General features: G+C 45.6%; 7 protein-coding genes and 1 pseudogene across 12 annotated transcripts; 4 read left to right on the top strand and 4 right to left on the bottom strand.

Moving 5' to 3' along the window:
• Positions 1-8,232: 8,232 nt before the first annotated feature.
• On the top strand, positions 8,233-10,210 carry Gh1 (growth hormone 1). The gene is given in 5 exon segments (NM_001034848.2): positions 8,233-8,303; positions 8,489-8,649; positions 9,261-9,377; positions 9,537-9,698; positions 9,911-10,210. Coding segments are annotated over 5 exon segments (651 nt in total). The 5' UTR covers positions 8,233-8,293; the 3' UTR covers positions 10,112-10,210.
• A 7,613-nt stretch (positions 10,211-17,823) lies between these two features.
• Tcam1 (testicular cell adhesion molecule 1) lies at positions 17,824-29,835 on the bottom strand. Its single transcript, NM_021673.2, has 8 exons — positions 29,764-29,835; positions 24,885-24,960; positions 22,656-22,922; positions 21,402-21,722; positions 20,928-21,206; positions 20,136-20,405; positions 19,156-19,398; positions 17,824-18,969 (listed from the first exon to the last, which is right to left on the bottom strand). Exons 2-8 carry the CDS (start codon positions 24,937-24,939, stop codon positions 18,758-18,760), a joined length of 1,647 nt encoding a protein of 548 aa, NP_067705.1. The 5' UTR covers positions 24,940-24,960; positions 29,764-29,835; the 3' UTR covers positions 17,824-18,757.
• A 5,849-nt stretch (positions 29,836-35,684) lies between these two features.
• On the top strand, positions 35,685-44,551 carry Smarcd2 (SWI/SNF related, matrix associated, actin dependent regulator of chromatin, subfamily d, member 2). The gene is given in 13 exon segments (NM_031983.2): positions 35,685-35,985; positions 40,298-40,482; positions 40,615-40,657; positions 40,782-40,904; positions 41,100-41,255; positions 41,651-41,746; positions 41,875-41,976; positions 42,332-42,493; positions 42,654-42,751; positions 42,888-43,023; positions 43,174-43,296; positions 43,433-43,534; positions 43,604-44,551. Coding segments are annotated over 13 exon segments (1,596 nt in total). The 5' UTR covers positions 35,685-35,769; the 3' UTR covers positions 43,658-44,551.
• Positions 44,552-44,605: 54 nt separating this feature from the next.
• Positions 44,606-50,540, bottom strand: Psmc5 (proteasome 26S subunit, ATPase 5). Its single transcript, NM_031149.1, is given in 12 exon segments — positions 44,606-44,711; positions 44,817-44,903; positions 45,008-45,118; positions 45,201-45,299; positions 45,394-45,584; positions 45,666-45,792; positions 46,001-46,231; positions 46,311-46,367; positions 46,525-46,622; positions 46,873-46,942; positions 49,829-49,900; positions 50,502-50,540. Coding segments are annotated over 12 exon segments (1,221 nt in total). The 5' UTR covers positions 50,526-50,540; the 3' UTR covers positions 44,606-44,657.
• On the bottom strand, positions 47,951-48,076 carry LOC120095430 (small nucleolar RNA SNORA51; annotated as a pseudogene).
• Positions 50,541-50,617: 77 nt separating the features above from the next.
• Positions 50,618-57,358, top strand: Ftsj3 (FtsJ RNA 2'-O-methyltransferase 3). Of its 2 annotated transcripts, NM_001012014.1 has the most exons (21): positions 50,914-50,950; positions 51,035-51,127; positions 51,296-51,401; positions 51,864-51,910; positions 52,012-52,091; positions 52,640-52,739; positions 52,825-53,019; positions 53,113-53,228; positions 53,320-53,424; positions 53,504-53,604; positions 53,748-53,828; positions 53,917-54,063; positions 54,152-54,287; positions 55,200-55,381; positions 55,513-55,630; positions 55,700-55,953; positions 56,062-56,147; positions 56,228-56,327; positions 56,411-56,594; positions 56,673-56,767; positions 56,851-57,358. In NM_001012014.1, exons 2-21 carry the CDS (start codon positions 51,061-51,063, stop codon positions 57,038-57,040), a joined length of 2,490 nt encoding a protein of 829 aa, NP_001012014.1. In that variant the 5' UTR covers positions 50,914-50,950; positions 51,035-51,060; the 3' UTR covers positions 57,041-57,358. The 2 variants fall into 2 exon arrangements, 1 of the variants encoding a protein (NP_001012014.1); XR_010055188.1 differs by lacking the exons at positions 55,700-55,953; positions 56,062-56,147; positions 56,228-56,327; ... (1 more) ...; positions 56,673-56,767; positions 56,851-57,358 and having other exon boundaries at positions 50,618-50,950; positions 55,265-55,381; positions 55,513-55,587.
• A 4-nt stretch (positions 57,359-57,362) lies between these two features.
• Ddx42 (DEAD-box helicase 42) lies at positions 57,363-89,374 on the bottom strand. 4 transcript variants are annotated; one of them, XM_006247597.5, is made up of 18 exons: positions 89,234-89,374; positions 81,405-81,636; positions 80,816-80,966; positions 77,283-77,344; positions 75,771-75,807; positions 74,887-75,036; positions 73,526-73,630; positions 71,404-71,523; positions 70,231-70,407; positions 68,872-69,000; positions 68,070-68,169; positions 67,488-67,535; positions 66,746-66,843; positions 64,324-64,600; positions 62,855-63,081; positions 61,028-61,138; positions 59,626-59,727; positions 57,363-59,070 (listed from the first exon to the last, which is right to left on the bottom strand). In XM_006247597.5, exons 2-18 carry the CDS (start codon positions 81,623-81,625, stop codon positions 58,396-58,398), a joined length of 2,790 nt encoding a protein of 929 aa, XP_006247659.1. In that variant the 5' UTR covers positions 81,626-81,636; positions 89,234-89,374; the 3' UTR covers positions 57,363-58,395. The 4 variants fall into 4 exon arrangements, with proteins under 4 accessions (XP_006247659.1, XP_006247658.1, XP_038942098.1 ...); XM_006247596.5 differs by lacking the exon at positions 89,234-89,374 and adding an exon at positions 88,675-89,205; NM_001107059.1 differs by lacking the exon at positions 89,234-89,374 and adding an exon at positions 88,622-88,857 and having other exon boundaries at positions 57,365-59,070.
• A 92-nt stretch (positions 89,375-89,466) lies between these two features.
• Ccdc47 (coiled-coil domain containing 47) lies at positions 89,467-107,992 on the top strand. 2 transcript variants are annotated; one of them, NM_001013974.1, is made up of 13 exons: positions 89,467-89,630; positions 92,464-92,744; positions 94,078-94,185; positions 95,171-95,345; positions 97,353-97,474; positions 97,675-97,740; positions 100,824-100,925; positions 101,118-101,228; positions 102,335-102,420; positions 103,275-103,333; positions 103,544-103,653; positions 104,096-104,263; positions 106,282-107,992. In NM_001013974.1, exons 2-13 carry the CDS (start codon positions 92,481-92,483, stop codon positions 106,360-106,362), a joined length of 1,452 nt encoding a protein of 483 aa, NP_001013996.1. In that variant the 5' UTR covers positions 89,467-89,630; positions 92,464-92,480; the 3' UTR covers positions 106,363-107,992. The 2 variants fall into 2 exon arrangements, with proteins under 2 accessions (NP_001013996.1, XP_038942097.1); XM_039086169.2 differs by lacking the exons at positions 89,467-89,630; positions 92,464-92,744; positions 94,078-94,185; positions 95,171-95,345 and adding an exon at positions 95,372-96,337 and having other exon boundaries at positions 106,282-107,899.
• The last annotated feature ends 5,878 nt before the right edge of the window (positions 107,993-113,870 follow it).

Below are 113,870 nucleotides of genomic sequence, written 5' to 3'. Positions count from 1 at the left end.
GCTCCTGTCACATGGTGAACCAGGATAGTTGAACTGGGCTCATCGTCCCCACCCCCTGGTCTGGGCTGCCAGAGGGAACCAGCTTGTTTTGCCATCTGCCTTCAGTGAGCTGGAGCCCTTACTTTCCTGCTATTTTGCATACTCAGGCTAATTCTGTCCCCTACCTTCCTCCACTAGGGACCAGGCAGCCAGCCAGGGTGGGGGAGTCTTAACTTCTCCCCTAAGTAGGATCTCCTCTGTTTGGGGCTGCCCTGGTTCATGGGAGACCACATTTCAGCAGCAGGGGTTCCCTGAGCCTTGAAATGTCTGTTGACAAATAATCATTCGGACAGGGAGCACCTCGTCAGCTGCTACCACCGCAGGGCAGTAACTTCCTTGGTTTTGATGGAGGAGCCCTCCTTGGGGTGTGTTTCTGTTTCAAGAGGGTTTACGGTTTCACTCTGTCTGTCTTATGGATCCCTGGGCTCCTGGAACTCACGCCACAGGCAATGAAAACCTAGCTGGGCCACGAGAGTGTGAGGCCCCTCTCAGACTTCAGGTTTTTTTTTTTTGTTTTTTTTTTTTTGTTTTTTGTTTTTTTTTTTTTATCTGTAAGGCAGGAATCATCAATCCAATCTGGCTGCCAGAAGTCGTGATGACACACGTGCCTATTGATCCCAGCTACTCAGGCTTGACATTCAAGGCTGGCCTTGGCGATATACTGAGAACTGTCTGGAAAACTGAAGGAAGGGAGTTGAGCCAGAGACTGGGTATTTCTCTTGTACAGAAAAGTATAGAACACTTCATGAATTTGTGTGACAAGGCCTCTAACTAAGCTGGAGCCCTTAGGTTAGGCTGGCCCGGCTGGCCATCCAGCCCCAAGCACCTACTATCAGCCTCCCCAGTGGTGGGATTGCAGGCGTGTGCAACTCTGCCAGGGGTTTGTGCGCATGTTCTGGGAACTGAATGAAAAGTCTTCCTATTTATACGGCCAGCGTTTACCAGCTAAGGCATCTTCCCAGCTTATCTGGGGTTTCATTGTTCTCATTTTATTGTTGTTGTTTTTTGTGTTTTTGAGACAAGGTTTCTCTGTGTAGTTCTGGCTGCCCTGGAACTTTCTCCGTAGACCAGGCTGTCCTTGGACTCACAGAGATCCACCTGCCTCTGCCTCCTGAGTGGCTTTGGTTTGTTTTTTTTTTTTTAATGTCACATCAAATAATTAAGTTTGTTTACTTTTTTGACATTCTGTGTCATTCATTCTACCAAATTCTAAAACATGTCAAGTTTGTACAAACCAGGAAATGGAACAGGAACCAAAAGCTATTTCTGAGCACAGCAAATAAACATCGAACACCTCTTTCCTGCTCCCAAATTTTTTGTGGAGTACCCCATCCTCATCTACAGGAAACTGCATAGCCCCAGCTTAACCATGAGAGTAAAGTCCCACCACACACTCAGGGGAGGAAAGCCTCACGAGCTCAGAGAAACTGGCCAGCAGTCACAACCAGGTTTTGTGAACCAAAGATCCATTCTGTCTCCTGCTTCTCAGCTGGCCTCCCTCGTGGGACTGGGCAGTAATAAAACTGAAGAGGAGGAGGAAGGAAGGGACGGGATAGAACTACCAGCGGGACAGAACTCCAGTAGGTGTTTAAAAGAGTTGTGGTTTATAAAGTTCCACTCTTTCCATTTACCACAAAGTAGGAAGCACACTCCCTTGTTAATAGGGCCCGGACCAGCCTCCTTTCTGTAGAATGCAGCTCAGAGGCCCTGGGTGGGCACATGCCCCAATGCCCACTGGGGGAATCCAGCCTGGTCCCCCGGGGCCCTGGGTTAAGCACAGAATGGTTCCTCCTCCGCTCTAGCTTGACTTCCGGCCCTCCTCGATGCAGGTGCTGCCTGCACTGAGGCCATCTGACCCCATGGCTTTGGGTGTTTTTCCAACAGAATCAGAGATGAGAGAAAAACAAAGTACCAAAGGCCACCTCTGTTTGGGTGGAAACAGCAAGTAGTTCTCATCGATAGCTACTGTCTAGCGACCTGTGCCACCTGTACGGGGGACAGGGCCTCACAAGGGACCTGGGAACATTGTTTGGACTTGCAGGACTCTGTCTGCTGTTTTTAAGGCCACTTCAGAACTGGAGACTTTCTGGATGCTTCCCAAGCCTTGGAGCTGACCCCACCCCCGACCCACACGATGGCACCCCCCAGTGTCTCATCGCAATGAAAACACCAAGGTGCAACTGGGGGTGCCTTTCCCAACCCAGGAGCCTTTCCTTGGAAACGCAGCTGACGGCATAGAACAAAAATTAACAGGCATTAAATTCTGAGTTCAATCAGAAAGTAGTTTGTTTAAAAACATTTAGACTGATCCTAGTACGGTTGTTTTTTGTTTTTTGTTTTTTAAGCTGGTGTGATGGCTTACCCCAGTTGCCCTGATCTTGGGAAGCTGAGACAGGAGGATGGACATGTGTGTGTCTGAAGTCAACCTGGGTTGCAGAGTGAATCCTGTCAAAACAAAACGGTAAAAAAAAAAAAAAAAAAAAAAAAAAAAAAAAAAAAAAAAAAAAAAAAAAAGGAAGAAAGGAAGGAAGGAAGGAAGGAAGAAAGAAAGAGAGAAAGAAAGAAAGGAGGAAGGAAAGAAAGAAAACATCTTTTTTTTAAGTCACCTTTCCTTGGATACTCCCTCTCCACTTGGCAGGATGGAGAAGTCAGACACCATTAGGGTCCAGATTCAGCAAGCATGGGTCTGCTCTATAGACTTGTTATTAGTGTGTGCACGCAGCCTTGCCTACTTTTCCAGTTAGCTTTTGTTTTCATGTATTTGTGGCTGTACATTCGTGTACCTGTCCCTTTGGCCTAAAAGCAACTATGGAGGTGGAGGTAAGGGGGTTTCTACATTTATTTCGAGTCTGGTTGGATTGTGTATATAGGGAGACCCTGTCTCAGAAAAAGAAAGGAAAAGAAACCACAATAACAGAAAAGAAACGAAAGACTTGACTTTGAGACACGAGGGTTTCCGAGGATTTGCCCTCTGGGTCTCCCTTGGTTCTCTTCCCAAGCATTCATTCCTGTGAGCAGGTGCCCTTTGGTCCTCTGCCCAGTACTACACCAGCTTGCCTGCTCCTTCCATGGGGTGCGTCCTGGTTCAATGCTCGCCTTGGGGGATGGACCGCCAGCATTTGTTCAAGGCCTGAGCAAGAATAGTTGCATGCACCTGGATGCAATCCTAGCATTCAGGGACTGGGACAGGAAATAGAGAGTTTGGGTCTAACCTGGGCTACGTAGAGATCTCTGTGTCACTGAGAGAAGTAGCGCGGGGTGGGGAATGAGTAGAAGAAAGGCAGGAATACCACCTCAGAGAGAACAGTGAGGTAATGGGAACAAGCCGATCACAAATAGCCGAAGGACAAGGTGAGAGCAGGGAGCGGTTACTAAGGGAACCTATTAGGAAAAGCACCCCAACTTATGTACGTACATATGTATGTACATGTGTGTGTGAGTGTGTGTGTCTCTTTGTGTGTGTATATGTGTGTGTATGTGTGTGTGTATGTGTGTGAGTGTGTGTGTATATGTGTGTGTCTCTTTGTGTGTGTATGTGCGTGTGTGTACGTGTGTGTACATGTGTGTGAGTGTGTGTACATGTGTGTGTGAGTATGTATATGTGTGAGTGTGTGTATATATGTGTGTGTGTCTGTGCATGTATGTGTGTGTGAGAGTGTGTGAGTGTGTATATATGTGTGTGTCTGTGTGTGTGGTGTATGTATGTGTGTGTGAGTGTATGTGTGTATATGTGTGAGTGTGAGTGTGTGTATGTGTGTGTGTGAATATGTGTGTGTGGTGTGTGTATGTGTGAGTGTATGTGTGTATGTGTGTGTGAGTGTGTGTGTATGTGTGTGAATGTGTGTGTGAGTGTATGTGTGTATATGTGTGTGAGTGTCTGTGTGTGTCTGTGTGTGTGTCTGTGTGTGTGTCTGTATGTGTGTATGTGCGTGTCTGTGTGTGTGTGTCTGTGTGTGTATGTGTGTATGTGCATGTCTGTGTGTGTGTCTGTGTGTGTGTGAGTGTGCATGTAGGTGTGAGTGCACACACATGTGTGGGTATGCAGGTATATATGTGTGTTTGCATATGGAGGCCGGAGAACAACTTTGGATGGTACTACTCCTCAGGGTTTTTCTCAACAAGGTCTCTTTCTGGCCTGGAACTGGCTGAGTCAGTAAAGATGGCTGGCTCTCTACCCCCACAGATCTTCCTGCCTCTGTGTCCTCAGCACCACGGTTATCAGGGTAATCCACTCACCACCATTTAAAACAAACAAACAAACAAACAAACAAACAAACCCCATGGGATCTGGGGAGTCTAACTGAGGCAAAACGCTTTGCAGACAGAGGTGTCTTTTTACCCTAGAACATTTTTTTCAATAGGTCTCTCTCCCTGGGGAGTAACCTCCGGAGTGGAGGCTAATTCGCCTGTCCAGATTGCTCATAGATTATCCCCCAGCATAAACAACCCCCCACCGACACACAAGGGTGCCTGCCCAGCCTTCCATTCAGCCCTCTAAGACCCTCCTTCTTCTGTTGCATTGTGGGGAGAGAGAACTCCAGGGTCCCAGAAGATACAGGAAGTGAAACCACGAGGCACACTGAAACGTGCAGTGCACATACGAAGATTGGTGGTGTGGTCTGCTTCGCTGACCCAGGCTGCATGGGGTTGTTTTTTTTCCTGTGACTTTTCTTAGCGTCTGTGGATGGCCCCATTCAATTCCTTTGCATTTGATTCCTCCTACCTTCAGTGAACATCTGTGTGAGGGCTTGCTGTGCATTGAGGAAGGCCCAGCCATGCCTGGCAATGCCCTTGTCTTTATTAGAGCAGGCTTCTAAAGGGTTGTACATAGCGGGACAGTCCACAGGGTCATCCCTCAGAAACTACAAGACCCAGGTAATCTATCTTGAAGCCTCGGTGTCCTCAGCTCTCAAATGAGATGCACACGCCCTATTGTCCACTACAGTTCCCGCCACGAGGTGGGTCTTCAGAAACTCACCTCTCCTGGAAAGGCCCTTGGGAATCCCCAAATAATGTTCTCTAAATTTTAAAGTCTCAGCCTGGCATGGTGGTGCATGCTTTTTATTCCCAGCACTCAGGAGGTGGAGGCAGATAGATCTCTGGGAGTTTGAGGTCAGCCTGCTCTACAAAGTGAGTCCAGGACAGCCAGGGCTCTGTTACACAGAGAAACCCTGTCTCAAAAACAAAGCAAAACAACTTTAGAGTCTAAAGAGCGAGTGATCAACAGTGCTAAGACTCGAGTACTAGACTGGCTGAGACTGGTGTACTGGCTGGAGACAGGGAGTTTACACCACACTCAGGATGTTGAGGCAGGAGGATCATGAGTTTGAGGCCAGTCTGGGCTACACAGTGAGTTCCAAAGTAGCCTGAGCACGAATATGTTTGTGCATTTTTATGTAATATGTGTATGTATGTGACTGCAATAACCAACTCTGATCTCCAGAAGAGGTCAAAACAAGAAGTCGGGAGGGCAGGCTTCAAATTCCCAGTGAGAAGTGTGCAAAGCTACCAGAATTAGAAAAATGAGACCGCTTCCACCCATAGACTCGAACCTCAAAGTGTAGAAGAGACTGCTTTAGGATCAGGTCTGTGACCTTGCCCGGTAGGCACGGAGAAGTCCAGAGACAGTCAAGTCTGGACACACAAAGTGCTTCCAAACATGGACTCCAAGTTATAAGAGGCGTTCTTTGTGTATGTCTGTATCTGTTCATGTATGTGCATAAGTGTATGCACCTGTGTGTGAATGTGCGTGGAAGCCAGAAGCCAACAGTTTCTCCAGCCCTGTCCACCCTACCTTACTTTTACTGTTTTGTTTTGAAATTATGTGTAGTGTGTGTGTGTGTGTGTGTGTGTGTGTGTGTGTATACACATGAATGCAGGAAAACATGGAGACTAGAAGAGAATATTGGATCCCCCTGGAACTATAGTTACAAGCAGTTGTGAGCTGGCCCATGGAGATGCTAGGAATCAAACTTGGGTCTGCTGCATGAGCAGTCGGTGCTCTCTGAACTTCTGAGCTACTGCTGCCGCCCCTTCTCCTTGTTTTTATTGAAAGGGTCTTTTACTGAACCTGAAACTCAAAGATCCATCTAGAGCAGTTCCAGGCATCCTGCTGTCTCTGTCTCTCCAGCACTGGGGTTACAGCTATACGTAACCACGCCCTGACTTACAAAGACTAGATCCAGGCTCTGGTCATTCTTGCTTGTGAAGCAAGCTCCTTAAGGACCAAGCCATCAATCCAACTCTAAAAATGGGTATTTCTTAGAGATGACTAGAGAAGTCAGAATGAACTTTTGAAGGCTGGGATCAGAGATGTTGGTCACCGCCTCTCCCCACAGGCCACACAGAAGCCACTAGTTGGCAGCCTCTAAGCCTGAAGTTATCAGAGGTCTCAGTGGTACACCAAGACTGGACAATTTAAAGCTTAGTTTCTAGTAGGAATGAATTCTGGTTTTGGTCTCTGTCACCAGACATCCTAAAATGGTCCAGACTAGAGAAAAGATCTCCAACCCCCTCTGATCTCACACTTATCCTCAGCTCGCCTCCTGGGCCTAGAGGTAGCAATATTAACATTCTATAAAGACATATCCCCAGGGGTCCTCAAGGTCCCCTGGGCAACTCCTTTCTGGGGTCACTTCAGTTCTGATATGGCAAGAATAGGTGTCAATTTCTCCCCCTCTCAGTGGGACCTTCTTTCTTAGCTCCTGTATCTTCAGTTAACTCCTGGAGCCTTCCACAGACCTAGCCCCTAAGGCCCTCGCGGCCTCCTCAGAGTGCTGGATAAAACAGGGGAAGCTGCTGGGAAATGCTTTGGGGATGTTTAGAGGTTATATCTTTTGGTCCTCCATGGGGAGAGGTATAGAGGCCCCAGAATTTACATCGTAGGCCCCAGGGACATGATTTTTCAAAGTTGGTTGCTGACATCACAACCAAGTACAGCTGCATGGCAGTTCCAATGAGCTGGTTTGGGTCCTGTGCTCCACAGACCTAAGGGGTACCTTAGGGCTCCTGGGAGAGCATTGTACGTGGCCAGTACCCTCTAGTGGTCAGTGTTAGCACTACACCCAGCTGCCCTCCATCAGTTTATGCTGCTATGGGAGGAACAAGTCTTCCTTTTCCCAAGACACGTGCGTGCGTGTGTGTGTGTGTGTGTGTGTGTGTGTGTGTGTGTGTGTGTGTGTGTGTGTTCATTCATTCTCTCTCTGTCTCTCTCTGTCTCTCTTTCTCTCTCTCTCCCTCTGTCTCTCTCTTTCTCTTTCGGTTATTTTTATTTTTATTGGTGTGTATGTGTGTGAGTCACATGTATGACCAGAAGAGAGCACCAGATCCCCTAGAACTGTGAGCCACTTGACATGGTGACATGGGTGCTGGGAACCAAACTCAGGTCCTCTGAAAGAACAACAAACTTATTGCACAAGCCATCTCTAAATCTGGCACATGTTTGTTTGTTTTGTTTTCTTTTGTTTTCTTTTGTTTTGTTTTTTTGAGGTTTAGATTCAAGAGCAGGAGGAGGAGGAGGAGGAGGAGGAGCAGGAGCAGGAGCAGGAGCAGGAGCAGGAGCAGGAGCAGGAGCAGGAGCAGGAGCAGGAGCAGGAGCAGGAGCAGGAGCAGGAGCAGGAGGACAGAATCAAGCCAACAAAATGGCCAAGGAGGTGTAAGCACCTGCAGCCAAGCCTGAGTATCTGAGTTCAATCCCCAGGACCCACAAGATGGAACGATGGAACCAAACCCCAAAAGTTGCCTTCTGGTCCCTACATGTACACACTTGAGGACACGCACGAATGCACGCACACACTCACAAATTAGAGGAATAAGACAATCATGGGGAAAATACCTCCTTGGAGAGGCTCTGTTGCCCCTCGTCCCAGTGAACAAACGATGGTACCCTGCCAGAGTATCCTACCCCTGGATTCAAAAATACTCTCAAAAGGACACATTGGGTGGTCTCTGTAGCTGAGATCTTGCGTAACCATTGCCCATAAACCTGGCAAAGGCGGCGGTGGAAAGGTAAGATCAGGGACGTGACCGCAGGAGAGCAGTGGGGACGCGATGTGTGGGAGGAGCTTCTAAATTATCCATCAGCACAAGCTGTCAGTGGCTCCAGCCATGAATAAATGTATAGGGAAAAAGGCAGGAGCCTTGGGGTCGAGGAAAACAGGTAGGGTATAAAAAGGGCATGCAAGGGACCAAGTCCAGCACCCTCGAGCCCAGATTCCAAACTACTCAGGTCCTGTGGACAGATCACTGAGTGGCGATGGCTGCAGGTAAGCATGCGCAGATCCCGCTGGGTGTGGTTTGGACCAAAGAGCCTTGAAGATGGATCTGAGGCTTCTAGTGTGAGGGCATCCCAACTTCCGCCCATGTTGGGAACATTCTGGGACCCTATGGGGATTGGGAGAGATTGGTCCTTGCTCCCAGCCTCCTCCTGTCCTCCTGTCTCTCTTTCTAGACTCTCAGACTCCCTGGCTCCTGACCTTCAGCCTGCTCTGCCTGCTGTGGCCTCAAGAGGCTGGTGCTTTCCCTGCCATGCCCTTGTCCAGTCTGTTTGCCAATGCTGTGCTCCGAGCCCAGCACCTGCACCAGCTGGCTGCTGACACCTACAAAGAGTTCGTAAGTTCCTCGGTGTTGGGTGCCTGACTGTGGAAGCAGGAAGGGGCAGATCCCACCCTCGCCCCGAATCCCTGCCCCCAGGAAGTCATAGGAGGAAACTATGCCGTTAGATGAGCAGAAACAGAATGGGTCGTCCATAACAGTAATGACAGAGAGGGCTGGAGAGATGGCTCAGTGGTTAAGAGCACCCGACTGCTCTTCCAAAGGTCCTGAGTTCAATTCCCAGCAACCACATGGTGGCTCACAACCATCTGTAAAGAGATCCGATGCCCTCTTCTGGTGTGTCTGAAGACAGCTACAGTGTACTTATATAATAAACAAATAAATCTTTAAAAAAAAAAACAAAAACGGGGCTGGAGAGATGGCTCAGCGGTTAAGAGCGCCCGACTGCTCTTCCAGAGGTCATGAGTTCAATTCCCAGCAACCACATGGTGGCTCACAACCATCTGTAAAGAGATCTGATGCCCTCTTCTGGTGTATCTGAAGACAGCTACAGTGTACTTATATATAATAAATAAATAAATCTTTAAAAAAAACAAAACAAAAACAAAAACAAAACAGTAATGACAGAGAGTCACAAGCTGGTCCCTCAGTGACTACCTTTCCTCCAGGAGCGTGCCTACATTCCCGAGGGACAGCGCTATTCCATTCAGAATGCCCAGGCTGCGTTCTGCTTCTCAGAGACCATCCCAGCCCCCACCGGCAAGGAGGAGGCCCAGCAGAGAACTGTGAGTAGGCCCAGGCCTTGTCTGTACAGATCCTCTTTTCCTCCCCAAGCAGCCCTAACTGCAGTCCAGGCCAGGGACCAGCTCTTCCCTGAGGCTGAGGTAACCTGGGAGTCCCAGGCAGAGGTCACTAGCTAATGCACAGCCCCTTTTTTCCCTCAGGACATGGAATTGCTTCGCTTCTCGCTGCTGCTCATCCAGTCATGGCTGGGGCCCGTGCAGTTTCTCAGCAGGATCTTTACCAACAGCCTGATGTTTGGTACCTCGGACCGCGTCTATGAGAAACTGAAGGACCTGGAAGAGGGCATCCAGGCTCTGATGCAGGTCAGGATGGACCGGGGGCGCTAGCCTGAGGTTATACTGACCTTTGCCTCTGCTTGGAGCCTAGCTGGGGGGCTCACTGAGCTCTGTTTACCGGTCAGACCTTAAACCTTGAGAAGGCTTCCTACTCACTTTCCCTTATGAAGCCTCCAGGCCTTTCTCTAGGTTCTGGAGTTGGGGAGGGCACGGCTCTGAGTTCTTCTTTCCCACAACAGGAGCTGGAAGACGGCAGCCCCCGTATTGGGCAGATCCTCAAGCAAACCTATGACAAGTTTGACGCCAACATGCGCAGCGATGACGCTCTGCTCAAAAACTATGGGCTGCTCTCCTGCTTCAAGAAGGACCTGCACAAGGCAGAGACCTACCTGCGGGTCATGAAGTGTCGCCGCTTTGCGGAAAGCAGCTGTGCTTTCTAGGCACACACTGGTGTCTCTGCGGCACTCCCCCGTTACCCCCCTGTACTCTGGCAACTGCCACCCCTACACTTTGTCCTAATAAAATTAAGATGCATCATATCACTCTGCTAGACATCTTTTTTTTTTTTTAAGGCGTCCGGTTTTTTTTCTCAGATTTATTTATTTATTATAAGTACACTGCAGCTGTTGGGGTTTAAATCTCAGCCCGTGCCCAGACAAAGCACACCAAACCAACATGGTTCCACGTGGAGAGGTTTAATAAGAGAAGAAGAGTTTTGGGGCTGGGGATTTAGCTCAGTGGTAGAGCGCTTACCTAGGAAGCGCAAGGCCCTGGGTTCGGTCCCCAGCTCCGAAAAAAAGAACCAAAAAAAAAAAAAAAAAAAAAAAAAAAAAAGAGAAGAAGAGTTTTAGAAGGGAGAAGTAAAGGAGGCCGGCCATGAGCCCGTGGAGGGAAGGGGGTTGGGGGTGAGGGGAGAAAGGACAGGGAAGAGGGCAAGAGAGCAGAGAAGGGCAAGAGAGCAGAGAAGAACAAAGAGAGGAGTAAGAGAGAGCAAGAGGGAGAGGAGGGGGCAAGCAGCCCACTTTATAGTCAGGCACAGCTGTCTGTTGCCAGGCAACGGTGGGGCGGAGCATACCTGGCTGTTGCTAGGTAGCTGTGGGGGTGGAGTTTAGACAGAATCCCAACATGAGTTGTCTTCAGACACACCAGAAGAGGGCATCAGGTCTCATTACAGATGGTTGTGAGCCACCATGTGGTTGCTGGGAATTGAACTCAGGACCTCCGGAAGAGCAGTCTGCATTCCTAACCATCGAGCCATCTCTCCAGCCCGACATCTTTCTATTATGGGATGGAGCAGTTGTGTCAGTGTGCATCCTGGAAGCCAACCTGTGAGAATCCTGTGGGCTGATGGGAGAGCAGCCCTGGCTCTCCGTGGACCAAACAGAATCAACACAGCACTTTCTCCATTACACAGTGAGTCTGTTCCTACCTGATGGTCAAAATTCCAGCTCTCTAGGCATTCAGAAGCCCAAGAGGTCATAGGTCAACCCCATAAAGTACTCAAAGGCGTTCCTCCCTCTTCCAGCCAGAATCAGGAAAACTCAGACAGCCCCCTCCCCCCGAGATTAGGAAGAAATGAAGTGGAGACGAAGCACAGAAGGGAAACGAGAAAATGAGTAAAATCACAGATTTGCTGTTGCACTTAAATCGTAAAATGGGTTTTCGCTCGTTTGCTCGTATCAACTACCATTGGGAAATGGAGGCAGTTCAAACCTGAGTTTGGAAGCTGGTGACACACACCTGCAATCCCAGCATTTAAGAGGCAAGAGGGGGGCTGGGGATTTAGCTCAGTGGTAGAGCGCTTACCTAGGAAGCGCAAGGCCCTGGGTTCGGTCCCTGGCTCCCAAAAAAAAAGAACCAAAAAAAAAAAAAAAAAAAAAAAAAAGAGGCAAGAGGATTGCTGTGAGTTTGAGGCTAGCCTAGCAGGTCTGACCTCTCAATTAGGGTAAGGGGTGCGGAATAGAGGTTGTAAGATGAAGACTGCAGTCGTAATTCCAGTGGGTACCAGGTCGGGGCTGAGGGATGGCAGGGTTGGTAAGGTGCTGGGCTAGCAAGCATGAGGATCTGAGTTCAATTTCCAGAATCCACATTAAAAACAACAACAAACCCGAGTATGGCGGCATGAGATTGTAAGCCCAGCTCTGGGGCAGCGGAAGCAGGCAGATCCCTGTACACTTCGTGAACGCTACGCCACTGAGAGACCCTGTCTCAAAAAGTAAGGCTCCTGAGGAATGACATCTGAAGTTGTCCTCTTGTCTGCACAGGTATGCACATCCGTGTGCACCGCACACACAGGAACACACACGTGCACGAATACACGCATGCATGCACATGCACATGCACAGACAGGAACACAGGAACACATGCACACACACATCCAAATAGGTATCAGGTAGAGAAAGCTCGTTGGGTGGGGATAAATCACCATTGTCCCGAAGCTTCCTTGTGAGGGAGTGATATGACAGGGAAAGGTGCGGACCTGTGTAACCAGGAGAACTGAGGGCCTTGCTAAATGGGGATTCCTCTGACCTTGTCACCAGTTACCACAAAGGAATAGGTCTGTAAAACCCTCTGAGTTGGGGACATCCAGACATACATGTGGTATTTAGTTTAAGATTGAGCATGGGAAGCAAATATCTATGGAGAACATTTTTTTTTTTTTGGTTCTTTTTTTCGGAGCTGGGGACCGAACCCAGGGCCTTGCGCTTCCTAGGCAAGCGCTCTACCACTGAGCTAAATCCCCAACCCCCTGGAGAACATTTTAAATGACCTAAGCAGGACCTTTCTGCTCTGGAAGGTGAGTCTGCTGTGATCCTCAGTCCTTCCAGTCACAGTTGTTCTGTCATTGACAAGGGTTTTTTGTTTCTGTTTTGTTCATTTGTTTGTTTTTGCTCACTACAGCACCAATGCCGCTCAAACTGATGACTTTGATCTTGTTGCTGTCAAACTTGTGTTGCAGCTGGATTCAGATTCAGAACCATGGGGCCAGAACTGTACCTTGGCCTTCTCCGAGACAAAAGACCCAAGACAACTCATTCAAGTAAAGTATTGTGACTGAATGGGTGCATGGTGGTGAGTGGCTACAGAACGGGGTGAGGTCAGTCAGTGGATACAGAATAACAGTTATGAAATATTCTGATTGAATGGGGTGCAGTCAGTGAATGGATACAGAATAACAGTTATGAAATATTTTGATTGAAAGGGATGAGGTCAGCAGTGGATACAGAATAACAGTTATGAAATATTCTGATTGAATGGGGTGGGGTCAGTCAGTGGATACAGAATAACAGTTATGAAATGTGCAAAGCATTTTGGAGATGGATGGTGGCAAGCCAGTCAAGGACCATGTGGGACAGAGGTGGGTGAGCTTGGGGGTTTTAATCTATGTTTCCCACTAAGCATCTGTGTCTTTCCCCTAGTCTCTTACACATAGATCGTCTTCTCATAGCCTCCTATTCTGATCCTTGGGATCAGCTTGGGCAAGCACACCAGAAAAACCAGGATGAGGGGCTGGAGGGATGGCTCAGAGGTTAAGAGCACTGGCTGTTCTTCCAGGGCACCTGGGTTCCACTGTCGACACCCACGTTGAGTAGCTCCCAACCACCTGTAGCTCCAGCTGCAAGGGATCCAATACCCTCTTCTGGCCTCCATGTTTGCCTGCACACATGTGGCAGACACACAGACACCCATACATCCACATAAATAAAAATTGTTAATCTTAAATAACAACAACCGGGATAGTACAAAAACCAGATGACTAGTGGCCCAGATCTTACACAAGAAATATAAAAAGATTGTATTCATGGCCAGTATGTGACCAGACCTCAGCCCACACTGGTGACCTGATAGAAAGCTGGGCCCTTTACTTGGAGGCAGCCTGAGGGGTCCTGGTCCTGTCCCCTTGAGTAAAGGCTTCCTTCAGAGCATTGCTGCATGCCCACACCCTATGGCATGTTCGTTTCTACAGTCACTAAAAAGTTCCCTTGACTGACAGTTGCAGTGTGGACATGCTCGACACATAACAGTGAAGATGTAAGTTTTATGTTCTGTATTTTTTGTCACAATTTGGGGTGGGTGGAGGCGGGAGACAGACAGTCTTGGTAAGCATCCCAGGCTGGTGTCAGACTCAAAATCTCTGTGCTTCATTCAGCCTTCCAAGTTCTGGAACACAAGCATGTGCTACCACACCTGGTACAACAAACTTCGTTTTCTAAATAAGGTCAAGCTAGATGGACCAGGCTGGACTTGAACTTGTAATCCCCCTGCCTCATCCCTTTAAGCACTTAAAGACATGTACTTGGGAGGTGGAGGCAGGTGAATCTCTTGAGTTTGAGGCCAGCCTGGTCTATGGAGGAGTTTCAGGGCTACACAGAGAAAGCCTGTCTTTAAAAATGAGAGGGGGGGGGGGCTGGGGATTTAGCTCAGTGGTAGAGCGCTTACCTAGGAAGCGCAAGGCCCTGGGTTCGGTCCCCAGCTCCGAAAAAAAGAACCAAAAAAAATAAAATAAAATAAAAATGAGAGGGGGTCTGGCTCACTTGTTAAGAGCACTGACTGCTCTTCCAGAGGTCCTGAGTTCAAATCCCAGCAACCCCATGGTGGCTCACAACCATCTGTAATGGGATCCAATGCCCTCTTCTGGCGTGTCTGAAGACAGCTACAGTGTGCTCACATACATAAAGTAAAAATAAATATTTAAAAGTGAGAGAAATGCAGCACTACACATAGGTCAAAAAAAATGTAAGCCATGTTTTTCTGGGGAAAAGTCTTCCTCAAGGGTAAGATAGACAGGGCATCTCAAGTTCTCCTTGATTCCTACGGCCATTCCTGGGTCATTTGACCATTTTTCCCCCTTAGAGGTGCTGTTGCAAACGTTTTGGTCAACCAAGTTGTTCCCAGCCAATGTTGGCAAGGTCTTTGTTTTCCTGGAGCGAAGCCACATGCTGTTTGTTTTAGGGCAACTCTGCTGTCGCACCAGCCTCGTGTTGCTAAGCAACTGCCCCTTTCCCTGGGTCACCTGGCACCTATTCCATTTCCCTGTCAGACATTTCCACCAGGTGCTTTTCTAGTCCTTGTGACAGAAGTACCTCATCTAAGGGTCAACTTAAGGCAAAAGAAGTTGAATCCGGGTCACAGCTCCAATGTCTGTCATGACAAGGGAAGGTGTTAAAAGCTGGGCTGTCCACAATTCGAGGTGACATCTTTCACATCTTGGTGGAGCAGGAGGTAGAGATTGGCAGACTAAGCCCAGGATGGTACATCTCCAAGGCCCGCCCTTGGCGACCTGCCTGCCAACGAGCCCCCAACCCAAAGGTTCCATGGCCCTCCTAAAACAGTGTCAGCAGCTGAGGACCAAGCATTCAAACATAGTTTGTAAGGGAAATTCACATTCAAAGCATAGCACATCTCTTAACTAGAGGTCCTACCACTGAGGTCAGAGTATCTGACCCTTGTCTGTCTTGGGAGTGGAAGTCTCTGGCTTTTTGACCAGTAGGAGCAGCGGTGCTTAGAGGTGATTCTGAAGTCAAGATGACTGGAAAACTTGCAGAACCATCATTCTGGGGTGTAGGATAGTGAGTTTGAGGCTAGTCTGGGCTACTTAGGAAGAATTTTTTCACATATATACACACACACACTTTTAAAACATGGTAAGTGCCAGGTTAAGGAGAGTGATTAATGGCCTTTTGAATTGTACGAGCATGAAACTTTTTAGACTGGTCGCAATCTTCCCACATCTTCTTTAGCTTGTCCTGCAGAGTTAATCCAAGTGCCACAGATGTCGATGATCTTGTAGGAGCACCCTCCCCTTGTGCCCCCCACCCCATTTGGCTGCTTGCTGGTTTGCTCTCAGACTGGTTTGCTGGTTTGCTGCTTAGACAATTTTCTTATGTGGCCTAAGGTCACCTGTCCAGGGAGTAGCCCCACCCATGGTGGGATGGGCCTTCCTACATTAGTACATAAATAAGCCCCACCCCCAAGACAGGCCACAGGGTAATGTGTCCCTTTCCAGGGATCCCCTGGCCCCAAGCTTGAGAATTTACCAAGGAATGGAGTTCTAGCAGAATGTTTTTCCTGCCTATTGTCTTGATGGAATAGTGCCAATATTGTTAAGAATTGTCTCTGGGGGTTTCCAAAATCTAGGCTTATGTACCAGGTATGGTGGGTGGCAAACCTTTAATGTCAGTACTGAGACGGCAGAGGCAGGCAAACATTTTATGTATTCAAGGCCAGTATAGTCTACAGAGTAAATTTCAGGGCACCCAGGATTACTTAGAGAGACCCCATCTCATAAAACAAAAGGCATAACTATGAAAGAGAGACACGGGTACTGTCTTAGGGTTTCTATTGCTTCGATCAAACACCAAGACCTCAAAGCAAGTTAGGATTTATTTGGCTTACACTTCCAGACCACAGTCCATCATGGAGGAAGTCAGGTCAGGAACTCAAGTCGTGCAGGAACCTGGAGGCAGGAGGTGATGCAGAGGCCATGGAGGGGTGCTGCTTACTGGCTTATTCCTCATGGCTTGCTCAGCCTGCCTTCTTATAGAACCAGCACCACCAGCCCAGGGTGTGGTACCACCCACAATGGGCTGGGCCCTCCCCTGTTGATCACTAATTGAGAGAATACTCTACAGCTGGATCTCTCTCGTGTCGGCATTTCCTCACCTGAGGCTTCTTTCTCTGTCATGACTCTAGTTTGTGTCAAGTTGGCACACAAAACCAGCCAGTATGCTAACCTATGAGAAACGTAACCATGGAAAGCCAGGCAGGAGTCAGGAGGATCATCTGAGATCCATGGGTGCTAATCCAAAAGGGCCATCTGAGAACAGTGGCACCATGTGGCAATGAGAAGTCACAGCAGTCTGAACCACTAGCTCCCCTTGCTGGGCGGCCTAGGGAGCCAACAACATCCTCACTTTTTGGGTTCCTGTGCCTGAGTGTTTGTTCCCTAGGTGGCATTTGCAAATGTGACCGATGTTGACCAGGCCTGGTGCAGTTAATCCAAGACAGTAAGATGGCTGAGGTCCCGGGATTAAGGTGGTCTGTGTGTCTGTCTTAAATCTGCTTCCTAATGTACTTTCCCACGTGCTTACCTTGAGATGACTTTGAGAGGAACTATGAAACTCAGTGTGGAAATTGGCATTTTGATGGTCTTTCGGGGAATACTGATTTACAAACTTGAAATACTTTCTAGGTCCTGTTTAGACTTTCTCTAAACAACCACTCCTTTCTGGTCATAGAAATGAATGTGCCTTCCGTTTGGATCTGGGTCCCCCTAAGGCCCATGTCTTTTTTTTTTTTTTTTAAGATTTATTCATTTATTTATATAAGTACACTGTAGCTGTCTTCAGACACACCAGAAGAGGGCATCGGATCTCTTTACAGATGGTTGTGAGCCACCACGTGGTTGCTGGGAATTGAACTCATGACCTCTGGAAGAGCAGTCGGGTGCTCTTAACCGCTGAGCCATCTCTCCAGCCCCAAGGCCCATGTCTTAAGGGCTCCCGGACCATGGCACAGTTGGGAGGCCATGAAACAAGATGGCGCCTAGTGAAATGTCCTGAGAGAATTCCTAGAATTCCAGCCCTTTCACGTTCCTCTCTTTGCTTCCTGCTTCCATGATACAAAAGGCCCCCTCTGTGCTCACACCACAATATACTGCCTCTATACAAGCCCAAACAAGTTGAAGACTTGGACACTCTAGTGGAGACCTTCTTTCTTGTGGGTTGACGACCTGATGTTTGTCTCAGTACCAGAAGGCGAGCACATTCCTCGCAGATTCTAAGTTTGTAGAAGCAAAGACAACACTGTTTACCACCGGGCCTCTGTTGCCTTGCACGGTGAAATCAAAGGATAATTTTTATACCAATTCCTTAACTTCAGATTCAGGAGAGTCCAGGAAGGAAGGGAGACACCCTTTGGTATCTGATGATGCATCGCTTCTAGCTAGTATCTGTAAGGTGGAAACGGGGTGCGAGTGTGAGCTTTGGTTTTGAGAGCAGGAAAAACAGGCTGCAGACTGGAGCTGAGACATCACTTGCTGTAGGCTGGCTGCTCGTGTGTGTTACCAACTGGGAGCTAGCCTCGAGGTTCAGGAACGCCACCATTTGGTTTCACATAACAAAAGCTTTACTTAGGACAACAGGAGAAGGAACAGATTCACAAAGCCTATTTTATTTTGCCACAGCTAACATCTCAGTAGACTTCATAACAGGTCTGGAGCAAAGCCCTGCCTTGATGTTCTCCCAGCCAGGACATCTTGTCACCCAGGCAGACACAGTCCTTCCAAAGGACCGTGAAGGAAGCTGAGCTGCTATGGCATAGGGTGAACCGGTCACCGAGAATTCTGGTGACGGAACAGAGCCCCATCTCTGTGTTAAGCACACTGCTGTGGGCTTGTGTACATTCACCCCAGGTGACTTAATGGCAGACGACAAAAACAGGCAATTCTTGTGGAGAGGGAGAGTATGCCTGGAACTCGGCCTCTACCAGAAAGGAATTCAGAGTGTTTCAAAGTGAAACTGCAGAGGGTTTCTAGGGTGAAGCTTAACCAGCCAACAGCCTTCATGATGCCGACGGGTACTGTTTGGTGAGCAGGGGAGTATGGGCAGGGAAGAGTTCTAATTCCTGCCTACTTAATCGCTACCTATCCTATGAAGTCTTGTCCCTGAACTGTGAAATAAGTTCCTAGTCAGTCATCTGGATGCCCTGAACAACGCACTCCAGGATACCTCTGATGACCCTTCTCCTTCGCTGTTTGAGAGGTGGGCAGTGGGAACGAGGGGCAAGGGCGGGGCCTTCCTCGTGCCCGAGTGTGGACTAGTTGAACACAGAGTAACGGTGACAGGATCCCTCCAGATGGAACAATCAGACTGAAATATCTACAAACTGGAATAAAATCAAACAAGAAAGGAACTCCAGATGGACTGGACACGAGCCACGGTGGGGCCCTGAAACCCTGTTTTGGGGGACAACGGAATGCGAGGAAATGAAGCCTCGCATTGTCTCCTCTTTCCTCCTTGGCTCACTCTTGCGTCCCTGTAAATCCTGGTAGCTGAAGTCACATGCAAGCAAAAAGCTGTCTGTGGTCAGCAGAGGTGCGCGTGGCACTCCTCGGCTTGTATATCCGAGAACTGTCTCTCCCCGCCTTTGTTCTGCTCTTTCTGCCTGTGCGTCCGTTTCCTACCGTTTCTTTTGCAGGGCTGGTAGTTCAGATATAATGCTATGGTGATCACAGCCATGCCGAGGGTGAAAATGATGATGATGAAGATGGTGGACGAGCTGATTCCCTCATGCAGGCCTGTGTGGGCACAGAAGACAGAACTGGGGACGGCGGGCTGAGGACAAGAAAGTCATCCCTCCTCAAGCCACCAAGCCCACATCTCACACTCACACCGGGGAGCATCTCTCCTCCCTCTATGCTGTGTGAGAACCCCAATCCCTGGGGGGCCTCTCTGCCGGAGCTGGCAGCTGGTGCAGCGGGTACCTTGGACAAGGACAGCGATGTCTTTGCTGACAGAGCCTAGGGAGTTGGTGGCTGTGCAGCTGTAAGTTCCTGTGTGGTTCTGGGTGGCCTTCTGAGGTACCTCAAGGTCAAAGGTCATCCCATTCCAGATACACACCAAAGCCGGGATGGGGTTTCCCTCTGGGATGCAGGCAAGCATCTGATCCATCCCTTCTACCCATATCTGGTTGCCAGGGCAGTCGGATTCCTGAAACCTTGGCTTGTCTGCAAGAGAGTCCCGCCAGGAGCCCAGTTCTAAGTCCCGTTCCTGTCTCATTTCCGTTCACAGCTCCTTCCCTATCAACCCAAATGCTGTCCCCTCATCCCAGCCCTGTCTTCCTCACACAGAAGAGAGTCAGCTCCCTCCCTGCCTTAACCAAAGCCTCTCATCCCTTCCTTACAGCGAAGGGTATGAGACGCAGCCTAGGTATTTCGGTGGACACAGGCTAAGTGATAACACAGCCTTGTCAGTGAGACCCAGCAGGCTTTCCCATTTTAGGTTCTCAATGGGCAAGGGGTGAATTCAGAAATAAGGATTTCCTTGTTTTCCAAAACACGAATTTTTTTTTTTTTCCCGGAGCTGGGGACTGAACCCAGGGCCTTGTGCTTGCTAGGCAAGCGCTCTACTACTGAGCTAATCCCCAGCCCCGCACATTTTGAAATTTTGGAATTTTGGAGGTTTCCCTCCTTAGTGTCAGCCTCAGCTGTCTCCTCTTATGCTATGTCTGCAGCCGCTGTTCTCAACCAACAGTGCCTGACCACAGGGACCCTGTTCCTTTCTGGGCTGCCTCTCCCTTGCTCCCACTCAGTTTCCTGAGGGCACGACAAGCTTGGTGTGAGTCATTTTCTTCTCCGGGTTTTTCCAACTGGAAAAGTGTGGCCCCTCTACTAACAAAGCCAACATCACTGGAAGGGAAACGAAGTATCTTCACTTTGTCCAGGGGGATAGACCCTCCACTCACATAACACATGAAGCTGGATCTTGGTGGTTTTGACCAGTCGCTGGCCCTGCACCACCAAAGAGGCCTCACAGGAGAGAGTCCGGCCATCATCTTCCTCCCTGGCAGTAAACCGAAGCCAGGCAGGCTCCCCGGGAGCAGAGAGGTTTAGGGATCCCTGGAGCCGAAGAGTAGGGCTGGGCGATGTTAGCACGTGACCTGAGCAGGTCACATTAACGTCTGTCCCTGCCTGTGGGTAAGCATCTTCTATCTCCAGGACTGGTGGAGGGAAACCTACAAAGAAAGGGAAAAGAGGAGTGGACACATATTCAAGCCTGGTGTGTACTTCGGTCCCCTTCTTGCTGGAGGTCTCCTTGAGTAGACGATGTCAGGAGACTCTTGGGATAATGTCACTGCTTCTAAAGGCTGAAGAGAGGAGACAACAAGGCAGCTTAAGAACTGGGAGCTTCTCTTCAACATTATAGCCTGGTCACATTAGGTCTTTCCTGTGAGGACAAGATGTCTCCTTATCGTGCAGATTTCTTACTCATTCAAATGCTTATTTTAGAATGAAGTTCAAGCACCTACAATTTCCCTATCAGTGGGACAAGTTAGGAACTGAAGGTGGAGGCCACGGAGAGCCAAAGTCCCATCAGGTCTCCAACCCAGCTCCACCAGAGAGAGGGAAGCTAATGCTCGCATGTGTAGACACCCAGTGGAGGTTAGCAAGGGGGAGTATTTGCACACCGTTCAGACACACTGCTATGCGACCTCCCCCTAGCAGAGACCCTGCAGGGAGAAGGGCGGGTCACTTACTGTAGACATGCACTGGTTTTCTTGCTTTCTGCTCCACAGGACCCACAGACACAAGGCAGGTCAGCTCCTGGTCACCGGTCTCCATGGCCTGAATGGTAGCACTGGCCCATGCTGCATCTCCTTTCCAGGAGGAGAAAGGGCTCAGCTCCTGGTCTTCCAGAAACATTCGGAAGACAGCTTCCTGGGCTGGGAACACCCTAACCACCTCACAGCTCATAGTCTCGGCCATCCCAACTTCCAGCAGTGAAGGCACCAAGATCTGGGGATTCTGAGAGAATTCTGCCAAGTAATTGGGAAAGAGAAAAGAGGAAAGCCATAGTCACGTGTCACATGGTGGGACACTGTGGAAGGGATCGGGGCTGATGGTGAACCAGAGGTGAGGCTCAGTCACCCTCACCCCTAAACCCTGAGGTAACAGAGTCCCAAAGGACAAAGCAGGCCCTGGGCTCCCTTCATGATGGGACCCTGACTCACCAAAGATCCGGAGTTGCTTGGTGGCTGAGCTGCCATGAAACAAACCCCCACCGTGTGGGCTCAGATCCAGTTCTGCTCGGCAGGAGAAATTGTGCCTGTCGTTCTCCCGCTGGGCTCTGACATTGACGGTGACCTCAGCTCTTTGGGACACCAAAGATAAACTCAGGAAGTCTTTCCTGTGCAGTTCTTGGTCACCCTGGAGGAGGGTAAGGGTGAGGCTCTGCAGGGGTGCCACACTAGGCACGTGACACTTCACTGTGAAGGCTTCATCAATGGCCACCCACTCAGGCTGCAGGTCCAGGATCACCTGCTCTGGTGGTTCTTTAAGACAAAAAGGCAGCCTTCATAAGAGCCACTCACCTCCAGAAGGACATGTCTCAGTGCAAAGTGACTGTGGCCCTTAAAGCCTCAGGGCATGAGATAGCCTTCCAGCTCTCTGTCCACTGAAGGTGGCCATGGCCAAGAATTGTGACAGCTAACAGGAAGTCCTCTGCTTTGATCATTCCTGCCATTCTGTAACATTTTATTTCTTTTCAGAGAGGTTTCAGCAGCTTGGGGTTTGGTCTTTAGCAGTACACAAAAACTACTACACCCTTCCCCACAGATCCCACTGATTTTTACCTTTGTGATCCCCGTAGGATCCAGTCCCAACACCTCAAAGCCTCTTTCCTGCTCTGTGGGAGCACAGCTCAGGGCCTCACCTTCTCTAACTGCCCCAGCTCAAAGGACTGCCCTCCCTGCACTACCTGGTTATCCTAAGAGCTGGCAGCAAATAACGCAACACTCATCTTACGCATGTCTGGTCACTCAGAGGCTGGCATTCTCACCATCTGATCCCTGTAAGGTCTGTGTGTCTCAAGGATGCCCCATGGCGCTGGAGAGATGGCTCAGTGGTGAAGAGCGCTGACTGCTCTTCCAGAGGTCCTGAGTTCAATTCCCAGCAACCACATGGTGGCTCACAACCATCTGTAATGAGATCCGATGACCTCTTCTGGTGTCTGAGGACAGCCACAGTGTACTCATATACATAAAATAAATCTTATTTAAAAAATGCCCCATGGCTTATGGTGTAAACTCGGAAGGCATCCTGTACAAAAGGGAAGGAATCCTAACAGTATGGTTGAATCTTTACTTGGTGTGTGTGTGTACGTGTGGGTAACTCTCTCCCCTAAGAAAACTTCCTAATTCTTCCTAAATAGGATGCCTTCCTGTCTCCCCATTTCTTTCTTCTTCTAAGCCCTCCACCGTACTCACGGTACATGGTGATGTCAAGTGCTGTGTCTTTCTGCACCCCCGCACAAGAGAAGAAGCATTGCAGCACAGAGTTCTCTGTGATGCCCTCCAGGAGGAACTCCTTCCACTGGGACCCTTTGCTTAGCTGGGTTTTCTTTAAGAAGGTCTCGATTCCACTGGGCCCGGGGTCTGGGCAAGTGGTACTGCAGTTGATGGTTAGGGAGTGTCCGAACTCTACCAGGGCCTGATTTGGATGAACAGACACCTGAAACAGCACTTCTGTGGTCCCTGAAAAGAAGCACACATGTCAAAAATGCTGGTGAGGACCAGGAGATCCGGAATGCACCAAGAAGCTAGAGAAGCGGGAACCTGCTGAGAATAACCAGGATCTGGGAGTCAGCCCTTGAATCACCGAGGGAGACCCTGATCCCACTCTCGCTCCTTTCCCTCCTGTCCTGTAGTCTCGCCACAGAATCTAAGGCGTTTCCAGGAGTCACACCCTGAAAAGCATTCTCTTTGTAAGCTTCTAGTGTATTTCTTCTGTAGCTGTCTGGGATCAGGGACTAAAGACCCTAATGGGGTCTTCCACTCCAAAGCAGTATTTCTCTCAAATGATAGGTAAGGGCTACCTTCTCCAGAATCACCTGGAACGGCTGTGAAACTGCAGACCCCAGATCCCACCTCAGACAGGGTGGCTACCAGCTAGCGGACACCTGAAGTATGCTTGAGAACAAAGCAAGCCTCTTGGGAATTCTTCTACACACAGGGCCGTGAGAACTACAGACCTCAGGGCAATTCCCACACTTACTGTAGACCACAGAATTTTCTCCCTCTTCTGAGATTGCCCCATTTTGCTCTGTGATGCTGATAAAATGAATTTGTTTCAATGTTTGCAAGTTTAGCCTATATTATGGTTTAGATCTTTTTTTTTTTCTTTTTTTCGGAGCTGGAGACCGAACCCAGGGCCTTGTGCTTGCTAGGCAAGCGCTCTACCACTGAGCTAAATCCCCAACCCCTATGGTTTAGATCTTAAGTGTCCTCAGAAGCCCATATGTTAAAAGCTTGTTGCCTGCCCGCTGTGGCACTACTGGGAGGCGGTATGACCTATAGAAGGCGGGGCCCAGTGAAAGGGCCCTGTATGTATGTCTTTGCACCAAGTGCATGTAGAAATTAGAAGATGTTGGACCCCCTGGAACAGAAGTGTGGGATGATTGTGAATGGCCATGCAGGTCCTGAGAACCAAGTCGAGGGTCTCTAAAAGAGCAACCATACTCTTAATGCCTGAACCGTCTCTCCATCCCCAAGAGAAATATTTTTGAGGAAATGAAAAAGGAGCTTGAGGATGTAACTACCCAGTTCATTGTTTGCTTAACGTGCACAAGGCCTGGGCTCAATCCCTATCACTTTATAAAACTGTCAGGGTGGTTGGGGTGTAGGCCTTTAGTCCCAGGAATTGGGAGGCAGAGGGAAGAGGACCTCTATGGGTTAGAGACCAACCTGGTCTACAGAGTAAGTTCCAGGACAGCCAGGGCTACACAGAGAAACCCTGTCTCAAAACAAATCAAAACAAAAACAGAAAACAAAACAAAAAACCCAGGGGGTTTTGAAAAATTTGTTAGTATATGTGTGTACACACACACATATTTAAATCACTTATCATTATGTGTGTATGAGAGAGGGTGAGAGACAGACAGACAGAGAGAGACAGAGATGAGGAAGAAACAGGGCGAGTGAAAAGTCCGGTAGAGAAGACACATTCCCTTTGGAGAGTGCCAAGGCTCTGACACTCTATTAATCTGGGATACATTAATAATTAAATGTAAGGATTCTGTGTCCTAAGTGTCTCTCCCACGGGTCCAGATGAAGGGTGTCAGCCTGCTTCGGATTCCCACCCGTCTTGAGTCCTTTCTCTGTTGCCAAGATAAAGTAACCTGACAAAAGCAATGAAGGGGAGAGGTTTTCATTTCCCCTCACAGTTCAAGAAAGGATCTCTTCTCATCGCCAGAGGGAGGTCAAGGGAGGAGGAGCCCAAGGAGCGGCACGCGCATCTCCTATCAGGAGCACGAATGTGTGAGCTCAGGTCATTTTCTCCTTCAGCCCTGGCTACACTGGAACTGCTCTGCAGACCAGGCCAGCCTCAAACCCACAGAGTCAGCTGAGACTAACCATCACCACCCCATCCCCTGCCGTGTGATCACGCCTGTGTGTCCTGGGACAGAGTGGCTAAAGACACTTGTCTTGATACCTCACCTGGACAAGGGATCAAGGCCAGCAGCGTCCAGATACCCAACAGAAGCATTTTCATTCTTGGGAGAAAGTCCAAAAGCTGGGGAAAAGGAAAGAAAGAAGTGCTAGAGAGATATTGCTTCATTAAATTCCCATAATAACTTACGTGTATGAGTGATTTCCTTGTTTGTGTTCCTGGTGCCAGTGGGGATGCAGTGTTGAGTACCCTGTGACTGGAGGTATGGAAGACGGTGATCAACCATGGCGGCTCGGGGAGTCCAACTCCAGTCCTCTGCAAGAGCAACCGTGCTCCTTTTTTTTTTTTTTTTTTACCGGAGCTGGGGACCGAACCCAGGGCCTTGCGCTTGCTAGGCAAGCGCTCTACCACTGAGCTAAATCCCCAACCCCGCAACCGGTGCTCTTAACCTCCGCGCCAGCACTCCAACCTGCAGACTAGTTTTATAGAGATGTGTAAAGGGAGCCATTTGCTGAAGTTCCTGCCTACAGACAAGCACCTGAGGTGGAAGCGGGAGGATCAGGAGTTCAGGAGTTCAAGGTCATCCTCCTTTATTGTCCTTGGAGAGCTGGAGTTCAGCCTGGGCTGCATGAGATTTCATCTCAAAAAAGAAAAGGACTAGAACACACACACACACACACACACATGCATGTTCCTACACATATACACATACATGAAAGATAAACCTCACTAGAGCAAGACCCTCAGTATGGTGTATTGAAAGCTTCCTGCATCCAACCGATTAAGTTTGGTTCTTGCTCAAGGACAGGGAAGACATGAGGAGGACCGGAATGTTTGATCACGGTTTCCCGTGGGGCTGTACTGTACATATCCTTTTACGAGTCTGTCTTGTCAAAAAGAAAGAGTGTGTCAGCAGGGAACCATGAAACATGGTGATGGGGAGAAGAAATCTGGCAGCGTGCAGTTGGCCGCGTTCAGTGCAGAGTGACCCCAAACCCAGCAAACACAGTTGCTGGAAGCTCGCTCTCTGATGTAAGGGAGAAAATGTTTCTACCTGGCCCAGTTAGAACGTCTGGGAAACATCTCTCAAAACCAGTGTCTCTCCCTGATCCACCACCACATCCAACAAGCAAATGCTTCCCCTTGGGCTGGCTCCAGCTTCTGTCTTCCCGGTCCCTGCTTGGGTCACCTGTCCTTGTTCTGTATCTTTTCATTCAAACAAAACAAAGACCCCCATCTAAACTAACTTCAAAAAGTTTCCTCTGTTTCCGTTTCCTCCCCTCTTTATCTGTTTCCCCCTCGGAGCACAAGTGAGGCTTCTGGGGTCCGAGTAGGCGCTACTCTCAGCCTCATCTCCAGCCTGGAAGGAGCATTCTTGCTTTGTTGTGGTTCGAGGGTTGTTCCGTTTGTTTTATTTCGGTCTTTTTTTGTATGCGTGTAACAGGCATATCAAAAGCAATACTTCCAAGTGAATGTTACTTTTCCAAAATAACCACTTTAAACTGGGCAAGGTGAAGCACTTCTTTAGTGCTAGCACTTGGAGGTAGGAGTCAGGGGGCAGAGGAGGCAGAGGCAGGGGGAGCAGGGGGAGCAGGAGGTAGGGGGTAGGGTGGGCAGGGGCAGGGGCAGGGGCAGAGGCAGGGGGAGTAAGGGGGAAGAGCAGGAAGGAGGGAGGGTAGAGGGAGGGGGGCAGGGACAGGTGCAGGGGCAGGTGGATCTCTATGAATTCATGGGCAGCCTATCTACAAACTGAGTTCCAAGCCAGCTAAGGCTACAGAGAACCTGTCTAAACAAACAAACAAACAAACAAACAAACAAACAAACCACATTTTTTGAGAAGCTGTGAGTTTATTCCAGAGGTGAATAATGGTATACCATTATTCAAAATTCTGTTGGAAGTGACTTGTAACTGGCTTTAAAATTACACAAGAAAAATAATTTTGTCAAATTATCCTTTTACTTTTGTGTACAAAAAACAAAAAGAAAATATTAGTCACAGGAGTTCCTAAACTTAGTGCCAGTGACTTACAGCTCTTTCCTAAGAGCTGCCATTACTTAAGGAAAAATACCTTAACCAGACTCTGTGGGGATTTCCAGTGCAAGCTGGGTAACGACTCTGAGAGACAGATGGTATCCATGCGTTTTTGTAAACTTACTGTTGAGTATGCCAGGCTCTCAGTAACATGGGGAAGAAACTGCCAGGTGCTGCTGGGACACACCTTTAATCCCAGCACTCGAAAGGCAGAGGTGGGGGGCTTTCTCTGAGTTCGAGGCCAGCCTGGTCTAGAGAGCAAGTTCCAGGACAACTACGGCCATGGGGAAGAAGCACCTTTATCCTGTAGCAAGGCATTCCTTGACATTTGGTAGGAGAGCCAAATGTAAAAGGATATCTTCACTAAATGCTGTCTGTGATGCAAGGTGAGATCTGAGGATGTTCCTCAGGGGCAGAGTGCTCACCCACCATGCACTGCATTCACACTGGTGAATGTTGGGAGGAAGACGTTCTAAATAGTTTGTGAGCTTTCCATAAGATGTAGACAATATTGGTTGGGCATGTGGATGACCTGAGTTCAAAATCCCAGCAGCCAAATAAAAATCCGTCCTGAGAAGGGCCGGGGATGTCAGCAGCCCTGCTGGTCAGCAGCCCAGGTTGAGTGAGAGACGTTGGCTCAAAGAAACAGCTACTGTTCCTGCAGTCTCTGGTTGGTTGTCCTGCAAACTGGTTGGTTTTCCTTGTGGTGGCTATTAGTATATATCTGTGCCCTTAAGCAGGCACAAGAAAGGAGGGAAGAGTGAGGGTTCTTTTCGGTCATCGCCCCTCACCCCTCCCTCATTTCCACACCTGTGTCCTTTCCTTCCCCCACTCCCACCCCCACTCCCCGCTTCTTTCTTTCGAGACAGGATCTTGCTCTACAACCCAGGCCAATCCGAATTTATCCTAGGCTGACCTTGAACTCACAGCCCTCCTGACTCAGTTTGTCAAATACTGGGTTAAAGGCTAATGCCACCACACCAGGTTCCCAGACACTGTGCACTCTGCTGTGCCACACCCTCCTCCCATCTGCCTGTCATACCCACAGCTCTAATCCTTCATCATTGCTGTCAGCACACTTAGGACCTGACTCTGAAACATGAGGTTTTATCCACGTTTTGTTGAGGAAGAAAGCAGCAACTTTAGGACAAACTAACTTTGAATCTGTTTAAATTCCTTGAGTTTATTCTGTAGATCACACCCCAAATTGGAGAACTTAAACTGTGTTTTTCTTTGGCTTTGTTATTTCGAGACAAAGTCTTGTGTGGCTCAGGCTGGCTGGCCTTGAACTTGCTTTGTAGGTGTGGATGACTTTAAACTCCTGATCCTCCTACCTCTCCCTAATGCTGGGACTACAGGAGTGCAACACCAGGACCACCTAGGATTGAACTATTAGAAAGTTTAGGCCCACGCTCCAGACCCTTGGAGACTGGCTGTGGAACAGGACCTAACCCCGATGTACAGCTTCAGCCACATTATATGCTCTGGGTGTTGGGTTCTCGCAGTCCGCTTGTATTCAAGGGTTCTTGCGGTTTCTCCAAAGCAGGAGCCACACTCTACCCTTTGCCTCTCTGCCTGGGAGTCACCCCCTCCTTCCTCTTTTTGCTCTCTGTTCTTATCTTGTGAGGTCTACCCACCCTGGATACTCTCTGTTCAACCCTTAGCACCCACAACGTCAATCCACAAGACCGTTTCCTTTTCCTATCGTATGCATCAACTCTAACACGGGTGGCCAGGCCCTCCCTTAAGTGCTACCAAGGAGAAAACCTAAATACCACACCTCCCCACACACGCAGTTTCATTTGTTCTCAATTAACTTAAAAACCACTCATTGTGAACACCACACAGCGTAGCAATGCAGTGTTGGTCTCCCAGTAGCTCTGCCATAGATTGCGATGGACCGTGTGAGTTGAGAAGGACTGCCTGGGTGCTTTTTTTTTTTTTCATCCTGAAGACTGTTTCTACTGAAAACACTCTTCACTCCAGCCCTGGATGGGTGATTGGAAAGGATAAACAGCCCTGCCTCTGTCTTCAGACACTGTTGCATGTAGATATATGGGACCATTTGAAAACACTTGGATCCAAAAGGATAATACAGGGTTAAGTTGACCTAGAGCCCATCCCCCCCCTTTTTTCCCCCCCCGGAGCTGGGGCCCATCCCCTTTTAAAGTCACCTAGAACAGCAGTGGCTTCAATCATCAGGCCATGAGATTAGCAAAAGGCGGGGGCGGGGGGCAGCACAACCTAACCCTGAGTCCTGGAAGGTCCTGACTTTGTCACAGAAAACATGACCACCACCATCAGCCAGCTCTGAGTTGAGAAACATCTTTGGCCACTTAATAAAGATCTCTCTTGACAATGGTTTGTGGTGGTGGTGGTGGTAGTGGTAGTTGGGGGTATGTGGTGGTGGTGGTGGTGGTGGTGGTGGCGGCGGCGGCGGCGGTGGCGGTGGCGGTAGCATGCCAGGAACATTTTTCCAAAATTCCTAGGCTGTGTGCCTCTTCCCCGGACTACTAACACCATGAAGGAAGGGCTCCGTGTTTTATTCACTGATGGGTTCCTACAGACTTTCCGGAATGGTTATAGCAATTACCAATGGTGGAACCAAAGAAAATGCAAATACTTGAGGGAGCAAACACTTGGATGGGGGAACGAAAGGCCAGCCTTTGCTGGTAAGGAGGTTCCTTCTAGCTGGGAAAGTGTCGAGCATACAGCTGAGCCTGAAGGCATTTAAAAGCAGTATTTAAAACATTTGAAAACAGATGGGAAACAAATACTTGCAGGCGTGTGGGCGAACCCCCCCCCCCCCCCCCCCCCCGCCACCAGCGGAACCTCTCCTGGATTTCACAAACCGACATAAACCCAAGGAAACCAAATAGGACCCAAATCCTCACTGAGTCGGAGCGGTCTGCTTGTCCCTTCTGTCTCACTGACGGCTCCTCTTCGATGCTTGGGGACCTCAGACTGAACAGCGACGTCGCACCGCGCTGGAAACCGCCACGTGCTCCAACCGTTGAGTCCGCGCACCTGCAAGGGGCGCTGTGTGGCGCTGTGCGCCAGTGCTGCGCCGAGAAGTCCCCTGATCTGCCCAGAAACTCGTGACGCTCACTCAGCCTCTCAATAGGATTGGCTGAGAGGAGAAGCGTGGCTAAGTAGCTTAAAATGATTAAAAGAGCTGAGAAGCCATCTCCTGCTTCTAAGGGAGTGCGGATTTGACTCTGGACAGTCGCTACTGAGCGAGGCTTGGTGGTGCAGACCCATAACCCTTGCTTGTGGGAGCTGGTGGCAAGAGAAATATAAATACAAGTTCATCCCTTGATACTTGGGCTATTGCTAGGTGGGGACAGATAGTAAAGTAAAAACCATGCCACACTAAGCGGTTTAGACGGGCTTTTCCAAAAGTTATCGGTTTTTAGACTATGTAGAGCGGTGGAGCGCTTTACAGGAAAGTCTGCGGTCACTCGATACAAAGCAGAGCTGCTTGCGAAGTCGGGATGGAGGGGAAGGTGGAAGTGCCTCGTTCTACTCTCCTATCTCAAACTCAGCTCAGAGTTCCTGAGACAGTTCTGAGAAGCCCGGAGAGCCACATTCTGAAGTCCCCTGATGAATATATAACTGAGGGCACTTGGGTTAGTGGGTGGAAGTGTTCTGATTTGCTTTCTGGTGGTGGTGGTGGTGGTGGTGGTGGTGGTGGTGGTGGTGGTGGTGGTGGTGGTGATGCCAAGGAGGATTGGCTAGGGTGGTCCATGCAGGGAAGCCAGTTGGACAGGGTGGAAGACATATGCTGAGGATCTAGGAAAGATTTGGTAAAACACAGAAATCAGTAATTCAGAATGCTGAGGGGTGGGGGTGGAAGATGACTGTAGATACCGCGTTAAGCTGTCCTCACCACACCTTTTACCCCCATCATGGGCTCTAACCCTTCCAAATCATAAGGCAAATTAAAATGGTTTTGTTTGTTTTTAAAAATTCATTTATTGGGGGTTGGGGATTTAGCTCAGCGGTAGAGCGCTTGCCTAGCGAGCGCAAGGCCCTGGGTTCGGTTCCCAGCTCCGGAAAAAAAAAATTCATTTATTTTTTTATTTATGAGTACACTGTAGCTATCTTCAGACACAACCAGAAGAGGGCATTGGATCTCATTACAGATGGTTGTGAGCCACCATATAGGTGCTGGGAATTGAACTCAGGACCTCTGGAAGAGCAACCACTGAGCCATCTCTCCAGTCATGTTTGTTTATTTGTTCATTTGTTTGTTTTTAAGACATGGTTTCTTTGTGTAACAGTCTTGGCTGTCCTGGAACTGCTTCATAGACCAGGCAGGCCTTGAGCTCACAGAGCTGTCTCCTGAGTGCTCAGACCAAAAGCCTGCACCGCCACACCCAGTTTGCTTTCTTTTCTAAATTGCTTTGGTCATCACATTTTGTCACATTATCCGGAAAAAGTAACCAATACAATCAGAAAGCAGCCTTGAGTTCTGAGTCCCATCCCTGCAGCATCCTTTTTAATGACAGTGCAACACTGTTTCATGCGTGTTATCCGATTCTCCATTGTCAAACACTGATGCTGTTACAGGACATAAGGAAAACATAACAGCAAGCCTTGGCTCTACACAACAGCAAGTCAGACTTGGCTGACCCTGCAGGAGATTCACTGGCCGGTACACTCATGCTTAGCTGTCATGCTCTTTGAGCAAAGGAGCCCCTCCCCCATTTTTTGGAGACTGGATCTTATGCACAGTGTCGCCAATAACAAAATTAAACTTGCGCTTCTCCTGCCTTCCCCTCCCAAGTGCTGAGATAACGGGCATGCCGGACCACACCCAGATTTATGTGTGCTAGGGATGGAACGTAGGGCTCCACCCATGCTTGGCAAGAACGCTGCTGACCTGGTTACAGCCCCAGTCCAGAGCAAAGAGGCCTTACAGATACGACACCCTAGTTTAGAAAGTAGAAGGAAACATCTGGCAAGCGCTGTGATGCCAAACCCAAGCAAAGCTGTAAACACTGCAAGTCGTTTTTTCCTTCCAAAAGAGCCTTTCCAAACTCCGTAAGCGCCTCTTTGCCAATCCTTTGTCACTGCAAACCCAGAAACAAATTAAAGAACTGAAGTTTCTTGTGGGCTAGGAAGCTGAACTCCTAGGACCTAATCTCACGTCTTTACACCAGCTTCTGCTTCCTCCACCTGCAGACTCTCAACTTTAGATCGTTCACCTGTTAGACCATGTATGTAAAGTATGTAAAGACAGTGATCACAGAAGAGCTTTGGTTTTATGCTTGGTGATTCAGTGACACTGACTTGATTCTCATCCACGTCATACCCTCCACTCAGAACTCTATTCATTTGTTTGTTTGGTTGGTTGTTTTTTTTTTTTTTTTTTTTTTTTTTTTTTTTTCGAGACAGGGTTTCTCTGTGCAGCCTTGGCTGTCCTGGAATTTGCTCTGTAGACCAGGCTGGTCCCAGCTCAGAAGTCTTTATTGATCCCTCCATCCATTAAAAGGTTTCTGGTTTCTCTATGGTATCTTGTGGATACTTTTATATTTCTAAAATTTGTTTTAAAATTCTGTATATATGTGCCTGTGTGTTTCTGAACATAAATGTGGTATCTAACAAAGGCAGAGGAAGGTGTCATATTCCCCTGGGACTGAAGTTGTTCTGAGGCACCTGATGTGAGTGCTGGGACTTGAGTCCTGTGCAAGAGCAGTGTGCTTAGCCACCAAATCATCTCTCCATCCCACTTACAGATACCTTTATTTTAGTCTGTCACAGGGAGCGCTATAAGAAAAGGTCTGTTTGGCCCAGTTTAGAAGTTAAAGTCCATATTCTACTAGCCCTATTACCTTAGGCCCGTGACAGGACAACACAGCATGGTGGCGGTGTGTAGCAGAACAAGACCACTTCCATAAAGAGCCAAGGAGCAAAGAGGAAGAAGGGGCTGGAGTCCCACAATTCCCTTTGAAGACCACGTCACACCCTATGATCTTAAGGACCTATCAAAAGCTTCACTCCCTCCCAATAGCACTACTCCGAGGATCAAGTTTTTGGGGAACGTTTTCTGAGAGGGGAAATGTTTTTATATCGTCTTTTTTAGTAGTTCATCAGGGATGGGTACAAGATGCTCAGGACCTTTCTGTCTTTAGTAGAGCATCTATTTCTTTCCTGCTAGCTAAGACTGTTTGCTCCTCTGTCTAGCTAGTGCCCTGGGCCTACCTTCACCACCACATCCTTGTGGCAGATGCATCCATCCTTCAGCTGCCTGGATGCTCCAGCTGAAAGAGGTTGGATCAGCAGTGCCAGCATCTCCGAAAATACCTCCACTGTGACCTGACTCTCCATGTTGCTTTCCCTGAAATTCTGGCCTTCTCAGGGTCTTCTGTGCTGAGGAATGATCCTTTGCAGGTCTGCTCTAGGCAACACACTGAGCTATCTTGTTTTCTTTTGTAGACTCTAAAAGGCCACCATTAGGCCCACCAAACAGTTAACCAAGGAACTACGGGGGCCCATGCTGGAACTTGTCCCTTTGGATTTATTTCTTAAAAGTAATGTGTTACCTTAGAGCTCGGGTTGGCCTGTCAGTTGCAATGCTAACCTGCCTTTTCCCCCACTGTTGAGGTTTTCTACAGGACCAGGAAGACTGGTGGTTTATATTTAAATACAGTGCCAGAGTAAAGGACAAGGCTGGCAGGGATCCTTGAAATAAGTTCCCAGAGGAGCCTGACTCTTCACCACTCTTCTCCGAGAGCTTGTGCAGTTACAAAGGGCTGAGATGGACGTTCATTTTCTACCTTTCCCAGCAGGGATGGGAGGGAATACACACACACACACACACACACACACACACACACACACACACATTATATATATATATATATATATATATATATATATATATATATAAAATATATATAAACATATAACAGGCTGGGGATTTAGCTCAGTGGTAGAGCGCTTACCTAGGAAGCGCAAGGCCCTGGGTTCGGTCCCCAGCTCCGAAAAAAAGAACCAAAAAAAAAACAAAAAAACAAAAAAAAAACATATAACATATATAACATACAACATATATATAACATAAACATTATATATATATACATACACACACACACACACACACACACATATATATATATGTATATATATATATATATAAAATCATTTCATTGGGAATACAAAGTGAAGGATTTTTATTATGAAAAAGTCTCTGCCCAGTCTACTTAAAATGTGGTCTATGAAGCCAGGCAGTGTTGGCACATGCCTTTAATCTCAGCACTTGGGAGGCAGAGGCAGAGGCAGAGGCAGGTGGATTTCTGTGAGTTTGAAGCCAGCCTGGTCTACAGACCTAGTTATAGGACATCCAGGGCTACACAAAGAAACCCTGTCTCAAAGAACCAAAAGAGAAATACAGAATCTTGAACCCTGCCATTTCATTGAATCATAAACCACATTTTAACAAAAAGCTCAGATTTCTTTTGATATAGGGTCTCCTGTAGAATCGGCTGGAGGTGTAGCTGAGAACGACCCTGAACTTCTGGCCCACCTGCCTCCTCCTGTGTGCTGGGATTTTTGGCGTGTACCACCAGACAGTTTATGCAGTCTGGGGTTCAAGCCCGGGGTTTTGTGTATGCTAGGCAAGCACTCTATAACCTGAGCTACATCCCCCAACCCGATTCTGAGGATTTTCAGTGCCTAGTGAAGTTAAGTAGCACTGATTGTATACCGTGAGTGAGGAGGTACCACATTAGCAGAGGGGTAGGTCTATAACATAGCTGAAGCCAGGAGTTTCTGAAAAGGTTCTCAACTTTTCAAAAACTAGGTCCTATACAAACTGGATAAAACTTATTTCACTACCTGGAGTTCTCTCAGCATGCGAAATCCCTTCACCTAAAAACATTTTCTGCGGAGTAAATTACCAGGCTTCCTTAAAGGCACAGAAAAGTTAGTGCGGTAAGTACTCTGAGCTGGACCAAGTCAAGCTTTAACCCAGCTAGGTCATATCTGGGGTCGCCCATGTCCTTGGAAGCGCTCAGCAATCAATATGGGTGGGTGGGTGTGGGGTCCTGGAAGGTGAACGCCTTGTACTACTGGCCTGGCTCCTCAGGCCCTGAGATAGGCTCTTAAAAAGTTTTTGGCGGCCATTCCGCCGCGGATCGCTTATTTTTTTTTTTTTTTTTTTTGGTTCTTTTTTTCGGAGCTGGGGACCGAACCCAGGGCCTTGCGCTTCCTAGGTAAGCGCTCTACCACTGAGCTAAATCCCCAGCCCCGGATCGCTTATTTTTAAGGCCTGGAGACGCGGAATTGACTGTTTTGGAGGGCTATGTCGGACATTTCGCTGAGACAGTAGTCCTCCGGAGTAAGCGGCAAACACCTAACCATGGTGACGGCCCTACGTGACCTTCGAACTCTGACCCCGCGCCTCTCTCAGCGCTTCCGCGTGCAGCTTCCGCTCCCGCTCCTCCGGGAAAAGGCGGTCCCAGAGGGCGGGGCTCTGAGGCCGTCAGTTATGGGCGGTGCTTGTTTGAGGCGGGTCTCGCGAGGGCGGGATTTAAAGACGCACTCTCGATTGGGCTGCCGGGCAGGGGCGGGGCCTGCCGAGGCCTGGGTTGGGCGGGGCTGGGAGTTCGTAACCGCCTCTGGGTAACTGGACTCCCGCGATCAAACCTCCGGAGGCCGGGAGAGGCCTGCGGGCTTGCAGCACATCCTGGATCTGGAGTATCCCTGGCAGGAGCGGAGTCAGAGGGGCTGCGGATCCTAAAGCTGGGCTGGGAAGAACTTGCGAACTTGGAATAGAAGATCCCGGAACCCGGTAATAAAATCGGAAAGTCCCGGATCGCGGAACAGAGCTCGCGGAGCGGACTCAACACGGAGACGAGAGGCCGGATCGCTGCACCGCGGGACGGGACAGAGTGATGTCGGGCCGTGGCGCGGGCGGGTTCCCGCTGCCCCCGCTGAGCCCCGGCGGCGGCGCCGTTGCCGCGGCCCTCGGTGCGCCGCCTCCGCCTGCGGGACCCGGAATGCTGCCCAACCCGGCGCTCAGGGGCCCGGGGCCTTCTGGAGGCATGGGGGTACCGGGGGCCGCTGCCTTCCGCCCCATGGGCCCCGCGGGCCCCGCGGCGCAGTACCAGGTGAGGAAGGCAGGCGGGCGGCGCCTCGAGGGCGCTGGGTTGGTCTCCCAGGGGCCTCAGGTGAGGACGGGCCGCCCAGGGGACACTGCAGGAGGAACTGTCGAGGGCTGGTGGCAGGCAGGCCAGAGTCCTTTGGTTAGTGGCTAGGGGTTGGAGGCAATGTTGGGGAAAGGGTGAAAGCCCTTTGCGGTGGAGGACTTAAGCAGTTAGAAGAGTCCCGGGAGTTCTTGGCATTGAGTAACTTAGAGATGGAGGCTTCGTGGGATTTAGAGAATTGTGGGCAATCAGGTTGAAAAGTGTAAGGCAGGTCCCGGAGTAGAGGTGAGGGAGTGACCCGGGATGTGGTGAGGAAATTTTGGAAGAGGGTCGTTAGTGAGAAAACAGGGCTACTCTTTCTTTGGAGTCGGTCCCACTGCATCTCTGCCTTGGCTGTTTTGTTTTTTGTTTTTTTTCCTAGTTGGGAACTGGCAGAGAGTTAGTATATCTGTGATGGCTCCCAGCTGCTCAAGTTGAAGCCTGGCTTCCTACGAAATGGGAGACCAAAGGGAGGGAGCCCAGATACTCCCAGGATAGATTAGAGATAGCGATGGCCAGGTCTGAAGAAAGCCCGATCGCATTAACAGACCCATCTAGATATCCTCTGTACTGGGCATTCTTCCTGATGTCAGTGTCCAGTAGTTAAGTTTGGAGGAGCAGGGAGGCTTTGTGGAGTCCTGCTGGTCTTGGGTTGCATAGGGTACTTCAAGACCCTTCTGTCTGGGAAGAGAGCAGTCTCAGGTTGCTGCGTCAAAGGTCGTTGACAAGCAGAGACAAGATCCTGTGGTCAGTGCACTGGGAACTCACCCAGCGGGACTCTGTATGTGGGGCTCCTCCTCATACCCCAGGGCTCTGGTTCAAGTTGCTCCGGGATATTTGGGAGTTTCATTTTGCTTTTCCTTTCGGTGCTGAGCCTGCACCGGGTGGAACCCCGGGCAGGCTTTGCACGAGGCAGATCATTGCTATCAGTGAACTGCACCTTTCCCAGAGTGCCTGGGACTGTGTCCATCCTTTCCCACATCCTTGTCACTTTTGGTCCTTGCTTTTTGATACAGGGTCCCATATAGTCTAGGCTGTGTAGCCAAAGCTGGCCTTGAACTCTTTCTGCCTCTCAAGTGCTGGGACTGCAGTCACGAAGGTCCGAAGGTGTAGCTTACTCTGTCCTCTGCTGGTGTCTCAGGTAGACGTCTCAGAAATAGATCTTCATGGAGCATGCATATTATACCCAGGAGTCAGATTCCTGAGGAGATACCTAACTGAGGGTTGGGATAAGTGACCCACTTCGCTTCTCTTTCTATCTCAAAAGAAAATGACGAGTTTGGGTATGAACAGGGATAGACTTGGTCCCAAGGATACTCTCTGGGGTTTATCTTTCCCATGTTGCTTTCTTTGGAGATTAATGGACCTTGTGTCTCACCGATGAGTACTGACATCAGTTATTCCAGCCCTTGGTCTTGCTTGCTTAGAACTGATCTGGTAGCTTCCTACAGACACTGGGGATATCTGGTTTGGTTAGTTTTCTGAGCCCTGGCTGTCCTGCAACTAATTATGTAGACCAGTCCCCTTGGCATGCAGCTGACAGAGAAGTACCCTTGGGAAAGTTCCTGTGAAGACGGGAAGATGGATTCCTGCATGCTTTGTAGAGAGTGACCTTGGGCCTATGCTGAGGCCAGGCTGGCCAGCTGGATAGCTGTGGCTACTAGTTGTGAGAAAGGAGATGGCCTTGAGTCTGGCATCTTGTTACCTCTTCCTCCTCCTCTTTGTCTTCCTCCCCTCCTCCTCTTCCTCCTCTGAAGGACAGGGAAAGGAGGAAGGAGAACCCCATTAACATGGGTTGAGTTTGAAGGAGACCCTGCTTGCTTTTTCCCATCCCTTCCAGGTGTCCATCTTCCAGAAAGGCTTGGGGTCTGAGGACAAAGGGGCTCCTCCTGGTTAGAGCTCTTGGGGGTGAGCAGGAAGGGCAAGGATGTGTGTGCTCAGGCTGGGCATGGGAAGGCTGCTGACATAAATTGATAGCTCATTTACCTCTAGAGGGTTTTTCTAGTTTTGGAGAACAATCAGCCTGAAGGGTTTAAAGTACCACGATCAAAACCAAAACAGAAAGCCTAGTGTGCATTATTGCCGGCTTCACTCAGCTCAGAGTTTAAAGTACCCTCTGTTCATAGGGCCAGGGTCTGGCCTCCAAATGAGGCTCTGAGGTTCAAGCAGCTCTTAGCAGGATCCCGGCTACAGACTTTTCTGGAGAGCAGAACATGCTTACTTGAGCCCTAGATTCTTAGCCCAGAGCTGGCAGGATGAGGTCTAGCCTACTTCCCTTATCTTCTTGGTGGTTATAAAATTTAGCCTAGAGGGTGGGCTTGGTGCTTGACCAAGTGGAAGTTACTGCATTCCGGAGTCCTGGGGACTTAAGCAGGCCTCGTACTCTGTGGTGGGGCAGGCTGGCCGAGAGGCTGAGACTCTGTTTCAGTGACTTTGTTTTGTTTTTAAGTCGGAGTTACTCAGCTCTTCAAAGCCCAGGTGTAGAGCTCGACAAGAAGAAACTAGGACTTGAATTGTGAGCAGCCTTCCCCTGAGGCTGCGGGTGAGCCAGGGGACTGAAGCCCAAGCCCCAGAAGTGGGGAACAGATGTCTGGGTGGGGCCTATTCCAGGCCTGCCTGGGCTGCCTTGCGGGGGGATTTCCTGGAGGGCTCAGCAGTGCTATAGGCTTTATGAACCTTGGTGGAGAGCTTTTGGGGGACCAGAGCGCCTCAGATATATCTGCAGTAACTCTAGGGAACCCTCAAGTCTGGGTGATGATGGGGTCTTAGAGCTTCGGCCACCTGAGGCTTTTCTTTTGTCCCCTCCCCCCTTCTATAATCTCTGGCTCTGGCTTATTAGAGCAGAGAAACAGGCTGTCTTCTGCCTTTCAACAGCTTTGATGAATTTCTTCCTGATGAGGAGAGACTTGTGGCAGGACTCCCAAGGTCCCAGGGTCTCCCACTTTTAACTCCTCAATTGCCACTGTATCCTTGCTCTGCTCCTATCCCCTTTCCCTTGTCTCTGGGTCGTGTTTCTTCCCCTCCCTCTGCTACTGGTCATGAGTCTGACTCCTTAGTGCCAGATAAAGAAGTCGCAGAGACTCATCTTCAGGATGCTTGGGTGTGGGGGTTAGGGGGTGGGCCTTTAACTTGGTATGAATCTCCACCCAGGCTGGCCTGGTTGTCTGGTTGTACTGATTGATTGCATAACCTGGGCCCCGGGGGCCAGGCCTGTGAAGCTGCCAGGGACAGTGTGTGCAAGGCAGAGCTGCCAAACAGGCCTTTCAGGCAGCAGCTATGTGCATGGAGCTGGGAGGTGGAGGGCTCCCAGAAAGGTTGGAAAACTGGGCCTTGGATGGGAAGTCAAGAAGCTACTCGTGTCACCCAGATTGTTGCTGTGACTCTGTGTCCTTCCATCCCAGACAGTCTTAGTCTGCAGTTTGGGCTGGCTAGGGTTAAGTCGGACCAGCAGCAGCCTGGCTGCCAGGTGGTGCCGAGACCATGGGCAGAGGCCAGATGTTTGCTGTTCTCATTCCCATAGGCCACCCAAGAACCATAATTTCCCTTTTTGAGGGTCTTTTGACATAGAGATAGGGGCATGGCAATGGGGGGGGGGGGGCAACAACGGGTTCAGGTTTTGTAGGGGCCATATGGTGACCAGATGGTGTCTATACTCTCCTGAGGCCATCCCCACAAGTTGTGACATAGCAAAGCCATACATTATACTGCTCACCTGAGGTGCTGCTGCCTAATGGTTTGCCATCCCTACTGCCTTTCTTCCCGTCATGCCACCAGGCACAGGCTGTTTACATCCTCCCGGACTCCCCTGGTTGCTGTTGCTATGCATTGCCTCTGGTCTCCCGAGTAATGTTTTTCCTTCAGGATGGGGAAAGGAAGAAGGGGTGTCTAGGGGCTATCTAGGGACTCTATAAATACCTTGAAGCTGGCCGATCCCAGGGTGCAGGACATAGCATATTGGAGCTGGAAAGGTGTTGATAAGTCCTAAAAAATTCCCCAGGTCCTGCCTTCTGCAAGAGGCACTCTCCTCCCGCCCATGGACTCCGGCTGCCTCATTTGTTGGCACGGCTGCCAGGGCGGTTGCAGGGGCGGGGCAGGTGTGGTTTACACGCTGGGCTCAGGCGCCTGTTCCCCTTTGTTCCTGGTCTCCCCGTGTGAGAGGGAGATGGAGGGTATGGGCTATGGACCTCGTAGGGCTCTCCCACTGACCTGTGCCCCTCCACTGTTCCACTTTCCCCAGCGACCTGGCATGTCCCCAGGAAGTAGGATGCCCATGGCTGGCTTGCAGGTGGGACCTCCGGCTGGTTCCCCATTTGGCACAGCTGCTCCACTTCGACCTGGCATGCCACCTACCATGATGGATCCATTCCGAAAACGCCTGCTTGTGCCTCAGGCCCAGCCCCCGATGCCTGCCCAGCGCCGAGGGTAAGACCTTGCCTGTCTCGTCTCTGGTGGTAACCTTGACCACAAGGAGACTCTTGGCAATTTGGGAGAGGGTTTTGAAGATAGTGAGTTTGGACTGTTAAATTCTTAAATGGGTTTCTGTTTTCCTACTAGGTTAAAGAGGAGGAAGATGGCAGATAAGGTTCTACCTCAGCGAGTAAGTGTGTTACGGAGGCCTGCCCAGGTCTGGCTGGCCAGGGTGGGGGTCCTGGAGTGAGCAAGGAGGGAGAGTGTTAGAAGTAGAGCTGGTGAAGCAAGCCATTGGATTTCTCAACCTGCAGATCCGGGAGCTTGTCCCAGAGTCTCAGGCATACATGGATCTTTTAGCTTTCGAGAGGAAGCTGGACCAGACCATCGCTCGCAAGCGGATGGAGATCCAAGAGGCCATCAAGAAGCCTCTGACGGTATATACTACCCCAAGTTCTCCCAAACTATTTTTCCTCCCTGGCCTTGTTTTCCAGGGAAGAGCTTGGGCTTGAGCAGTACTTCTCACACAGGGAGCCATCCATCCACTAGAGCGCACTCAGTTTCGCATGCGTTGAGGTGGTGTCTTGCTACAAATGGCTACTCACTCAGTCCTGCCTCTTCTTCCTCTTTAGCAAAAGCGAAAACTTCGGATCTATATTTCCAATACATTCAGTCCCAGCAAGGCAGATGGTGATAATTCAGGAACTGCAGGGACCCCTGGGGGAACCCCAGCAGCAGACAAGGTGGCCTCCTGGGAGCTTCGAGTAGAGGGAAAACTTCTGGATGATGTGAGTTGGGAAAAGAGGTATTGGGAGGGAGAAGGCGTGTGTGAACTTAGACCATGGACAGACATGAGCGTCTTTATGAAGTCCGAGCCTAGGGAAAGGGTAGATCTACCCAGTTAGAGGTTAGACTTGCTGGTGGGGTTGTTGTTTCTGTGCTGGGGATCAAAGCCTGGACCTCACACATAATATACTGGTCCAGAGTGAACATCTGTAGTTACTGCACTACAACTTTCCTGTAGATGGCAGTCAAGGGTCTTGGATTCACTCCCTGATTGGCTGGCAGTGGGGTTCATGAAGAGCCCTTTTCCTGCCACTTTGCCCACACATTGATGCCGACTCGTTTCTTCTGATGAATAAATTCAGCAGCACACTCGTCTTACATAGCTCTTTCCTCTCAGCCTAGCAAACAGAAGAGGAAGTTCTCCTCATTCTTTAAGAGCCTTGTTATCGAGTTGGACAAGGAGCTGTATGGGCCTGACAACCATCTGGTGGAGGTAAGAGTGGTTCTAGAGTCTGGGAGGGACAAGCTGTCAGGGGGTACAGCGCATGACATCAGTGTGCTGCTGGCAGAGTGCTGTAGCCCATCTGCTAGCGATGAACTCTGCGTTCTCTTGCCTGACAGTGGCATCGGATGCCCACCACTCAGGAAACAGATGGCTTTCAGGTGAAACGGCCAGGAGATCTCAATGTCAAGTGCACCCTTCTGCTCATGCTGGATCATCAGGTGACAGTTGCTCAGGGTCACAGAGAGGGTCACAGGCTTCATGCAAGGAAGGGTATAGGATCCTTTAACTCAGCTGTTCTCAACCTGCGGGTCATGATCCTTTGGGGGTGTGGTATCAAGTGACCATTTCACAGGGGTCACCTAAGACCACTGGGACACATTATGATTCATAACAGTATCAAAACTACAGTTAATGAAGTAGTAAGAAAAGCGATTTTATGGGAGCAGGTCACCACAACACGAGGAGCTATATTAAAGGGTTGCAGCATTAGGGAAGTTGAGAACCTCTGTTCTAACTCCTTCATATTCTGTTTCTGCACAAGAGCCTTTCCTGACTCCCTCTGTCCATTCCCAGCCACCTCAGTATAAACTGGACCCCCGCCTGGCGAGGTTGCTGGGAGTGCACACACAGACGAGAGCTGCCATCATGCAGGCGCTGTGGCTTTACATCAAACACAACCAGCTGCAGGATGGGCATGAGCGGGAGTACATCAACTGCAACCGCTACTTCCGCCAGGTCAGCTGCCGTTACCTGCTTCTCGTTCTCTCAACCCAACCCTCGGCTCATCAGCTCTGAAACCCTAGTGCTCAGTCATCTTTGACTGCCGTGTGCGGGCCCTGGGAGAGTCGGCCTCCCCAGGCCTTCGGGCATCACCTGCTTTGGATGCTCTTTCCAGATCTTCAGCTGTGGCCGGCTCCGTTTCTCCGAGATCCCCATGAAGCTGGCTGGGCTGCTGCAGCATCCAGACCCCATTGTTATTAACCATGTCATTAGGTAAGTAGAAGAGACATGAGGTGGCTCTTGGCAAACAATTCACCCCGAACCCTTCCTTCCTCATGGCTAGGCTTGGTGGTTGGGATGTACATAGTCATGCTTGCCCATGCTTTCCCATGTCCTGTGCTGCCCGCAGCGTGGACCCTAATGACCAGAAGAAGACAGCCTGTTATGACATCGACGTAGAGGTTGATGACCCCCTGAAGGCCCAGATGAGTAACTTCCTGGCCTCTACCACCAACCAGCAGGAGATTGCCTCTCTTGATGTCAAGGTGAGTCCTCTGGGGCAGGCCACAGTGAGGGTGAGCTGTCTGTCACTTTCACCCAGCACACTGGCATGACCTTGGGCTTAGTCCTCTGGTCCGAGATGTGAGAACAGACCCCAGGGCAGGAGCACATTTGACACAGGCTCCTCTTCTCAGATCCATGAGACCATTGAGTCCATCAACCAGCTGAAGACCCAGAGGGACTTCATGCTCAGCTTCAGCACCGAGCCCCAGGACTTCATCCAGGAATGGCTCCGCTCCCAACGCCGAGACCTCAAGGTAGACACTTCCTGGTTTTGAAGGAAATCCCATGTGACACACTGGGGGGAATTTTTTTTTTCTACCCCATGTCCCAGGTAGACTGACTGAGGCAGGGGTGGGAACTATGCCACACCTTCCCCCTTGCTCTTTATAGATCATCACAGATGTGATTGGAAACCCTGAGGAGGAGAGACGAGCTGCTTTCTACCACCAGCCCTGGGCTCAGGAAGCAGTTGGGAGGCACATCTTTGCCAAGGTGAGGCTTTGCCTTTTTGCCTCCTTTTCTTGAGAAGCTGAAGCCTGAGACATGCTCTGTCTTCTTCAGGTGCAGCAGCGAAGGCAGGAACTGGAACAGGTGCTGGGAATTCGCCTGACCTAACTGCTCAGGGATTGCTTCCTTCCTTCCCTGCCCTGGAACCTGGCAGGAGACCACCTCGTGGTCATGGCTGGGGCTGCAGACATACAGGATGGAGTGAGGTGTATCTCCTGTCACCCTCTACTCCCCAGCTTTAGTTTCATAAGTGTAGTTTTAGAGTCCTCACTGCTTGGTCCCCAAAGCCTTATTACTTACCTTTTAGCACTGGCTTTAATTAGGTTTGCAACGTGCTGCCTCAGCCCCCTGCAGGCAGGCCCAGGTAGGACTGCTGGAGGCTGTGCTTTTAACTTTGTAACAGACATTTCCGAACCAAAGGCTGCTGGGTTTGCATGTTTACAGGCTCCACCCTAGGGCCAGTGTCAGAGCTGGCTTTGGGGAGCTGGGCAAGGAAGAGGAGGCCCAGCCCAGACTCTTCCTGGCCTTTCTCAACCAAAGTTCTTTGCCATTCCTACAAGCCCAGCCTTGCTGCTGGTTGTCCTTCTCTTTGGGTATTTGCACTATTTGGGGAGCAGGTTTTTCTATGTGGGAGCCACTTTTTTGTACAGAGGTAACGGGGTTTTTCAGGGAGCCCACTTGGTGCCTCCTTCCTTATTTTCTTTTCTTAATCTATGCAAGCGGCTGCAGCCGCCATCATCTCCTGGATGCCATGGGGCTGCCCACCCATAGCTGATTGAGCAGGGGGAGGTGGAACCTCCTGAGGGTGGGAATGTGCCAGCTCTCTAACCCAGCTAAAGAAGGGGCGTACGTGTGTGCGTGCACTCTGCAGGGGAAGGGGAAAGCTGGAGATCTGTTGTTACCTTTTGCAGTTGGTCTTAAAGAGGGTGGGCCTAAGGCTTGGCAAATGCCACTTCTGGCAAACTTGGAAAATTCCAAATAAATCTTTTTGTTTATTGGTGGTGCCCAGACCTGGTCATTGAACAATGCAATCACGTACTAACAAACTGGAGCTCTGGAGTTTATCGCACAGACCTTTATTTGAGGGATCCACACAAAGGACACACCCTCACTTCCAAAGCTTCTTGATGGACATGTTTTTCTCACTATCCTTTTGCATGACCTGGAGAGGGAAGGAGAAGAGATCCCGTGTACATGTGTGAGCAGGGATTTATGCAACCCCTGCTCCAGAGCCACCACAGCAAAGGCAGACAAGTGAGGCACTTACCTTGGCTACTGCCATCTCAAAGTCCTCCTGAGTAACGTGGACACGCCGTTCCCGCAGAGCATACATGCCGGCCTCTGTGCACACGCCCTGGGTAGGGAGAGAAGCTGAGGCCTTGCTGCTGACCCCCTTAGGACTGAGTTGGCTCTTAGGGCTTCCTGCTACTGCCCTGTTTCCCTGAAGCCTCCAATTACCTTCACTTCAGCCCCTGAAGCTCCTGGCATCAACTCAGCAATTTTCCTCAGGTTGATCCCCCTGGTCAAGTTCATTTTCCGAGAGTGGATTTTCAAAATGTCCAGCCGGGCCTAGGGACAAGAGAAGAAAGAAAGCCGTAAGCCCTGCTCTGTCTCCACAGCCAGGGCTCCTCCAGGCACCTCCAGCACAGACCTCCTCATTGGGAGGTGGGAATTCAATTTTCCTGTCAATCCTCCCAGGACGAAGCAGGGCAGAGTCCAGGATATCAATCCTATTAGTAGCCATGATAACCTGGGGAAAGGAGGAGAGGAATCAGCTACACTCTCTCAGGCCGGCATGCCGCCTCACCCTGTTAGCTGGCTTGTGAAAGCTTATCCCATCTCACCTTGATATTCTTAGTGGCCTCAAAGCCATCCAGCTGGTTGAGCAGTTCCAGCATTGTGCGCTGTACCTCACTGTCGCCTCCAGAGCCTCCCTCCAGCCGTGAAGAACCGATAGAGTCGATCTCGTCCATGAAGATGATGGAGGGAGCATGTTCTCGGGCCATGACAAACAGCTCCCTCACCATTCTTGCCCCTGTGCAAGGCCGACGTTAGAGCCATGCACACCCCACCCGCTACCCTTCCTCTTACCCCTCACACCTGTAGCCATAGTCACCTTCCCCAATGAATTTCTGTACCAGTTCAGAGCCAGAGACACGAATAAAGGTACAGTCCGTATGATGAGCCACAGCCCGGGCCAACAACGTCTTCCCAGTGCCTGGGGGTCCATATAGCAGGACTCCCTAGAGGGAGAGTATGCATTACACTTAGGAAAAAGGCCAGCTCTGTGAGGGCTTTGTATTGGATCCCTTGCTTGAGGTGAGGAATATAAAAACTGAAGGCCAGTATCTTTTCTGGACTGTGTATCCAAACTAGCTTACTGCTCCAGAAATCTCTCTTGCTGCTGTTGAGCGGGGAAGGCTACCCAGTGCTGGCTAAGTCTGATGTTACCTTTGGCTGTGCAATGCCCAGGGCTTCAAAGAGCTCAGGGTGCTTCACAGGCAGCTCAATCACTTCTTTGATCTCCTTGATCTGCTTGTCTAGCCCGCCAATCATCTCGTAGGTTGAGTCTGGCACCTTTTCCACCATCATTAGTGATACCAAAGGGTCCACTTTGTTAGGCAGGATCTTATGCAGAGTGTAGCTGTCATTTCTTAGAGCCACCCGACAATTGGGTGTCACCTGGAGGGAGGGGAGGGAGTCTCAGGATGTAGGGTGGTGGTGCTGCTCCCCCGCCCACAATATTACCTGCCACACTCACATCATTGATATCAATGTTCTTGTCCACATCAACAACAAATTTGCCCTCAGGATGGACCTGAAGAAGAAATGGGGGCTTGTGATTTTCCTCAGTTGTCAAAACAGCCATCCCAACCACGATTAACACAAGGAAGCTCTGGGGTAATCGGACACTCAGGCTACATACAAAGGGAGGGAGTGCCAGGAGCCGGCTCTAGGGGTCACGCTGCTTTTACCTTGACCAACACTTTTTTCTTATCCATGGCCCTCACGACTTCTCCAACGTAGGAGCCCTGTTCCTGCAGCAGCTGCAGTTCCTCCCGCAACAGACGAACTAACAACAACAACAACAACAATCCCCAAACCATTAAAAAACATCAGTCACCTAAGGACCATTAACACTTGGAAGGGAACAAAGAACTTAAGACTTGAGACTTGAAAGGGGCTTCCACCAGGGCTTAGATAAGGTGTGCATGGAACAGCCACATAACCGGACAGTGCGCATCACTGTGGGCTGAGGACCGAGCAGTGCACGCCCAGAGCCTGCCGCAGACCGACAGGGAGTCTTCCATCTTCTCCCTCACCTTTTGCATTGAGCTCATTCCTCTGGGCCTGCAGTCTCCGGAGGTTCTGACTCTTGTCATTCACAATCAACTATGGAGACAGGAGACAAATCCCGTTACTCAGTCAAAGCCTGCAGGAAACGATCTCGGCTGAGATTCTTACAGGCAGTTTAAGTTGCTCCTTCAGCTTCTCCAGCAGTATCTGAGGGCCCTGTCCTGACCTCTTTAAGATTTCCTAACGAGCCCCAAGCAGGTATCACAGAAGGCCCGCCACTACTGGTCCAGGGAGAACAAAATCTAATGGAGAGAAACTATCTACAGTTTGTTCATGGGAGTGGCTTCTGGAGAGGTAACATGGTATGGTGGACAGGTCCTGAGGTGAGACGCTTGAGTTCTAGCCAATTGCTGTGAGATCAAAGTAAGTCAATTCCTAGTTCCATGTCTTCTTCCGATGTGTGTATAGCCTGGAGTGACTGCAGAAACAGGAAAGTGCGTGTGTGAATGTGTGTAAGAGGGGTTAAGTGATTCGTAGGGGAAAACGAGAGTGGAAGGAACTTTAATTAGAGAGCGCGGGAAGAAGACAAACCTGGGAGGAAAGAACTGGGTGAAACAGGATGTTTGAAAAAGTCGTCGAGGTCTTATTGTCTACACAATACACAATGCATGTAAGCTGTGGATATGCAGAGTCAAATGCAACGTTCCCAGCCGGATTGATAAAGCCCCATTCAAGACTAGTTAATAAAACCCCAGCAGGTCTGAGAAGCCACCTTTTGAGTTGTTGGTCAGTCACCCAAGGGACTCCTAAAACATAGGACATTCCCATAGCCTTGGTCCCTCCCCTCCCTGCCTCCTTCCTGCAGTAAAGCACAGTTTCGTCGCCAAAGGTGCCACACAAGCTTCCAAGGAGGAACCAACTGATAGTTCTACTCAGCTGTGATGCTTATGACCCACAATTACCATGGTGGCACCCAACAGTTCTCTAACTGGACTGCAGCCTGCTTAAAGGGAGGAAAACAAAGCCCGGTACTAGACACATAGTCAACTATGCCGGGCTCGTTACGTTATGGATTGTGAAGAGCCTACAATCACTTTACTAAACCTTTTTTTCCCCATTCACAATACAGACCAGGCACGGTGGCCTAGGCTGAGGAGTACACAGGGTAGGTTTACTCTGTTTCCATACAGTCAGTGTAGGAACACAGCCTGTGGTAAGCACAAGGAGGCCCACTTTACTAAGTCTGCATAATCTGTAACTGCAGTCTATTACAGATAAATGCGGTTCTAGTCCCTTCTCTTGAAACTTCTCTTGGCAACAAATGGAGACAATTACAGACAACCACAACTGACCAAAACGTAGAAGTCAAGAGACTGCATTGCTGGTCCCAACTGACATCTACAGTGCAACTCCTAAACCCAGGGCTCAGAGGTCATTTTGGAAGAGGGGGCAGAAAGATCCTAAGAGCCAGATAAACAAGGTTTGCTGGGAGACTGTTTCTTAGAAATGTCAGAGATTGGGCTGAAGAGATGGCTCAGCGGTTAAGAGCACCGACTGCTCTTCCAGAGGTCCCGAGTTCAATTCCCAGCACCCACATGGTGGCTCACAACCATCTGTAATGGGATCTGGTGCCCTCTGCTGGTGTGTCTGAAGACAGCTACAGTGTACTCACATATATAAAATAAGTAAATCTTAAAAAAAAAAAAAAGAGTCAGAAATGCTACACTCATGAAGTCTCATCGACATGGATTCTTAAATTAGACAAGTCCTGAACACTGGTGACACCAATGGACACGCTAACATGGAAGGGAGAAGTTCACTCATGGGGCCTCAACCCCAGACAAAGAATTATGGCTCCTGAGGAAAGCTGAGAGGAAGACAAGGAAGAAGCGCCCCGTTTGGTTATGCAGTACCCAGTGAGCACATACATGCAGGTAACATTATACAGACTGAACAGGTCATGTCTGTGTATTTAGGAACACCCATAGAAGGGGTGGTTATGCAGTACCCAGTGAGCACATACATGCAGGTAACATTATACAGACTGAACAGGTCGTGTCTGTGTATTTAGGAACACCCATAGAAGGGGTGGTGGTGATAAGGATTTCAAAACATAAAATTAGAAAAAACAGTTAGTTTTAAAAGGTAGGCACGACGACACAGGCTTGTAATTTCTACCCTAAGGAGGCTGAGAGCTGGAGAATCCCAGCCCATCTGGGCTACACAATGAGAATCTATTAAATAAACAAAAGTAAGACAAAGGCAAGACAATAAAAGACAGACAACAACATCCATCCTTCCGCCTTATTTCAGACCCGAGAAAGGTGAAGCACTAAAGACCAAAGCAGAAGCATTAAAGCATGGTTAAAAGTGGTTGAGAGTCCCAGCTGCTCCGGGAGAACCTGGGCTGGATTCCCAGCACCCACACGGCAGCTCACAACCTTCCGTGACTCCGTTTCCAGGGCTCCTACACCATCTTCTGGCACAGACATAGATGCAAGCAAAACACCCAAACACAACATAAAATGAAAAGCCTGAAAAAGCGAGCGAGCGAGCAAACAGAAATCCTAACTAAATACCATTCCCATCCAAGAGATTACCAATATACGTTACACTGCTTGTTACTTCCTAACCACAGAGGAGGGGCTGGAGAGGCGGCTCACCAGTTAACAGGGTTTACTGCTTTTGCAGAGGGCCTGGGTTTAGTTGTCACTCTAAGTGCCTGGGAAAGATAACTATCTGTAACTCAAGTTTCAGGGGATCCACTGCCCTCTTCTGCCCTGCGCAGGCACCTGCATACATATGATGCATATAAGCTTACGAAAGCACACATATACACATATGCATAATAAATTAACAACTGAAGAGCTACAAGAACGACACTGGAAAAGAACACTTTGCTGCACTCCCAGTGGAAAAAGGACGTTGAGAAATCTGCACCTACCAGCTAGCTCTCAAGCTCCCTCTGGTGTCTGGACTTACCTGGAGTTCTTCAATCTTGGACAGATAATATTGACGGAGTCCACTGCCTGCCTTCCCCTCTTCCAGTTCCATCTGAAGACAAGTGTAATTGTTAAACAGTTACGTAAACTACTAAGGGATAAAGCCAAAGTATTTTCAGGGCACTTTACCATATAGCTTAAGAAACAAGGCCAGGAAAGTATCATTCCCTTTTCCTCAGAAACTGGTTATCTCCATAGGTGAGGTCTGTGTGTTTGAACTGCAAAGGCTTAGTTATTGGTTCTAATCCTTCACTTTTGAATCCACTAAAAGGATGCAATTACCGCCTACCTTCGAAGACTTTTAGGAGGCTCAAGGGGCCATATACTTACAGAGCGCTTTGCTCTGTGGCAAGAGCTATACAAACCCAAGGTGTAACTACTACAGACAAAGGCAGAACAGAAGGACCAAGTCCAGGTCCCACCCAGGCCATTCCGGCTTGCCTAGCTCTTCATTCAGTTTTTACCCAGCCCTGTCCTGCTTACCGCGGGTGGCGCTGACACAGCAGATCCAGTTCCAGGCAGGGTCAAGTCTGACGTGGTCCACCCACCCCTGATCCACTCGACCCTTTTGCTAGTGGCCACCCCTCAGTTCAGATTTTGTGCACTCCACACTCGGCTTGGATGCCGCCCTGACGCCGCGGCAGAATCCTTACCTGCTCTGGCCCATCAAGCGCCATCTTCCCTCCTTCGGCAGGGACCGCCGGCATCCAAGTCACCCTATTGCGCAGGCGCGGAGCCGAAAGCGTGCGACCTGGGTCACGACCGAGAACAGTTCCGGGTCAATGGGCGGGGTGTGTGGTGAGACAATAACAGTGGCTTTATTACAGGCTCTACTGGCGGTTAGTAGGTTTGTAAAGAGATATATAACTTATGGCGGATGCTTCCTAGAGTCTAGGGAGTAGTTATTGTACTCTACTTCCTAGCCTCTACTTTTAACTTGCAAGACACGCTGACAAAATTTTTGGCCACACTCAAAATGGCGTAAATCAAGACGCTAGGAACACAGGGAGCGCGAGCGGAAGCGGAAGTACGATCACTACCCACATGTGCTACTTCCCTAAGTGTTGAAAACCTGCGGAGTTAAGGGCTATCTAACGTCTCGGTAAGTGATTGCTTCGCCACCCGAGGAACCGAAGCAAAAATCCAGCGCTCTGAAAGATATTCTCAACTTTTTCTTTCTCCCCAGAGTGAGTGATACTACCCCATCCCGCCATGGGCAAGAAAGGCAAAGTAGGCAAGAGCCGGCGGGACAAGTTCTATCACTTGGCCAAGGAGACCGGTGAGTGGGTTTGCGCTGCGTGAATAACATATCAGCCTTTACGCTTTTTCTAATATTGTGTTCCTTTTCCTTAGGGGGAGGGTGATGGGGTTGTGAGGCTGTGGAAGTCCTCTTAGAAAAGGCATCCGTAGACGTTATTGTTTTATACATCCACTCCCTACGGTCTAGGTTATCGTTCGCGTTCTGCCTTCAAACTGATCCAGCTCAATCGCCGCTTTCAGTTCCTTCAGAAAGCCCGGGCCTTGCTGGACCTGTGTGCTGCACCTGGAGGATGGTAATATTTGGTTGGCAGGGACTGCTTGTGATGATACGTCCCTTGCACTGGCTGGCTTTGAGTTGCTTTGGGGGAGGATGGAAATCCGATTATACAATTCAGATTAAATATTCCATAGCATGTGTCTCTCCTAAATTTTGGAAGTCAGTGTCATTCTTTTTTCCCCTCTCGTGGGACTGAACCTAAGGACTTACTCATGCTAGGCAGTCGCTCCACCACCGAGTTATATCTCCAATCTGCTTTCTTTTCATTGAGACAGGGACTCTCAGAAATTGCCCAGGCTGGCCTTGAACGTTTGGCCTTGATAGCTGGTAATGCAGCCCTGTGTTGCTACGCCCAGCAGCTTGCTTCTTGAATGTGTGCATAGACAATTTGGCCAAGACACTTAACAAGTGCCCCTTAAGAGGCTGGGAAATCACATTGCCAAGGGATGAAAGGTATTTAAACCTGTCTTTTCCACAGGCTGCAGGTGGCTGCCAAGTTTATGCCTGTATCCAGTCTTATTGTAGGTGAGTGACTCTTGGGTATTTGAGGGGGAGGGGTGGGAGAGGTATTAAATTTGTCCTACATCTCCCTCCACCCTGTAATACACCGACTTAACATCTTAAAGGAGTGGACCTGGTTCCAATCAAGCCTCTCCCCAATGTGGTGACTCTCCAGGAAGATATTACAACAGAACGCTGTAGGCAGGTAATAAGATCTCTCCTTCATTCCCTCTTATGTGCTGGCGCCCTTGCCTCCTGAAAGTGAGACATTTCCCAATTTACCATGGTTTCAAGTGCATGGCTAAAGAGACCGTGACAATCCTGGTCACCTTTCCATCTTTACCTGTTTTTTATTTCCCCTTTTTCCCTTGAGATAGAGCCTTGCTGGGTACTTGGGATAGTTTCTAACTATGTAGTTAGTCCACACTTATGTGGAGCTGGGTCCATGGCCTAGTTTTGCCTTGATCTTCCAGTCTGTCTGCCTCTTGAATACTGGGTTCCACGTGCCACCAAGCCTGGCATGGATAGTGCTGTGAACGGGTGGAAGACTCTTTGTTCAGTAAAGTTCTTTCCAGTGAACCAATTCTAAGCTTGGCAAAGATAGGTTGTGTTGTTGTTGTTGTTGTATGCCTAGTACCTGGCACTGTGATGCCAATGGTGGGCACTCACTCTGACTAGACGGATGACTGAATCAGAATTCTGTTCTTAGCAATCATTGTGTTTCCATTGCTACAAAGCCTTTACTTTCATTAGGCCCTGAGGAAGGAGCTGAAGACCTGGAAAGTTGATGTTGTGCTCAATGATGGGGCTCCCAATGTGGGGGCTAGTTGGGTCCATGATGCTTACTCACAAGGTACAGGGAACGTGGGCTTGGAGGGGAGGGTGGAGGTGGCGTGCCCTAAGGCTTCAGGGGTTCACTGGCTGTTTCTGTCCTACAGCTCACTTAACTCTGATGGCTCTGCGTTTGGCCTGTGACTTTTTGGCCCGTGGTGGTTGTTTCATCACGAAAGTCTTCCGCTCCCGAGACTATCAGCCTCTGCTGTGGATCTTCCAGCAGCTGTTCCACCGTGTCCAGGCCACCAAGCCCCAGGCCTCTCGTCACGAATCTGCAGAAATCTTTGTAGTCTGCCAAGGTAAGACACAACCCCTTCCTCTTGACACAGCCTTCTAATTATGAAAGCATACCTTTAATCTAGCAGAACTTTTACTCTCTCTTCTCATTTTAGGATTCCTGGCTCCGGACAAGGTTGATGCTAAATTCTTCGATCCCAAGTTTGCCTTTAAGGAAGTTGAAGTTCAGGCTAAAACTGTCACTGAGTTGGTGACAAAGAAGAAGCCAAAGGTGTTTTTATTGTTATTATTTTGAGAAACTGGGAGAACTTGATATCTTAGAATCGACTGTCTAGTAATCATCTTTTATTTCCCTTCCTAAGGCTGAAGGCTATGCTGAAGGTGACCTCACTCTGTATCACCGAACCTCAGTCACTGACTTCTTGCGAGCTGCCAATCCTGTTGACTTCCTCTCCAAGGCCAGCGAAGTGAGTTCCTAGATTGAGAGTCTATAGGAGGCCCAGAAACAAGGCCAGAACAACGTCCCATTCTTTCCCTCACAAACAGATCTCAATAGACGACAAAGAGTTGGCACAGCACCCAGCTACCACTGAAGATATCAGAGCATGCTGTCAGGACATCAAAGTGCTGGGGCGCAAGGAACTTAGGTACACAGGAATAAGGGCAACACTATGTTGGACTCTGGGGACCAGGCTTGTGTTAAGTTTATGGCTGAAGCCTGAACTCTGGCGTGTGGACTTTAAGAAGAGACAAAGATGGAGAAAGTAAGATAACAGTATTTCTTGGGCAGGTCTCTACTGAATTGGAGAACAAAGCTTCGGCGATATGTGGCCAAGAAGCTGAAAGAGCAAGCCAAGGCACTGGACATCAGGTAAGGAGGAGGTGACCAGGGCTAGGGATGGCTGGGTATCGGACCACTGTCTGGGAAAAATAAGCGAATCTTTGAACTGGTTTGTCAGCCTCAGCTCGGAAGAAGAAGGTGATGAAGAAGAGTCAGCAGCTGAGACAAAGCAGGCTTCAGAGGAGGAAGAGGAGAGAGAGGAGGAAGAGCAGCTTAACCGGACTCTGGCAGAGATGAAAGCCCAAGAAGTGGCAGAACTGAAGAGGTGAGGGGTCTGAGGACGAGTGTGTGGAGAGAGTAAAGGACACTCAGTTTTGGAGATAAGCGGGTTAAATCCCTCAACTGTTGTTCAGGAAGAAGAAGAAATTGCTTCGTGAGCAGAGGAAGCAGCGGGAGCGTGTAGAGCTGAAGATGGATCTGCCTGGGGTCTCCATTGCAGATGAGGGGGAGACAGGCATGTTCTCCCTGCGAACCATCCGTGGTCAGCAGGTATGGGAGGGCTGGGCGATCAGTTGGAAGGCTTGGAGGTGGGGGGGTATTGGGTTAAATGTATTGAGGGATCATGGGGCTTGGTTGTTATGCTCCCCTATAAATTAGTAGGAGAATCCTAGAGGAGAAAATGAGTAGTACCCTGTGGCTCCAAAATGATAGAAACACGTCTGATAGGATGAGATCACGAAGATCTGTAAGCTAGAGTATTAACCAAGAGTTCACATTACAGTAGATGACGTTGTAGTGCCTGGGTCACCAAGGAGGCACAATTGACTTCCCTTCACTGGGTCTAATGAGCGCCTTGGCTGAAGAACATGCCTTTCACAGTTAAAGCCGTCTCACAGCAAAATGAGCTTTTGTGGTGGAATAGCCTGGTCACCTGTATGACACAGGAGAGGCAACAGAGCAGGAACAGTTTAGTGTCAGCTCCCCTTCAATTATGTAACATAGTCTGTTTTCCTCATTTGCTAAGTAAGAATACACCATATCCACTCAAAGTTTTATGGAGAGTTGAAAAAAATGGTGGGAGTATAATCCCCAGAGTGTTGTGATACTCAAGTAGCAGCTCTGTTACCCTGGGAATAGGTTTAGAGTTCTAAGGGTGGTTGAAGTCAGCCGATTCAGTTTGATGCGTTCTGGCTAGTGCTCCTTCACTCGGGTTCAGCATACAGATTTGAGTTCTGTATGTTAAGTGGCTTTTGAGATTTTTTTTTTGTAAACTAGTATGTAGATCAGCGCCCTGATGTTTTAGACAGGCTGGTACTTCCTAGGTCCCAGCTGCTGTGTGAGAACTAGTATTTATTTGCCAGTGTTCTTTCTTGATGTTGCTGAGAAGGATCTAAGTTAACGAGCATGGGAAGATGCACCATGTTGCCTGTAAGAACTGAATTTATCCCTGTTGACCTTCAGTTGTTAGAGGAAGTAACACAAGGAGACATGAATGCTGCAGACACCTTTCTGTCTGATTTGCCAAGGGATGACATCTATGTGTCAGATGCTGAGGACGATGATGATACTTCTCTGGAAAGTGACCTAGATCCAGAAGAGTTGGCAGGAGTCAGGACACACTCAGATCAGAAGGAGCAGAAGAGGTAAGGGCTCTCTGAGGGGAAGTGCTGCCCTCTGAGACAGAATTAGTGTGGGCACGGACAGACAGAGGCAGGCCTCAAAGGTTGTTTGGGTCTCTTGAATTTGACCTTTCCCCCCCCCTCACTTTTCACAGCTTGCAGTTTGCTCAAGTAGATGACAGCAAAGAGGAAGAAGGAGAGAATCCATTGCTTGTACCACTAGAAGAAAAGGCAGTGCTGCAGGAAGAGCAAGCTAGCCTGTGGTTCTCCAAGGTAGAGCTAGGGAGACTGATGGGATGGGCCTTCTCTGGCAGAGGGGATGCTGAGGTTTTCCTGTCATAGGACGGCTTCAGTGGGATAGACGATGATGCTGACGAAGCCCTGGAGATCAGTCAGGCACAGCTGCTGTACAAGAGCCGTCAGAAGGAGCAGCAGCCAACAGATCCACCTCCACCACCTACTAACTTGAAGACTGAGAAGAAATCTTCCCAGTGCCAGAATGAGGTCCCTAAGGAGACAGAGGCTATCACTGACACTGGAGGGGAGGACAGAGACAGCTCGGACAGTGACAGCAGCAGTAGTGAGGATGAAGACGAGTGAGTGGATACAGCTGATGGGTTTCTGTGCATTGCATTAGGCAGTTTTAAATGGTGGAGTATTACCTTGCAGGGGGGTAGAATAAGCACAATCTGTCTCTTCCACAGTTGGAAAGTATCCCGTGGTAAGAAACGAAGCCGTGGTTCTAAAGCAGACGAGGATGGGTTTGAGGTAGTGCCTATTGAGGACCCAGGTAAGAAGTATGGAGAGAGGAACCCGTGTAAGTTGCAGTAGTGAAAATTGGGCGCTTTGACTTTTGTCTTTCCTCTCTAGTGAAATATCGAATTCTGGACCCTGAAGGCCTTGCTCTAGGTGCTGTTATTGCCTCTTCCAAAAAGGCAAAGAGAGACCTTATAGATAACTCATTCAACCGGTAAGGGGCCAGAACACTCAGGTGCAGTGGACTCAGGCCAGGTAACAACAGGTGATCACTGGCCTGGTATCCTCTCTACTCAGGTATGCTTTTAATGAAGAGGAGGAAGAACTTCCAGAGTGGTTTGTGCAGGAAGAAAAGCAGCATCGGATACGCCAGTTACCTCTTGATAAGAAGGAGGTGGAACATTACCGAAAACGCTGGCGTGAAATCAACGCACGGCCCATCAAGAAAGTAGCTGAGGCCAAGGCCAGAAAGAAACGGAGGGTAAGTGTGTGTTGAGGCTGCCTGTGGTTAGTTGTGGAGAAAGGTATGGAGAAGAAACTAACTGATGCTCCCTCCCAGATGCTGAAGAAGCTGGAGCAGACCAAAAAGAAGGCGGAAGCCGTAGTGAACACAGTGGATATCTCAGAACGGGAAAAGGTGGCACAACTGCGAAGGTGATTTGGCAGAACAGACACAAGGACACTGGGTTAAGTAGTTCTAGAGAGCAGACCTCTTAACCTGTTTCTTTCTTTTATAGTCTCTACAAGAAGGCTGGACTTGGCAAGGAGAAACGCCAGGTCACCTATGTTGTAGCCAAGAAAGGTGTAGGCCGTAAGGTCCGGCGGCCAGCTGGAGTCAGAGGCCATTTCAAGGTAGTGGACTCCAGGATGAAGAAGGACCAACGAGCACAGCGAAAGGAACAGAAGAGAAACCACAGGCGAAAGTGAGCAGAGTGCTCGGGGGGTGACGGCCAGGAAGGAAGGCGCGGCAGTCTCTCTGTGGTTGGGAGCTGCTGGGCACCCACAGCTCCTCTTTGAAGAATGATTTACCATGAAAGGACCAAGGAGGTTATTTCTTCATCGTGATAGACTGACAGTCACCCACAATCTTGGCGTGTGATGGAACTTGGGGATGGGAACAAATCTCTTTTATAAGCCTTCAGGGGAATTCAGTGTTGCTGGCCTTCGTTGGAGGCCTTATATTAAGCGTGTGGTTCCTTCTGAGTCCCACCCCTTTCCAGTATTTTGAATAAAAAGATAATAGAAGAGGTAACTTTTCTGATAGTTTAATAAGCAAGCATTTCCCCACATTTCACATCATGGGCTGTACTGTTCCAAGCCATAATTTAATATGTAGCAACTAACTGTATGGTAGAAACGACAGCCCTCAGGTCCCAGTAGTAAGACATTTACTATCGAGCAAGCAGAGAGGGAATGCACATCTTAAAGAAACCTCACAAAAATCACAAAATTCAAAGTTTGTATATTTCTTTTCCTTTTATAAACAAGATAGAACAAAAATCAGAATCATTTCAGCAAAAGACTTTTTCTACTATTAGGGCAAGTTAAAAAAAAAAACAAAACAATGAAATAGACACTTTGAAAGCTACTGTTGGGGTTGGTTTGAAACGGTAAATTTAGCAGTACTCCAGGCCTGGATAATCCTGGAATCCCTCCAAGATGATCATTCCTTCAGTCCTAATGGCTTAGGATTTCAAAGCCTGTGTCTGTCTGGAAGGCTGTCTTTCCCTACATGTCTCCTACATGTCTCAGGGCTGGAAACAAAGTCTGGGGAAGCTGAGTTATCAGGTATCTTCCCTGCAAACATCTGAAAGCACCAAACTGCTCCCAAGCAGCCATAACAGGTCAAAAGTTGGGTTTGTAGACGCCAACTCCAAAATATGGGACTGCCTGGCCACAGCTAAGAAAAAAAATCCAATTATAGATGTTTATAAGGTGACATTTTAGTAAAAAATATAAGCTATTATAAACCTAGAGTGAGTTTTTGTGCCCTAAAAGGCCCTTCCTTTCTCCCTAAGCATTTCCTACTTACCCCTCCTTAAACTCACCCAGAGCAAACAAAAGCTTCCCAGCCCTCTGCTTTCTAGGGCCAACTCAGGTTCCCATGAAAACATCTGAATGAACACCAGATGAAGGTATAATATCTCCACGCTCCAGTTCTCCACCAAGGGCAGGGGGTCTGTATATCTTGGACCCCAACCCAGCCCTGAGACACCTCATTACCAAAATCTTTCTAAAAATAAAATGAAAGACAACTGACCACGCTGATTTTCACATACCCTCTAACTATCCCATCGGCTTTTCTTGCGTTTGGGTGGCTCTGGAACAGCAAAGCCATCAGGTGTCTTATCTGTCTTGCTGTCCACTTTGTCCATCCTGCTGCTGTCCACCTTGGGGTCCATCCTGTTTTCACGATTAAAGCCTTCTTTCCTGCTTTCTCCATTCCTGCCATCATTTGCACCCCGGCTTTCTCCATGTCTGCTTGCACTTCCTCCGTGCCTGGTCTCTCCATGTCGGTGGCCATCCGTATGACGGCTACTGCTTTCTGGGTAACGGTATCCATCTCCATGGCGGCCACCATCTCCATGTCGATTGCCACTGTCTCCATGGCTATGACGGCCACCACCCCGGTTCTCAGTATATCTCTCTCTTTTCCCATTGCCACCCCCAATCCCTTCACGGCTGTTACTCCCTGAAGCTGTGTTGTTGACTCCTTGGGCTCCAATAGAAGGGTAGGTCACTGGGGCACTACTGATATTCCCAGAATTGTTGAAGCCTGGGATGTTCTTGGTAGAACTGGTGATGGGATTGTCAGGACTATTATGGCCCTGCTGTGCTGAATTAGTTGGAACAGAATTTAAGCTTCCTGCACTAGTCCATCCACTTGCCCCAGCAGTAGAGGTTCCGGCCTTCTGATTACTTAAACTGGCTGCAACAAAGTGACTCTTATACTGGGACTGAAAGAAAAAGACACCAGGAATAAGTATACAAGCTTCAATATACAAACAATGTTATAGATAATTCTTAATGATAAAGTTACAGACACTCCACTTCTCTATCCAGGCATGATACTGTTAAAGCCTGTATATGAAATTCAAGTAAACAGAAGGCTCTAATCTAGCATGAAACTTACAGACTCAGCTACCTTCTCAGGAAGGTTTCCTCCCATTTCCAGGAGTTACTGTTGAACAGTTTTTTTTTTTTTTTTTTTTGGTTTGGTTGTTTTGTTTTTTGTTTTTTTAAAAAAGATTTATTTATAAGTGTCATAGTGATTTTTGCCTGTGAATACCGTATGTATGCATGTATGGCACATGCATGCCGATACCTGTGCAGGCCACAAGAGGGTGTCAGATTACCTGGAGCTGAACAAAGATGACTGTAAAATGCTGTGAGTGCTAAGAAAACAAACCTGGATCCTCTGAAAGAATACAAGTTCTCTTATCTACTGAACCATCTCTCTAGCCCCCTCCCTCTTGAAAGTTTTTAAAACAGGATATTTATTTATTTCAGACCTGGAAAGCTGCTTTCATTGCTGTCAGCCTATCTCCCATGGCTCCTGTGGAGGGCTTGTAGGCTTCATAATTGCTCATTACATTGTTGTTACTTCCTCGGTCCTAAAAAAGCAAGCAAGCATACCTATTAGAGAAGCAACTGCAGCACAATCCTGTCACACTGAAACCCTGGGTCCAGGGCTGCAGCAGGCACAGGGTATTTTTTTAGAAGTTACTTCCTTTGTGGGAAAAGGTACAACAATAAGGAGGTATTGAGAAACGCTTAAGTCCCTCAACCTAGACATTTATTTCTGGGAACCAACCCCAATGACCAGAATGCAATCACTGTATGGCTGTATATTGTATGACTGTGTATTTTATCAATGATACGAGTGCATATTATATCAACATTCTATTGAGTAAAAATGTTAAAGATGAAAAGGCCAGTAATATAGCACAATGTAGCATCACAGGATCTGAAGCGACACTATTTAAAGAGATGAATCTGAGATTCAACAATTGCCAGCGTGTAACTGAACTTTCATTAACTGGCACTCATTTACATTAGCTAAACACTGAAATACCTGCAATGGCCCCAGCTCATTTAAAGTGCTTAGTAATTATCATGAATCACTAACATTCCACAACCAACATCATCATAATATGGGGAATACTATCTTCCAATGATGCCAAATTACTACCGAAACTGCATCCAGGCATACTGACAGCTCTGTCCCTGGCTTTAAGAACCTCTGTGACAAGGGACAGGCCAGCCAGTGAGTGCATGTGTGCTTTATGTGATTTGTGAGACCATTTATATCTTCTCAAATTCTTAGGACCAAAGTTTTCAGTGTAGAGACTTTTTCTGAATATAATTCTAGCCAAGTGACCCTCTTAGTTAATGTTTCCCAAGTAACAGATTCTAGGCCAGTATAGACAGGCTTTTAAAATCAGATTACCGCAAGCAGGGCATGCTTTTACTCCCAGCACCTAGGAGGTGGAGGTGGAGGCAGAGGCAGTTCTGAGGCTATCCTGGTCTACAGAGCAAGTTCCAGGATGACCAAGGCCTGTCTCTAAAATTAACCAATCAACCAACCAAAAAGGCCAAAACAACAGTAACAAAAAACCCCACACCATATCATACCAAACCAATCATTTGGTGCAAAATTATGTGCATATATAACCAGCTGGGTCCCATGTCAGTAGGACATTGCAATTTGAGATCTAGCCTACTTAGCCGAGCACACACACTTCGCCCACAGCAGTTTCACTGTGAGGAACAGCACCACACTGACTCACGACACATCGCATGCGCATCCCTGAACCACAGGATTTGGGACTCGTGAGACTTTCAGGTACACCGACTCAGCACAGGTTAAGACATAGGACCTTTGCCCATAGTACTGTTGTACTCTGAACTCACCGAATTCTCAGAGCCCAGCCCAGGCCGCTCTCTATAGCCCAAGCCTCCTCCACCGATGTTCAGCTTTTTGCCTTTCCCTCCTTTGAAGCGTGACTTCCGAAACCAGGCGTTCTGCAAAAAACACAGTTCAAGGTTAAACCCAAGAAGAGAAGCAGACACGGTCACAAAATTAGGTAGGAAGGAGGAGCTTCTTGGTTCATCTTTAGCTGATCTTTTTCTGATGAGAGGAACCTTTTGAAACCACAGATGACTCTGAAATTTCTGTACTTTCTCCTACCACTTCCTAAAGACTGGGATGAGGAGGATTTGCCACCATGCACAGTTTACATGGCAACAGGGATTAAATCTAGGGCTTCAAGCACACCAGGCGAGCACTGTAAACAACAAGCCACATCCCCAACTCCAATATGTATTCTTTTTGGTAGCTTGACACACCAAATTTATCAGTGTGCCTTATCTAAGTGCTCATCTAAGGTGTGCCTTAGTTCCTTCTTCTGGAGCTCCCGGAAGTACAGAGATTAATAAACATAAAACGTAAAATAACTGTTTTACATCGGCCATGTCTAACTTTAGAGGAAAATGATTTATATTTCCTTTTTAAAAAAATGATCTTTTTATTAGTGAATGTGTATCTGTGTGAATTTATTGTCACCAAATGCTGGGGGTGCATTTGCAGAGGCCAAAGGACATTGAAAGCTGGGATGGGAGTTGCAGGTGGCTGTGAGCCACCTGATGTACACGCTGGGAATGGAACCAGGGCCTCTGCAAGAGCAGTAATTATTATTTTTTTCTTTTTTCTTTTTTTTCAAAGCTGGGGACCGAACCCAGGGCCTTGCACTTGCTAGGCAAGGGCTCTACCACTGAGCTAAATCCCCAACCCCAAGAGCAGTAATTATTTTTAACCACTGAGCCATCTCTTCAGCCCTGTATTTTATTCCATAGCCTAGGGGTTCTCAACCTTCTTAATGCTTGAACCCTTTAATACAGTTAGTTCATTATGTTGGGGTGACCACTAGGGTTACACACCAGAGTATTCCCAACAGTCCAGCTGTGCTACATACAGCTAAAACAGCAAAAGAGCCTGGCCTGAGCAAAATACTTCACTACCAGAACCCGTCTTGAGGAACAGGCAATAGAATGTATACCTAGTCCACAGACCCTGAGTTTAATCTCTACCCTTGCAATAAAAAACAATTTGTCCTGAATCCACTTGTTATTTGAGAACTGCACGGAATAAGTGATTCAAGGTATAATTTGGCATAGTATTCTACTTAGTTCAGAATAGAGTATATCTGGAAGTGGACAATCAGTATGGTCAGATGTGAAATGTCAATATGTCAGAAATGCTTAAAGCCCACTATCACAGAGTGTAGTTCAATAGTAGAGCACTTGCCTAGCAAGCATAAAAACCCTCGATTTAATCACTAGTAGCAAAAACGAAAAACAAATAAAACAAACAATCACCACACAATTGTTTCCTTAATAAACACACAAATATTTTTAGCCCTCAAAAAGAGAAGCCTGGGGGAAAGGAATGGGCAAGAATAGTGGGCATCTTCTGAGATTAAATGTACTCATAAGTGTGCTATGGACTAAGCAAGGAGAAACCAAAGAATTGATTTTACCTAAAGAAAGGAGCAGCTTTTCAACAGAAAGTACAGAGAGAACATACACATGAATTGTGACATCCCATGGTACCAGTCTACATAGTAACTAGCCCTTTCTGGCCATTTTCCTTCAAGCTCCTCTGTTACCTCCCTCTCTTACCTGATAAACTTTCTTACTCGGCTGTATTATTCCTATTAACTTTAAGTGCCTAACTCTTACCTGCATTGCGAGATCTAAGAGTTCCTTAGAAACATGTTGGTTGGCTCCTTCCAGGTTCCGTACAAGGTCACCAGCAAAATTGCTGTCCTTTGGGGTCAGTAAGGTATAGGCTACACCCTTCTCACCAGCTCTTCCTGTTCGGCCAATCCTATGAGTATGGGTATCAATGTCTCGTGCAACATCATAGTTAATGACTGTCTTAATTGAAGGAATATCCAGACCACGGGCTGAAATAGAAAGTATTGAGATTCTTTTACTTTTTATCTATATTTAAGAAAAAATAAAAAATGAATTAACTAGAAATGCTAGATTTATAAGATTGTGCATTTCCCATATCTAGGCAAGCTCATGGATATGAAGCCAAGAATAAAAAGTAGTTCACTCTATTGGGAGTAACATGAATATTAAAAAAAATCCTGTGAATAATTTTACTGGAATCATACCTGCAATCCCAATACTTGAAAGATGCAGGCGGGATTGGAGTTCAAGGTCACTTGAGCTATCATAAGAATTCATCTCAAAAATACAAACCAGGCAGGGTGCTGCACACCTTCAGTCCCAGTGCTCAGGGGGCAGAGGCGGGTGAATCTCTTGAGTTTGAGGCCAGCCTGGTCTACAGAGTGAGTTCCAGGACAGCAAGGGCTACATAGAGAAATCCTGTCTTGAAAAGTAAAACGAAACAAAACAAAACAAAAACAAAACCCACCAAAACAAACCCCCAAACAAACAAACAAACTAAAATAAGCCCCCCCAAACCCCATACGTTAGTCCTCTAAGGGCTGTAATTCAGTTAGTATTGTGTTTACACGAGGACCTGAGTTCAGTACCCAGAACCTGTGTGTGCATGTGTGTGTGTGTATGTATGCATGTATGCATGCATACATGCATACACCACAGCTTATGTATAGAGGATAGAAAACAACTTGTGGGGTCAGGTTTTCTCGTTCCACCATATCTGAGTCTTGAGTACCAAGCTCAGGCTGTCAGGGCTGGTTAGCAAGTACCCAGTGAACCATCTCGCAGGTCCAAAAAACTAGCTTTTTTTTTTAAAAAGGTTTATTTATTTTATGTATATGAGTACACTGTAGCTGTCTTCAGATACACCAGAAGAGGGCATCAGATCTTATTATAGATGGTTGTGAACCACCATGTGGTTGCTGGGGATTGAACTCAGGACCTCTGGAAGAACTGTCAGTGCTCTTAACCCCTGAGCCATCTCTCCAGCCCCAAAAAACTAGTTTTTAAGGGCAGCTGCTAACCTTAGCAGGGTAAAGCCAAACTTATATTACTAACTTAAGATACACATTGCAGTGAACATGAGGGCATAACTGTTTTCCCCAAGGCATCCTCTGATGACCAAGAACAGTAAGTAAAGGTGGCCACAGAGCCACTGCTCTATATAGGTCTCATTACAGGGAAGGGCAACAGCCATAAAATAAAGGCTCGGGTTATGAAATTTGTACTCTTACCTGCAACGTCAGTGGCCACCAGGACGGGGATGTCTTTTTTCTTAAAATCTAAAATGACCTTGTTTCTTTCACTCTGATCCATGTCCCCATGGAGCAGACCAAGATTATGACCCTCCTGCTTAAGGTTATTGGCCAGTTCTTCAGCGTTGGCTTTCTTGGTAACAAACAAGAGGACACTCCCGGAAGAAGTAAACTCTACCAGACGCCGAGTGAGCCAGTTCCATTTACTAGGTCCAGAATGGAGAATCTCCACAATCTGTGTTACGTCTTCATTTGCCTAAGAGGAAATAAAACAACCAATCATGACTGGTGCCATAGGAGACATCAAAGACTAGGTATTATATTTTCTACCTGCATGGGATTACCCTCTTATTTTTGGGGTTTCCTTAAGTATGTCAAATCCTTACTTACTTAAGTTACTTACTTACTTAGTAAGCTTAAAACTTACTATTCCTTTAAAGCACCTTGCTCACCAACTCCCCCTGGTATGTTCATTTCTAATTTGTATGCCAAAACAATCTGTAATGGCTGTTATATACCTATTTTTATCATTCCCTGGGAAGTACTTTTCAGGGGCCTGCCCGCTCGCTGTCAAACACAATTTATATGTAAGTACATTAACAATTAAGACCCCGACATTTAAAGGTGCTTACCACTCAGAAACTTTAATAATAATCATGAAAAGTTGTAGATATGGTTGACTAATAAATATGTATTTCAATAAAGATCTGTTTCCAACACCAAGAAAGGATAACTATTGGAGGTGTTAGATATTTAATACATGTATGTAATTACACATTACATACATGTATTAAACTGCCACACTGTATCCCCTGAATATTTGTAGTTATGTGTTAAAAACTCTATTGTCCTAGTTGGATTTTTATCAAATTGACACAAAAGAGGCACCTCCATTGACTAAATTACTGTAGGGAATCTGTGGAGTATTTTCTTAGTTAATTGAGAGGGAGAGTCCAGCCTACTGGAGGTGGTAACAACATCTTGGAGTAGGTGGTCCTGGGTTGTATAAGAAAATAGGCTGAGCAAGTCATGGGAGCAGGTCAAGGAACAGTGTTCCTTTCTCCATGGCCTGGGTTTCAGGTCCTGACTTCTCTTCACTCGATTGTACACTAAAATAAACCCTTTCCTTCCCTAGTTGTTTTTGGTCATGGTATTTATCACAGCAACAAAAACCAAGACATTTACATTAAAAAAAAAAAAGTAAAAGTTTCTGGCCTCCATGTGCTAAGGAACACGTGTGAAGGTCAAAGAATAATTTACAGAAATCAGTTTTCACCTTTGACCACGTGAAATGAGGATTGAATTCAGGTTTAGAGGCAAGCACAACTGGCTGAGCCATCTACTGGCCCCAAGGAATTAACAACCTTAACTGAATTCCAAATTCCAACTCAGAGAAATCACCGCGTAAGGGCATATGCAGGGATTCCATGCCACCCTGTGTAGTCTGCTTTAACAGTCAGTGAATGTCTGTTCTGTTCTAATTTCCTGAGGCTTCCAGGAAGATCGTTTGTGAGACAGGGCTTCTCAGTGTAGTATCTCTGGCTGTCCTGGAGCTCACTATGTAGACCAGGTTGGCCACCTGCCTCTGCTGCTTGAGCCGGGATTCAAGAAGTGTGCCACTGCTACCCAGCTCTTTTAAAACTTTAAAACATGTGGAAAAAGCCAGCTGGTGTTTCACGCCTTTAGTCCCAACACTCAGTAGGCAGAAACAGGGATATTTCTGAGTTCAAGGCCAGTCTACACACAGTGAGTTCCAGGACAGCCAGAGAGAGCTACATAGTGAGACCTTGTCTCAAAAAAAAAAAAAAAAAAAAAAAAAAATCCCATATACCCTTCTATGAATCATCTTGTCTGTGCCCCTCTTGTTTGCACGATTCCCTTAACGTGTATATCTTAAAACAAATCCAGGGGCTGGAGAGATAGATGACTTAGCCTTTAAGAACACTAGCTGCTCTTCCAAAAGTCAGGGGTTCAATTCCCAGCATCCACATAGCAGCTCACAACTATCTGTAACTCTAGTTCCAGAGGACCCAATACTGTCACACACATACAAGCAGGCAGAACACCAACACACGTAAAATAAAAATAAACAAATCATTTTAAAAATAGTAAAATAAACTAAATCTAACCAAGTTGCTTCATACTTAAGTGTAACGCTGTAATTCTTAAGTCACTCCTGAAGAGCCGGTACGGCAGCGCCTGCTTTTACGCCCAGCGCTTGGGAGGCAGAGTGCTTATCTACAGAGCTAGTTCCAGGGCATCCAGGGCTATAGAGAAATCCTATCTCAAAGCAAAGCAAAAACCAAGAATCCAACAACAAAGCAATCATTCCTTAAGAACTAAACTCCACGTCCTTATGACAAATCAATCCCAGGACCCTCCCTGCCTTCTGCAGGATTACCTCTCCGATGTCTCCTTGTACCACTCGGATAGGATCAATCAAGATGTCTCTGGCCAATTTTTCAATCTTTTTCCGAAAAGTTGCACTGAATAAGAGAGCTAAAAAAGATAAAGCAAATTCTGTTAAAAATCATTTTTTTACTGAATTCATTCTTTAAGCTTCTGTAATGTAACTGATTCACTAAATAAAAATGATTTAACTTCATTTTCAAACAAGAAATGAATGAGTTGCCATAATAGTTTAAGAAAAGACTTAACTTTGAATCAGATTTATACTGCAGGAAATTATTTAAGTTCAGTCTTAGTCCCAATAAAAAGTGAACAGTGTGCTGGGCCTGGTGTCATGAACCCATAATCCCAGCTATTTGGAGGAGGAAGCATGAAGGAGTACTGCAAGTTTACAGCCGACTGGGCTATAGTGAGTTCAAGGACAGCCTAGTCATCTTAGCAAGACTCTACCTAAAAAACAAGGTTAAAAAGGAGGTTGGATATACATATATAGCTCAGAGAGGTAGAGTGTTTGTCTAACGTACATGAAGCCATAGGTTCGATACCAGAGGCAACAACAAGACACCTGATGATGTCTAAGGTCTTTTCTAGGTCAAATAAATGTCATTAACTCTCTTCTTTGCAGCACTCGTCAGTACATAAATAGCAATTTTTGCTTCTATAGCAATGAGTACTTATAAAGGATCAGGGTTCACTTCGAATACAGAGATAGCATACAGCTGCTTCATACATACTTTGTCTGTCAGGACGGACATGACTTGCTATGGACCGAACCTGATACTCTGAAAGAAACAGAACAGTTATCAACACACTACTGTAATGTACTTAAGACAGGTGTGAAAATTCACTTTAGTAAAATCCAAGAACTTTCACGAATTAAAAAAGCCTTGAAACTCCTAGACACCATTCAGTATGAAATTTCAAAACACCCAACATAACTGAACTGGGTAGATAGTGGTTATTTAGAAATTTGTATAGCTCAGTTAAGAAAAGGACCCTGGATGATTCAGTATTCACCTATCCATAGGAATATAGACTTTAACCAACTTTAATCTTCAAAGGCCTGCAAGTGAAAGTGAAGAACAGAAAACATTCCTTCTTTCTGAAGATACGTGCAAATTTTTTCAACACAGTCAAGACTAGCACACTTCTCTTCAGAAAACTACAAATGGTTTATGGCTTGGCCTATCCCTTTATTTGAAACCCCGAAGAGTTTTTAACTTCTTTCATGACGAAAAGTACTGGTTAACTCTACAAAGATACGGAAAAAACTAACTTAAGACTAGGGACAGGAGAAACTAATACTCAAGGCATACCAAACCCCATGTCGAACATTCGATCAGCTTCATCAAACACAAGGTAAGAGACTCTTTGAAGATTGGTAGCTTTTTTCTTCACATGATCAATCAGCCGACCCTGGGAGAGTCACAAAATGAGTAGTAAGTATAATCAAATCATTCAAAGACACTCTTTAGATATACTCCTGGAAAAGTGTCAATTCTTTGGTCTTGAACCAAAATGATATGACAGTCTTTCTATACCAAACCCAGAGAGTAGAAAAAGCACTTTTGGGTACTGTTCACAGATAGTCTGAGGCTCACAGAGGTCTGACTGCTACCTCTAAGTGCTGGGACTACAGGCAGGCACCACCATACTAAGTGAGACTAGAATTCTGAAAACTTCAAGTTCTTCTTTTACATTAATTCTAGCTTAAAGTCTATGGGCAAATGGGTCAGGACCTTTCTTGTAATGTACTCTGAAAAGATTTAAAATCTTATGGATGAATTTTATGCCTACCCTACATCCCCTGGGCAGGTCTAACCATTATCTGAGCATCTCTATGGTTCCTAATGTTCTTGGTAACCATAGACCCAGCTTTTAAGAGAGCCTAAGAAACCCAGTTTAAAATAGGAACTTAGAGCTGCTGATACATTAGTCATGGACATTATAACCAGACTGCTGTTCAGTCAGCCAATCAAAATGAACGAGAGCAAAGGCTGGCGCCTCACAGGATATCCTTGCCCAGCTCTCCCATATTTAGAGGGAGTCCCTCAAGAGCAATCATGCTTTCTCTATCAGGAAAGACAGACAACACATCTGAAGACAAGATATACTTACCGGGGTACACACAACAATCTCTGCCCCTTCCTGAAGGGCCTTGGCCTGCTCCCACATGCTCCCTCCTCCATATACTGCCACTGATCGAAGATTATATGCTTTCCCAAAACGCTTGCACTCGGCGTGGATCTAAGAAGTTGTTAATAATATTTTAAAAACTATAAACTTAAAAAAAAAAATAGAGTTTTTACCCAGTTTGAGTTCTGAAAACACAGTATGTGCTATTATAGAAAATTAAAATGTAGCTGTGCCTAGTGGTATAGTATAGGCTTGTAATTTAACTAGGTGGTTAAAGCAGAAAGATGGCAAGTTTTAAATCTAACCTGGGTAACTTAACAAGACACAATCTCAAAAAACAAGCTGGAGAAAAAGAAACAGGTCTGGGCATATAGATCAACACTTGTCTGGCATTCAAGGGTTGTGTTCAATTCCTATTACTGAAACACACACGCACGCACGCACACGCACACACACCCCAACCACCAAAACAATAACAACCATAAAAAACAAAAACCTGTTTAAAATCATGATCATTAGAACATGCTTAACGTCAAAATTCTTTTGTTTCTTTAGTTTCTGTTTTTTTGTTTTGAGGTAGAATCTCTGTTTCTGTCTGTCCTGAATCTGCCCTGGCCTCCTGAGCGCTGGAACAGGATGCATCGGCTACCACACCCAGCTTAACCACAGAACAAGGCTATGGTCTTCACTTGAATCACTTACCTTCTTCTTGATCCAGTCTTTCTATCAAGAAAACTGAACTCACTACACAGAAAACACTGTGAGCTTATAATATAAACAATTCCCACAATACCCACACCATTTTGAGAGTTAAAAAAAAAATCCTTATTATTGAAAATATGTAACATTTTTTCAAGACTTCACAGGGAAGATAATAATGTAAAAAACTTAATGTCAGCCACTGAACTAGATATTTAAAATGGGTAAGATGGCCAATTTTGTATACAGTTTTATCATATTTAAAACAAAAGTCAGAGGAAGTTGGGGAGATGGTTCAGTGGGCTAAACACTTGTCATGCAAGTGAGGAATGGCACTGTGACTTGTAGAAGCCACACAAGCTGGTGGGACGTGCCTGCCAAGGACCCCAGGAGCATCCAGGAGGTGGAGACAGAATATGTGGAACAGCCTCGCAGCCAGGCTAGCAGTAATAGCTCAGCAAATGTGAGAGTGAACCCTGACGACACCCAAAGTCAACCTCAGACTTCTCGTATGTGACTCCACATGTATGTGTGTGCCAAGCACGCACCTCCAAGCAACAATAACTAAACTTTATAGATCGTTCTACTCACTGTCCTTGCTAGTCCAAATGCAGAAAGGGGCCTTTCACAGGAAGCACATACCTGTTGACAAAGCTCCCTAGTAGGACACACAATCACTGCAATTGGTCCATCACCTGGTTCCAACTCCTTCTGATCCATTATGTGAATCAACATGGGCCAAATAAAGGCTGCGGTTTTCCCACTGCCTGTTTTAGCAATACCGATCATGTCTCTACCACTTAGTGCTACGGGCACACCCTAGAGAAGAAGAAAGGAAAGAAAAGGTATATGCACTCAATTCTAAAGATGAACTAATGTCTTGGGAAAAATGACTACAGCTGACATTCATTTTCTTTTCTCTTTTTTATAATTTTTGCAGTTGTTGTTTTAAAGATTTATTTGTTTATTTATTATGAGTGCACTGTCACCATCTTCAGACACACCAGAAGAGGGCATCAGATCTTATTACAGATGGTTGTGAGCCACCATGCAGTTGCTGGGAATTGAACTTAGGACCTCTGGAAGAGCAGTCAGTGCTCTTAACCGCTGAGCCATCTCTCCACTCCAACATTCATTTTCAATAGAACAAAAATATCCTGGGCTATAAACATTAGCTGAATCCTAACGCTCCTATCAACTTAATTTAAAAGAAATTATATTACCTTCTTGTGGCTCAGCCATCATTTATAAAAAAAATGACAACTCCCATTTGTATCAATATATTAAAATAAAAACTTAGTGATGAATAAAGGGAGTTACTAAAAACTTTTGTATGGAGCTGGCGAGATGACACAGTGGTTAAGATCACGATTTTTTTAGCTTTTTCAGAAGACCTGAGTTCAATACTGAGCACCTACATGGCAACCCCATAATGCCAAATGCAAGCAAAATACCCATACGCATAAAACAAAAATTTTGTAATGTTTTCTTCTCAAAAAGAAATAGACCACTTCATTTATATATAGGAATTTCTCTTTCTTTTTGTAAAGGAATAAATTCCACATTTGAATGGGAAACAGAAGCTATTAGTCTCAGTAATAAATTAAAAAGTTCATATCATATACAAATGAATTCTAGTCATTGAAAGCAAAAAATATATCCATAAACAAATCTTTGTCAGGTTTAGACAAAGTTTTTCTTCATATCATATTTTCAAGGTATTTAGTGGGTATAAAAACATATTTTCTAAAAACTCTGTTTCAATTTTTAGAAGTTTCAGAACGTTACATTTCCCACCCATCATGTTTTACGTACCTGACACTGTATTGGAGTTGGCTGTGTGTACTCAGATTTCCTAATCTGATGCATAAGTTGTTCATCAAACCCAAAATGAGCAAAACTACTTCCTGGTCTAGGAGGTGCAGCACCAGAGACCTAGAGACAAAGACAATTCCCAGAAGCCCTTTCACTGAAACAGCATTTACAGTAAACACTCAGCATGACAGCACACACTCAGATCAAGCTAGAATAAAGAGTGAAAAGTCGGTGTGTAAGCAAAAACACCAAAAATGGTCAAACCTTGAACACAATGACCTCATGCAAAAGATACCATGGTAAGAATTCCTGACATAATTCTCTTGCACAGTTTTAAATGATTAAGTACACAGAGCTATCTCAAATTAATTTTCTCATGAGAAATGGAAACAAAATAATTAACTGAAAAAGTTATTAACATTCTTTTTACCAATTTGAATAAACATTAGCTGGGATAACAAAGAAATTAAGATTCACTCTTAAGGTAAATTAAAACTGCAAATAAGATGAAAACAGACCCAGGGCTACTGGTCATAATGATGCGATCTATTGATTTCTCAAGAGTTAATGCTTCTCTTAGTCATGGTCTAGCCACTATCAAGCCTCATTTCAACAGGTCCCAGTAAAGAACAGGGACTACAGATCTCTGTTTTGTCTATATAGCAGTAGTAACTTTTCATTGCTTCTTTGAGGATGCTCATAATTTCCAATGAAGATTTTATTATATATATAAAACTAAAGGCCTTTATTTGGGGGAGAAGGGTACTAATAACTTCTTAGAAATCAAGATTGCAAATATGTATTTGTGCATTCACGTACACATAAACTACTACTAACTACATCTTTGAAAACTAGAGTTTTTTTTTTTTTTTTTTTTTGGTTCTTTTTTTCGGAGCTGGGGACCGAACCCAGGGCCTTGCGCTTCCTAGGTAAGCGCTCTACCACTGAGCTAAATCCCCAGCCCCGAAAACTAGAGTTTTTAAATATCACATAGCAATTAATAAAGCAGAAATAAACCACAGTCATTCACACCAGTAAACCAACATGTTCTCTCTGCTATTTGACTTTAACATATAAAACATTTTTTTAAAAATTTATTTCATGTATGTGGGCACACTGTAGCTGTCTTCAGATAAGACAAGAGAGCATTGGATCCCATTACAGATGGTTGTGAGCCACCATGTGGTTGCTGGGAATTGAACTCAGGACCTCTGGAAGAGCAGTCAGTTTTCTTAACCACTGAGCCATCTCCAGCCCTAAAAACATTTTAAATATGGTAAGTGAGCAAATCAATTTGTTGGTGGCAATTTAAAGTATTATTGTAAAATTAGTGCATGTATGTTTTTAAAAGACAGTCATTTATTTGAATATTTTTTTAAAAAGACTTTATTTGTGTGTTGTTTATCCAGAGAAGGTCTAGTCCTTTTGAGCTTGGATACTGGTGTTTGTCAGATACCTAGCTTGTTATGTGCAAATAGTTGACTTCAGCTCTCGTGATTAGCAGCACCAAGCCACCTCTCCGGCCTCCTCATTTACTATTTTAAGAAAAGAACTCTTCATGTATAACTAGAAGGAAATACATCATAATTTCACAGTATTCTAATGGTTCATGGTTTGTTCACATCTATTATTAATCCCACTCCTGACTATAAAGATGTATTTCCTATCTTATATCCTTAGTCCACCTAGTTCAGTACAAAGTTGACTGAACGAGCAAACAAGAGAAAGGGCTGGTGAGAAGACTCAGCAGGTACAGGCACTTGCATTCAAGCCTGGCAGTATGAGTTCTAGTCCCAGGAATCACATGGTGGAAGGAGAACCAACTTCTGCAGGTGTCATCTGAAAGCAATCCCTCAAAACACACACAAACACACAAACACACACACACACACACACACACACACACACACACACACACACAGTTTTTAAAAGAGGAAAAGTTAAAACCAAAATAATCTTTCTGAAATATCATCTTCATGACTAAAACAATCAAGACACACAAACCCTAGGGCTTTAATTACTATTCTCCCTAGGAAATGAGTCTAGGATTAAGATTTGGATAAACGATACTTCTAGACCTGCGCAAACATTGATGTAAGAATACTTGCGTAATGGCTCTTACCCGAAGGTTGAGTTTATGCCGCAGGTCTATTAGCTGCTGTGGAGTGAGGTTGGTTATCTCCTCATGTTCATTGTAAAAATTTTTTTCAAATGGTGGATAGTCAATCTGCAGGTCCAATTATTCAAAGTTAGTCTAGAATTCAAGAGTCAATCCTGTAAGTTTGATTTTAATGTAAGATAACCTTTTACACATATTATAAAAACAAAGACATTCTTTCTAGAAAGATAATGAACTCATTTATTCTTGACACACTCTTAAAAAGCACAGCCTATATTTTTCCCAACTCCTACTTTCAAAACAGACACCAATCTACTTTCCACAGACATCTCAGGCTTTAAGAGGACACCATTTTTAAAAGAAATTATTTCACAAACATCAAATAACATTTATGCCTAGGATTAAGTTGTTTATACAGGTCAAGCACTATAATACATTATCAGTATTTCCTTAGAGACAGGAGGAGCTCTAGTCTTTTTAAAGCATGGGATTAGGGCTAGAGAAATGGCTCTTGCAGAGCGTCCACCTTCAGTGGCCCTAACGGCTTCTAACTCTAGAGACAGCCACTCCCTCTCGGTTTCTCTGGACTCTGCCCTCGTGCAGACACCATCTTCACCTCATACAGACATCATTTAAAAGATGCAAAACTCCCAAAAATCTCTATTTTTATTATATGGAGGGGTCTGTGAGAGTGAACGTCCCATATGTGCAGATGCCTGGGGAAATCTTCAGGAATAGGACACCACATTCCTTAGAACTGGGTTTATAAATGAGCTGCCCGATATGGGAGTGGGTTCTATGAACTACATTCAGGTCCTCAGAAGAGCAGGAAGTGCGCTTAACTGCTCAGTAACTTATGTAGTTCCAAAAATAAAATCTTTAAAGCTCTAAAACTGCTCACATAACTTATTAAAATTAATGACCAAGTCTATTTTGGCTGATTTGACTTGATTGTTTTTTGAGAGAAGTATCTTAACATGTAGCCCAGGCTAGCCTTGATAGTGCTGTGATTAAAGGCACACACCACGCATAGTTTTATGAAATGCTGGGGATTAAACAACAGGCCCTGTCTACCAACTGAGTTCAATATCCAGCTCCCAAGGTTCTTTTTATAGTATGCATCTTTTTACAGTAAGCCTTTTTGGTTTTGAAATAGTCTCATTCAGTAAACAAAGCTAAGTTGCACATCACTATGCAGTCTAGGCTGACCTCAAACTCTTGGCTATCCTCCTGCCTCTGTCTCATAAGTATTGAGTGAGCTAGTTTATAGATTATGAATGCCTCATGGAATTTCCAACCGCTTAGCAGAAATAAAGATTCTGAACTATGAAACTGCATCAGAAACAAAGCAAGAAATGCAATACCTCCGAATGATCAATGGGAGGAAGGGGATCGATAATCTTTTTAGAAGGTGCAATTGGATTTCCATCACTATCATACTCCAGATTGTCTTCCTCTTCCTCCTGAACTACCCCAGCAGTTGGGTTTTCTGCCATGTATCGAAAATAAGCTTCCTGCAGGAAAGCACAAGAGCACAATCAACTCTAAGTACAGTTAAAACATTTCTGTGTCTGTAATCAGTGCACATGCGGTGCACACAGTGTGCCATAAGATTACATAGTTTAAACAAACACCTATCAAATAAGGAAGACTTTCACTAACATAGCAATGATTCTTTTACAACAGCAATACTCAAAGTCAATGAGCAAGATGATACTACACAGAATTTGACTCATTCACCAGAAGCCTTCCTGTCTGTGGGGACATGGCATTACCCTACCCAGAGCTGGGGAGGGCATGCTTTGGTTTTACAGCGATCCACGTTTGGAAGGGAACACTGATTAGAAAGATCACAAACCTGGAACGTCTACGGTTCTCACCATCCCACAACAGACAATGCAAAAAGGAAGTACTAATGGACAGTTACTAAGGTTCCATCTAAAATGTAAGAATCATAATTACTAGAAAGAGGAAAAAACAGCAACAGATCCCACACATCTCTTATTACGGGTTTATCACAGTAAACTTAAAATCTAGATTAAAAAAAATCCGAGCAGTTTTTTTTTTTTTTTTTGTCAGCTGATCAAAAATCCCACGTGCAACATGGGGGAAGGGCATATGGAGACAGTATTAATTGTCACACAGGTAGAAAAGGAGCAAGTCATTAAGTGAAGGCAAGCTCTGACCTGTCCCCAGTATAATTTTGTGGAGTAAATATAAAAGATAGAAATACTGCATAGAAACTCACTTGGTCATCTTCCTCTTCAATGTCATCTCGAATACCCCTGGAAAAACAAGCGGAGAAACAAACTTCCCTGCAAATGTTCCACATACCCAGCTCCATGCTTATAGCAGCTTAGTGTTGAATCCCATACGGTGTAGGAACTCTCAACACTAACGGTAACAAAGCAATAAGTACACTGTACATGATCCACCCGCAATATATGTGTGGCTTAACTCCATGAGCTAAGATTTCCCTCTTTTTGCAATGAGATGATATGGTACCCTTAGAATCAATTACCAACTGATATGAGAGGTAAAACCTAGCTGGGCGGTGGTGGTGCATTCCTTTAATTACTGAGAGGAATTAAACAGCACCTCAGAGGCAGATGTAGGTGGATCTCTATGAGTTGGAGAGCAGTTCAGTCTACAGTTTAGGACAGCTAAGGAATGCACAGAGAAACCCTATCTCAGACAGACAGACAAAGACAAAACAAAACTACCAAACAAAAAAAGTAAAACCTTCCTTTATGAAGATAGGTATGAAAGGATACTAAGCTTTGTCGATATAGACAACAAACGTAACATAGTTGTGTAGTGCATATTAAAAAGAAAACAAAACCCTCCTGGGTTTGGTATACAGTTGAAAGAATATCACAACTTTATTGTTCCTGTAGCTTCTAGCTCTAGAATAAATTGCTTTCAGCCAAAATCAGTTACGTTGGGGATGGAGAAAGGAAAACTATATTAATTGTCATGAGTTTGGAATTAAAACTAGTACTTCACATAGAGAATAGAACCACTGCCATTTGCTGCATCTCTTAGGAGTCTACTGCGTAAACTATTCTTGCTTACTTCCCAGTCATCTCTTTCTAATCACTTTCTAACCAGCTTACAGCATTTGCTTTTCCCAAGGCAACTAGAAGGAGGAAACACACAGTAAGCGTCAAAAGATGTCTAACTCTCCATCTGGCACAGAAACCTTGGGAGGGGCCTGATTGCCAAACAGAGAGAAAAACTGCCAGAGAGATTTTATAGAACTGTATTCAGCAGAGGAAGACTTCTTTCCCAGAAAATATAGCATTTACATTCAGGGTTCAGTTGCTACAGAGTAACATTACTCTTTAGATGAAATTAGGTGTTACTTATTGGTAATCTTTATATAGTTTTATTATATAACATCATAACTTCTAATTATTGATCACACAGGCATTAGTCTAATATTATTATTATGAGAAGAAATCTAAGACTATGAACCTAAACTTTAGTAACTATACTTCCTTTACCCTCACTATAATTCACTTCTCATTTCCAAGTATTTATAACCAAATACTTAATTCTATCAAACAGAATGCCTTAGCTATTACAAATGCAGACTCTGCCATCTCCATACCTAGAGAGATACTCACGATACAGAGACGGCTCCAGTAAAGATCTTTGTGCACTTCATTATTCTTTCTTTTATAAGTTCTTAAGAACAGTCTTTGCAATTCTTCAACCATTGCTATGTAACCTTTGTGAGAGTGGAGGAACAACTTACTTTACGTTTTTTCTTTCCTTGTCCTTTTCCTCAAGTCTCTTCATGTCTCTAGCCGCCTGATCCTAAATGAAACAAAAGGCTACATGGAGTGACATCAATCTAAAATGCTGCAAGAGAAATTCATTACTAACAATTTATATATGGAAACATTCATCACAGCTTGACACTTGCATTTTCATGAAATCCAAGAAACTTTGACAAATATTTTTCAAAGACAAATATCCAGGGGGTTGGGGATTTAGCTAGCTCAGTGGTAGAGCGCTTGCCTAGCAAGCTCAAGGTCCTGGGTTCAGTCCCCAGCTCTGGGAAAAAAAAAAAAGTAATTTCCCCTCTACCTTTCCTCTGATCCTGCCTCCCAACATCTAGCATTTTGCTTTTACAAATGAAGGGTGAGGTGGGATGAGTAAAAACAGCGATATAGGCCTGCCAGGTTTTGAGATGCTTCTAAACATTCTCCAACAAGAATAGCCCCAAAGCCTAGCAGAGTGGCACACACATTTAATCCCAGCACTTAGGAGGTAAAGGTAGGCAGATCTCTTGAGTTAGAGGACAGCCTGGTCTACGTAGTGAGTTCCAGGGCAGCCAGGGCTACACAGACTCTGTCTCTCAAAAACAACACCCCCCATAATAAAAGTCGCCTAATCATAAATACTAATAAAGTTGAAAATGTGCTACAAAAAAAAACCAAGTCATTTGAGCTGGAGAGATGGCTCAGTTCCCAGCAGCCACATGGTGGCTCACAACCATCTGTGACGGGATCTGAAGCCCTCTTCTGGTGTGTCTGAAGACAGTGACAGTGTACTCATATACATAAAATAAATAAATATTTTAAAAAAAATCCAAGTAAATGAAAACCTTTAGGAACAGAATTAAAAGTGCATCACTGTTACACATTACAATACATTAGAAAATGACAACAGCAGATCACTGCTCTAAACTGATCCTGTTTTATACATTTGGAAATTAACAATAGGATTATTTTTTTTCCAAAGCCCTTCAGCATAAAGAAAATGTGAATTTTTCTATCTTTTTATTTTAATTTAATTCTACGTGTACACGTTTTATCTGTGTGGAACGCTTGCAGAGAGAAGGTAAAGGAAGCACCGGATCCCCTGCGACTGCAGTTATGAAGAGTGTGAGCAGCCAGGTAGGTGCTGACACTCTAGAAGAGGACACGGCGCTCTCAGAACACACACACACACTCTCTCTCTCTCTCTCTCTCTCTCTCTCTCTCTCTCTCTCTGGCCCTTGTATTCATCTTTCAAACATAGAAAACCACTATATACACCGTGGCACGGTCAGCTGTTCTATAAACGAAGGGCTTTCATCAAGGAGGAATTATTTTTAAAAGAAACATTACATACAACTACTTTTCAAGGGCCTGGGTTGCTAGAGACAGGCCTAGGCCTATAAACTGAACACAGTACCAACAATATTGTTCCATATAAAACAAATCACTGCATTTGCAGGACATACTTCTGGGTTTTTTTTATTGTTTTTTGAGTTTCAAAATTTCTCTGAACAGCCAGGGCCTGTCTTGGACTCACTCTGCAGACCAGGCTGGCTATTAACTCAGAGACCTGCCTCCCTGCCTCCCTGCCTCCCTGCCTCCCGAGCGCTGGGATTGAAGGCATGCACCACCACGCCCTGAGTAAGAAAAATTCACTTCTTATATGCAAGTGGACATAATATGTGTGTGTGCCTAGTACGAAAGGGACATCAGATAGCCTAAAACTGGAATTATAGTCACGTGGATGCTAGAAATTGAACCCAGGTGCCATGGAAAACTAGTAACGTGTTCTTACCCATTGAGCCATCTCTCTAGCCTCAAATATTCTTTTAAGCCTATCGTCCATTAGAACACCGTCTAAAAATAAACCTTCATGAAATTCAAGTCTTAGAAATTCATGTCTTAGCATACATTGTAGAAGTTGGCATTTGACATCAGGATTTTGTCTTACACACTGACTCTTCAAAATCTGGTAACTGATCTCTCTGTACCTAGCTAAATAAATCTCCCAATACTGCACCAAAGATATCCAGGAACATGTTAGTGTACTTACAAGAACTCCAACTATTTAAATATCAAGCAAAAGAATCTGGCCACTCTCAGATAACTCATTCAAGAGGAGCCATATAAACTTACACTGAAAAACAACAAAACCAAGAGCTGATCTCTCTTATAATTTATCATTAGGATTATCACGAAGTAGTGGGGCTGGAGAGACAGCTTAAGAACACTGGCTGCTCTGATCTTCCAGAGGTCCTAAGTTCAATTCCCAACAACCATGTAAGTTTACAATCATCTGAAATGGGATCCTACTCTCTTCTGGTGTGCAGGCATATATGTAGACAAATCTTATATTCAAACACATGAACAAATACACATTTAAAAAGAAATGAATGAGATCTCTGAGAAATACTGCCCTGTGGGAAATGTATCTCAAAAGCATGAAAAAAAATTATGTATAAGCTATTTCAAACACTATGTAGCTTTCATTTTTAAAGTGAATTTCTTAACTTACTTATTCAGTATCTACTACGTTACAAGATAAAAGTATGTCTTGAATAATTTTATTAAGTTTTGGTAAATGTCTTCAATGGTCTGTTAATTTGAAAAAATATGTTAAGGCCAGGCATGTGGCTCCCGGCATTCATCCCAGAATTCAGGAGGCAGAGGCTGGAAAAATCACAAAGTCAGCCTGGTCTACATAATGAGTTAGTTCCAGGATGGTCAGGACTAAGTAGATTCCCTCTCTCAAAACAAACAAAAAACCCATAAGCTGGAAGAAGAGCTCAGAGACTAAATACGGGTACTAGAGCTGAGTTCTGCCTCTACCATCTATGAGGTTTATTTTCTTTAGACAAATAAGTTGTTTAAATCAAAAATGAGAAATCTAAACATCTAACAGGTATCAAGTTACCAATACATGGCTGTCGCCAGGACAAGAGATCTATACACATATGCTGGGCACAGGTCTTATGAGGTGAGCTATCATGGTGCTAGAAGAGGCTGCTGTGGGAGAACAGGTGTCAGCAGTTTATTTAGTGCCGAGGCTGATGGAAGTTGGACACAGAATACATGGATATGCATACGTATATGATTTAGAAATGAAATATTCCTAAAAAGGATCCTAAGTTGGCTTTTACTGCCTGATCAGTAGCACCACAGAGGAAGCTCTGGAAACTTTAGGTGATGGACACTTTTAATTCTATGTACAAAGTTCTCTAGGTTTTGCTTCCTTATGAAGTAGGATTTAATAAATGCTAGAGTGCATACAATAGTATTCCACTTAAGAATATACTAAGATTCTTATAACAAACATATATTTGAGTAACTATGTTCAAACATTGCAATTTACTATTCCTGCCAATCCCTGACTACCTCTGAAAATGACTGGAGGGCAAATGGAAAGAGCAAAAATTCTAAAAACACCAAAACCAAAACCAAACCAAACCCAAGCAAACAAAAGAGCATTTGCTAATTGTTTCAGTCTGTTCGATATTTTAAGGAAACGAGAACCAGCACTTGCCTCTACTTCAGCCATGAATGCCTCTAAGGGGTCGTCGTCACTGTCAGAGTCTGCTGGCTTGGATCGGAACTGCTGGCGGGTAGGCGAGTTTTCAGCAGGAATGTAAGGTAAGTCTACATTGCTGGAGTCTTCTTCTTCATCCTCGAAATAACTGAAAATTAAAACAAAGGCCAGTAAAGAGACTGAACCCTCCGCTAGTGCAAGCTCACTGTGGTATGTTACACTAGTAAGAATTCCCAGCTGGGTCTGCAGGCACGCGCCTGTGAACCTCGCACTGAGGAGACGAAGGGAGAAGGACCACGATCACGGCCAGGTAGGGCTACATAACCAGATCCTACTTCAAAACATAAGTCATCAAACTCCACATGGACTAAACACAAAACTCTCCAGTAGGTTTTAAGCTTCAGCTGACTCAAACACTGAAGTCACGTGTTCATCTTGTTGGGAACACTAATCAGGAAGAAAACGCCAGTCCTGAATAACAATTTAAGCAAGCATGTGAATACCGCATGCCTCAAACTAAGCAACCCCAATCCCGGAAATCATTAATAAAGGATGCACACTGGTTCAATCAAGAATTATCACTTACGCATTTTCTTCATCAAAGTTGGCCCGTTTAGATCCAATTTTGTAGAAAGAAGGAAGCTGTGGTGGAGCAGACTTTCCAAATCCAGAAGAAGAGCTGGCCGCCCCGAAGGCACTGTGCGACTGCTGCGGCAGCTTGGCTTCCTCCTTCTTCCCAGCACTGATGGCAAAACCTCCAAAGCCAAACCCCCGCTTGGTTCCAGGTCCACCTTTATTCCAATTCATGATGACGATGACTGGTGTTAGGGACAAGGAGCACATATGTCAGTGTGACTCTGTAAGCAGCCTCCTTAACCTTCATTTCATTTCCAATGTCTATCCTCATGTCTAATGTTTTGGATGGTAGTACTTAGTGGTAGAGTTCTTACTTGCTCCATGTACCACACTGGCCTTCAGGTACAATTACAATTCAACCCAAATGACTTTTCTCTTAAAATATTGAGGAAACTATTATTCATTTTATTGAGATCCCAAACAAAAGAAGTACTTTTATGAAGTTGTGTAAAATAACCTTTCTTTATTGGGAGTTTCAAAAATGCTTATAAGACAGTAACTACCCTGGGTCCTCTAATATAGGATAGACATTGCAGTACAATCTCCTACTTTACTATCGTGCGCGCGTGTGCGTGTGCGTGCGTGCGTGCGTGCGTGTGTGTGTGTGTGTGTGTGTGTGTGTGTGTGTGTGACAAGTGTGGAGATGAGAGGACTGTCAGCAGGCCCTCTTCTGTCACCTTGTGGGAACTGCAGATGAAACTCAAGTTGCTGCTCGCTCCCTGGCCCTTTTTCTTTCCTTGTTTCCCAGCCCTACCTCACTCCTTCCCTTTTTTTTCCTTCTTTCTTTCTTTTTGTAAGTCTTGGTGGGTCTCAGAGAGATCGCTTGCCTCTTGAGCACTACAAATAAAGGCATGTGCCACCCACCACCCCTAGCTTAAATATTTATTCTTAAGCATTTACTCAGGTAAGTTTCACTAAACACAAATCCAGTTTTAAAAATAGGTAAGGATTAGGCAAGGGTGGTGGCTCACACTTTTAATCCCAGTACTTGGGAGGCAGAGGCAGGCAGGATCTCTGAGTCAGAGGCCAGCCTGATCTACAAATCAAGTTACAGGACAGGTAGGGTTGTTACACAGAGAAACTCTGTCTTAAAAAAAAAAAAAAAAAAAAAAAAAAAAAAAAAAAAAAAAAAAAAAACCCAAACCCCAAACAAACAAGAAGGCAAGGAGAAGGCTAGACAGATGGTTCAGAGGTTAAAAGCACTGGTGCTCTTCCAGAGAACCCAGATTTGATTTCCAGCACCACATGGTGACTCAAAACTGTCATGACACCAATGTATGTCCTCTGCCAGCTCCACTGGAACCAGGTTATGTACACAGTGCACATACACATATACAGGCAAAACATTCATACATATTGAGATAAACACACACACACACACCACTTAAATGGGCAAAAGACTTGAATAAATTTCTCCAAAGGCAATATATAACTGGTCAGTAAATTACACAAAAAGACACCTTGCATCAAAGTCAGGTATCAGCACACATGCAATGTCAATACTCAAGATGCTAAGTAGAAGGACCTCAAGTTCAAGCAAAGGTCTGTCTCAAAAATCCCTACATTACAAACGATGAAGGAAATATAAAGCAAAACCACAATATATACCATTTCATATCAATCAAGACGGCTGCTATTAAAAAACAGCAGGCTATCTTATAATGCCTCAAACAAATGCCCTAGAAACCAGCTCTTTATCAAGATGTCCTTGGAAGCAAAGAAATCCCTTGCTCTTGCCAAAGCAAATGCTTCCAAGGCCAAAGCAATACTCAGCACTGATGGATGCTCAAAGCCACAAAAGTAAAGACTGGCGTATCACCCACCCTCTGGCTGACCAGAGGACTGTACTAGCCCCAAAGCAACACAAGTATCTTCAGGAAAGAGCTCTCAAGAGAAACACACTTGATAACTTTGCCATCAATGCCCCTGCACAGTCGCCATGAGGAAAACAGAGACGATTTGTTGTATTCACTGAGGCTCATGGGGTGAAAAGCAACTCCACCACACCCTGGCCAGGCCAGGAGGAGAGAAGGCACATCGAGGACTTTATTAGCTGCCAACAAAAGTGGAGCCTTCTAGTCTAAGGACTGAGGATATACAGAGTATATAGACTGAGTATGTAACTCTAGAAGAGAAGTCCTGGAAGAGAAGGGAAACTGGCGCCTGTGCGAATTCCTGGTAGAAGGTAAAATGGTTCAGTATTTTTCTTCAAAAAGATCAAGCAAGGTCAACGAGATAGATCACAGGCTAAGAGTACTCGCCTCGCCTGAAGACATGAGTTCAATTCCTGGGATCTACACGGTGGGGAGAACCAAGTCCTGCAAGTTGTATTCTGAACACAAATAAATATATATAGTTTTTGTTTACTTTATTAGGTAAAAAACCCTTGAAAATAAAAACACTACAACCGAACTATCCAAGCCCAAATATATAACTTAGTTAACTTACACAGAAACTTATCCACCACCAAAATAGACAAAAATTGTGTCAAAATTGGGAGTGGGGGAATCCATGAAACACTTATTTGAGTTGGAATTCTATCAATAAATTTTCTTTTGGTTGTTGTTATTATTAACTAAAAGAACATAGAACTAGCATATAACCCAGACATTCCACTTAATACACCTCCCCCAAATGAGAGCAAAGTTCATTCAAGTTCACACCAACATTAATAGCAATAGGCAAAAGGTAGCATCCACCCAAGTGCTCACTGACAGATGAATGCTTCAACAAATGTTACATATATACCGTAAGCGGACTATTACTTGGGTTTAAAAAGAAAATTCCAGGCAAGTTAAACAGTTCAGCGGTATGGCACTTGTCTAGCACAGGTGAGGCCCCAGAATCCACCCCAAGTACTGGGAAAAAAATCCCTTTAAAAATTAAAACACCTAGTTTTGAGAACAAAAGCCAAACAACCCCATATAGCAGAATCAACTCAAGCCAGATCTTGGTAAGCTCCATTGTTTCATTCTGACTACTACCCACTTTCTGATGCATGCTCCCCAACTCTATGAAGTACATCCCTTTCTTTCCCTCTTTCCCTCCACTACTGCAGCACTCTAACAAGACCGACAGTTACCGAGCCCCACATCACTACTAGAGTGATCATGACAGCAAATGTATGAAGTGCTTATTTTGTGTCAGGCAAGTTTTTTTAGGCTCAGAGGATACAAGCACAGAATCAGAAAGCCCTCAGGGAATTCAATGAGAGATGAGGGTGGGGAGACAGAAGGAATGGCATTATTCTATTTTAGATAGTAAAAATACTGTGAAATGAAAGCAAGCAGGATCAAGTGGGGAGCCACTGCAGACAGAAGTCAGAGCAATAGTTGCTACAACTCTGCTCAACAATGTCTGCTGTACTGGAAGCCATGTGATAACACAACTAGAAGCTGCATCTACAACTAACAAGACAACCCATAATGTATAAAACCAAACTTTTATGTAGGAAAAATATAAAACAAAGTAAGAATGAAAACTGAAAACAAAATGAATTTCACTTCCTCTGGCAGAGCAGCATTCTGTCTGTTAACACTGTGTAACCAAGGAAAGTCACAATGCAGCACAGGTCTCCTGAAGCACACATACTCAGAGAAACCTTCTTTAACATACCAATTCATGCTCTGTCACGCCCTTCAATTTAGCCTCTCTCCAGTTAGTCAGACTGGAATCAGGTGTTGCATCGAGGCAGTAAATGACTTTAACCATTCATATTGCCCAGGGTTCCAAAGAAAATCAAGCAGTCTGGTGATGTTCTTACCTCTACTGGGTTCTCTCATACTAAATCTGTTATTGACTTACTGACCTATCAAGGTCCTTCTTAGCTCACAGCTCACAGTTCTGGAGCATCAACACAAATATGATTTGTCTAGAAAGTGACATTTATGTTAAATTCCTTCTCTGGTCTTTAAACACTTGACACTGTTATTTCTTATAAAATCTTTTTATTTTTCTGATTTTATTTGTTTTGTTTCTCTTTGTAGCCTTGTCTGTCCTAGAACTTGCTTTGCAGTTTGAAGCTGGCCTCAAATATATAGAGATCTGCCTGCTTTTGCCTCCCAAATGCTGGAATTAAAGGTGTGCACCACCACACCTGGCTTGTTTTTTTTGTTTTTTTGTTTTTGGTTCTTTTTTTCGGAGCTGGGGACCGAACCCAGGGCCTTGCGCTTCCTAGGCAAGCGCTCTACCACTGAGCTAAATCCCCAGCCCCTGTTTTTTTTTTTTTTTTTTTTTTTAAGATTTATTTATTCATTATATATAAGTACACTGCAGCTGTCTTCAGACACACCAGAAGAGGGCATCAGATCCCATTACAGATGGTTGTGAGCCACCATGTGGTTGTTGGGAATTGAACTCAGGACCTCTGGAAGAGCAGTCAGTGCTCTTAACCACTGAGCCATCTCTCCAGCCCCGACACTGTAATTTCTTTTTTTTTTTTTTTTTCTTTTTTTTTTCGGAGCTGGGGACCGAACCCAGGGCCTTGCGCTTGCTAGGTAAGTGCTCTACCACTGAGCTAAATCCCCAACCCCGACACTGTAATTTCTTAAGCACTACACATTTCATGATTGAGTTCACCTTTAATCTCTTAGGTCTTCAAGAGCAGACATGCTTTACTCATTCATTACTCATGCTTTATATGCAAGAGTTCTAAAGAGGCACTACCCTTGAATTAGGATAACTGAAATGGCATGAAGTCCTGCTTGGTGTCCAGGTACCAAAAATGTGATGGTTTAGTAAGAAATCTTACCAGACTTGTAAAATAACACTAGCTGGCTATATCCAGACTCTATTTCTGCCACCAATAGCATGAATCTCAAAGATGTTATTAGCAGATTTTCCATTTGCAAAATGGTGAGACTATCATACCAACCTGGGAGTAAAAACCCAAATTGATGGGGACAAAAAGTGTGGTGACCCAAGCTTCAGCACTCAAGAGGCTGACAGGATCCTACAAGTTAAGACTAACCTGGGTTTACACAGTGGGCTCTAGACCAACATAGCCTAAACAGTGAGACTCTGTCCCAAATTCAGTAAGAAAAGCTCATTTAAAGTAAAACATTGAATGGAGCATGTAGCTCAGTGCAACACATAAACAGGCACAGTTACCAATTCTCCAGAGGGCAGTTTCCCCACTGGTAAACTGGTAATATCTGCTCTCTCAACTCAGATTCACATCCAAGTGTCACGCACCACTTAAGGTACCAAGATCCCTGAGTTGAGGAGGGGCGAGTTTCATAAGAGAGCCACAATGACAGCTGGTTAGTATCTGTTCTACTTAGTAATCTGTTTCATACGACTTAAACAATATAAAGCGAGTTAGTTCTTCAATGGTTTAAGACGTTGTAACAGAATAAAAAATAGCTATATTCAAATTGTAATTTTGTCCCCTTCTTTAATGTAATGCAAAGCTGTCAAAACCCAAGAATTTCATTGCATTCCAAACCTAGTAAAATGTGAGTGAGTGCAGGATGAGAGTCATCTGAAAAGCACTCCTTTCCTATCAGTTTTAATGAAGCCAAGGACAACTTGGAGCCACAAAACTGATAGAACAGCATTCCTTCAGAAATCACACTATATTATTACAATCTACAGTACAGTGAATGGAATTGTATTACAATGTAAGTCATATTTATCACTCTTCGGCTCAGACAGCCCCATTTCACTCAGTGAAGACGAAATCTTCAGAACAGTCTACAAGGCCATGGCTGTTCTGATTTCCTTTCTTTCTTCATGATCTCATGTGTAATCCCCTCATTTGCTAAATGCTATAAACACACAGCTCGTCTAACAGCGCAGCTTTGCCCCCTTCAAGGCCTTCACACTGCTGTCCCCGCTCAGGACATTCCTCTCTCCAGATACATCCATGGGTAGAGCCATCCCTCATCTTCCCCCTTGCTTAAATATTGTCGGTGTACCCAAAGGCTTTTCCCTGACACTCTATCGCAGCTTCTCCCGAGCCTCCTTTGCTGGCACACACTGCTCTTTAATATACAGCATAACAGAAATCTCTCTCCTTCCTCAAGAGAGTTTCATGAGGGGACTGGTAAAATGGTTCTGCAGGTAAATTGCCTGACCAGGGCTCCATCCTGAGGACCTACGCGGTGGAAGGAGAAAACCAACTCCCACAAGTTGGCCTCTGACCTCTAAGGGAGGGTATGATAAACATTTATACATAAACAAACACGTGCAAAAATGTATTTAAAGAGAGTTTCTTGAGTGCACTGGTCATAGACTTAACACTTAGGCAATGCAAGAGAGAACAGGAACAGAGACAACTAATTTTATTTTTAATAAATCACATTGGGCCATGTAATTCTCCTTCTAGGTAAAGGAAAATAACATTTTTGCCCCTGGAAGAATAAATTTTCGTATCAGACTTATTGCTCACTTCCTACCTGCCTGAACAGGATACAAAGTTTAAACGAATTAAGACATAATCCCTCCTGTTCAAGTGTGTGTAGGAGACAATGCAGAAATACCACTTGAAACTCAACCCCTCAAAAAAACAAACAAACAAACAAACAAACAAACAAAAACCCAACAAAACGCAGGAAAGCCACAAAACGACAGCCTAAAGGAGTAGGGTGAAGAGTGAAAGGCTAAGATGACAGAAAAGCTTATCTATGCTTCCAAACTTGAATAATTTTTCCTTACGTTTCTGGTACGCGTCTGCAATCCATATATATTACTTATTCGCATCAGTCAGGCTCAAGTAGGCCGCAAAAAGTTTGTAACTATGGTGATGATGTTAATCATGACCCACTCAAGGTTTCACAAAGATCAATGACTATTATAGCCGTCTAACCTGTCAACTTCCGCTACCGAGACCCTCCCCCTCCACTTGTGGGCCTGCAATCCCCAACAGCTACCTGCAGGGATCCACACACCTCCACTGGCTCTCAGAGCTTCGGAGCCCAGTACCCTAAAAATCCCTTCCCGTAGCCCGTCAAGCACCGCCTCCGGAAAGCCGCCAAGTGGGCCTCGTTTAGACGTGCGATGAGCAGGGCCGTGGGAAGGCAACGCAGCTCTGGAGGGCCGCCCTCGGGGCTCCAGAGAGCATACCCATCCCTCCCCTGATCCCCGCAGGCGCCCGGGTCCCGAGGCTCCGCCGATTCTTTGTTAAGCGAGGCCGAGGTTCCTCCGCCCTCGACAGGCCCCAGTTACCTCTCGTGCCCCGGGGCTAGCGGCGCTGCGTCTGGAGAGCCCTTTACACAAACCTGCTGCTGCGGCTGCAGACGCAGTTGCTACTACAGTCGGCGCGAAAGAACCCCCGCGGCCCTGCGTACGCGCGGTGCGGGACCGCGTCCAGCCGCACTCTTCCTCCGCCCCCTTCGCCGCCGCCTCACGGCCCGTTGCTGACTGGGGGTGGGGTGGGGGAGTGCATCTGACATGCGCGCTGAGAAGGGCGCGAGCCGAAGGGTGTGGCTGGGGCTACGGCTCCCGAAAGGCGCCAATTACGCCCGCCCTTCCGATTCCGGAACACAACATTAAACACGTCACACACTCCGGACCGGAACCTGGTTCTGGGTGAGGATTGTGTATGGCTCGTGTAGAGAGTAGATCTGGAATGGAGAGGACGGCGGCGACAGGGAACTGCCCCCCAAAACTCAAGATAATAGGAAACTTCATTTACATAAGAATGTCGACCCTCCCTTAGCTCTTGTCCCTTGCCAAAAGACAAAACAACACACACACACACACAAAACAAAAACCCCACAACTCGGGCAACATTTCCCTTCAGGCCTCCGTCCACATGGCCCCATAGACTATGGCCACCTTTAGCTTCCGGAGCATCAGATCAGAGTGACGTCAACCTGACGGAACTCTACCGGAGAAACCCAGCCTCCGCTAAAGCACTTCCAGCTCAGGGGACGGAGCGGGTTCCGTAATTTTCCCAGCAGCCCAATTTCGCCTTGCGCGGATGTCCTTAAGGCCGCGCCCCGCCCCCACGCCGCGCGCATGCGCAAACTAGCCGTACGCATTCTACGTAACGGACGGCTGAAGCTACGTGAAGAGTAGGGTACCGTGACTGAGCTACCTGCTCTGGGCTGTTCAGTGACCTCGCGGCCCGCAGATAAATCTTTGCGACCTGAAGGCAGAAACCAGACAAAGGCAGGCCGGGTGGAGGTGGTGGCCTCAGGAGCCCCGGGTCCGGTGGTAGCCTCGGGTGCAGGTAGGTAGCGGGCCATGACATTCCAGTCGGTGTGACGGGGCCAGGCCCAGCGGTGACTAAGTTGCGTGGCTGCAGAGCCAGGTACTGTTTCTTTTCTTCAACTCTTTAAGTCCGGCCGGTGGTGACATGCATCAGTACCCGCAACTTATCTTTCCTGAATTAAAAAAAAAAGAAATTAAACCTCTGTCCATCTTTTTCTGCTCCATTTTCTGTTGGGCTTTAGGAAGGTTTAGGGATCATATTAGTGGTTTCGAGTAGATCCCAACCAACAGGACAAAAATCTGAGAAAACATCTGGTGTGTAGCCAGAATGGAGCATAGACACTAGGCTTCTCCGTGGTGGAGGTAGGGCCAGACCACAAGAAGTTTCACGGAAGCAACCACTTCTCGAGTCGATCTTGCCCGAAGGTTTCTAATACACAACTCGTTTGTAACCAACACTTGGTAAGGTGACAGTAATGTCTACGTTATTTCTAGAAGTTTCATCATTTTGACTAATGCCACAGAGGCCTGAAAGGACAAGCAGTGATGGTTACATTTACTCCTTTCTACTGGGTGAGCTTGTCCAAGATAACCAAGAAGGGTATGTTAATGCCTGTGCCTGGATTCTAGTGTTTTCTGCTTCAGCCGTCCTAGAGGCTTGGGTGACCTGGAAGAGAGCTGTGCATCTGAGAAATGGGTTGACAGGTACAGCCGAGTCTCCTCAGAAAGCAAGCCAGTGCACAAATGGCTTGAATAATTTTAACCTAAATAACCCTGAGGGAACCTAGTGTATGAGTTACGTTAGAAATACTTCAGTGTTGTGAACATTGCTACTATAGATTGAGCTTGTAATGACCGGACTGTCAAGTTGACAGTGAAACATAGTTTCTTCTACTTGAAAAGGGAGACACTAAAGCAGAAGCTCTTTGATTTTTGAGACAGTATCTCACTCTTGCAGTCTGGTTTAAAACTCACTGTGTAGGACAGGGCAGGGCAGGCCACTGGAATTCAGGGTAGTCCTCTTAACTTAGGCTCCCTGGTGCTGGGATTACCGAATTGAGGTACTACACCTTCTTTGTCCCGCCCCCCCTGCTGAGTATATGGTCTCACTATGTAGTCCTGGCTAGCCTTGAATTTGGACATGTACCTGCATTTGACTCCTGAATACTGGGACACCCCACCCCACCAGCCCCTTGGGAGTTTTTGAGATAGGGTCTCATGAAGAAGAGGATGGCCTTGAACTTTGATCTCTCGGCCTCAGTCTCCCGAGTGCTGGGATTACAGGAGTATACCACCAAACCCAATTTTCTATAGTCCTGGTATCAGCTGAGGTAGTCTTAACAACTTGAGTTACATTCCCAGTCTCCCTTTGTAACATTTTTAAAATTACATTAATTTATTTATTTGGGTCAGGCATATGTAAGGGGAGAGCATTACACCACTGTTTATGTGGAGGTCAGAAGACAACTTCTAGTTTAACAATCAGTAGTAACACTCCACACATAGCCTGTCAGCAATAATACTCTTACACATATCTAGCCTTTAGGCTGAATTTCAATGCTGGTGTTTGGGGGAGGGAACCGTATTGAAAATACAGTATAAATAATATTTTTACATTATCTTCTGAGATTTTGTGCAAAAATCAATAATCTTTGGCTGAGGCTATTTTTTTTTTTCCTTTTCTTTTTTTCGGAGCAGGTGACCGAACCAAGGGCCTTGCGCTTGCTAGGCAAGCACTCTACCACTGAGCTAAATCCCCAGCCCTGGCTGAGGCTATTTTGTAACATAGTAGTTGCATCTTCTTTCTGTACTTAAATGTTCACACTTGGGATGGTCGTAGCAATCGTGTGTCTAGGAGAGAGCATGATCTGCAGGGCCAACACCTGTCTGCAGTTGATCTATAAGTAAATGGCTTTCTCTCTCAGTGCTGACAGTGAAGCCAGCCTTTGTCTATCAGCAGAATGACTACAAGGACTCTACTGGCAAGCTTCATCCCAGTCTTGGTTTTTATTTATTTATTTTGTAACTATTTACATATCCATAGTTGTATTTTTTTTTTTTTTTGGTTCTTTTTTTCGGAGCTGGGGACCGAACCCAGGGCCTTGCGCTTCCTAGGCAAGCGCTCTACCACTGAGCTAAATCCCCAACCCCCCATAGTTGTATCTTATTCCCCATAGTCCTTAGTTCTTTTAGAAAGGGTTATTTTTTAGTAGTTCACTTTTATTTTGTGTGCATTGGTGTTTTTCCTGTACACATGTCTGTGAGGGTGTCGGATTCCCTGGAGCTGGTGCTGCAGACAGTTGTGGCTGCCGTGTAGGTGCTGGGAATTGAAGGTCGTGTGGAGGAGCAGCTGGTGTGCTTAACTGCTGAGCTGCCTCTCCAGCCCCTAGAAAGGACTCAGTGGTCTCTCAAATGTACTTTTTTGGGGGGGGGGGGGAAGCTTATGAAATATATAAGCAAAAGGAAGATTTTAGAGAATTGAACCTGAAGAAATTAAAAGCATACCCTCGTTTTTTACCGAGAACTGCTGACAGGTGTGGATAGACCCCGTACCTCTGGCCTCAGCGCACTGTTTCCTTTACATAGGGCTGTCTGAATGCAAGAGCATCGAGGAGGAGAAAAGCAGGAGGCTTTTGTGAGACTGGTTTATTTTTTAATTAAGGTCAGCCTGTAGGTTGGCCTGGCCTGAGCTCAGTATATAGCCAAGGTAGGCCTTGGACGTCCGGTCCTCTTTCCATTTTCCAAGCATGTGCCACCACACCTACCTGGTTTGTAGATTGCTAACAGTTCACACAATATGATAATCATGTATGTGCAAGGGTAGTTCACTTAGCACACACTGTTTCTCACAGCTTATTTTTAAGGTGCAATGAAAGCCTTCTGTGCTTTCTGTGTTGTTCTCTTGGTGTTTGGGAGTGTCTCTGAAGCCAAGTTTGATGATTTCGAGGATGAGGAAGACATAGTAGAGTATGATGATAATGATTTTGCTGAGTTTGAGGACGTCGTGGAAGATTCTGTTACGGAATCTCCTCAGCGAGTGATCAACACTGAAGATGACGAGGATGAGGCCACCGTGGAATTGGAAGGGCAGGATGAAGGCCAAGAAGGCGATTTCGAAGATGCAGATACCCAGGTGGGGCTTTTGTTTTTAAGTTTATTTATTTTTATGTGTGCGAGTGTCTTGCCTGCATGTAGGTAGGTATGCTGTGTGCACACGGTGCCCATGAATCCTATGGAACTGAGCAGCTACGTGGGCTCTGGGAGTCAAGTCCAGGCCCTTTGCAAGAGCAGCAAGTGCTCTTTTAAAAATGAGACATCTCTCCAGCTCCACCAAGTAGGTTGTTTATTATTGATTTATTAGGGAGTTCAGGAGGATGGGGAAATTGATTAGTGCTTTCTCAGACAAAACCCAGATATAGGGAGACTATTGCTGTCTGGAGTCGTTATTTTTGTTTAGTACTTTTCGTTCAGCTCTTCCAGTTTATTCTCTCTGGAGGGTTGTTGTTGCTGTTGTTTTGTTTGTTTGTTTCAGTTTGTTTGTTTGTTTTTTACACAAGGTTTCTTTTTGTAGCCTCGGCTGTCCTGGACCTGGCTTTGTAGACCAGGCTGGGAAACCATACTGTAGAGCTCAGACTCACAGAGAGCTGCCTGTCTCTGCCTCCTGAGTGCTGAGATGAACCTGTGAACATTTTGTGGTGTGTTCCTACCTTTTACCTTGATAAAACATTGTGTTTTCTGTGCTTACTGGAGTAGATAGATCTGAACTGAGATAATGTATGAATGAGAATTTAGAACTTGGGATTTTAAATTAAGTGTCCCCATTCTTTTGGCTTTTGGGTTTTTTTTTTTTTTTTTTTTTTTTTTTTTTTTTTTTGTCATCTTTCAGGTTTGCTATTTATTTATGCTGTGTATGTCATTTGTTTGCTTCTGAGAAAAGGTCGCACTGTATGTGTTTTTCTTTTTACCATATGCTTTGCTCTGTGTGTACATTGCAGAGTTAAATTAATACAACCAGGCTAACTGACATATCCATCGCCCACATAGTTTTATGTATAGGGAGAAGAGTGAGAAAACAAGGGCATTTCCTTCTGTCTGTTTTGTTTGTTTTGAGGCAGGATCTCACCATGTAGCCCTGGCTATCCTGGAACTTGCTATGCAGACCAAGATGGCCTCAAAGTCATGGACCACCTCCCTCTCAAGTGCTGAGATTAATATACTTGCCACCATGTCTAGCTCTCATCAAAATTCACATATGAAATGCATTATTAAATGTCATTAGTATGTTAGTTTTCTGGAATTTGCTTATCTTAACAACTCCAAGTTTGGTATTTTGCTAAAAGCATTTTAAGCCTTTGTGTTCTGTACCTGTTGCTGACGAATCATGTTTTTCTCTAAAGATGTTACCAACAAACTGCAATGCAACTGCTGGCGCCATTTGTAGACATGGTTGTGTTTTGTTTTTATAGGAGGGAGATACAGAAAGTGAGCCATATGATGACGAAGAATTTGAGGGTTATGAAGACAAACCTGATACCTCTTCTAACAAAAATAAAGATCCAATAACAATTGTTGATGTAAGTGTGTAAGATTCTAAATTGCAGACTATCACCCGTTAATACCATAACTGTAGCCCGTGACATACAGTGGGTGTTGGAACAATAGTCAGTCATACAGAGCTTACCATGCATTCCGATAGCGTCCATTGCTGTGATGCTGCTCTCATGTCGTTGCCTAGCTCTCTGCCTTTACTTCAGCACAGTGAGGGGTGATTGGACATACTTAGCTTGATCCATTTGATAGTCTTTACATTTTCTTTCTTTTTTGTTTTGTTCTTTTGAGACAGGGTTTCTCTGTGTAGCATGTAGCAGTTCTGGCTGTCCTAGAACTCACTTTGGAGACTAGGCTAGCTTTAAACTGACAGAGAGTCACCTGATTTTGCCTCTTGAGTGCTGGGACTAACAGTGTGTGCCACCACACCCAGATATACATTTTCTTAAAGAGTCTTTTCAAAGCTGACCTGGAGCTGGGAATGGTGGCCATGGCATTGGTCCCAGCACTCAGGAGGCAGGGGCGGGCAGATCTCTTGAGTTCTGAGTTCTCTGATATACAAATCGAGTTCCAGCACAACCTGGACTACCAAACCCTATCTTAAAAAACACACAAACCAAATAAAAAATAAAAAGCTGGTGAAAATGAGCATATTTTATGTGTAGGGGTGTTTTTTCTGCATTTTTATTAAGTGTACCACGTGCATGCCTGTGCCTCTTGGAGGACAGAGACAGTATCAGGTCCTCTAGAACTGGAGTTAAAGGTAGTTATAAGCTACCATCTGGGTGCTAGGAACTGAACCTATGTCCTCTCCACGAGCAGCCAGTGCTCCTAACATTGAGTCTTTTCTCTGGCCACTAAAGTGTGATTTTTCCCCAGTGAGAGTAAATAACAGAAATGTCAGCTTCTGTCTGTGGGCTTTCTCACTCTTCATCCATTCCTTAGACTCCATGTACAATCTCAGCCAGCACTAAATGGGAATTCACTAAATGGGAATTTTTCCGTCTTAAGGTTCCTGCACACCTCCAGAACAGTTGGGAGAGTTATTACCTAGAAATTTTGATGGTGACCGGTCTGCTTGCCTATATCATGAACTATATCATCGGGAAGAATAAAAACAGCCGACTTGCTCAGGCCTGGTTTAACTCTCATAGAGAGCTTTTGGAGAGCAATTTTACCTTAGTGGGTAAGTTAAGCCAATCCAAGTCCGGCAGCCTGCCTGGAAACAGTCTGGTAAGAACAGTTTATCCCCCTCGCTCAGCAAAAATAGCTAAATGCTCTCACAGAATGCTGACTACAGTGCATTTGTTTTCTCCAAGGATCCCAGTTTGTTGGGTTTCTATATAGGAGTAAATATAGGCTCATTTTTCATTAGTCAAAAGTATAATTGCTAAATAGCTTTTGATAGTCAATATAAAAGCAAAACTTTTCTTTTCTTTTTTTTTTTTTAAAGATTTATTTATTTGAATACACTGTCAACTGTCTTCAGATACAGCAGAGGGGAATCAGATCCCTGGATGGGAATCAGATCCCTGGATGGTTGTGACCTACCATGTGGTTGCTGGGAATTGAACTCAGGACCTTTGGAAGAGCAGTCAGTGCTCTTAACCACCGAGCCATCTCTCCAGTCCTAAAAACAAAATTAAAGTTAATTTAAAATTCTTGTTGAAACAAGAAACTTTGGCATTTTAGGTAGTTGGGTAAACTAATTTCAATTTGATTTTTAGAAATGGGAAATCCTCACAATTCCTTCAAGTTTGGGGTCCTTTGATTTTTATGCCACAGATGTAATGTACACAGAGTCTGTAGAGTGGGCAGCTGTTTGAGATTGTGGGGTCGACCGTCTTCACGCTCAGCACCTTCAGTCTCCTTAGTGATAAGCTCCCACCCGTCTGCCAGTGTTCACACACACTGTGGTGTACTTCACATGCGTTGTTTTGTCTGTTGTTGTAGTTGTTTATAATTGGCTCCTTACTGATTTATGTAGTGAGGTGGGGGTGGGCAGGAACGCTACTGAAGAGAGCATAAGCAGGAGAAACAACCGTGGAAATCCATCCGCTCCTGCCGTGCGGGTCTCACCATGAGGACTTGGGAGCCAGTGCCTTCCCCAGCTGAGCCATCTTGCTGGTCAATGATTCTGTAGCCCTGACCAGGCTTCTACCTCCCTAATGCCACAAGGTTAGACCTTACAAAATGTTGGGTTTTGTTTGGTTGACTTTTTTTGTTGTTGTTGTTGTCACATATTGTTTTTTAATTGTTCTTTGTTGCAACACTGTTAATCAGATATAGTTCCTGTTTTTTTGTAAGCAGGAAGACCGTGTCAGAGCTTACTAAAGGGTTAATTGCAGCCGTGTTATTAGACTGTATTAATCTGTACCTGTTGCCAGTGGGCGCTCTCTTCCCTGTTCCGTGGTTGCACAGAGAATTTGGGTTGGGGATCATTTGGGTGGTGGGGTCAGTCTCTGGCTCATCGCCCTCCCTCTTCTTCATGCCAGACAGAGTTCAAAACTTTGTTATGGAAACAATAAAGAGTTTTAAAAGCAAAGAGAAGCCCCGCCTGTCCCAGCCTGTGCAGGACCCTTCACCCCAGCACACGTGGCCTAGCAGATGGCAAAGAGCCTGTCTGTCTCCTTGATGCCAGGTCTTGGTGCCTGCTGTGCACTGGTAACGGGAGGTACCGTTCTCTCTGCTCTCCGCATAGATTTACAGAGGAACGTGAATGGATAGCAACGTAAAATGGTGAACAGTGGAAATCAGTCATTTTGCACAGGAATCTTTGGGAGTTGTTTGCTGTAGTCTACTTGCAGTTGGTATAAAGTTGAAATAAAACAATGATTTTGGTGATTTGAAATGTGTCAAAACTGCCTTTGAACTCTACACTGTCCGAAGTAATTGGAATTAATGGAGCTCATTCAGAAAATCCAGGCCTTATATACGAGTGTTGCTATGAAGATGGTGGGCTGAGAGATGACCCTGAGTATGTCTTCAAGACTAGATGAATTAATGTATGATGGAGCAGATGTAACCTTACACTTCACATCACTGAGATGTAAAACCTGTAAATGATACTGAAGTAAAAGCAACAGTGCTGATCCTTTAATCCCTGTCCAAGGAGACTCTGAGATAACAAAGCATTGCTATCCTAACCTGATCCAGATGCCCAGTGAGTCAGATTCGGTGCTTTTACTCGTAGGGGATGATGGGACTAACAAAGAAGCCACAAGCACAGGGAAGTTGAACCAGGAGAATGAGCACATCTATAACCTGTGGTGTTCTGGCCGAGTGTGCTGTGAAGGCATGCTCATCCAGCTGAGGGTAAGTAGGGAGCGTCTGCTCCGACAGCATCCTCCCCTCAGGTTTAAAAGTGAACAGTCGCTGATCTAAAGTCAATGCTTCCTCCCTCCTTATCTGACGTAAAATAAGGTCTGAGTATTCTATGTCTGCATTCGAGTCCTTCCAAGGCCCTTTTGTAAGTGTAAACTGCAAGGTATTGACTAATTTCTCTATTTTTTCAGTTCCTGAAGAGACAAGACTTACTTAACGTCCTGGCCCGGATGATGAGGCCAGTGAGTGATCAGGTGGTATGTATTCCTGCTGATTTTCTTGGTACAAACTGAATTATTTCCCAACTCTTCCATTTCTATCTGGATTGTGTTTGGACTCCTGGCAGTCTGTGTCGGTTCCAGAAAGCATGAAGCTTGCTTAGCAAAGCAGATCACCGTCCTCTGACCGCAGCTCTTCAGAGGCCTCTGATTATTTTCTGCAAGGATTTAAGTTTTGTTTGTTTGTTTGTTTTACTTTGGTTTTGTCTCAAATATTTTTACTGCAAACAATTGATTTCGATTGAAAGAGCTCAGCTCACACTCTAGGTTATTGGGTCTTCCATTCGTTAAATTACTGTGAATCTACAAACTGTATCCACTGTCAAAAAAGTCTCTTGCCTCTCTCCCAAAGAGATATTCTCAGGTACGATTGTTGCTCATTTGCTTTTTTTCTTGTGGATTCTGTTAAAGAGAGCGCTTTTGCAATTTCCTGTAAGTACAGAAGTACAGTTTTTTTTTTTTTTTGGTTTGTTTGTTTCTTAAAACAAACAATGGTAGTTTTAAAAACTACCATTTAGGGGCTGGGGATTTAGCTCAGTGGTAGAGCGCTTGCCTAGGAAGCGCAAGGCCCTGGGTTCGGTCCCCAGCTCCGAAAAAAAGAACCAAAAAAAAAAAAAAAACAAAACAAAAACTACCATTTACCAAGTTCTTCCCTACATTAGCATCTTGGGTCCTCCTTTTGAAAAAAAATTGAATTTTATGTGTGTGATGCCTACATGTCTGTCTGTGTACCACGTGTGTGTCTAAAAGATCAAAAAAGAGTATTGGACCTTATGGAATTAGTTAGTGTTATGAGCTACTGTGTGGGTGCTGAGAACTGAACCTGTGTCTTCTACAAGATCAGCCGTGTACTCAACCATTGGCCTGTCTGTCTCCAGCCCCATGTTTTCCTTTTCCATATACTAAGAATTTGGCCCAATCGTAAAGAAATAAAATTAGTACAACTAGAACCACGTTTTATCATGTCAGACTTCTTTTTTTTTTTTTTAAAGATTTATTTTTTTATTCCATGTATGTGAGTACACTGTCACAGTCTTTGGACAGACCAGAAGAGGGCATCGGATCCCATTACAGATGGTTGCTGGGAATTGAACTCAGGACCTCTGGAAGATCAGTCAGTGCTCTTAACCACTGAGCCATCTCTCCAGGCCTATGTCAGACTTCTTAAGTTTATAACATTGTCTCTTTCAATGCAAAATATTAAGCATTATTTACTTGTGTAAGGACATTTTTCAACAATGGTCAGTTCTTGGATTCTCTAGAGAACAGCTGGGATCCAACAATTCACTTCTGACACTGCCTGGAATTAGCTTCAGGTCCCACAGGTTGAAGGGTTCAGGCCCCACCCCCATCCACGTGTCCTTACTTGTGGGAAAATTTCAAATCCCAGGCCACCATACCATATGCCCTTTTGGCTGGTCACCTATGAGGTTCCCATCACCTCTCTCCAGGTTTCATAACTTTCGAATGATTCACAGAGTTCATGGAAAACCTTTGCTATATTTACTGACTTTATTAAGAACACAACTCGGCAATAGCCAGTTTGAAATAAATGAGGTGCCAGGCATGGTGGTGCGCCTTTGATCCAGCACTGGTGAGTCGTGCGGGTAGGTCAGCCAGCTGGACTAATAGCGAGCTCCAGCTCGGTCTACAGAGTGAACTCAGCCTGGCCAGAGATACACGGTAAGATGCTGTGGATGAGGGCGGAGGTGTGGGAGCCTCTTGATCGTCTCTGAGCATCCTGCTTCTTTAGTGAATTCACAAGTTTACAAATATGGAAGCTTTCTGAAAGCCGTTCAAGGGTTTGTACAGCACAAAGCCCCATGGTCCTCTCTTCAGGACCCTGAGGAGGGCTGAAAGTTTCAGCATCAGCCCCCAATTCCTGGAGTTGTGTGGAAACCTTACATTAGTGTGAACTCAGGCTGTTTGAAAGGTGTCTCTTGGGGTTGGGGATTTAGCTCAGTGGTAGAGCGCTTGCTTAGCAAGTGCAAGGCCCTGGGTTCGTTCCCCAGCTCCGAAAAAAAAAAAAAAAAGAAAGAAAGAAAGGTGTCTCTTATAAATAATGGAACATAAAGGTTTAGCTCTGTGCCAGGATCTTGAAACAAACCCACATATAATTCCTAAGCCACACATACACTTGAATCTTGTTTATTGCTGACTAAATATTACCACCTGGGGCTGGAGAGGTGGCTCAGCGGTTGGGAGCTCTTCTGGAGTACCTGGATTTGATCCGCAGAACCAACACCCAGCTCATAACCAACCATCTGTAACTAGTTCCAGGGGATCCAATGGCCTCTTCTAGCCTCCAGGGGTGCTGCACACACATGGTGCACAGATATGCATGCAGCCAAACACATAACATAGAATAGAAATAATAAGTCTTTTTCTGCTTGTTTTTTGAAACAGTCTCACTATGTAGACCAGCCCTCAAACTGGAATTAAAGGTATACATCTCTATGAACAGCAAGATTTAAAAAAAATTTTTTTTGAGATTTTTGTCTCAAAAACAAAACAAAAAACAGTAATAACAACAAAAAGCCAAACAAACAAACAAAAAAGAAGATCCAGAGCCATTTATTATCTCACAGTTATGAGTACATGAGTGACCCAGTTGGGGTTAGCTGGATCCTCCGCTTAGGTCTACAAGGCTGAAAACAGTGTGAGCCAGGCTTGTGTTTCCTTCTTTACAAGCAAATAAAGATTTTTGTTAGAATTCAGTTTCTTATAAGTACCTAGTTTCTCACCACTAGGAATTACTCGGGTCCTGGAGGTGTGGCCTCAGGACCTTATAATCCATCCCTCTTCCTTGATGATCACATTGGTCCCAAAGACTTTCTCTTTCAACTAAGACCCAGTTATTCTTAATAACTTGCTGGATTATTTCTCCTACCCAAGACAATGCTCTTTTATTAGTTGAATCAACTGATTAGGGGGTTCTACTATACCCATGAGCCCTGTCCAAGGGAAGAGTGTGTGTAGCGGAAGTCAACTTCTCGGGGCCATTAGAAACCTGCCCACCATAGACCTCAGTAAGTGTGTCTTGTCTTGTTTTCTTCTTAAAGCAAATAAAAGTCACAATGAACGACGAGGACATGGATACATACGTGTTCGCTGTCGGCACTCGCAAAGCTTTGCTGCGACTGCAGAAAGAGATGCAGGATCTGGTATGTCCAGTTGCTCTGATTTAAACGTTTGTTGAAGCTGCCTCTATGACAAGGAAGTTCAGCGTTGTAGGACAGCACAGTCTGTCTCTCAGACGTTAGGCACCACTTCAAAATAGATTGATTATACATACCTAGCTGTTTGGGAAAACGATATAAAATAATCGTGTTCCGTGTTTTCAATTTTTCTTCCAGAGTGAGTTTTGTAGTGATAAACCTAAGTCTGGAGCGAAGTATGGACTGCCAGACTCTTTGGCCATTCTGTCAGAGATGGGAGAAGTCACAGAGGGGATGATGGATACAAAGGTAAAAGTGATAAAGGACGGTGCACTAGTGCACGACTGATGGACGTCGTGAGTTCTAGACCAGGCTAGGTAGTACAGGGAGAGACTCTCTAGATAAATGAAGAAATATAAATATATAAATTATATATATATATCATAGTGAATCTTATTTGATCCTTGCTGAAACAACAGGTAAATAATCTCTGTCTACAGATCATTCATGATAAAAGCATTCTCTGTGTGACTTACAGTCATCTGCCTGATTTTGTTCAATTGAGTAACACAGCTGTCAATTGTCCGCCATTCTCATTGAGACATTGGCCAGCTCTTGTGTTGGGAGAGTGGTCTCCTTACAGTTAGGACAGGTCTTCTCTGAGCCATACGTTAGTTACAGGGGTCCACTGCTTCTTCACACTGATAGACAGCTAGCCAGAGAGCGGTCAGTCCAGGAGACAGACAGACTGGCAGTTAAGAGCACTTAGCGATCGATTGTAAGGGCTGTAACTCATGTCATAGCACAGCTCCAGCTATGAGGGATGTGACTCTTTTCTGCCTTCCCCAGGTGTACAGCACACACGCACACTCATTTATAACCACACAATCAAATAAAAAGTTCTCTGAAGACCTAATGACTTTCAAGCTTTCATGGTTTTTGTTTCCAATTTGAGTCTCACTTTGTAGCCCTGGCTCATAGAGGTCCGCCTGCCTCTCTCCCCAATGCTGCAAATAAAGATGTGTGCAACCTCTTGAAGCCAAGTCTGCTTGTCTAAGACTACAGTCCAATCTTGAGTTTCAGTTTGTCTGAGTAAAGGTGGGCACATGGCGATCTCGTCATGGAAGGGGCTAAGGCTGGAGGGGGCTGCAGAGAAGAACCTGGCTGTGCTGGAACTCGCTTTTTAGTCCAGGCTGGCCTTGAACTCAAACAGGTCTGCCTGCCTCTGCCTCCCCAGACTCAGAGAACCGTTCCTTTAAACTGAAGGTGAGGGTTCATAGATACAAGTTTTTTAAAAGAAGTATTTTAGTCTGAATGACATTTTATAAAAGTAAGGATTAAAAGGTAAATATTTCTGAAAGCTTAGAAGTACATCAAGCTTTAGTTAATATTCTTTCTTTCTGATTCTCTTTCAGATGGTTCACTTTCTTACACACTATGCTGATAAGATTGAATCTGTTCATTTTTCAGACCAGTTCTCTGGTCCAAAGATTATGCAAGAGTATGTATGAAATAAAAGTATTAACGTCATTGTCCTTATCAGTTATGTTGAAACGCCATAGTAGCCTCTGCAGTTTGACTCAGTGGTTAAGAGTTTATTTGCTCATGCAGAAAACCAGGGGCCAGCGCTTGGTTTCCAGCTCCCCTATGAAGCCTTAAAACTGCTCTTAACTCCAGTTCCAGGAGGTTTGACACCCTTTTCAGGCCTCCATGGGCACTGCATACACACATACATGCAGGCAGAAAAACAAAAGAAGGCAAAAGTAGTTAAAATATGGCTTTATTTATTTATTTATTTATTATTTAATGTCTGTGAGTACACTGTAGCTGTCTTCAGACACACCAGAAGAGGGCATCAGATCCCATTGCAGATGGTTGTGAGCCACCATGTGGTTGCTGGGAATTGAACTCAGGACCTCTGGAAGAGCAGTCAGTGCTCTTAACCGCTGAGCCATCTCTCCAGCCCGTGGCCTCATCTTAAATATAGGCGTATTTCTGGCTCCCGGGTGGAAGCAGAGATGTCCACTGTAAACATCCCTGGAGAATTTCAGATGTAGCAGAGTGGGAGGATGACTGTTAAGCCCTTCAGCTTCTGTGGTTACCCATGACTTGGGGGTGCAGAGTACACACACTACACACACTGCTGTTTGCAGGTACTTGCCTGCCCGAGTCAGACGCATGCTGGTATGCATAGACAGGTCTTTTCTTACAGTCTCGTTCTTTTTTTTTTTTTTTTTTTTTTTGAGCTGGGGACCGAACCCAGGGCCTTGCGCTTCCTAGGCAAGCGCTCTACCACTGAGCTAAATCCCCAACCCCTCTTACAGTCTCTTTTAACAGATTTCTCTTTGATGGCAGGGAAGGGCAGCCTTTAAAGCTGCCTGACACCAAGAGGACACTACTGTTTACATTTAATGGTAGGTATTGTGAGTCCTGTCTGTCTAGTTCTTAGTTTCCTCGGAAATGTTTTCGAGATTATTTTTCCTTCTGAAATAATAGCTCTAAAACTACAGCATTGCTGACTTCATTGCTCCTTGTTGATTTCTGGGCTCCTCCAAGGAGCTAGTCTGTTCGCCAGAAGTATTAATGCTGCCATTACTCAATAGGAAAATGGCTTTGTTTTCCAGTGCCTGGCTCAGGTAACACGTACCCAAAGGATATGGAGGCTTTGCTACCCCTGATGAACATGGTGATTTATTCTATCGATAAAGCCAAAAAGTTCCGCCTCAACAGAGAAGTAAGTCCCTATGTTTTTACGAACCACTTAGTATGGAGTAAAGTGTTGTCAAATGACAATATATCCCAAATGCTAAAAAATAGTAAACTTTTAGCTTGTACACATTTCTACAGAGAATTATCATAGTAGACAGTAGGGTAGAAACAGGCATGAAGATAATTCAAAACAAAACAAAAAGGATCCTCCCCTTTTATTGTTGGGTTTTCCCCCGGGTGGGCAGCAGCTGTCAATGACTGCAGTGGTTGAGTCTTTGCTAGTTGACTTGAAAGTGTCAAAGGGGAGGAGTTTTAGCAGCGCTAAGTGGGGTTTTCAACTGTGCATTAGAATTGGTTCCTTATGAAGCGCAAGGCCCTGGGTTCAGTCCCCAGCTCCGAAAAAAAAGAAAAAAGAAAAAAAAAAAAAAAGAATTGGTTCCTTATGAAGTCTTTGCTTCCTGGGGAAGGGCAAACAAAAAGCAGATAAGAACCGGGCACGCGTGGAAGAGAACTTTCTGAAGCTGACACATGTACAGAGACAGGAGGCTGCACAGTCTCGGCGTGAGGAGAAGAAAAGAGCTGAGAAGGAGCGGATCATGAATGAGGAGGACCCTGAAAAGCAGCGCAGGCTGGAGGTGAGACACTCCCAGAGTCTCAGGCTGTTGGGCTTGGCTTTTCTATTATGAGTTTTTATTTTTGAGATAATTATATCATTTCCCCCTTCTTGACCTCCCTCCCAAAGCTCCCATATATTAGTTCTTATCCTCAGCGCTCTTTCAAATTCATGGCTTCTTTGTTGTTGTGACTTCTGTGCCTTGCGTGTGCCTCACCTATACAAATACAACCTGTTGAGTGTCTACTATTTGTGTGCATGTTTTCAGGGCTGACTGTTTGGTACTCGGTAACCAGTTAATGCTCATCTCTGGGAAGACTGGTTCTTCTGCTCTCAATGTTCCTTAGCTGCCTGTATCCTATGTTGTTTTTGTTTTGTTTTGCTTTCCGGAACTGAGGACCGAACCCAGGGCCTTGCGCTTGCTAGGCAAGTGCTTTACCACTGAGCTAAATCCCCAACCCCTATATCCTATGTTTTATTTATTCATCTGTTTGTTGCCTTTTTTGAGACATGGTTTCTCTGTGTGTACCTCTTGGCTGTCCTGGAAGTCTGTAGACCAGGCTGGCTTCAAACTCATAGAGATCTGCCTCCTGAGTGCTGGATCAAAGGTGTGTGCCACCACTCCCCAGCTCTTATGTTTTAATACACTTGTCACTTAAAATTAGGATTTGAAACCAGGTGGTGGTGGCGCACCTGGGAGGCAGAGGCAGTTGGTTCTCTGAGTTTGAGGCTAGTGTGGTCTATAGATTGAGTTCCAGGACAGCTAAACAGAGAAACCCTGTTTCATAAAAAATAAAAATAAATAAAATAAAAAATAAAATAAAATTAGTGTTTGATACAGAATCAGTGAATTCTACTATCTCTATAGGTTTTGCTGTAGATTTCTCTTAAATAGCTGGTATCCCAAACTTGAGGTATCCCAAACCTGGTGTGGGTGCTAGGAACCAAACTCATTCTCCAGAAGAGCAGCAAGTACTCTTAAACAGTAAACCATCTCTTTAGCCATCATGCCTGGCCTTAATAGCAATTTCTACATTAGTGATAGTTAAATGAGAACTTATCTTTTAAAAAGGGTGTCGCGGGGTTGGGGATTTAACTCAGTGGTAGAGTGTTTGCCTAGCAAGTGCAAGGCCCTGGGTTCGGTCCCCAGCTCCGGAAAAAAAAGAAAAAAAAAAAAAAAAAAAAGAGAGAGAGAGAGAGAGAGAAAGGGTGTCGCAGTTGAATTTAATATCATCTCGGGTGACTTACTGAGACCTTACCTCAAAGAAAAGAAATACACACACCATACAAAAGTATAGTGCTGTTTCTGTCTAAATTAAGATTTAATTAGCTTTGCCTTGTTTCCCATTCATTTTTATTCCTCAGCATATGAATTGGTAATGTTTGTGTTTTGTCTTTTGAAACAATGTCTCATAGCACAGATTGGTCTGGAACTATGTAGCCAGGGTTGGATGTATAGCACAGATTGGCCTGAAACTATGTAGCCAGGGTTGGATCTATAGCACAGATTGGCCTGGAACTAACTGTATAGCAAAAGTGCAATCTTTCTGCCTTAGTCTTCCAAATGCTGGGATTGGTGTGGTCCTCATGCCTGACTTGCAGTTATAAGTATCTTCAAGAATGGTTTATGTGTTGCAAGACCAAGATTTTGAATAAAAGGCCAGGCATGGTGATACACGCCTTTAATCCCAGCACTCAGGAGGCTGAGGCAGGCAGATCTCTGTGAGTTTCAGGACAGCCAGTGCTGTAGAGAGAAACCCTATTTCAAACTTCCCACTCCCACTCTCAAAAGGGTTTTGAATAATGACACATGTGACTGGAGGTGCCCGTGAGGTTCAGAAGCATCAGTTCTGTAGGAGCTGGGATTTAAGGCAGCTGTGAACCACCTGAGGGATGCTTGGAACAGGACTTGGGTCCTCTGCATCACGGTTAGAGCATCTTGAGTTCTCACCACTGAGCAGGTCCTCCAGTCCCTGTTTTTTTTTTCAGTCTGTTCTTAGAGCTTAATTTGGATCCTTCTCTCCCGTCCCTGTTAAACAGGAAGCGGCTTTGAGGAGAGAACAAAAGAAGTTGGAGAAGAAGCAAATGAAAATGAAACAAATCAAAGTGAAAGCCATGTAAAGTGGTCCTACGGGCCTGTCCTCGATGCCGATGCCGGAAGCTGGAAGCGCTGTGTCTGCCGAGTCCTCACCTAACAGTCACGTGTTTCTGGTGACTCAGAGATCTTTATTTCACCCTCTCCTTTTGGTTTGGAGTTCTACAGAGGTTAGAGATACATTGAAAGGGCTTTTTCAGCTATCTCCTTCCAGATAATCAAATTATTTTGGTTATTCTCTAAAAGGAATGGTATATAAGTATGTGTAGTTTTACAATGTTTAAATTATAATGTGAATCATTAGTGCTTTACTTTGGTGTTTGAAGAACGATCATGAAATTTCTAGGTAGGTTGTTGCTTTTTGTTTAAACTGAGAGTTGAAATTTCTATGGAGACTGACTCTAACCCAACACCCTAAGAATATCTATTGGAATTGCACAATAGCCATTGCTTGTTTTTCTGTGTCCACATTAAACTTGTGAAAAAAGTGGAATCTAGAACACTGTATGTGATGACAAGGTCAGAGACTTAGAACGTAGTACAGCATATGTTTTGTGTGGGGGTGGTGCTGATGGCAGTATGATAGGAAGAGATCCATAGGTGTTAGGATACTGTAAGTCCATGGAGGACTCTCGAGGTAGGTAGTACAGGAGTGGTTTCTCATTGCCTGATACTATGAGCTAATGACACTGAGTGCTGGATTTGAAGTAGTTATGTGCTTATTTTTTCTGAGCAAGAAATGCATGAATAAATGGACTGCGTCAGCTAGCCGGATCAGCAGTCAGATGGCTGGTCTCTGTGAGGTCATAATGGGTTTCTTGCTTGCTGCAGCCTGTGAGGTTTTCATGGAGGAGCTGATCTGTCTTATGAGTGCGCTTGTTCTCTGCCTGCTTTTATATTGTCCACAAGGCCGGTATGTACTGTCTTGAAACACATAACCATTGATATGCACAAATATGCTTTTAAAAAGTGAGCTTTTTTAAGTGATTCAGAATTTTGTCTGACTCGTGGGGCAGGAGCGATGGTGGAGAGAGGCCCCTCTCTGTGCATAAGCATTGGCTTGTCGAGAGCTCTGCATTTTATAAATGCTTCCTACCGAGAAAGCATTTCTTAAGTCTCTGCTTGTACCAGGTAGTTCTTGCTGGGGTGGGAAAGGGTTGTTTTGTGTTGGGAGTGGGTAGTGGGGTTTGGTTGACAATTTCTGTGTTCTGATGCCGCAGTAACAGTGAGGTGTGGTGAAAGCTGTGTGCTGTTGCCTTGGGGATTACATGGGGTTTTTCATGTGGCTTTGTCTAGGTTAATAGAAATTATGCACTGGGATATACAGGTGTAGTTAAGTTATTAAAAATAACACAAGATTGAATCACTTTAAGGCCATATAATTTTAGACTTAACATTGTTTTACAAATCTTAAAGTACATTTAGAGTCAAATTTTATGTGCTTAGTTATTGTTTAAGTAATATAAGCTTTCTGAAAGTCCCATATATTGGACCGTGGCAGCTAATTTTGTAACTTAAGCATTCATATGACTACCTATGACATATTAAACTGATTGACAAAAATCTGAGACTGCGGCTTTGACTTTTTATAGTTGTCCTACAAGAATATGTATACTGTTCTCTTATTAAAAACATTAAAAGGTTTTCCTTCAAAAATGTTAATCTTGAATATTCCTTTGTGGTTACCACTGAACACTTTTGGAGTATTTTATATTCTAAAGCCCTCTATTGTTTGTTTCAGAAAGGGTCTCACTATGTAGCCCAAGCTGGCCACAGTCAAACTCAGAATTTTCTAGCCTCAGCCTCCTAAGTGCTGGGACACTGACATACCACTGCACCTTGACCCACAGGTTGCTTTGTTTGTTTAAATTTAAATTTATTTTTATTACTTTTTAGATTTTGTTTGCTTTTAATTTAATTTTTTTATTAATTTATTATAATTACAGCATTCTGTCTGCATGTCTACAAGCCAGAAGAGAGCACCATATCTCATGTGGTTGCTGGGAATTGAACTCATGACCTCAGGAAGAGTCAGTGCTCTTAACCTTTGAGCCATCTCTCCAGCTCCCTTGGGGTTTTGTGGTGGGGAGGGGGTGTTGTTTGGTTGTTGTTGTGGTGGTGGGTTTTGGTTTTTTTTGTTTTTTTTTTTTAAGATTTATTTATTATATATGAGTACACTGTAGCTGTCTTCAGACACACCAGAAGAGGGCATCAGATCCCATTACAGATGGTTGTGAGCCGCCATGTGGTTGCTGGGATTTGAACTCAGGACCTCTGGAAGAGCAGTCAGTGCTCTTAACCGCTGAGCCATCTCTCCAGCCCCTTGTTTTGTTTTTTGAGACAGAGTTTTGGTCTTGGCATTCTTGGAACTCAATCTGTAAACCAGGTTGGCCTTGAACTCAGAGACCCACCTGTCTCTGCTTCCCAAGTGCTAGGATTAAAGGTGTGCACCACTAGAACTCACTTTCTAGGCCAGGCTGGCCTGAACTCATGAGTGCTGGGGTCACATACGTCTCATTCATCACACCCAGCTCACTTTACCTACACCGTTATTAATGAGCTCCTTCCTGTGTTAGTCAGGTCTCCATCACTGTGACAAACCGCTGGGATAAGCTTTAGACAGAAAAAGATGGTTCAGGATGGCAGTTTCAGTTCTTGGACTGCCCTTTGGCTTAGGGGAGGCAGCCTATGGGAGAGCAAAGTTGCTTACCTCACAGTGGCCAAGGAGCTGACAGATAGGAGAGGCAGGGGTACTAATATCTCAAAGCCCCACCATCAAAGACCTCATTCCTTTTTTGGTTTCCATCATCTACCCATAGTGCCACTGGCTATATGTGTTTATCATGGGACTTTGGTGACATTTCAGATCCAAACCATTATAGTCCTCCTGGGGTAAGACATCTTGATATGTATGAATCAGGACCAGGAGAGTAGAACGTTGCTTACTGTCACGTTGGAAAGACCATGCTTTCTAAATCTTCTTGCCTGAATCACTGGCAATGCCAAAACTAGCCCTGAAGTATAAACAAAGACAGTGTCAACAAAACCAATTGCTAGCACCGGAGGGATGGCCCAGTGATAAAGGTTCTCGTTAAGCTTGATGACCTGAGTTTGCGCCTCAGAACACATGCGACTCCTACAAGCATGCACACATGTACTCAGTAGGTGGATAAATAAATGTATTGAAAAAACATTGCTAAGTTTTTTCCTTTGGGTAAGTCACTGACCTCTTGAGTCTGTTGTGTTTATTTCTTTATAATGTGAGAGTAAATATTTTTCCTATCTACCTCACAGTTTATTTAAAATTTTTCTTTATGTGTATGTGTGTTTTGCTTGCATGTATGTCTATGTACCATGCGTGTACAGTGCCCAAGGAAGCTAGAAGAGTGCTGGAATCTCTGGGGCTGGAGTTACTGGTGGTCGTAAGCTGCCCTGAGGGTACTTAGGACCTAAACCCAAGACCTCTGAAGAGCAGTCAGTGCTCTTAACTGCTGAGCCATCTCTCCAGCTCGTCTCACAGATAGTTTAAAACCAAAAGATAATCTTAGACTTTACGAAGGCAAGGCTACTATCCAAGTCTATTCTCTTGTTCTCTATCCAGTGGAATGAGGTGAATGAATTCTTTTAACCTCTGACTTTATATATCAGAACTGATAAGGTGAGGGGGGTTGTTTTATTTTTTTCTTGGAGTTGGGGGGTATGTGGTGAAAAATAGAAGAATTGTAATTGTGTTTCCTTTATACAAGGAAACCTCGCTGTATCAAGCGTAAGATGTAGAACTCCTTATGTGGGACTTGGAGAAGGGAAGATACTTGGTGACACATCAGTCATTCAGTAGGAAGTGGAGAGTGTGAAAATTGTATCAGGTCTGTTGGATTTGGTGAGAAGTCAAATTCTGTACTTTTTCTTCTGCCTCACTTTAAACGATGTTAAAGGACGTCAGAGGGAAGAGTTAGACCCGGAGGTCTGGCTTCTACTGCAAACAACTGAAACAAAAGGAAAAAGAAGCCTGGCTGGGCGTGTAGCTCGTGTCTTTAATCCCAGTTCTTAAGTTTCCAGTGTTTGATGATTGACTTTTATTGCAAAAGGAAGATATCAGGGCTGGAGAAAGGCTAGAGGTTGAAAGCACTTAACTGCCCTTGCAAAGGACCCACTTTGAAATCTCAACCCTAGGGGGATCTGTTGCCCTCTTCTGGTCTCTGCAGGCAACTGCAGTCACATATAAGCATCTTCTAAACATAAATTTAATAAAAATCTTAAGGGCTGGCAAGATGGCTCAGAGGTTAAGAGCACTGACTGCTCTTCCAGAGATCCTGAGTTCCAATTCCCAGCAACCACGTGGTGGCTCACAACCATGTGTAATGAGATCTGGTACCCTCTTCTGGTGTGTCTGAAGACAGCTACAGTGAATAAATCTTTGGAACAAAAAAAAACTTAAAGCAAGACGGTGTTATGGTTGTATAAGTTCACAGCTTTCTTAACCCTCTGAATTAAGAAGGAATAAAAGAAGGCTGTTATTTCTCAATGGTGGACCCTACTGCTTGCTTTGAAGTGAGGTCTCATCTGTAACCCAGACTGGCTGTAATTCAGGGCAGTGCCCATGCCCCAGCCTCGAGTGATGGGGTGATGGGTGGGTATCAGCACACCTATTTGTTCTCTGAGAGGGCTACTTGTTAATCATCACATAGGCTGGTTTCTAGGACACAGATAGGCTTGGCCTTCCAGGCAGCTGGAGTGTACTACCGTGTTCACTCACCTTCCTACTCTTGACACAGAGCCTCTTGTACTCTAGGCTGGCCTCTAGCATTCTAGGCTGGCCTCTAGCTTCTGGTCTTCGCTCTGGCCTTTTTTTTTTAATTTAAGTCTTTATTTCTGTATCTCACTGTAGTGCTGTGACAACAAAACAACATCTGTGCACCAGAGCACACATACATCTCAGTAGGCTGTAACTCATTACACCACTGCTAGGAGTTAGCACTCTGTATAAGATGAAAATTTTTTTTGTTTATTTTATTTATTTTATGTATGAGTGCTCTGCTCTATGTGCACCTGCATGCCAGAGGAGGACATCAGATCCTTTTATAGATGGTCATGAACCAGAACATGTATGCTGGGAATTGAACTCAGGACTTCTGGAAGAGCAGCCAGTGCTCTTTAACTGCTGAGCCATCTCTCCAGCCTTCGCTCTGGCCTTCTTATTCTTTTCCTTGGGCATTACTGAGGACAAGGTGGTACTGCCTTACCTGGTGAAATGCTTTTCAAACGAGAGATGGCTCAGTGGTTAAGAGCACTGACTGCTCTTCCAGAGACCCTGTGTTCAATTCCCAGCAACCACATGATGGCTCACAACCATCTGTAATGGAATCCAATGCTCTCTTCTAGTGTGCCTGAAGACAGCTACAGTGTGCTCATATTACATAAAATAAATAATCGTTAAGAAACATATTTCTAGGTAGCACACAGAATAATGGGTCTCATTATTACACGTTCATACCCACAACCTTGTACTCTGCTGTTTGTTCTCACAGTACTCTCTCCCTCCTTCCGTTCATATTTTACGTTTATATAGCTTCCTTCCATTCATATTTTACATTTATATAGCTTCCTTCCATTCATATATTTTTCTGTAGCTTAGCTTATCACTTTGCAGAGCTAGAACTGAAGTCGGTTTCCTGTGCTAAGAAAGCTCTGGATTTGTGCGTCATGTATAATCACACACACACTCGAACCCAAGGCCTCCTGCCTGTTGGGTGTCTGCTGATACACCTCCAGCCCTCCAATTCCAGGGCTTTTATCAAGGCTCTTTCCTTTTGTCTTCCTACTCCTTCCTAAAATGGCTATTTGAAAGCTCACATTAGGTAGTAGAGTGAAAAGTGCTTAAGGACATGGAGTTGAAACTACCTTGCAGATCAGATAATTCTCGTTGACTTGTTCTTCACTGCAGGAAAACAAGCAGCCAATTTTTCAAGTCAAATCTTTAAACACCCTAACATTGTAAAAAGTTCAAAAGCATCAGGAGCTTGTGCCTTCCAGGGCTCACACTCGAACTCTGAATGTTGACCTTTCAATACACAGTTCATTCTGACTTAGCAGGGTTGGTGCATGAGAAGCTGTGCATTTGCCTACCAAAATAGTCACGGCAGATTCTGGGAGGAGGGGGTTCTCAGAGCACTTACTGTGGGTAGTCATCCAGTTGGTAAAATCTTTTAGCCATGCTGACTCTCAAACTGCAACATCCTGTTAGAAAATGTGGTATTGGACGAAATACCTAGTGTTTACACATCCCATCGTAATGACTAAGGTTTTAGGGCCCAGGCACTTGTCTAGCATGCTATGAGGCCCTAGGTTCAATGTCTAGTACAGTCCAAAGAAGGGGAAGGGAAAGAAAAGAAAACTTCAACTTGAGGTTGCCTTGTCAGTTACAGTCTGGTGCAGTGGTTCATACTGTCATCCCAGAAGAGATGGGGTTTACAGGGTTTAAAGTCAGCCTGGTTAGCTTGGATTAGGTGTGAGACCCTGCCTCAAAACTATGTTTGGGGCTGGAGAGATGGGTCAGCGGTAAGAAGCACTTGCTGCTCTTGGAAAGGATCTAGCACCCACAAGTTTCTGTCACTCCAGTTCCAGAGGGTATGACACCTTCTGACCTCTGCCTGCTTCTGCACACACATGGTTTGTGCACATACATTCAAGTCCACATACACATACAAATACATTCAAATAGATGTACACACACAACATACAACAACAACAACAAAAAAAGCAAAGCTTGACACCTTTTCAGGTACTGCTTTCCCTAATGTTCTGGATTCCAAAGACTGTGTGAACTGGCAGAAACTGAGTTTTCCTCCACTCCCTTGCTTTTTGTGGATTCATGAGGATTGATGCTGAAATATTTTAAGACTGAGATTGCAATTTGGGATGTTAAAACATTGGACAAGGCTACAGCTGTGTATAAAACAGCAAGAACCACAGATGAGGGTGGTGTGTGTTTTCATCAAGTCTGTTTGGATGTGGATAAACTTAAAATTCTTGGAAGTTAATAGACCGGTATAAATCTGTGAGGAGACAGCACTAGGAAAAAAATGTATTCATTACTTGACAGGACATATACAGATGTATTGGGTCCTTACCCCACAATAACTGAAGTACTAAAAATTACTTCATGACAAAATGGAGTGCTCATTTTATCAGTCCTATATGCTTTGGCCCCTGCAGCTGTCTTATTTGACAAAGGTAAATCATCACAGATTTCTACAAGTAGAGGACACGCAACCAAACCTTTAATCCCAGCAGAGGCAGAGGGAAGCTGATCTCTTGAGTTCAAGGCCAGTGCAGGCAACATGCGACGCTATCAAAATTACCTCATTACCAAAAAAAGTTATGAACAGAAACAAAATCTCTCGTTTTATGGAGAAAGAAGGAACTTTTGGGCACTGAGGGCAAAGTTTCCTCTTCTAATGCCTGGCCTGAGAGAGACCCAAGTAAGACGTGTGTTTTTCCACTTAAGTCCTACCAGGTGAAATGATTTGGGAGC

The sequence above is a fragment of the Rattus norvegicus genome, chromosome 10 (assembly GCF_036323735.1).
Source record: "Rattus norvegicus strain BN/NHsdMcwi chromosome 10, GRCr8, whole genome shotgun sequence".
Taxonomy (NCBI): Eukaryota; Metazoa; Chordata; class Mammalia; order Rodentia; family Muridae; genus Rattus; species Rattus norvegicus.
This window is presented reverse-complemented; position numbering and strand designations above follow the sequence as displayed.

Coding starts and splice junctions, on each gene's coding strand:
- Tcam1 (NM_021673.2), bottom strand. CDS start 24,939: ATGAAAATGCTTCTGTTGGGTATCTGGACGCTGCTGGCCTTGATCCCT. Junction 21,207..21,401: donor CAAGCAACTCCGGATCTTTG/GTGAGTCAGGGT, acceptor ATTACTTGGCAG/AATTCTCTCAGAATCCCCAG. Junction 20,406..20,927: donor AAAACCAGTGCATGTCTACA/GTAAGTGACCCG, acceptor CTTTCTTTGTAG/GTTTCCCTCCACCAGTCCTG.
- Ftsj3 (NM_001012014.1), top strand. CDS start 51,061: ATGGGCAAGAAAGGCAAAGTAGGCAAGAGCCGGCGGGACAAGTTCTAT. Junction 55,954..56,061: donor AGTAGTGAGGATGAAGACGA/GTGAGTGGATAC, acceptor TCTCTTCCACAG/TTGGAAAGTATCCCGTGGTA. Junction 56,328..56,410: donor ATAGATAACTCATTCAACCG/GTAAGGGGCCAG, acceptor CTCTCTACTCAG/GTATGCTTTTAATGAAGAGG.
- Ddx42 (XM_006247597.5), bottom strand. CDS start 81,625: ATGAATTGGAATAAAGGTGGACCTGGAACCAAGCGGGGGTTTGGCTTT. Junction 75,808..77,282: donor AAGGAAAGAAAAAACGTAAA/GTAAGTTGTTCC, acceptor TTGTTTTTCCAG/GGGTATTCGAGATGACATTG. Junction 66,844..67,487: donor TGTCCGTCCTGACAGACAAA/GTATGTATGAAG, acceptor TATCTTTTTTAG/CTCTCTTATTCAGTGCAACT.
- Ccdc47 (NM_001013974.1), top strand. CDS start 92,481: ATGAAAGCCTTCTGTGCTTTCTGTGTTGTTCTCTTGGTGTTTGGGAGT. Junction 97,475..97,674: donor GCATGCTCATCCAGCTGAGG/GTAAGTAGGGAG, acceptor CTATTTTTTCAG/TTCCTGAAGAGACAAGACTT. Junction 97,741..100,823: donor GGCCAGTGAGTGATCAGGTG/GTATGTATTCCT, acceptor TTCTTCTTAAAG/CAAATAAAAGTCACAATGAA.